Below are 140,400 nucleotides of genomic sequence, written 5' to 3' on the forward strand. Positions count from 1 at the left end.
GTGGCCATTCTCTATTTCTTCCCCTTGTATTTGGAGCTGCTGAGCTGTGCCATCAGTGTTTATGGGCACCTGAGCCCAGCCTGCAGGGGAGATGGGGGAGCTGGTGCCGGCCCAGCGGAGGGGCTGGGGGGTCTGGAGGGTTCTGGGGGGTCTGGGGGCTCTGCAGGGACAGGGGCTGTCCCAGCTGATGCCCAGCACAGCTCAGCCACGCTCCCAGGGCAGGGAAGGCTGCAGGAGCAGCAGCTCTCTGTCAGCACTGAGCCTTGGGCAGGGCAGAGTGCATTGGGAATGCAGCAGAACACAAACTCCAACCTCTCTGTTCCAGAGGGGAGAGCTGTGAGCCAGCTCCAGCCTGGCGCAGCCCCTGACCCCTGGGCCGTGCCCCAGGGCTGTGGGGGAGCAGTAAATCCTGTCCTGGTGCTGAGAAATGCAGCATCTGCTGCCCTTGCTGGGCGTGGGAGGCTCCTCACTGCACAGCAATGGCATTCTGCAGGGACCAGGGGCCAAAGGCACCTGCAGGGAGTCTGCAGCCCCTCCTGGGACCCTCCTCAGCCCTGCTGCCCCCAGCCCTGCTCTCTCCACACGGGGATGTGCTGCACACCCATCAACCCCACCTCAGCCCGTCATTAATGAGCTCTGCCCTTACCCCTGAGAGCCAGTTAGGGGAGCAGCCCGTGTGTCCTACAGGAGAGCAGAACACGGGGGATTGTCACCAGCTGCTCTGCTCTGTCACCACGCTCCAGCTCCCCAGGAACTGGACCAGGTGCTCTGGGAATGTTTACAAAGCCTGCCCGTGAGCTGCTCCTGCCCTGCTGCACTCCTGGCTGTGCCACAGGCCGTGCCACAGCTGGGCTGCTGGCCACAGGGACAGCAGACACTGGGCAGGGGACACTGCAGTGGCTTTGCTCAGCAATTGACACCCATTCCCCGAGCAGCGATGCATGGCTGCAGGCAGGGGCTGCAATAACCCAGCTGAGCATTTAGCAGCAGGCAGTGAGGCCAGGTGAGCCTGGAGTCCATAGCCCAGGTGTTGGCAGGCTGGGAAGCCAAAGGAACTGCTGGGCTGTGTCCCCTGAGCTCTCGGGAGCACAGGGACAACATCCCCCCTCCAAAGGCACCGTGAGCAGGAGATGTGCTGCAGGACACCAGGGACATGTGGGGTGGGAGCAGGGACTGCTTCCCATGGCCATGACAGGACAGACGGACGGGAGCGTGAAGGAGCACGCTGGAGAGGCTGGAGGAGTGGCACAGCTGTGTGACAGTGCCTTATCCTGGACATGTTTTGAGACCTTTTCTGGTTTATAGTTTTGTGGCAGTAGGATTTGAGTGTCACACATGTGGAGAAAGGGAAAAAACTCTGAGTGAGGGAGTGTAATTTTTTTCCCTTGTCTTTTTGAGTAAACGTTGTGGAAATCAAGGGAAGGCTTAGATGGCAGGCACTTAACCACTAAAGATTTTTGCAAGAGTCATTTCCACAAATGTCTTACAGCTCTTCTATAGATCTGGAGCCTGTGCTTTTAATGGACTGACAAATGTACACTAACCCCAGCTGACTGTTGCTCCATTGCTTGGCTATCCAGATAAGAGGAATGCTTTCCTTTGATTGAGATCTTAAATCAATTGTTCCTTTACCCAGTGGCTGGTGGTTATTATCCAAGGAGAAGATAAAGTTCAGATGGTAAATTGTTAATATTGTAAGAAAAATGTCTGTTGTGTCCTGCTTAAAGTTTCCTGTCTGGATGAAATAGAGTCCCCTATAATATCTGTGATTGTGTGCAGTGCATCAGAGCCCTGGGGCAGCAGTGGCAGTGCTGGGCAGCTCTGGGGAGCAGGGCAGCTCCCTGCTGGGGCTCTCCTGGCACAGGGGTGAGCCCTGGGAACGGGGCAGGATGGGCAGGGACAGAGCTGGGGCTCAGCTCCTGTCCTGCCCCAGGGTGCAGCCAGCAGGGCTGGAGAAACCCCCGGGGTCACTCACCTGTGTCACTCACCTGTGTCACACACCAGGTCACTCACCTGTGTCACTCACCTGTGTCACACACCAGGTCACTCACCTGTGTCACTCACCTGTGTCACTCACCTGTGTCACTCACCAGGTCACTCACCTGTGTCACACACCAGGTCACACACCTGTGTCACTCACCTGTGTCACTCACCTGTGTCACTCACCTGCCTCAGTGCCCTGGCAGGGGGACACGGGGTCCTGGGCACGGCCAGAGCCCCCAGGGGCCGTGGGGATGCTGAGCAGCACGGAGCTGCTCCAGGTGTGAACACAGCCCTGGAATCCTGGGCACTGCCATCCCTTCTGTGTGTCCTGCTGGACCTGTCCTGGGCTCTCCCTGTGTCCGTGTGTCCTGCTGGACCTGTCCTGGGCTCTCCCCATGTCTGTGTGTCCTGCTGGACCTGCCCTGGGCTCTCCCTGTGTCTGTGTGTCCTGCTGGACCTGTCCTGGGCTCTCCCCATGTCTGTGTGTCCTGCTGGACCTGTCCTGGGCTCTCCCCATGTCTGTGTGTCCTGCTGGACCTGCCCTGGGCTCTCCCTGTGTCTGTGTGTCCTGCTGGACCTGCCCTGGGCTCTCCCTGTGTCTGTGTGTCCTGCTGGACCTGCCCTGGGCTCTCCCTGTGTCCGTGTGTCCTGCTGGACCTGCCCTGGGCTCTCCCTGTGTCTGTGTGTCCTGCTGGACCTGTCCTGAGCTCTCCCTGTGTCCGTGTGTCCTGCTGGACCTGTCCTGGGCTCTCCCTGTGTCTGTGTGTCCTGCTGGACCTGTCCTGGGCTCTCCCTGTGTCTGTGTGTCCTGCTGGACCTGTCCTGGGCTCTCCCTGTGTCTGTGTGTCCTGCTGGACCTGTCCTGGGCTCTCCCCATGTCTGTGTGTCCTGCTGGACCTGCCCTGGGCTCTCCCTGTGTCTGTGTGTCCTGCTGGACCTGCCCTGAGCTCTCCCTGTGTCTGTGTGTCCTGCTGGACCTGTCCTGGGCTCTCCCCATGTCTGTGTGTCCTGCTGGACCTGTCCTGGGCTCTCCCCATGTCTGTGTGTCCTGCTGGACCTGTCCTGGGCTCTCCCCATGTCTGTGTGTCCTGCTGGACCTGTCCTGAGCTCTCCCTGTGTCTGTGTGTCCTGCTGGACCTGTCCTGGGCTCTCCCCATGTCTGTGTGTCCTGCTGGACCTGCCCTGAGCCCCCAGCACTTGGAGTGTGGAGTCCTTAAATGCTTCCTGGGATTACTCATTCGTTATTCATTGCCTTTTTGAGTTCCATGACTACAGTAAGGAATGAAAACTATTTGGAGGTTCTTCCTTTATAGCTGTGTTACCAAAGATACCAAATTCTCTCTCAAGCACTCAAAACACATCGTCTCACATTTGCTTCCCAAATGAGCACCGACTGTAATCCCTCATTTACTCATCCCTGATTTACTTGGGGTCCTAATATTTCACAGCCCTTTGCTATTGGATTTTCACCTCTTGTCATTGAGAGAAATAGTTCTGTTATTTTGTAATGGTGACTCATGTTGTACCTTATGAACTTTAACTACTCTCAGGGTCATTCTCCTGACAAATTGCTCTAGGCTGTTGCAGTAATTATTTGTCCTTGGGAAGATGCATATCCTGTGTTGAAGATACCTTAAGAATAAAACAATCTTCAGTATTAAAATGTCTGCTCTACCGCTGGAAGATTAAATGCTCATCCTTTTGACCAGTTCATGCCAGTCCTTGAGAAGCAGAGATCCAGCAGAAAGCATAAAACCAACTCCATGAAAGACTGTAAGGGAAGGTGTATAATTAACATGAATGTACATAATTACTTCTGATACGTTCCTATTTTCATTTCAGTTTTGTGTTTCAGCTCTGACAGTGATCACCAAGGAAACTGAAATGTGCTGGTGGCTGTTAAAGCCGAGCCAGAGGCTCCTGCCTGGGACACTGCTCCTCACCTGGGGCAGGGACAGGCGGCTCAGGTGGTCCCAGCTGTGGCTTCTGGTTTCTCTCTTGGTCTGGAGCCCCCTCTGTGATCTCTGAGTTAAAAGGTGACTTCCAGCACCTCCAGCCTGGGACTGAAGGAGGCAGGGCAGGAACTCCAAGGTCCTTTCCTGGCAAGTGACCTGCCCAGAGGGTGTCCAGCAAAGGGGACCCAGCTGGGTCTGGCTGCTGCCCTGGGGGCTCAGGGAAGGAAAGCAAACCCTGCTGCCAGCAACAGCAATGGGAAAACTGAAGCAAAGCCTCAAAGTGGGATTTGGCCACAAACTGGGTAAGGGAGTAGCGAAGAGTGAAGGAGCTGAGCCCTGGAGCTGCCAGCCCCTTCCCCTCTGTGCCTCTGCTGGCTCGGGCCAGGCCCTGCCCCCAAACACCCCCAGCTCCCCCCCTGCCCCCAAACACCCCCAGCTCCCCCCTGGCCCCAAACACCCCCATCCCTCCCTGCCCCCAAACACCCCCAGCTCCCCAACTGCCCCCAAACACCCCCAGCTCCCCCCTGCCCCCAAACACCCCCAGCTCCCCCCTGCCCCCAAACACCCCCAGCTCCCCAACTGCCCCCAAACACCCCCAGCTCCCCCCTGCCCCCAAACACCCCCAGCTCCCCCCCTGGCCCCCAAACACCCCCAGCTCCCCCCCTGGCCCCAAACACCCCCAATCCCTCCCTGCCCCCAAGCACCCCCATCCCTCCCTGCCCCTCAATCCCCTTTCCTTTCCCATCTCTTTAACCCAGATTTGTGCTGCTGCTGCTGCTGTGACAGATGCTGAGGGAGGCTGACAGTATTTCTGGTGTGAAAAGCAGGACTTCTCTGCTGACAAGCTGTTAAAGGAAAGATTTACTGTTGTGGGGCTGGTTCTCCTCTGGGTCATTTTTGAGAGGGAATAACTTTGTCTCTGTTGGCTGGGGACACTGAGGGGATGTCCCCCTGCCCTGGCCACAGAGGGGACGGGGCAGGCAGTGCCACTCCCTGGGAATCAGGATGGAGTCCTGCTCCACGCTCCCTCCCCCAGGCAGGCTGTTGGTGTTTTGGGGTGCTCACCCTGCAGGGTTTGTGCTTTTCCTGCTGTGGGAATAACAGGATGGCACTTGTCAATCCAGGCCACCTCCCCAGCGTTCAGCCAGCAGCTTTTTGTTCTTCAAAGACACTCTGGGGACTGAATGATCTTTTTGACTGTTAACAGAATTTACAGAGCTCTGCAGCTCCAGTTGCCAATATTCTCCTCCAGTGTGGCTCCCTCCTGTACCACATTCCTGATGTTTTCCATTGACAAGGATCAATAAGAGCCTGTATGAGGAGACCGATAAATAAAAGTGTATCTGGATAACGAGGGGTAAATGGCTCTTCAGAGCAAGTTTTCCTCATCAATTTCTACTTGTCCCTGCATTTTTTCATGTTTTGGCTAAATCTTCAGCTCTGCATGTTATCCCCCTCCCCCTGGATGTATCTGGACTCTCCAAGCTCTCCTCCATGTGCTTTCAGCGTTCTGCAGCGTCAGATGTTGCTCACAGCTGTAAGAGCAATTACCTTTTATACTTCTTTAAAGGCAGAGCAATTGAGAGCATTTCCATCTGCAGAAGGAGGCGCTCCTGGAGGGGCCCAGCCCCGGGGGGAGCCTGGTTCTGGCTCTGCTGGGGGAGTTAATGAGCCCCTCTCCACCGCAGCCTTCACGTTCCGTGCAGGGCCCTTATTATTCACACCAATCTGTCTTTCAGATCATCTTCCATAGACACTCCAGATTAAATTTTCGTCATTATCATGATAGAACTGGATGAATAAGTGGCACATCTGTTCATGAAGTGCTTTATTATCTGTTCTGATGAGGTTTTGGATGAATAGCGGGATGACTTAAATACAGAGCAGAGAAACGCGCACAGGTTTATGCAGAATCTTAAATTCATGGCCAGTAGTGCCAACTCAAGGCATCTGATTTTATACAGAAGAGGTAATTATTAATTAGTGATTTGGGCCAATCTATCATGAGGGCTAACTTAATGAGGTGACAAGAGGAGACAGAGCAAACCTGACTGTGGAACAGCATTAATGAAGCCCCACACATTGTTAAACTGGTTCTTGTTCCATCACTGCAAAGGAAAACTCCATAAATATTTTATAAACACTCCATTCTGGCCATGTAAAACCAAATTGCACCAATAAATCTATTTATCCAGAAGTTATTTCCTAATCTCTTCCAGCTGCATCCCTTACAAAGGAGGACACTGATCACTTGTCTGTCAAAGAGACAAAAGGAGCTGAGTTTTCCACACCCGATGGTGGAGGGAGTTCCATGGAGCCTCCTGAGCTCAAAGCTTCACTCAGGATCCCAGTCTGCTGCAGGGCTGGTGTCACAGGCAGGCAGAGCCCTCAGCAGCCAAGGCTGGCCAGCTGCAGGCCAGGATCCCTTTTGGAGCAGGGATTTTTCTCCTCCACACAGCAAATTTTGCTGGAAGTCTTGAGGAAGTGCCCCAGCCCCAGTAAAGGAATCCTGCTGCACTCGAGTGCACTGAGCACAGCTTGATGCCAAAATCCCCAAATCCCAGGATGGTTTGGGTTGGAAGAGACCTCAGAGCCCCTCCAGTGCCACCCCAGCCATGGCAGGGACACCTTCCCCTGTCCCAGGCTGCTCCAAGCCCCAATGTCCAGCCCGGCCTTGGGCACTGCCAGGGATCCAGGGGCAGCCCCAGCTGCTCTGGGCACCTGTGCCAGGGCCTGCCCACCCTGCCAGGGAACAATTCCTGCCCAGTCTCCCACCCAGCCCTGCCCTCTGGCACTGGGAGCCATTCCCTGTGTCCTGGCACTCTGTCCCTTGCCCAAAGTTCCTCTCCAGCTCTTTTGTAGGTCCCCTAGAATTATTTGACAAGACACTTTATTGGCCCCTGCAGATGAGGTGAAATGAAGCCTCAGATTCCTGAATGGTATTTAAATCTTCATTCTGGGGATGTAACATCTGAGCCCATGTCAGAGGGAGGATTCCCATCCCTGCTCCAAGTGACGAAGAGAAGAGAAGAGAAGAGAAGAGAAGAGAAGAGAAGAGAAGAGAAGAGAAGAGAAGAGAAGAGAAGAGAAGAGAAGAGAAGAGAAGAGAAGAGAAGAGAAGAGAAGAGAAGAGAAGAGAAGAGAAGAGAAGAGAAGAGAAGGAGCAGTGAGTGGGTTTGGGGTGGGCTCTGCTGCAGCAGCCACACAGCACCAGATTTCTCATTTAGCAGAGAAAAAATCTCATCTAATCCCTTTTGATGTCTTCTGCGGTCTAGAACTATGTGAAAATATTTAACTTCCATCTGAAAATACATAGGGAAAGTTAATTTAATATATCACTTAAAGAACAGGTCATTGTACACTCAACTCTCTGCCTCATTAAGGCATTAAGAGCTTAATTTTGGGCTTGAGCTGGGATTTGGGAGAGCAGAGCCATTCCCAGCCTCCAGGCTCAGGCCTGCAGAATCTCTCCATTAAAATGTTAATATTTTATTAAAAAGTATCAATTGAATATTGGCACTTTCAAAAACATTGCAGAAAATGCAGCTTGTCCTAGACTGTTCTCAGGCTGTGCTGTTGCCTACAGATTTTGAGATGCTTTTATTTTCTTATTATTTTCCCAGATTTAGAAAAGGTCTTTCTTTACTATGGCTTTCTGAAGGAGGGAGGATTCAAACCCCAATCGCTGTTGTAGGAATTTTAAATATTTTAGAAGTGTTCTGTACTGCTCAGTTCAGACCATTGTTTTTGAGATCTGCTACAGTGGCAGATCCTGCACAGAACATTTTTGTCTCCTTCTGAAGATAGTATCAATCACATCTGCTCCTGACAAGCCCAAGAAGAACATTTATCAGTATCTATTAGAACAGTCTAAAAAAATTCTAGAAATGACATTTCATAGCGAGGGTATGATCTGGTTGGAAAATAGCAGAAGTTTGATGCTTTCCCTCAAGAATCCTGTGCTGCCTCCTTATATAGCTGCTGTCATCACACCCTCCTCACACCTCACTCCTCTGACTTCAAGAGATGCTTTTTATACATCCCCACGTCAAGGCAGGGGAAGTTTCCAAATGGGGCGTGAGCAGGAGCCAGAGCCCCCAGCCCCAGGGACTGAGCCCACGGCTTCTGCCACCTCCTCCTCTGTCCCCAGCCCTGGGCAGGGGCTGGAGTGGGGATTTGGGGGTTTTGGGGGGGTGGGCAGGCCCAGGGTGCCCCCAGGGCAGGGGAGGCACCCACAGGTGCCCAGAGCAGCTGGGGCTGTCCCTGCATCCCTGGCAGTGCCCAAGGCCAGGCTGGATGGAGCTGGAGCAGCTGGGACAGGGGGAGGGGTCCCTGCCATGGCTGGGGGGCTCTGGGGGGATTTAGGGTCCCTTCCCCCCGGAGCAGGCCGGGGTTGGTGTTTCTGTGGCACGGGGAGGGACACAGCAGTCCCTGGGGACAGTGTCCCTGGGGCAGCACTCACAGCACTCCCAGGACTGCCCAGGCCTTTCTGTGCTGAAATTGGACACCACGTACATTTATCTGCAACACTAAAATCTGTAGGCCCATTAAAGCAGATTATGCACTAATAATTATGCAAATATTCCTTCAGTGAAACTATAAAAAATCTCATGAAGATTTAGCACATGGCTATTAGGGGAGAGGAATATGTGGCAAATGAAAATGAAGATTGTCATTAACTTTAAGGAGTTCAGGGAATTTTTTTGCTATCATTTAAATCCATGATTTGGGATGTCTTTGCAGATTTAACCTGGAGGAGATGATTACTCATAATAGTGCTAAAATACAGCTGCAGGATGGAAATCTGCTCTTCCTGGAAAAGAGAGCTCACCTGCTTTGTCCTTTTAGAAAGAGCATAAGTACCATGTTAGGGCATTTGTAAAAAGCAGAATAACATTTGTATTCCCATCAGGCAGCCCTAAAGGGAATATCCATGCTCCTGTTCCAGGACAGGGCTCAGGGTGGGGAGGAACTGCCAGGCTTTGGCCACTCCAGTGCCCTGCACTGAGCTGTGGCTGGAGCAAGGAGCCTGCTGCCCTCAGCCCAGAGCATTCCACTGGGCATCAAGGGATAAAATATTGGCTGAAGAGACCACCCAGAGGAGAAAATCCTGCTGAATTTATTGAGGTGGGGTTTGGCATCCAGATATAACACTTTGTTCTTTATTAACCTTAAACCTTCAGGGGCTCTGGAGGTACCACAGTGACAGGAGATCTTCAGAGCTGAGGGATCCATCCCAGCAGAAGTGAAAAAAAAAGCAGTTTTTTCATTATGCTTGGGCACAGTGACACCAGAACAGCTAAAGAGCATTTGAGGGGCTCTGGGGCCCTGCCCCAGCCCGAGGGACAGAGGAGCCTGCAGCACCCTCAGACAGGCTGGGCTCCTTCACTGCAGAAGGGCAGGGACAGAGCTGGAGCAGCAGAAATGGTGTTTGTGTCTCTGTCTGTCCCCCTGCACCCCTCACAGCCAGGGCTGCCCACGGGGAGCCAGGGGGTGTCTCCTGGCAGCACCAGGGGCAGGTGCAATGGTCCTAATGAATAATTATCAGTGCTTTATACCATTAAATTTCATCTTAATAATGACACAGATATATATAGAGATACATAGATGATGATAGATATAGATATAGATAGAGAGATATAGATATAGATATAGATATAGATATAGGTACAGACTTGTTCTCTTGGCCTAATGATGAAATTAAAAGCTCTCAGCTCCACGAGTAGAGCCATTGATTTTAGCACTGGTAATAGCGATAAGCCACTATTCCCAACACATTATGTGAAAATTGCACATATTAGATGTCTTTATTGGACTTAAAAATAATTAGGGTAGCTTAATAACAACTTCAATAGCAGAGGCAGGAGCACAGAGAAAGCAGAACTCACATTTTGCAGGTGTTCAGCTGGGCCAGAGCAGGATGGGGCTCAGGGTGGATGTCTGGGGGTGAATGTCTCTGGGTTTCTGCTCTGTGGAGGTGCAGCCAAGGGCAGCACTGGTGCCATCAGCCCATCCAGCACGAGGAGCCCTGTCCTGTCCTCCTGTCACTGCTGGAGCTCTGCCTTTGGTGCCAGGCACGAGCAGAGAGCTGGGGGCAGCGCTGCCAGGCCAGGCTGGGCTGACCCAGCTCCTGCAGGGTGACCGTGTCCCTTTGTCCCTGGATCAGGGGTGCTCGAGGGGCACAGCTGGGGGACAGGCCCAGCCCTGCCCTGCCCTGCCCTGCCCTGTCCTGCCCTGTCCTGCCCTGCCCTGCCCAGCCCTGCCCAGCCCAGCCCTGCCCTGTCCTGCCCTGTCCTGCCCTGTCCTGCCCTGTCCTGCCCTGCCCTGCCCTGTCCTGCCCTGCCCAGCCCTGCCCTGCCCTGCCCTGCCCAGCCCAGCCCAGCCCAGCCCAGCCCAGCCCTGCCCAGCCCTGCCCAGCCCAGCCCAGCCCTGCCCAGCCCTGCCCTGCCCAGCCCTGCCAGCCCTGCCCTGCCCTGCCCTGCCCTGCCAGCCCTGCCCTGCCCTGCCCAGCCCTGCCCAGCCCAGCCCAGCCCTGCCCAGCCCAGCCCAGCCCAGCCCAGCCCAGCCCTGCCCAGCCCTGCCCTGCCCAGCCCAGCCCAGCCCAGCCCTGCCCAGCCCTGCCCAGCCCAGCCCTGCCCAGCCCAGCCCTGCCCAGCCCTGCCCAGCCCAGCCCTGCCCAGCCCTGCACAGCCCTGCCCTGCCCAGCCCAGCCCTGCCCAGCCCTGCCCTGCCCTGCCCAGCCCTGCCAGCCCTGCCCAGCCCAGCCCTGCCCTGCCCAGCCCTGCCCTGCCCTGCCCTGCCCAGCCCTGCCCAGCCCAGCCCTGCCCTGCCCAGCCCTGCCCAGCCCTGCCCTGCCCTGCCCAGCCCTGCCCAGCCCAGCCCTGCCCTGCCCAGCCCAGCCCTGCCCTGCCCAGCCCAGCCCTGCCCTGCCCAGCCCTGCCCAGCCCAGCCCAGCCCAGCCCAGCCCAGCCCTGCCCAGCCCTGCCCTGCCCAGCCCTGCCAGCCCTGCCCAGCCCTGCCCTGCCCTGCCCAGCCCAGCCCTGCCCTGCCCTGCCCAGCCCTGCCCTGCCCAGCCCTGCCCAGCCCTGCCAGCCCTGCCCAGCCCTGCCCTGCCCATCTCCCCCGTCTGGGTCCCCAGGCTGGCACCACCCAGGTGTCGGGGCTGTGGCCAGGGCTGGGATGTCAGAGCCAGGGCTGGGATGTTTAATCCAGGGCTGGGATGTTTGATCCAGGGCTGGGATGTTTGATCCAGGGCTGGGGTGTTTGATCCAGGGCTGGGATGTTTAATCCAGGGCTGGGATGTTTGATCCAGGGCTGGGATGTCAGAGCCGGGGCTGGGATGTTTGATCCAGGGCTGGGGTGTTTGATCCAGGGCTGGGATGTTTGATCCAGGGCTGGGATGTTTAATCCAGGGCTGGGATGTTTAATCCAGGGCTGGGATGTTTAATCCAGGGCTGGGGTGTTTGATCCAGGGCTGGGGTGTTTGATCCAGGGCTGGGATGTTTGATCCAGGGCTGGGATGTTTGATCCAAGGCTGGGATGTTTAATCCAGGGCTGGGATGTTTGATCCAAGGCTGGGATGTCAGAGCCAGGGCTGGGATGTCAGAGCCAGGGCAGGAACAGCCCTGTCTCACTCTGTTCCACAGCTCAGCACATCCAGCTGCCCCAGCCCATTTCCACTGAGTGCTGAGCACTTCTGACAGCCCAGCACCGCCTCAAGCTGGAAAGCTTCTGCAAACCCTTTCCAGGCAGTTCAAGGAGTTAAACCCCAAGCAGAGTCAGTCCAAGATTTTTCTGCTCTCACAGCTTTATTTCATGGGCAAGTGGCCATCAAGACATCACTTCCCACTTCAGTCAGCACTAAGTCCAAAAATCAGGAGTGCTTTGCTCTGGTAAAGACCAAATAAAATTTGCTGGAGGGTTTAGATGTGGCAGCGTGGTGTGGCACAGGCACACCTGCCCAGGGATTTGGGAAGAGGAGCTGCTTTTTGTACCTCCTGCTGCTCTTGCTGGCATCCCTGGGACAGTATAACCCAAAGTGCCTTGTTTTCTCCTTGTTTTCTCCTCCCATAAATTTGGCATAATAATAAAAATACATCTGGAAAGATGCAAAATTTATGCCACGGAGAGGATGTTTATAGTATTAATGGTTGTAGTGATTTTTTTAACGAGTCTCTGATGAACCCATTTTTCTCAAGCTTTTCTTTGGGAGGCAGCTCATTAAGATGCAGTTTAATTGCTGCAAGTTTTGCTTTTCTTGCTGCGCTTTAAAAATCCTGAGAGTTTTGGTATTCTCTTGGAGCCATTAGTGACATTTGTGTCACCCCAGCCCTGCTGGGTGACTCAGTGTCACTCCCAGGGCCGGGGCACTGCAGGGCACACGCGGGACCTGACGAGCTCGGGGCTCCTCTTCCCTCGGAGCTCAGGGGATGTTTTCCCCTCTGTTCCTTTTCCATGGGCGATGGTCTCTGGGGGAGGATTCCCAGGGGCTGCCAGGGACAGCTGAGGGTCTGCAGCCCCCCTGTGCCAGGGACAGTCTCTGTAAATGCCAGTGACCGCGTGGTCCCGCTCGCACAGACAACGCCAGATGCCGCTTTTGTCTTTGGTCGATTTTTATTTATCAATAAAACAATACTACAAAACATGGGAAACATCTGCATTAAATACAGACTTGCTGATACTGTGCCAGTTTTTAACCTGCTGTATTTACAGAGTTCTCCCTGCAGAGCCCTGGGCACAGGAGCAGGGCTGGGGCAGCACCAGGAGAGCGGCAGAGCGACAGCGAGGGTCCTGAGCCCCCAGCCCCTGAGCCCCCAGCCCCTGAGCCCCCAGCCCCTGAGCCCCCAGCCCAGCCCCTGAGCCCCCAGCCCCTGAGCCCCCAGCCCCTGAGCCCCCAGCCCAGCCCTGAGCCCAGCCCTGGATCTGCTCCTGCAGCAGGTCCTGAGCCCCCAGCCCAGCCCTGAGCCCCCAGCCCAGCCCTGAGCCCAGCCCTGAGCCCAGCCCTGAGCCCAGCCCCAAGCCCAGCCCTGAGCCCACTCCTGCAGCAGGTTTGCTCCTTGCCCTGCCTCAGGCCAGCCCAGAGGATGCCGGGCTCCTCAGCCCAGCCTGCCCTGGAGGGAGAGGCTGAGCTCCTCCTGTGCTCGGCTCTGGGGCACGGCGAGAGTTCAGTCCCATCCTGGCAAGCCCACCATGACCTGCAGGGTCACCCCCCCCTGCCTGCCCAGGGAGCAGAAGGGGTGACAGGGACTGGTCCCAGGTGCCAGGTGCTGGGACAGCTCAGCATTTTGGGGGCTGCAGTTGTCCCTGGGAGGGGGGGCCCTCTCCTCTGGAAAGGCTTTGGGCAAGCTTTGAGTTTGTCTCTTCTTCCCAGGCGCTCGCCCTTGTGGCAGCAGCGGGCAGAGAGCGAGGCCAGCCCAGCCCAGGGCTGCCCACCCTGCTCCCAGCCAGAAATACACACGTGGGGAGATAGATAGATAGATATTTCTATATATAAGCTCTCTTAATTATATAGTTGTAAGGCAGATTAAAATAATGTTCTGATATCACCTGGTATCAAAGGGAATCTCCTCCTTCCCATGCACATCACCAGTGCTGCGTGGGGGAGGTAATTACATCCGCAGTAATTATTGTGCAGGTGTTCTACCCCAAAACCCACTGCTCTTTCACATCTGCCCTGACACGAAAAGCAGACAAGACAGTGCTCACAAGTGCTCAGAATAACCAAATTCAGCTTCCTGCTCCGGAATGCGAGCGAGCAGCCATGGAGGTGAGCCCTGCTCGGGCCAGGGGGGTGTCTGGGCCAGGAGAAGAGCTGTCACCAGCCAGGGGCCACAGCAGCCCCCGTGTCCTCCTCCCCTGGGACCTGGCTGGGTGAGAGATGGAGCCTGAGACCCAGCCCAGCCAGAGGGAACAGGGCAGTGAGCCCCGGCTCTGCCCAGAAACAGCAGCAGAAGGGTCCCCTCGGCTCCCCTGCGCTGTCCCCCAGCCCCTGGGCTCCAGACAGGGGTGATCCGTGGGGAGAAGCTCGTCCCAGAGCTGGGAGGGCACTTCAGGGACACAGGGCAGGAGGCTCCTGCAGGGGCTGGGCCAGGACACAACCCTGGCATCACCCATCTGGTGGCACTGCCAGTGCCAGGCTGGTGGCACAGGGAGCTCAGTGAGCGTCCCCTCGGCACCGGGGGACACAGCTCCAAACCTCGGCCTCCCTCGAGTGCAGCAGCACCCAAATCCCGCTGTGGGGAGGCACCACCTGGGGAAAACGCCGCCCAAATGGACCTCTCACCTTCTCCCAGGAAGGGACTGCTGGAAAGGGCTTCCTCCCAGCCACAGCCAAGTACTGCAGATTCAAAATAATGATAACAAACCCAGAAACAAACTGGGAAAACCCCCCTGCTTTCAAGGGAGGATAACTCCCAGCCAGCAGGGAGGGAAGTGGTTACATGAGCCCGTGCTAAACCCCTGTGAGCAAGCACGCCTGGATGCATCCATGGATCCAGGATCCACATTTCTGTGTGTGACAGCTGAAGGATACCAGCTCCTGTCTCCCAGTCTGTGCCAGAGCGCTGGGATGGCAAACACAAACCGGCTACAGCTGTGAGCCCCCAGCACCCCAACCCAGGGCCAGCTCTGTCCCTGCCCAGGGCCAGCTCTGTCCCAACCCAGGGCCAGCTCTGTCCCTGCCCAGGGCCAGCTCTGTCCCAGCCCAGGGCCAGCTCTGTCCCTGCCCAGGGCCAGCTCTGTCCCAGCCCAGGGCCAGCTCTGTCCCAGCAGCGATGCCAGAGCAGGGATAGCAGCAGCAGCCTCCCTTCCCACCTGGCAGGCTCTGAAAATGGCATTTTTAGCTCTTGTAGCACAGCCACCCACTGGGGGCTGCCCCATGGACCACCCTGCTCAGGGCACAGCTGGGACTTCATTCTTCCCATGGGACTTCCTCTCTCTTTCCTGGTGCTCTCTGCACCAGGGAAATACAGCAGGCTAAAAGCTACAGGATTTTTTCACATACCACAGTAGAAACAGTAACCGAGTTATATTTGTCAGAGTCACAGTAGTTTATGCATATTTGCTATTCACAGACTGCAGAATATTGCCAATAACCTCACTGGTGGGACTGACAACACGGATACATGCATTCAGGTGAGACCATTAGCAAGGATGTCTATACTGTATTAAGCACATTCATTTTTTTAAACACCTTCCAGCAAAATCGATTCCTTTAAATTTGTAGTTAAAACTTTTTTTTTTTTTTTTTCCACAATTACGCACAAAAGAACCTGTAAACAGTTTGACATTACACTTATGTACAAGTGAACCACGTTGGAAAGTCGAGAGGTAATTCAGTGGGTGCCACTTAATCTAAATCAATGTGCAACAGACTGACTCAGCCTCGGCGAAGTCATTTAGTGCTGAATGAGGTCCGAAAATGTAACGTAAGCAAGGCCCCGAGAGATCCCAGCGGCACCAGAGCCCCTCTGCATCCCAAGGGCTGGGAAATATTGCACTGGCAGCACCCCAGTGCAGCCCCAAGGCCTGGGGCCCAGCCCTGCCATCCCCTGGGGACGGCCAGAGGGGACCAGGGGGACATCACCTCCCTCTGCTCCAACAGCAGCCACGGAGCCAGCTGGGCCCTGCCACCCTCCTGCTTCACCTCGCTCATTTTCTCTGTGGAACTCTGAATTCGTGTTTGCTTCAGCATTGCTATAGTTTAAAATCTGCAATATCCTATTTATAAACGGATTTTTTAGCTAAGTGACATCAATGCCAAGAAAAATAAAGAATGTCTTTTTATAATATAAATAATTTAAAAGTGCTTTTTCTTGGTTTTTTTTTTTTGTTTTTGTTTTTTTTTTTTTTGTTCTTTTACTATTAATCTACAAAACCCCGTTGGGGCATAAACTATCCATAAGACTGGACAATTATTTTCTACCATGATACACATGGGGCCTTATGCATAAAGTACTCTGAAAGTCAAGTCCGTACTCGCAGTGCTGGGGGGCTTGGGGAGGGGGCTGGGGTCCCTCCAGCCCCTCCAGGGCTGGGACAGCAGGGTGGGACACGGCTGAAGGACTCGTGATGGTCATTGCCAATAAAACCCAACCTTGCCTCTCCTTCAGCCCACAGCTGCAAATGAAATTGATAAATGGACTCACCCAATTTAAACCCAACCCGCTCTCCAGGCTGTGCAGCCCCTGTGCTGTGTGTGCAGACGGTTTAGGGAGAGAACAAAACCATCTGTTCCCCAGGGGTCTGTGGAAATGACACATTCTCTGTGTCCCCCCAGTGCTGAGTCCTGCTCAGGTGTCTCAGGGGGTTGGGGTGGCAAAGCCCCTGGAAACTGGGAATTCTGCTGCTGGGAGCTGAGTCTCAGTCCCACTGCAGTCAAGGGAAGTTTTCCAATTAGTTGCAACAGAACTTGGTCTTTGTTACTGGTTGAAAGTAGCTCAAAGTCCAGTTTTCTTCCCAGATATTTTAGAAAGAATAAAGTACTCCACGAGCAGATTTAATTTTGGCTTGCTACAAAGCCTGTCCTAGGGAGCCACACGGGTTCTCTCATGGAAACCAAGTCCAATTGGAGTAGAACATTCTTTATAGCCCAAAGGTCTCTCTCAGGCAATCTCAGTTTCCTTCCTGCCCTGTGCTTCATCTGCCTCCCTTCCCAGCAGCGAGCGAGGGGCCGGGTGTGCTGAGCACTGGCCACGTTCCCCTGCAGTGCCCTGGCTCTGAGGTGCCACTGCAGCCCCCAGCCACTGCAGGGTGTCCTGCCCTGGGCACAGCCACGGCTGCCACGTCCCACACGGCCAGGGCAGCCTCAGCAGAGAGGCACCAGCCCCTGCCTGACACCTGGGGTGGCTCTGTCCCCACCCGGGGTGGCTCTGTCCCCACCTGGGGTGGCTCTGTCCCCACCCGGGGTGGCTCTGTCCCCACCCGGGGTGGCTCTGTCCCCACCTGGGGTGGCTCTGTCCCCACCCGGGGTGGCTCTGTCCCCACCTGGGGTGGCTCTGTCCCCACCCGGGGTGGCTCTGTCCCCACCCAGGACAGGGGTGCCTGTGCAGCTGTGCATCCCTGTGTGCATGGCACTAACGCTGGCATCTCCAGGGCCCATGTGGGAGGTCACCCTCCTGCCACCATCCTGCTGCCTGCAGAAGGTTTGGTTGCTCCCTCCTGACCCACCTGGACTAGGGGGCCATGGTGGAGCAGCATTCCCAGCTCCCCTGCTCTCCCGGGGCTGCTCTGCAGCCCTGCCAGGTGTCCCCAGCCCTGTCCCAGGGGGGCACAGGGAGGTGCCCCAGAGGTGCTGGGGGTGCTGTGGGGCACTGGTGGTGCAGAGGAGGGAAGGAAGGGAGATCTGGGCAGCACTGGGCAGAGCTGCTGACCCCTCCAGGGGTGTGAGAGCCACCAGCACCGCCCGGGGCCCCTGTGTTCCACCTACAGCCCCTCAGTGCCTCTGAGCAGCACAGAAACTGCCAGCACAGCCCCAGCTCTGCACAAACCGCTCACAAAACAGCTGTCCATGGGGTCAGAGCAGCAGCAGGTCCCTCAGAGATGCAGCAGGACACACACAAACACACACGGGCACGGCCCCAACAGCTGGCACTGCCCTGCCCCAGCCCCAGCCCAGGCTGGGTTTCCCAGCAGGTCGGGCCTGCCTGTTCCTACTGAAGTTTAAGACCTTTATTTCTGTAGCAATAACCATTTCATCTCAAACTGGAGACATGAAGGCCACATAAATCAAGCCCACTTGGGCGCATTTCATTTGGTCTAATTTCCCCCCCGTTATTAATCACGGAGCAATCCCGTGTCCCTGGAACACCCACACCCAACGCCTGCTCCTGCACCCAGCTCACAGCACAAGCTGCTGCCGTGTTCAGGAGACAGGGAAAGATCTGGAGTGAAAGCACGAGGTTTTAGCTGCAGTCTCCTGCCAAGGAACAAAGGTGACCTGTCCTAAAGCCCTGCTGGAAACCCAGAGGAGAGCCCTGTCTGTTCCTCAGTTCTTGCTTCAGAGCAAGGGGTCCCAGGGGGACAAGATGCAGGAAATGTTGAGCAGGGAGAGAAAAATGCTGTAAACTAACCATGAAATAACTAAGCAGGGCCGAATCTGTGGAGCTTGTATAAAACATTGATTTCCGTGGGAAGATGTGCCTTTAGAGCCTGTGAGTAGAGGGTGGCACAAGAGGCGAGCCTGAATTCCAGTGGGAGGGAATGTCCTGAACCCTGAACCAGCTCTAAAGCACAATCCTGGGAAGTGCTGAGTCTCTTCACTGAGCATTTCCCAGGCAGAGCCTCTCCTGCCCCCACAAGGTCCCGGAGCTGACCCCAGCTGCACATCCCAGCCCTGCTCCCTGCAGCCAGCTCCTGCTTATCGATCCCTCTGGACAAGTATTGCTTCCTCTTTTGGCTGGTAAAAGGTGCCCCCGACCCCAAACACCACCGTGGGCTCATGGAGACCTCAGGGGTCCCCGTCACCCCCGGCCCAGCCCAGCATGATGGCACCAGGCTTCCTCCTGGCTGGAGCTGCAGCAGGATGGCAGGGAGAACCTGAGCAGGCAGGACAGCATCTCCCACAGCAGCTGCTGGAATTCAGGAGGGGGAAGCCCTGGAACCTGCAGGACACTTACTGAGTCAGAATCCGAGTGTTCTGTGTTACCAGCGCCATCACTGACCACAGTTTTATATTCATATATATATATATATATATATAAATTTTCTTCCTGTGCTTTAGAAACAAATGATTGCTCCCAGCTCCTCTAGCTGGTTTGTCCCCAGCTGTGGCCTCCACAGCTGGAGCACTGTTCCATCCTCTCCACTGCTGCCCTGCCCCAGCTCTGGCCAGCCCGTGCCCCCTCCCCAGCCCGACCCCTCTGCCCTTCCCGGGCTGGGCAACGCCGGGCCAGCCCAGCCCTGCCCGTCCCTGGGCTCTGGGGACACACAGGGGACACAGGCACGGTGCCACCACGGCCCTGGCACGGCTGGCACCTGCGGGAGGGGACGCAGGGGGCTCCTCTGGGGCTGCTCCTGGCACAGCCCCTGCAGCTCCCCAGGGCAGAGCCCCCGGGCGGGCTGGGGCCCGGTGCCCGCTGTCCCTGCCAGCTGGGACAGCTGCTCCTGGACACACACCTGGCACCTGCAGGAGGGAACATCCTCCCCAGCATCCCTGCACAGCCCACAGCCATCCCCGGGGCTTTCCAGCGGGGACAGAGCACCGCTGACCACCGAGAGCCTTGGGAGACACGAGAGGCCTGGGCAGCACACGAGGGCCAGGAGCATCCCAAACAAACGGAATATTTTGCTGATGGTAACACAAAGCCACAGCCTGCGCCCTGGTCTCCCCTGGGACACATTCACAGTGCCCCAGGGACGGGGGAGGCCTGGCAGGGGGGGCAGGAGAGAGACAGGGAGATGGATTTCTACTGTTCAGCCCTCAAAGGCCTGGAGAAGGAACGGGACATCCACAGACTATAAAAATGCTCTTTTCTGAGAAAGTGCAGTTATAAGGAGCGAGCCAGAAAATCTTTAAGCAGTATATATTGATATATATATACATATATATATATACACAGAGATATATATACACACATATATATATGCACATATATAAATACACATGCTTAAACTGCCGGGGCAGAGCTGGGGCTTTGTGCTGTGCTCCTCCCTGCAGCTCGTGTGCTCCGAGCAGGATCCAGGAGCCCTCAGCACCCTGCCCTGCCTGCTCTGGGGCCACGCCAGCATCCCTTGGGGTGGGCCTGCTCGTGCCCTTAAGGTTTTCAGCTTGTGTAAGACTCCGGGTTTACAAACAAAAGCGTTTGTCATTGTGCTTCCAGGACTGCAAAAATATCGTTCCCCTACGACCGGAAATGTTAAGGTGAAATAGGCAAATTAGGCAGTACTAGAGATGGATTTTGGTTTTGGTGACCTAAGAAATAGTTATTACTGGGAATGACTTTTGTGTCACTCAGGAGCTGGCTCTCCCCACCCGCAGCCTAGAGGTGGTACTTCCTCAGCAGTTCGGATTGCCAGGGGTGCTTCCTCTCGGGAAACCTGTCTGGGATTTTGATTTTGAGGAAATCCTGGATACATTTTTCCAGCTCTTCCTCGATGGAGAGCTTCTCCTTCAGCGCTTTTTTCTTGCCGGAGCTGGAGTCGCGGGAGCCGGAGGTGAGAGTCCGGAGCAGGTCGCTCTTCCTGCGCATCTCGGCCTGCGGCAGCAGGTGCAGTGGGCCCTTCTTGGCCGGCCGCTCCAGGGTCTGGGTGTTGGGCTGGCGGCTGACAGGCCCGCAGATGACGGTCTCCTGCGGGGAGCTGGCCTCGGACTGGCTGTCACAGCTCGACGTGGACAGCTCGTTGCAGGACGTGCCGCTCTCGCCCTCCTTGTCGCCCTTGCCGTTCTTGCAGCAGCAGTCGCAGTGGGACGAGGACCAGCGGGAGGGCTCGCCTGCAGGGCACAGAGAGCCCGGGGTTACGGCAGCTCCAGACCCCCCCTCACCCCAGCACAGGCTGCTGAGCCCCCCTGGACTGCCAGGGCAGCCACGGGAACCCCGCAGGGACCTGAGCATCCCCCGGGACCCGACAGCAGCTGCCCCCCCAGCCTGGAGCTCCTCCATCCCCCCCGCTGCCATCAGCTGCTCACAGTCCAGAGATGCTGAAACATCCCCTGAATCCTCCGGGAGGGACCAGCACCGAGGATGTGACAGGGCAGGTGTGGCTGGAGCCCCCCTGAGCTGTGCAGGTGTGGCTGGAGCCCCCCTGAGCTGTGCAGGTGTGGCTGGAGCCCCCTGAGCTGTGCAGGTGTGGCTGGAGCCCCCTGGCCTGTGCAGGTGTGGCTGGAGCCCCCTGGCCTGTGCAGGTGTGGCTGGAGCCCCCCTGGCCTGTGCAGGTGTGGCTGGAGCCCCCCTGAGCTGTGCAGGTGTGGCTGGAGCCCCCTGAGCTGTGCAGGTGTGGCTGGAGCCCCCCTGGCCTGTGCAGGTGTGGCTGGAGCCCCCTGACCTGTGCAGGTGTGGCTGGAGCCCCCTGGCCTGTGCAGGTGTCGCTGGAGCCCCCTGGCCTGTGCAGGTGTGGCTGGAGCCCCCTGAGCTGTGCAGGTGTGGCTGGAGCCCCCCGAGCTGTGCAGGTGTCGCTGGAGCCCCCTGAGCTGTGCAGGTGTGGCTGGAGCCCCCCTGAGCTGTGCAGGTGTGGCTGGAGCCCCCTGAGCTGTGCAGGTGCCGTTTGCTCCCCGGGGGTCCCCAGCAGAGCAGAGACAGATCCTGGTGCATCCAGCACCGGCAGCCTCTGTCCTGCAGGGATCGCCCCCCGCACGCCCTTCCCTCCCCAGACCCCAGCCCTGCCCCCAGAACAGCCCCCGGCACACCAGCCCTGCCCACAGCCACCGCGGGCTCTGGCTCCTTCCTCTGCCGGAGCCCAGCTCGGGAAGCCCGGGACAGGGGCAATTCCCGGGACAGGGACAATTCCCGGGACAGGGACAATTCCCGGGACAGGGACAATTCCCGGGACAGGGGCAATTCCCGGGACAGGGACTATTCCCGGGACAGGGACAATTCCCGGGACAGGGACAATTCCCGGGACAGGGGCAATTCCCGGGACAGGGACTATTCCCGGGACAGGGACGATTCCCGGGACAGGGGCAATTCCCGGGACAGGGACTATTCCCGGGACAGGGACAATTCCCGGGACAGGGACAATTCCCGGGACAGGGGCAGTTCCCGGGACAGGGACGATTCCCGGGACAGGGACAATTCCCGGGACAGGGGCAATTCCCGGGACAGGGACAATTCCCGGGACAGGGGCAGTTCCCGGGACAGGGGCAATTCCCGGGACAGGGACAATTCCCGGGACAGGGACGATTCCCGGGACAGGGACGATTCCCAGGACAGGGACAATTCCCGGGACAGGGACGATTCCCGGTGTTTTCCAGCTGGAGCCGTGCCCAGCAGCCCGTGAGCAGGGGGGAGCTGGCACCGGGACCAGCTCCGTGCCCACAAAGGTCAGCTGGAGCATTCCCTGCCCTGGCAATGGGCACCCCCAGCTCCTGCAGAGCCCCCCCAGCCCCGGCCGAGCTCTGCTGCCCCTGCTGTGATGTGACAGGAGCCACGGGCTGTCCCCAGCGCCACAGCCGGGCCGGAGGCTCTCCACAGCAGGACAGGGCTGCAGGAGGGGCAGGGAATGGGCAGGGGGTGGCTGGAGCTGCAGCTCCACCCTGGGCTGGCAGCGGTGAAGGGACACACGGTGATGGGACACAGGGTGACAGGGACACACGGTGACAGGGACACACGGTGACAGGGACACACGGTGACAGGTCACAGCTGCACCAGAGCTCCTGTGGGGCCAGCTGGGGAAGCTTCCTCACACCATGGACTGAGGTGACTTTTTGCTGCTCTGCCCCTGCTCCAGACCCCCATCGAAGAATGGGGAAAAAGAAAGAAAAAGAGAAATAGGTGTTGGTGCCATTCAGAGCCCTGAGCCGGGGAGCAGAGCCTGGGGACGGGGCTGTGAGCTCTGCCTGGCACTGCCCTGCTCTCCTGTGTCTCCATCCTCACCCAGCCTGGAGCACAGTGCTCACAATTTACTGGAACAATTTACAGAAGTCAGGAAGGCTCCTCATCTCCTCCTTCCTCTTCCTTGTCAATGATGAAGGAGTCTCTCAGTCTGGGAGCTGCAGGGCTTATCTAATTTACAGACTCACTTCAAAGCTGCCCTGTGTCTTGTCTGAAAACAGTCAATAATGGCTAAATTGAAATTTTTTATCAATTCCTAGGCTTGGACAAAGGCATTATGAACTGAGCCCCTGTAAAACCCTGACCCACGTGCTCTGAGAGCGCTTCCAGGAGCTGTGTGGATTCCAGCTCGTTACTGCAGCTGATGGCCAGGGCACTGCTGGGATGGTCAGTGGAACTCTGCACACAGCCCCAGGATGGTCTGGACTGGAGGGGATGTTAATGTCACTGCAACCCCCTGCCATGGCCAGGGACACCTTCCACCAGAGCAGGTTTCTCCAGGCCGGCTTTGAACGCTGCCAGGGATGGGAAAGGCACATCTCCACATCTTCCATGGACTGTGGGCAAGGAGAAGGGACTGAACCGAGGTGGCAGCTGGGGCAGAGGGACCCACCAGCTGCCACCAGGCACAGCTACAGTATAGACTTCATTACCACAAAACAAGGCTTTTATAAGTCAATTAAGACCTATTAGATGCTAATTTCGCGTAATGAATATTCACCAACAATGGGCACACCGGGGTAAGCCAGGAGACAGAAAGGACTTTGCCCCAGTAGAGAGTTTTGTTGGAGCCCAGGGCCGGTGTGGTGGCACAGCTGGGAGCTCCATGGGCTGGGCTGGGCTGGGCAGGGAGCCCTGGCTGCCCACGGGTGCCCATGGGTGCCCAAGGGTGCTCAGGGGTGCCCAAGGGTGCCCAAGGGTGCCCAAGGGTGCTCAGGGGTGCCCAAGGGTGCCCAAGGGTGCCCAAGGGTGCTCAGGGGTGCCCAAGGGTGCCCAAGGGTGCTCAGGGGTACCCATGGCTGCCCAAGGGTGCTCAGGGGTGCCCAAGGGTGCCCAAGGGTGCTCAGGGGTGCCCAAGGGTGCCCAAGGGTGCCCAAGGGTGCTCAGGGGTGCCCATGGCTGCCCAAGGGTGCTCAGGGTGCTCAGGGCTGGGGCTTTGCACAGCTCACACCTGCCCAGCCCGTGTCTCTGCGGAGCTGCTGGGGACACAGGGGACCACAGGGAGCCAAGAACCATTTCTGTGTCCTGCAGTGCTGGGAGAGCTCCTGCAGAGCAGCCAGGGTGGGCAAGGAGGGGCTGAGCCCGCGACCGCGGCAAAGGAGCATCGCGCTGGCTTAACCACAGCACTCATTAATTAATGTCTAAATGCTTTGAGATCCTTAGATAAAAGTGGCTAATTAATTCTGGCCTGGCTTTCCTGCTTTCCTCCCTGATCTCAGCACATTTCTCTCCCAGTGCCCTAATTATAATAATTATTATTAGAAGCTTCTGAAGCAGCAGCAAAGCCTGTGATGTATAATTGACATGCAGACCAGCAGCCACCCAGTTTTCCCCTTCTCTCCCTCTTTCCCAACATGCAGGCTGCAAGGAGGGAATGGGAAATCCCTGTGCAGGAGAACAGATGCTGTGAGAAAACTGGGGAGGAGCGAGGAGCTGGGATAGAAACCAAGACTGACAAAAGCCAGTGAGAGATGGCACAGGGACCCTCCCCCAGCTCAGACACCCCTGAGCAGTGCTGGAATTGGGAAATGCCTGGGATGGACAGCCCAGCACAGACAGTCCTGGGGACACGGGGCAGGACCCTGTCCCCATCCCCTTGTCCCCCAGCTGGCAGTGCCACCCCAGTGCCAGGGGGGGATACAGAAACACTCTGAGGGGTCTGAAAGTGCCCCAAGACCCAGTGCCCAGACATACAATGTTGTCATGCTTCAGAACAAATGTTACAAATTTCCATTCTACAGGAAATGGAAATCAGGAAATATTTTAATTTTTCCTCCCCTTGAATTTGTGCTGGAAGTGCCAGCTGTGAGAGGGCATGCACTGTGATGGGGACTGAGCTCTCCCACAGCACTGCCCTCACTCACAGGCTCCTTCTCAGAATGATGTTCATTCAGTTTATGTTCAGTTGATGTTTTATTCAGCTTCTGCAGTTTGCACAGCCCTTTTTCCTGAGCTTTGTGGGCAGGCTGGGGATGTTGTCATGGCTGGGAAGGGACAATGTCCCCAGGCAACAGCTCAGACACATCTGGTGCCCATTTGTGAGGCAGACAGGGATATTTTCTGTATCCAGACACTCATTTACCTTCACGTGTGTGGCTGAACAACCTCCCAGCCTGTGATCATCACCTGAGCCATTTCCCTCCTGTTCTCAATCCACTCTGGTCCATTTATGCTGTCCCCTCACCTTTTATTCCTTTCCCTGCTCCTTCTGCTTTAGGGCTTTGTTGTTGATTTGATTTATTTCTGTTTCATGCTCCTCCTCCCCTTGCTGTCCCATGATTTCAGCTGTTCCCTGCTCTGGGTTTTGCTGTCTCCTCATCCCTCTCTGTTCTCTGCTGGGGCTCAGTGGGTCCCGTTCCAGCTCTGATCCCCCATGCCCGGGGGGAATGGGGCATCCCCAGCTCGGGGCACCCCTGTGCAGCTCCCATTGCCTGCAGGAGCCCTGGTACCCTGTGCTCCCCACCTTCTGCACCCTCTGCTCGCTCCCAGGGCCCAAGGAGGAGGTGCTGGAGCTTTCAGAGCCGTGCCCTGTTGTTCATGAGGTCGGTGCAGGCTGAGGACAGCGAGGTTTGGCTTAGCCCAGCGCTGGGGTGTGCAGGGATGGAGGGGCTGGCACTGATGAGACACCAAGCTCTAATTGTTTTAATAAATACATTCTGACTCAGTAATGGGGCCAGACTTATCAGCAGAAAATGCCCGTGTCTAAATGAAATTACCCAGGAGAAGCTGAGGAACAACAACACATTCCAGGCACCGATGGGCTCCAGGACCTGTCCTGGCTGCAGGACGGACACCCCGGGCTTTATTTGCTTTTAGGATCAAGTATCTGCAGTGAAATCTCAGTGAGAGACAAAGCTGGGAAGGACTTGGCAGGAACATCATTGGCTGGAACCCTCCCATATGTTCAAAGGCAGCAGTGGGTGGGGGAGAGGGATCTGGGGAGAGGAACTGGGAGAAAGGGAACCAAGGAGGGAAGGGAACAGACAGACCCTTTGGCTGTTCCAGCCCCCTTAGGAAGCTCACACAATTTTTTACCCTTCTGGGGGCAGTTGGGGACACCTGGATGCTGCCATCTGATTTGAATTCAATTGAAATTGAAATTAAAATTTAAAATTTCTAGTTCAAAGTGTTTTCCATTTAAAGATTTGGAACTTGCCAAGCCAATATAAACCCCAGAATTGTTCCCTGGTCTGTCTTGTTTGTGCACAGTGATTTTCAGGCAGTCCCCAGCAGCACACACACACTTCCATCAGGAGTCTCCCAGCACACTGTCATTTTACCAGCACTCCTGCAATCTTCCCTAAAACACTTGCTTCTGGAAATGAACTTCTGTAAGAGTACCAAATTTGTTTGAACATAAAAATAAGTTCCCCAAATGGTGGAGAAAAATAAGAGACCTGGTGTTAAAATACCAGAAGGCATATTAAATGAGCCAAAATATTTATATAGGGATCTTCTCAAAGTAACATGTGATGAAGTTAAAATTTGGAGAGGAGGGAGCAGCCTGAAGTGTGAGCAGCGGGATGCTGAGACACAGAGCGTGGGGACAAGCTGGTCCCTGCAGCCATGTCAGACTGAGGCTGCAGGGACCAGCCCTTACAGACAGCTCCTCGCTCTTAGAAACCTGCTCCTGTGGCCACTGCCCCTCCTGGGCACCACTGCACTGTGCAAGGAACATTCTGGACTCTGCTGCTGCCCCCCGAGCTGGCCACAACTGCACAGCCTTCCCTGGGAGCCCCAGAGCCTCCCCCAGCCCCAGCTGTGAGCCCCAGAACCCCCAAACCCCCCAGCCCCAGCCTAAGTGACATTTCAATTTTTTTCTGCCCACAGCATTTGCTCTTTCTGTTCTGCCAAACAACTCAAGCTCGGGTATCTTCCTTCTTCCAGTTCAGCCTTGTCTCCTCAAATTTAAGACTTTTCTGAATATTTTTTAATTTATCAGTGCTATATTAACTCAGTACCTTAACACAGCCTCTCCTTTTGCTCTTTGTTACTTTCAATTAATGCTGAAGACCTTGAAAGTGAAGTTGGATGGAAAGAAAGTGATCTGGGCTAAGGAGAAAGGTTTTCCTTGTCCTCTCTGGGTGATCCCTGGAGTGACCCCTGGCCGGGCTGAGCCCCTCTGCTCAGCCAGCAGAGCAACAGCCACAACGCAGGGAAGTGATGCAGGCTCCTCTTATTAAGAAAGATACTCCCATCATGCATTAACGAAATGGTACAACCAATTAGTCTGAATAATCAGAAAAGACGTCCCCTCCCGCTGCCCCAGCTCGGGGATTGCCCACAGGTGCTCTGCAGCACTGCAGGGCCAGCACAGCCCGGTCCAGCCTGGCATGGACAGCTCCAGGGATGGGAGCCCACAGCCTCCCTGGGCAATGGGGGGATATTTCCACAGCTAGATGGAACCCCCCAGTTTATGTTCAATGAGCCCCGATTTGGACACCTGCTTTAATTAGCAAAGCCAAAGTGTTTATTGTTGCTGCTTCTCGAAGACCTGTGTGTGAAACTGCTGACAGATGGTTGTGGTAATGTGGGAGCCAGAATTCTTGAATTTTTGGAAATTAGAGCTCATGAACTCAAAAATGCTCTGGAGATCCGAAGCTATCGTGTCAGCCTGTGTTGTTCCAATTAATTGCAATCAATCGCTAATTGAGAGCTATTTTAAGACTTGTCATTACTCTGAACATAATGGAGAATAAATTGCATGTTCCCCTTTACCCCCACCACAAATGACATCCGTGCAAAGAAATCTCAGGGAAGAGAGGGAAAAAGAGGAGCAGGATCCTGGTTGCTGGTTTCCTCCTGTCCCCTGGCAGGTACCATAGCACAGGAGCTGTCGATTCAGCAGGGGGAGAGACGAGGGCTGAGGCAAGGGATCGCAGGCACTTCTTGGGGCTGCACCTCCAACACTTGCCAAGATGGCAGCTCTGGTATCTCTCTATTTTAACCAGCTGGAGCTCAGTTTTCTCTGAGATCCCTCCCAAGCCAAGCTCTCTGATTCCCTGACAGCCCTGGGACAGGAAGCACGGCCTGGAAAGGGTTAATGGGGTCAGCAGTTTGGTTTGGCTTTACAGCCAGGGCTCGGAATCCCAGCAGAGCTGCTTTGACATGAAAATCAAGTAAGCTCAATGAGTGTTCAGCAGGAGGCTGGGTGTCCCTGCAGGGACAGCTCTCGGGGCAGGGGGAGCCGGGCTGTCACTCACTGTCACCCACTGATGGGCACAGCTTGACAGGCTGCTCCATCATGGCACCCAGGGAAATCCCCAGGCTGGGAGATAACCAGTTCTTAAATGAGGAGTTGCTGCCAGCAGCCAACCAGTAAGGTAGTTTTTAATCCAGCTACAGTTCTGCTGTCTTTTCAAGACATTTTATTTTGGATACAGTTGGAAGAATCCCAGCTCTCCTTTTAAAAGACTCAAGTTTCACTTTTTTCTCGTGATGATTTAATCCCATACTCTCTTCCTTTTCATTTCCCACCTGGCACTCATCTGCACTATATATAAATCTGTCTCCTTGGGTCCTGGCAGTGGCCTCTGCGCGCCACCATCACATGGAGAAATTCACCCCTTTCACCTCCCATTTGTTCTGTTCTTACAGTCGCTCCAGTTTCTTCTCTCTCATCTTTTACTCCCAGTATCAAGTGATTTGCTATTCTTGGAGTATCCTCCCTGTGTCCCTTTGTCTGTGCTCCAGTGCTGTTCCCAAAAGTCACCCTTCCCAGGAGCTGTTCCCAGGGGCTCCTTGGCCAGCCCTCCTGGGCTCTGCAGCCCTGTTCTCCTTCCCTCAGGGTCACCAGCTCCCCTCCCTGCTGTACCAGTCCCTTCCCTTCCACCTGCACAGCAGGCAGTCACGATGCCATCAATCAATAATTAAGCTGTATAACAGGGCTATCAATCAATAATTAAGCTTTATAGCAGGCAGTGAGCTGTTACAACACAACTGAAGCGACTCTGTTGAAAAAGGGTGGCGGTGGGAGGAGATTCTTTGAATTTAAAGCAAATATTGCTAAAGGTGAGTGAATGCAGCCCTGCTGCTCGCCCTGGCAGCCTCCCAGGGAGGAGGGGATCCGCTGCCAGGAGCTGCTGTCTCCAGAGGAGGGGTCTCCAGGCTCCCCCGTTCCCAGCACTCCCAGGCAGAGGGCAAAGCTCCCATGCTGGATGCCACGTGAAGGGTGGCAGACAGAGCACACCAGCCCTTCCAGCCCTGCCAGCGTGCCCCAGGGCCTGGAAGGGAGCCTGTCCCATTGGCAGTGGGCACAGCCGCGTGTGAGGCAGCACTGAGCACACCTGCACGGCTGCCAGGGGCTGCAGGAGAGCTGCAGCCACCAGCCCACAGTGAGTTTATTATCTGCTCCCTGCCCGCTGAGCCCCGTGCTGGCACTGCCCCTGGGCCTGGCTGGCAGCGGCAGAGCAGCAGGAACAGCTGTTTCTGGCTGGGCACAGTGACATGATGTATGTCCCCATTACAGGGGACACGCACCATGGGCTGCACCTGGGCCGGCCACAGGGACAGGGCCAGGGCAGCCGAGCAGCCAGAAATGGCTCTGCTGAGACATCCAGCTGAAAAAGATGCTTATGAAAACAATTACTTTGGAAATTACTTCCCTCTTTCCTGCTCAAAGCCATTACTGATCTCCTAATTAGAGGCTGCTGCAGGGGAGCATCTGCCTCTTCCCCAGGAATGAGGGATGGGACAAGGGAAAATGGCCTCAAGGTGCCCCAGGGGAGGTTCAGATTGCATTGCTAGGGAGAATTTCTTTACTGAAGGACTGGTTAAGCATTGGAACAGGCTGTCCAGGGAAGTGGTGGAGTCCCCATCCCTGGAAATGCCCCAGGTCAGGTTGGATGGGGCTCAGAGCAGCCGGGACTGGGAACAAGCTGATATTAGGGACCCTTGCAACCCAGGATTGTGTGGTTCTACAGGCACAGGGCAGGAGCTGTCCAGCAGTGCCACAGGGCACTCCCAGTTTATTTATCCCCTGGGATGACAGTGGCATTTCCCCTGGCCACAGGCACTGACCAGCAGCTCTGTCCTGGCTGCATTTCCCCAGCCCCAGCTGCAGAGGCCGTGCCGTGGGGCAGCGCTGCCAGCCCCGGGCACAGGGACATGGGGACAGGAGCTGTCCCCTGGCCTGCCCCGCCAGAGGGACATGAGGAGGGGCTGGGGGACAGCCCTGGCAGGCTGCTGGCTGTGGATTCTCTGGAGCAGGGTTGCCACAGGGAGGGAGGGATGCTCCGAGCCCTCCGCAGACGGAGCCCAGCTCCGCGCTGGGGCCGGCGCTTTTCTGGGACTATCAGATATCCCTTTCCATAGGGGCAGATGCTCGGCTTTTATGAGCTATTTAAGACACCCTCTCTGGAAATTTTCTTATTTTTTCCCTGTCTGAACCTCATAAACTGGGCTTCTGCTCTACAGAGATAAATTTGATTTATGTGAGAAACATTCCCAGGCACAGTGGGCTTTGCCTTAAATCCCGTATCTCGCTGTTCAGTGGTGCTGTGGCTTAGCTTGGTTTATTTTCTATCCTCTAAGTGGTGAATTGAACTTTCAGAAATGAATGGTTTGGTTTATCTGATTTAGCATCTTGAGCAAAGCACTTTTGCATCAAATAAACGCAGGCAGTGGGAGACCCTCCAGACACACTTTATTCCAAACATTTTCAGCACCGGTTTCAAGACCAATTAAGTTACCCATGCTTGGGCAATCCTAAATGTTGTGGGATCAGAAGCTTTTCCCTTCTGTGGAGGGTTTGGGGGGATGAGGAGGGGCAGCACGGTGGTGCTGGGCAGGGACCCTTCAGGTGTTGCAGAGCGCAGGACAGGGGCAGCAGCACAGCACACTGCCAGGGGGACAGCAGCAGGGACAGCCAGGTCAGGGTTAGGATTAAGGCCACGGGATGGAGGTTCCAGAGCAGCCCTGGAGGAGCAGCTGGGGCTGCCTTGAGTGGTGGAGTCGAGAGGAGCTCAAAATCCAATTTGTGTTTTCCTGTGATTCTGGGATTTGAGTTACAAATTGAAGGTAGTCACAGAAGGGGCATTCACCAGTGGCATCCAGCAGCACCCAAGAGATCGATGATCTCACCAAGCCTTCCCAGAGCAGCCACGGCCAGGCCAGGCCCTGCTCCATCCCCCTCAGACAGGAACAGCTCTGTGGGAGCTGCAGTTTTAGGGAAGCAGCGTTCAGCTTGCTCTAATCACACTAATTGCTTGAGACATTTCCTTTCCCCCTTCCCTCCTGCACCCTCCTGGGCCCTCTTGCCATCAAATCAGCTACAGAAACAAAGACATTTGGTCAGGGAAGGAGCTTGTTAAGGAATGAGGCAGGTCCATGGCACAGGAAAGCACAGAGCCCAGGTCTTTCCAGCCATAGTCCTGACAGACAGACTGACCCCAGCAGGGCAAAGGGCTTTCTGTGTGGGGAAGGGGAGGAAACCCCAGCAGCCCATGGTTTAAAGGCCCTCCCTCAGCTCTCCTCCACTCAGCCATAAGGAAACGATCCAGATCTTGTTTTTGGGAGTCATTTCTGGATGCTGACACAGGGAGCAGCTGCTCAGGTCTCACCTATTGCTTTATTTCAGCTTTATCTGCTGAAAACCAAAGGCTGCAGCCCAGTTCCTTTGCTGGGGAAAGATAAATTACACTGTAAATGCATGCGTGACCTGCTGCTCAAGAGGCTCATTGTAGTGCTTTATGGTCATTATTTATTGACCAGCTGTGAGGTCTGAATGTGGTGCTTGGAGCTCTCAGAAGCAGGCTGGAGCTTCAGGGGAAGCCCTGGGGGTGCAGGCTCTGGTCCCCAAGGGCTGGGTCAGCCCCAGCCCAGCATCCCTGCCCAGCCATAAGCACAGTCCAGGGAATGCATGTGTGAGGACAGAGGTGGGATGGATAAACAGAGCAAAAAGGCCCAAACTGTCGTTTGAAGCGTGTAAATGTTTCAGCTTCATCTCAACAGCTGAGTGAGTGAGAACAGCTCCTGCTCACACCGTGCTCAGCCTCCCGAGAGCTGCTCAGGCCTGAGTCCCTGCTGAGTCCCAGGGGCCACGCTGGCCAGCCCTGGTGGCCTGGCAGCCTTGTCCAGCTGCTCCTGGGCAGCCAGAATCCATCCACAGGCACCTCCTGCTCCCTGGGGAGCTGCTGCAGCTGCAGCAGGGCCATGGGCCGTGCCTGCCAGGAGCTGTGCCAGCTGGGGACCCTGCCCACGGTGCCACTCGCGGGGACACAGGGACACGGGGGCCTGGCTGGGTGTGTTGGGTGCCACTGGGCCCTTGCAGCCAGCACAGAGCAGCTCAGCAGCTTTGTGCCAGCAGGAAGCTCCTGTTCCACCTGGGAGCCTCAGGCCCTGGGGTCCGGGGTGCTGGTGGAGGATGCACGGCTTAGCAGGATTTATCCACTTGCTGGGGCTTGATATTGTATTTCACTCCCAAATTCAACCTTTTGCCTTCGGAAAATAGAACAAACTCTTTCTCAATGTGGGAGATTAATCTGTAACACAAAATATTTAATTAATACAGTGAAATTTCATTTCATGGGTACTTGCATTTGTGCTGTGATAAGCAGTAGCTGAAGATCAGGGATTCACCAACGACTGCCGATGACAAAGGAATCGTTCGTCTGCATCGCAGTCAAGCATAACAAATATCCAAGGAGTATTTTGGCATGGTCTGTAATGTTTGCTGTATTAGTCCTGTACATGAATAATTTACAGCTAAAGGTCTGTCTCGTTGCCATCACCAAATCAAAAGCCATTTGCTCTAGTTATGATATCACAGTGACAGCTTGGCTCTGGCAGTTTCCATCCTGCCAGCTGATGGCTTTCACTGAGTTTAAGAGATTTCTCTTACATATTAACAACAATAACATTAAAAGCAGCATTAGCAGTATCTGGGGCAGAGGCTCCTGTTTGGTTGGGGTTCCATCACAGCTTGCTGGGCAGCAGATGAGCTGAGCTGAGCCTTGTCCCAGGCTGAGCATCCCTGGGCTGCCCCGTGCTCCCAGCACAGCGGCTGGCACCGGGCTGAGCCCGGGCTGGGGCAGGGGGCTGGGGCAGGCCAGGGGAGCCCCAGGACCCCTCAGCCCATGGGACAGGCCAGGGGAGCCCCAGGACCCCTCAGCCCATGGGACAGGCCAGGGGAGCCCCAGGACCCCTCAGCCCATGGGACAGGCCAGGGAGCTGCTGCAGCTCGCTGTGTGCTGCCTCTGGCCACGCTCCCGCTTCCCGCAGAGAGTTTGGTGCTGGGAAAGTATCACCGATCCCAAAGCAGCAGAGTCAGACCCTCATTTACACATTAAGCCTTTTTATATCTCTCCTGCTGCACACAAGGGCCATAAACCAAGCAGCAAAGTGATTTACTTGTGTTTCAAGGCCCCTTTACAGAGACAAAATGATTTATAGGGCCCCCGTGCACATGACCAAGAGGCCCTTAATATTTAACAGCTGTAAAAATCCTGCACAACGCTGTGCATTACCCAGGCCTCCAAACAGATTAAGGTAACTCTGCATACGCTCTGCCTGGTCAAATATTAATCACTGAATAATTTATCCTGCGAATTTATTTTGTTTTAAATCATTCTGCAGATAAATTTGCCCGCTCCAGTGCAAATACATATTTATGATATGGTTATTGGTCTAATGTATGTTTTCTGGTATCCTCCTTTCTGGATATCCATAATAAAAGTCAAATCCATCCCTAGGAAAAGGAAGGGCGGAGGGCCCAGCAGAAGTTTCCTATGCAGGGCTGCACTCAGCTGGAGACGAGCACTTGCAGCCTCTTTAAATATTGATGGTGTGGCTGGAACTGTTATGAAAGCACTGGGAGAGCACTGGGAACGATGGAAAAGCCCCAACACGTGGAGAGGAGCTCACAGGAATCCCAGCAGTGCCGGCTGGGACGTGCTGCCTCCTGCACCCACTGCCCACCCCTGAGTGAGCCCCCGTGCCCTGAGCAAACCCCAAAGGTTCCCCCAGCCCAAAGGAGCCCCCAGCCCAAAGGAGCCCCCAGCCCAAAGGAGCCCCCAGCCCAAAGGAGCCCTGGCAGCCCAAAGGAGCCCCCAGCCCAAAGGAGCCCCCAGCCCAAAGGAGCCCCCAGCACAAAGGAGCCCTGGCAGCCCAAAGGAGCCCTGGCAGCCTTTGCTGCACCCCGGGCTGATGGGGACGGTGCCATGGCAGTTGGAATGGGCACACCCAGGGTCAGCAAAAGGCATTTGTGTCCCAGCACCCTCCAGCTGTGCACCAGGACAGGCTCCCAGCAGCAGAGGCACAGCCAGCCCTGGCTCCAGCAGTCCCTCAGCCTGGCTGGGGCCAGGTGCCACCCAGAGATACAGCAGCGTGTCCCCACCACATGGCCCACAGCACCCAGGGGAGCGGTGCTCACACCCAAAGGGCACTCCTCCCGTCCCAAGCCTCATTCTGCTTAGAACATTCTGCTGGTGAACTGAAGGAAAAGCTGAGAGGTCCCAGAACTCATTAACATCCTGGCAAGAGCAGAGTCAGCTCAGAGGCTGTGCTGGAAAGCGAGCCCAGGGCATCCTGCAGCACTTTGAGATGTCTCACAGAGGAGCCCAGGGGGAGCAGTGCTGGGGCAGCTCAGCTCACCCCGAAAGGCAGGGCTGGCTCCAGCAGCCCCTGAACACCTCTGCACATCTGAGCTCCAGCCCTGCTCCGAGGCAGAGCTGTGGCCAGACTGCCCAAACCCCTCCTGAGTGCTGCGTGCTCCGAGTGCCCCCCAGAGCTCGGCATCCCGAGCCAAGGGCACAGGTTAAACACACCACAGCAATGTGGCTGTTGAAGCCAGGCCCTGCCCCGCTGGCTCAGCTGGCCTGCTCTCCCCACAGCAGTGTGTTCCTTGGTGTCTGATCCCCCTGGGGACCCCCTGTCCCCAGCACATCCCCTTTGGAGCCATGGACTGCCCAGCACGAGCACTTCATCCACATCCAAGCCAAACAAAAGCCAGCCCGGAGCTTCCCTGGCTCCCACAGCACCAAACCCCCACCGTAACCTTTATTTAACTGATTCTCATTTCTTCATTATGAGTTGGCTGGCAACATTGGGATTCTCTTTTGGAGCAAGATTCTTCTCTCTCAGGGTCACATTACAGTCACCAGAGGTGGCCCTAGACCCCCCCAGGGACCCTTCCAGCCAGCTGCTGGGCAGTGACCTCATTCCGCAGGAGCAGGAGATTCCATGAGGGTCAGATAGGTCCCTCAGCAGAGCAGAAAATACCCTTGAAGTGCATCCCAACCCCTCCACTGCTACCGGCAGCTTGTGCTGCTTCGGGGTTTAAACCCTCTGGGAGTTGCTCTGTCAGACACCTCCAGGTGCTTCCACACTCAGCTCAAGGGAGACCCTGCCCAGCCCCTCTCCAAGGAGCAGGAACTGGACTTCCAGCTAGAAGGGAAGAAGTTTAACTCTCTGGTAAACTGCGAGAGCTCCTCCATCACAGCAATGAGCCTGACATTCTTTTAGGAGAATATAAACTTAATTTTAAAGCATCTGGGAAATTCTATTAAGTGATTTATCCTGGAACTGATGAAACTGCAATTTATTTCAAGGCCCAAACCAGCGTTAGAGCCAGTCTCATGAGCTCAGCAGTAAAATGTCTGGCACTGAGTAATATCATAGCAGCAGAAAGGGTGGGGTTCCAATGAGGGCAATGTGGGGATCACAGGAACAGCACATGGCCCAGCTGGAGCTGGGGATGGCCACGCTCAGGTCACCCCAAACAGCCTCCAGGGCAGGGCCCAGCTGAAGCTCCAGAGCAGGCAGCTCTCACATCTCCACAACCTTCTCCTGAGGGCAAAGAGAGGAACCCAGGTGTGAGATATCACCTGCAGCCTCTGCCCCGTGGCACTGCGGGCACAGGAGGAACGGGCAGGGACAGAACCTCTGTGTCCAGAGCTGCAAACCCAGGACAGAACCTCTGTGTCCAGAACTGCCAGGCCCAGGACAGAACCTCTGTGTCCAGAGCTGCAAACCCAGGACAGAACCTCTGTGTCCAGAGCTGCAAACCCAGGACAGAACCTCTGTGTCCAGAACTGCCAGGCCCAGGACAGAACCTCTGTGTCCAGAGCTGCAAACCCAGGACAGAACCTCTGTGTCCAGAGCTGCAAACCCAGGACAGAACCTCTGTGTCCAGAGCTGCAAACCCAGGACAGAACCTCTGTGCCCAGAACTCCCAAACCCAGGACAGAACCTCTGTGCCCAGAGCTGCAAACCCAGGACAGAACCTCTGTGCCCAGAACTCCCAAACCCAGGACAGAACCTCTGTGCCCAGAGCTGCAAACCCAGGACAGAACCTCTGTGCCCAGAACTCCCAAACCCAGGACAGAACCTCTGTGCCCAGAGCTGCCAGGCCCAGGCAGCGCTGCCTGTGAGTGCCAAGCTGCTCCTGCACTGCTGGCTCTGACATCCTGATTGACCTCAGGAGCAGCAGGAGAAGAACATTCTGCTTTTTTTGTTGTGCTGGGTTACTGGGTTTGTATTCTAAGGGCTTTGGCAGGTCCCAGTCCCAGCTGGAGCTCCCAGAGCTCTGCACTGGTGCCTGGAAAGGGGATGGATGGAGGAGGGAAGGAAGAAGAAATACTGTGGTGGATGGTGTTTATTTATCTTCTGAAAGGAAACAAAGACTTCCTGGGACTGAGTAGCTTAATTAGGCACTTGCTGGAGTGACAGATTTACTGCTTGCTCAACAAATGTATCTCAAACCAGAAGCACAAACGGGATGAGAGAATTAGCAGAGGGATCAGGAGAGCCTCAGGCGACCCAGGAGAGGAGGCAGCACTGTGTCCCCAGCCCCTCCAGGAGAGCAGCAGGACAGGGCTGGGATGGACCCAGACACAGCATCACCTGCATCAGACACAGCACAGCAATCCTGCCAATCCCCTCGGGCAGCTTTTGTTCCAGCAGCAGTGGCAGGGATTCAGGATTTGCAGGTGCCCAGATGGAAGCTCAGCCCCTCCCGGGACCAAAACTCCTGCAATTACAGCACAAATCACCGCCCTTCCCTCGGTGCCCACTCGGGAGCATCCCTGGGGTTTCTGTTTCAGGCAGGCTCTGAAAGGCACAAAAGGCCATGGTGTGTGAACCCCCGGGGATAATCAATGGCAGTTGGGTCCTTACCAACCATTATGTGCTCAGAAATCTTCACTTTTGTGATTAACGTATTGTTTCTTTGGCTCTCCTCTTGATTAACAGGAATCACAGAGAAACACTCACACATCCTATCATTACTGGCTCAGGAGCGCTGCAATTACAGATTTTAATTAATATCCTGCTTCATTTCAGGGCAACTCTGTCTTTAAATCTGTGTTTTCGGGGACCCAATAGCAGCCATGGCATAGATGGAGAGTTTTCCTCTGGCAGCCTGGGGAAAGGGCAAATGAGAAAGAACATTGCTCAGGAAAACTTTGTTCTTTTCTTCTGGAAACTTCTTTTCCAAACAAAAGCTCTGGATTTCACCCAAGCCAGGTGGTGATCCGTTTCCCATACCCTCATGCAAAGGCTCCTTTTCTGCAGTGGCACAAATGTCCATGTGCAGTTTTTGGGGAGGTCACCACGACAAATCCCCAAAGTCATTCTTCCAAGACACCTTGAGTGGGTGCCAGCCCTGCCACACACCACTGAGGGAGTCTTGGGCTGGTTTTCAGTTATGTGGCACATGGGGCACAGAATCCCAGGATCACTGAGGTTGGAAGAGACATCCCAGAATATCAAATCCCAGCTGTGCCCGATGCCCACCTTGTCCCCAGCCCTGAGTGCCACCTCCAGGCCTTCCTCAGGCACCTCCAGGGATCCTGACTCCACCAAAAAATGGATCAAAAAATCCCTGTGGATCTGGGACCTGGTCTGGGCCTTGGCCAAAGGTGGTGTGGCATTAACCTGGCCACAGGTGAGTTTCTGTGAATGTGAGAGTGAAGCTGAGCCTGGCTGGGACCTGGGTGATGCTGCAGCTCCCACTCCTGCAAGGGACACTGTCTTTTCCCCACTTGGATCATTCCCTTTTTTGCTCATCCTTTCTCTTCAGGTCTCCTCTCCAGAGCTGCCTTTTCTCCTGGGGCTCTCGTTTCCTTTCCCAGTGGGGAGGCAGGAGCTGGGAATTTTCCCTGCAATCAGGAACAAGCCAGTGCTGGAACGTGCCCTGGAGGAGGGGCACGCAGGAAGAAGGAATCAAGAAGGGAACTATTGTATTTTTAAGAGAGGAACATTTCTGTGGGGAAATATAAATTGCTTTCAGTCCTGAAATGTCTTTTTTTTTGCCAAGCCTGTCCGTGTTAAAAATGATGGATAGTGTTATCTCTGCTCAATCTCCTGGCTGTGCTGGGGAAAATGACCCGGTGCCCATCGCCAGGCTCCAGACTGAGGGCTGTCAGTGCCTTGGATCCAATTTGTCCTGCTGCAAAGTGGGAGTCAGGGGAGTTGCATTTTAGGCATCCCTGAGCTTCGGAGAGAGATTTTTATCCTAAATGAGACTAAGCCGAGCAGACACTGAAGCTACAAGTGACTTGCTATGAGCATCCACTTTACCAGCAGCCTGCAGGCAGCTCCCTGTCCCCAGCCTTTGCCTTGGCAAGCACGCTCAGGGGCCGAGGGCAGGACCCCACAGCTCCCTGGGGCTGCTGCTGCTGCTCCTCGTGCCCTCAGCACCCCGGGGTGGCCAGGCCAGAGGTGCCCATTGCCCACAGAGCCCTGGCTGGGTGCCAGAGCTGCTCCCTGCAGTGCCAGCCACAGCCCGTGGCACCCACAGAAACACTGGATGAGCCACCCAGAACCACAGCAAAACAGCCAGGAGCAGTTACTTAATGGCTTTGATCTGTGCTCTGGTGAGAGCCATGGAGCATAATTATATTCCTGCTTTAAAAAGAGGGAAGAAGGAAAAAAAGCTTTATTTTGATGTTTTAGTGTTTGCTTCCCAGCAATATGTGCTTAAAGGGAACTATGGTAATTTATCTTTCCAATTTCTGCTTTCTACAGCTGAAAAACACAGGAATAGCTCCTGTACATTTGCATTTCATTTTTAGCTCAAGCACCTCGGCGAGGATTCAGCCACACGAATCAGCGCCCTTCGCAGCGAGAGCAGCCCAAGGAAATAAAACCCCCAGGGATGCTGACAAAAACAGGCATTCAAATCAGGAGCTGCTCCTCCATGGGGACAGGAACCCAGCACTCAGAGCAGGATTTGAAGTTTGCTGAACTCCTTCCATCAGCTCTGCAGGTTCTGGATGGACCCCAAAGGTCCAGGGATGGACTTCAGCCCCTCTGCAGAACCTACCAGGGCCAGATTCCCCCTGGGACCTGAGCCCACCCTGTCCAGGGCACGGGAAGGGAACAGAAGCACCGGGATGCTCCCATGGCATCCCTGTTCCCCCTCCATGGCACAGGAAGGGAACAGAAGCACCGGGATGCTCCCATGGCATCCCTGTTCCCTCTCCAGGGCACAGGAAGGGAACAGAAGCACCGGGATGCTCCCATGGCATCCCTGTTCCCCCTCCATGGCACAGGAAGGGAACAGAAGCACCGGGATGCTCCCATGGCATCCCTGTTCCCTGTCCAGGGCACAGGAAGGGAACAGAAGCACCGGGATTATCCCACAGCATCCCTGTTCCCCCTCCAGGGCACAGGAAGGGAACAGAAGCACCGGGATGCTCCCATGGCATCCCCCTGCGGGCTCGGCTCCGGACAGGGTGGGGAAGGTGCCGGGGGCTCTGGGAGCTGCCAGGTGCCCCAGGCTTGCTGAGAGTGGCTCTGTCAAAGCTCCCCTGTGAACATGGGGCTCCTCGGTTCCCCACTCACTCCGGCAATGTGAGGAATGCCGGCCGGCTGCGTTTCATGGGGAAGCGATGCGCACTGATCTCGGAGGGCTGGAAAACACCAAGCGCTTTTGCATAACAATAAATTTGATCTTTCTGAGGGTTTTTTCAGAGGGCTGTTCCCTTCGCTGTCTGCACATCCAGGGCAAACCCTGTCCTGCCCCGGCAGCCGTGCAGCCTCCAGCCCTCCATGTCCCGGCACGGAGCCGTTCCAGCCTCTGCCCTGTCCCTGCCTTTGTGTGCAGCTCAGGAGGGCTCCCAGGGAGGGTCAGTCCCGGCTCCCAGGGAGGATCGGTCCCGGTTCCCAGGGAGGGTCAGTCCCGGCTCCCAGGGAGGGTCAGTCCCGGCTCCCAGGGAGGGTCAGTCCCGGCTCCCAGGGAGGGTCAGTCCCGGTTCCCAGGGAGGGTCAGTCCCGGTTCCCAGGGAGGGTCAGTCCCGGCTCCCAGGGAGGATCGGTCCCGGCTCCCAGGGAGGGTCAGTCCCAGCTCCCAGGGAGGGTCAGTCCCGGTTCCCAGGGAGGGTCAGTCCCAGCTCCCAGGGAAGCACAGGCACTGTGGTGCAGCTCAGGAGGGCTCCCAGGGAGGGTCAGTCCCGGTTCCCAGGGAGGATCGGTCCCGGCTCCCAGGGAGGATCGGTCCCGGTTCCCAGGGAAGCACAGGCACTGTGGTGCAGCACAGGAGGGCTCCCAGGGAGGAGCAGTCCCGGCTCCCAGGGAGGGTCAGTCCCGGCTCCCAGGGAGGATCGGTCCCAGCTCCCAGGGAGGGTCAGTCCCGGTTCCCAGGGAGGGTCAGTCCCGGTTCCCAGGGAAGCACAGACACTGTGGTGCAGCTCAGGAGGGCTCCCAGGGAGGATCGGTCCCGGTTCCCAGGGAGGATCGGTCCCGGTTCCCAGGGAAGCACAGGCACTGTGGCAGCGCTCCCCGGCGCTCTTCATCTGCCCCAGCAGCAGCGGGCAGGCTGGCAGCAGAGCTGGGGCCGGGCCGGACAGCCCGAAGGACAGCTTGAATCAGGCAGCCTGAGCAGAGATGGAAAGCTTTCATCTCTAACGCAGCCCAGGGGACAGAGCGAGCGATCGGAACGGTGCCCATTGCCCCGGGCTGCCTCCCACCGGGCACCGCCGCCTCTGCTCCTCTCCTGGGATCCGGCACAGCGCATCGCTCATTGCTCTGGGAGGGGACGAAAAGCTGCTCCAGGAACCGCCTGCAGCCAGCGCACAGCAGTGCCAGCACCCCCAGCCTCTGCTCTTTTCAACCGAGCCTGCTCTAAATGGCCACCTGAGACAGCCTGGCCAGCGAGGCTGCGAGTGCCAGCAGGAAAAGCCATTCCCACGGCTTTAATTCCCGGTCTGAGCACAGCAGGCACGGTGCTGAGAGCCCCCGGCACCGGCACTGCTGGGGCACGGAGCGGCTCCATCACCCCGGGCCGGGCTGGAACAGAACAGCTCCATCACCCCTGCCCAGCACCAGAACAGAACAGCTCCATCACCCCTGCCCAGCACCGGAACAGAACAGCTCCATCAGCCCTGCCCAGCACCAGAACAGAACAGCTCCATCACCCCTGCCCAGCACCGGAACAGAACAGCTCCATCAGCCCTGCCCAGCACCGGAACAGAACAGCTCCATCACCCCGGGCAGCACCGGAACAGAACAGCTCCATCACCCCCGGGCAGCACCGGAACAGAACAGCTCCATCACCCCCGGGCATCACCGGAACAGAACAGCTCCATCAGCCCGGGCATCACCGGGCTGGAACAGCTCCATCAGCCCGGGCAGCACCGGAACAGAACAGCTCCATCACCCCCGGGCAGCACCGGAACAGAACAGCTCCATCACCCCTGCCCAGCACCGGAACAGAACAGCTCCATCACCCCCGGGCAGCACCGGAACAGAACAGCTCCATCAGCCCTGCCCAGCACCGGAACAGAACAGCTCCATCACCCCGGGCAGCACCGGGCCAGAACAGCTCCATCACCCCGGGCAGCACTGGAACAGAACAGCTCCATCACCCCGGGAACAGCTCCATCAGCCCGGGCAGCACCGGAACAGAACAGCTCCATCACCCCGGGAACAGCTCCATCACCCCGGGCAGCACCGGAACAGAACAGCTCCATCACCCCTGCCCAGCACCGGAACAGAACAGCTCCATCAGCCCTGCCCAGCACCGGAACAGAACAGCTCCATCACCCCGGGCAGCACCGGAACAGAACAGCTCCATCAGCCCGGGCATCACCGGAACAGAACAGCTCCATCACCCCGGGCCGGGCCGGAACAGAACAGCTCCATCACCCCGGGAACAGCTCCATCACCCCGGGCAGCACCGGGCCGGTCCCTCCCGGCAGCTCCCGCCCCTCATCCCCATCTCACCCGGCACACCCGGGCACTCAGCGGCTCCTGAGCTCCAGCAGCGAAGGCTGAGCGCTCTCAGGGAGTCAGCATGGCCAGGGCATCTCCGAGAGCCCACCTGGAAAAGGGGAGCTCACCCTGGGCTGCGGGAGCTGGGCTGGGCCCTGGGGGACACCGGGAGGGGGCACAGCAAGATGTCCCTCCATGTCCTGCAGGTCATGGAACCACTCAATCCCACTGGTTTGGGTTGGAAGGGACCTTAAAACCCTTCCAGTGCCACCCCTGCCCTGGGCAGGGACACCTCCCGCTGTCCCAGGCTGCTCCAAGCCCCAGCCAGCCCTGAAAACCTGGATGTAAAACTGTCCTTGCTTTCACTGCAAACCCTCACACTCAGAAGAACCTCACCCGTTTTACAGTGGTGTACAACACCACGTCTAGAGCACACTCCAGAGGTGATTTGGAAGGCTCCTGGCATTTCCAGGAGTGCAGGATCTGTGTACCAGCATCACCCCCCAGTTCACCCTCCTGCAGGTGAAATTTTGTCATTTCCTGAACAGAAAGGTAAAACAACCCAAGCATTTCATTTTACTAAAAAAAGCTTCATAGAAAAAATAAATCTGTCTTCCTTGGAAGCATGGTGGTTGTTCCTCTGGAGCAACATGAGGTAAGTGACACAAATAGCTATGAATGATTCTTTTCCGAGAGCACCTGTGTGGCCATTTTTATCTGAGACAGGAGGCAGCAGCAGCCTCAGACACAGAGTATTTTTGGTGAAATATCTCAGGAGCACTCTGAGCTAGAAATGACTACACCAGCTCCCCTCTAGCAACAGATTGCTTTCTAATTCACAGAATGCAAATGCAGATGCTGTTCCTGGCGCTCAACCAAATTAGTGCACAACACATTTGTTTCTAGGGGAGCAGCATTTAATAGAGCAGGAATAAAAGGGAAAACAATACCTGACATCACCTGTGTTTGCCTGGGTTTGTTATTTCTGCATGTGACACCTCAAAGATCCTAAAGTGACAGCAAACACCAGCCCTGGAGGCATCTCAGGCTGCCTGTCCTGGCAGTAATGAACAAGGAGGAGCTGTAAGGAGGATTTCCATCAGGTCTGAGCCTTTGGTACCTACACTCATCTCGGGGGGCACTTTGGGGTCACCCAGCACTGGCCCTGCCCAGCTCCTGTGGCTCAGCTCAAGGCAAAATGGTGAAGTCAAAAATCTTATCAGAGCCAGGGATTCAAAGTCTCTCACATCCCTGACATTTCCAACCACCAGTTTTGAATGCAAGGCTCACCTTACTTCAGCTGTAACATTTCCCCCCTTGAAAGGAGCCTGTTTCTCCCTCCAGATACCATCAACAGCCTCATCCACAGCCCTGCTCCCTGTAAAATGCCTTTGGAAAACCGGGGATTACCGACTTGCCAACTCCTCACACAAATTGCTCCTTATCAGAGACATTGAAGTACATGATACAATTATTCAAAGAACAATTTTCTGGTGCCAGAGCCAGTATTTTATATCTGCCACCATATCTACAGTCAGGGACTGAGCACTGGCAGAGGGCACTGATCCCTGGTCCCTCCTTGGGGCTTTTCCTCCATCCTGTGCTCAGGGCCACGCTCTGGTGTGGCTGGAGATGGGGACAGGGCCCTGCCAGCAGCCACCTGATGGAAAAGCACTTTGTGCATATTTAATGGATCATCTGAACAGGAATGTACAGCACATGTTCTGCATTGCTGAAGGTTAAAGACTCTTTGGTGCTTGAGTTCAACAAATCAACCTGACTTTTTTGGGGCCTTGAGGGGCATCCCATAACCCTGGGAGCTGGATCCACCTCATTTCAGGTGACAATGACACAAGTCCCTGGCCTGAGGATGTGCTGGCATCTCACAGCTCTTCTCAGGCAGCCTCACCTTCCCTGCCTTACTGTTGGTTAATTATAAACCAAATATCCAGATTTTCATCTATTTATCAGATTTCTGTAGTACAGTAACCTTATTTACCAGGCAGGATGGTGGGGGCACCAGTAAGCAAATACTTGATGAGCATTATCTGAACTTTAAATGTTATTCCTAGTAAAAATGTCAGCTTGAAAATCAATTAAGTCCCATGGAAGCAGATTTGCAGTGGAGAAGAACTGGTTCATTTCTGGGGAAGTCAATGAAGTTAAGCCAATTTCCACAGCTGCTGCCACCACCCTGACTGCTGAACAGCAACAGATCATCTGTGCTGCCCTGGCTTGCAGCAGAAACACATCCCTTCTTTCAACAGGGAAAGCTGAAATAGCTCCTGAGCTTCTGGCCTGAAAGAGACCCCACCTTTTCTGCTCTGAGCCCAACGAGACAGAACTGGCTTGTGGATGCTTTGCCTTATCCCATCATGGTTGGAGAAGACCTCTCTGAGCATCCATCACCTGGTTCACCACTGCCCCACACTTCTGGAGGGGCTGAGAAAACTGTGCAGGGCTTTACAACCCTCTGTGTGAAGGAATTTTCCTCACACCCAGTCTAAACCTCCCTGAGGACATTTCCCCTTCCCTTTGTCTGGGTGTCCCTTTTTAAACAAGCGTGTGGAGTCTGAGTCAGGAGCCTGAGCTCCAGGAGTCCCTTCCCAAGGCCCATGGGGGGTTTTGCCAGCCAGGCTTCTGTGAGGAAAGAGTCTGACAAAACCACTTTTTGTCACTAATTAAGTCTAACTAAAGCTCCCAATTTTTATGGCCCCCGAGGTCTCCCACACAAGTAATTCCTGCCAGTTTTATGAGCCCAAATTGCAAAGACTGACAAGGTGATTTAGGAGGACGTGGTGAATTCTCCCTGCTCCTGATGAGCTGTGCACAGCCCAGAGGAGGCACCAAAGGAGAGAATTGGATGCTGTTCCTGCCTGGCCCTTCCCAGCCAGCTGCTCCAGGGCTCAGAGCCTGCCCAGGGGTGCTGGATGGAGCAGGAGCAGGGGCAGGGAATGACCAACACAGCACAAATCCAGCCCAGGGGCAGGGAATGACCAACACAGCACAAATCCAGCCCCTGCAGCAGCCCCTCCAGCTCCTGAGCCCCACTGCCCCTGCTGGCAGCACAACGTGGATCTACTGTACCATAAATATTTAATTACAGGTAGCTAATGAAAACACTGAAGTTAATCAAAACCTCAAGGTAACGTGCACAAACCCAGCAAGGGACCTTTTTACATAGAAATGAAAAAATAAGACAGCAAATACTCTGGGCAAAACTTTTAATGCTGCTTAAGTAAATTAATTCAGGTTAATTAAATCCTTTCCAAATCATTATTGGTTTCCTGTTTGTCACAGAACACATCACAAAGCGTGTCCCCCCACCACTGCAGTTACTCAGCTTTGCCTCCTGTGTCAGAGTTGAGGCTTCCCAAGCTCCTGCAAATTCACATTTACCAATAGTAATGGGAACTCACAGCGCTTGCTAACTAGAAGACCCAAGCAGAAATCCAATATAAGGTGCAGTGACAGTGGCTTCTCCAGTTCTGCTTTTAGGCTGCAGTCAGGCCCAGGAGGGAGCCCCAGGCCCCCCTGCCACATCTCTCCTGCATCCACAAAAGGTTCACCATAAATTTCAGAGACACAAGGAACTGGATTTTTTAATTTCATACTTAGGAGATTCAGAATGGGCCTGATTGTGGGAAAGAATAATTCAGCACTTGCTGGAGAGTCTAGAGGGCTGGAGATGAGGATTTGGCACACTTCTCACACCTAGACCTCCCCTCTGCTCAGGAAACAGGAGATTTAAACCCAGTTTAAATTCTTCAGTGGGCTTCAGCACAGGTTAATGATGGCTCCTGAGATGAGCTGCGTATTATTCATGAACTTCAAACTACTTTAAACTACTAAATTTCTTGAACTTTGTTTAAGACTGAACATTCTCTGGTCTGGTTGACAGGGTGATGACTGGTCAGAGGTTGGGCCTGATGATCTCGGAGGTCTTTTCCAACATTAATGATTCCATACTCTCATAATCAGAAGCAATTATCACCAGACACACATCCAGACCCATGAGCACAGCACTGCAAGTGAATGGGAGCCAGCAGCTGGAGGGCACAGGCAGCTGGGCTCCAGCAACACCTGGCTTAAAGGCACAGAAAATGAAGGGTTAAAGCAGAGCAGTGCCCAGGCTGCCCGGCCCTGGTGCTGTCACTGCAGTAAAACCAAGCCAGGGTCCTGTCAGGTGCCTCTCTGCTCACCTCACTGGGCCTTCCCATGCCCAACAACCCTTCCAGGAAGAAATTCTTCCCGATGTCCAGTGTGTCCAGCAACTCCACAAAGCCCGGACAGAGCCCCAGCTCAGCATCAGCCCTTGGTGTGGTCACTGTTTCCAGCCAGACACAGCACTGCTACAGCCTGGAGCTTCCTCCAGCCCACACATCCCCTGATTCCCTGTCCCAGCAGAGCAGGGGGGCAGTGGGAATTGGCACTGGTGACGGATGCTGCAGGTCCTGTTCCAGGCACGGAGCCACGGGAGCTGAGGCAGAGCAAGACACGAACGCTGGAATTGGAAAGTGCCTGGGAGTTGTCAGTGCTATCAACAGAAAGGCAATTACTCTTTGAAAATTAATCTTTTTTTTGTTGTTGTTACCCTATTGTTATTCCCTTTTTAATGTCAGAATAAGCAAAACAGGAGATTACCTGGTGTGTTCTCCCTGGAGGGAGAATGCAGTTAAAATGGAAATGAGCAGCAGGCTGGCAGCACCTGCTCCTGCCCAGGGCCAGGTATCCCAAACCCACCCCATGGCCAGGCTGAGCCCCTCCACCCGAATTCCTCTGGCACCTCTGTCCCCAGCACAGCTCCACTCCTGCATTCCAGCAGCAATGTCCCTGTCACCCCTCCCCTTCTGCGCTGTCCCTGTGCTCTCCAAGGTCATTAGAAGCTGCCACAGGGTGTCTCAGCTGTGAGATGTCCTTTCTTTCCCTCTCACCCCAAGCTCTCAGCCCCAGTCCTGGCCACCAGACACTGCTGGAGCCTCTCCTGGCCCTGCTGTGCCCACAGGAGAGGAGGCACCTCTGGTACCCCTCCAGCACAGCTTCAGACAGCTCCTGTCCTCCAAACCCCACATCCTGACACGAAATCCCTCCTAAAATCCATCATTTGGAGAATCCTCTCCCACAGCTTCCTCAGCTTTCAGTCCAGCTCTCAAACTATCTTGTTTGTCTTTGCTTCTCATTCGTCTCTGCGTAATTTCATCCCTCAACACATCTTTAATTAACAGTTCTGTGCTGATGACTCACAGATGCATCTTCCAGCTCCAGACACCTCTCCTTCAGTTCGAGCCCCAAATCCAGGCAGGCTCCCAGCCCTGGGGAGGTGTGTCCTGCAGGGCTGGGGACTCTGCCCCTCTCTCCTTCCAGCTTCCCCCCGGTTTGTCTCCATCTCTGGACACCCTGATCACACAGATAACTCAGTCCCACGGTTTGGCACCATCCTCAGCTGGGATGGGCTGCCTGCACCCACACCGTGCCAGTTCTTTGGCACAAGGACTGAAGACGCCCTCTCTGTTTTTCCTGGAAAACAAAATCCCATCTCCAGAATGATTAAATTCTTCTCTTTGGCCATTCCCCCTTCCTGCTGTTCACACACTGCCAGAAGATCCTGGGAAAGGCCACAGCCCCAGGTGTCACCTCAGTGCCCCCCCTTTCTCTGCCTCCTCTTCCTCACAACCAGAACTGCTTCACCTCCTTCCTCTCTCCTGAAATGGGCTTATCACAGAACCCCAGGATCCTTAACACCCATCCCATTCCAGGGACACCTTCCACTGCCCCAGGCTGCTCCAGCCTGGCCCTGGAGGCTTGCAGGGCTGGAGCATCCCTGGCTGTTCCCTTGTGGGAAGTGTGGCTGCTGGGGAAGAGCCTCCCCTGCCACCTGGAGCACTCAGAGCGTGGGGAGGGAGCTCCAGGCTCTCATCCCTGCCAGCCCTCAGGATGGCTCTGGGACCAGCAGCCAAACTAGCCCACAGTTCTGTCACTATTCTAGGGAGCAACGGAGAGAAGCTGCAGGCTCCAAGGCAACTCACTCATGACTCAAAAAAATTGTGTGGGCACGGTGGGGGTGGTTTGAATTCACATTGATGCCATGCAAGTAAAAGGAAAACTAAACTTTGGCTCCTTTAGCAAATCATACAGCTGGGGACCAGCATCCAAAACCAAATAGAATAAAAAATGATGTTCTTGATGCAGCAGAGGAGGCTGACACAGAATGAAGAGATGCCAGAGAACACAGGGGGAGATGAAAAGCTGCACTGGCTGGCTGAGGAGACTGGGAAGGAGAAGCAAGGAAAACCGAGAACGGCAAAAGGGAATCATGAATGATGCCTGTTTCTTGTAAAAACAAATTTTAAAAAGATTCATCACTTCCAAGCCATAGAGACTTTGGGCTCGGTGCTGTAAACAGGCTCAGGAGCACAGCAGATGCCTTTTCCTGCACTGCCCCCCATCAGGAGCCTGCAGCCCCCCGGGACCGGCACTGCCAAATGAGGGGAGAGCAGATTGCCTGGTGCCAGCCTTCACCTTCCTCCGAGCTGGGAGCAGTCAGGGACATTTGATTGTTGGAGTGAGAAAGTCGTTAACGATGTGTTGATGAGCACAAAGTTAATTTTCCGATACATTTCCTACAAACTGTTTCTTTAGGAATTCTCCTCGGAGCCCAGAAAGCAGCTTGACAGAGCTGCTGTTAAATACTGACTGCTGCTCCGGGATCATCAAGGAAAATGGGTTTGGCTTTTGTTTTCCAGGGCAGCTTGTGGCGGAGGAGGGGACCGGGACACACCGAGCCGGCCTGGGCTGTTCCTCCCCAGAAATCTCCCACACAGCCCAAGGGTGGCAATTTCCTAAGCTGGCTCAAGCAGAGAGTGGAAATTCAATGGGAAAATGGAAATATCTTTCACTGCACCGCCGGGGAAAGCGAGAGAAGGGCAGCGAGGAACGGGCACGGGGAGAGGTGACTTTGGGACAGGGACAGGGACAGGGACAGGGACAGGGAGGGACAGGGACAGGGACAGGGACAGGGACAGGGACAGGACAGGGACAGGGACAGGGACAGGGACAGGGACAGGGAGGGACAGGGACAGGGACAGGGACAGGGACAGGACAGGGACAGGGACAGGGACAGGGACAGGGACAGGGACAGGGACAGGGAGGGACAGGGACAGGGACAGGGACAGGGACAGGGACAGGAGAGGGACAGGGACAGGGACAGGACAGGGACAGGGAGGGACAGGGACAGGGACAGGGACAGGGACAGGGACAGGGACAGGGACAGGGACAGGGACAGGGACAGGGACAGGAGAGGGACAGGGACAGGGACAGGACAGGGACAGGGACAGGGACAGGGAGGGACAGGGACAGGGACAGGGACAGGGACAGGGACAGGGACAGGGACAGGGACAGGGACAGGGACAGGGACAGGAGAGGGACAGGGACAGGGACAGGGACAGGGACAGGAGAGGGACAGGGACAGGGACAGGACAGGGACAGGACAGGGACAGGGACAGGGACAGGGACAGGGACAGGGGGACAGGGACAGGGACAGGGACAGGGACAGGGACAGGGACAGGGACAGGTATAGGGACAGGGACAGGGACAGGGACAGGGACAGGGGGACAGGGACGGGGACAGGGACAGGGACAGGTATAGGGACAGGGACAGGGACAGGGACAGGGACAGGGACAGGACAGGGACAGGACAGGGACAGGACAGGGACAGGACAGGGACAGGGACAGGACAGGGACAGGACAGGGACAGGGACAGGGACAGGGACAGGGACAGGGACAGGGACAGGGACAGGGACAGGAGAGCCCAGCAGCCCTGCACGGACGGGAAGGGACTGGGAGGATGCTCGGGGCATCACTGCGGGAGCTGGGCCGAGAATGCTTCAGCAGCTCTGAGAGGAGAGGGAGAGGCTCTTCTGACAGGAGAACGTGAGAAATGTACCCCGGGATGGGAGGAGCCGAGCTCTGAACCCAGACAGAGCTCCCCAGCTCCCGAGCTGCTCCCGTCCCTCCGGGGATGGCTGAGCTCTCTGGGGCCGGCACCCGAGGGGCTCTCCGAGGACCCCCGGTGTCACTCTCTGAGGATCCCCGGTGTCACTGTCTGAGGATCCCCGGTGTCACTGTCTGAGGATCCCCGGTGTCACTCTCTGAGGATCCCCGGTGTCACTGTCTGAGGATCCCCGGTGTCACTGTCTGAGGATCCCCGGTGTCACTGTCTGAGGATCCCCGGTGTCACTCTCCGAGGACCCCCGGTGTCACTCTCCGAGGACCCCCGGTGTCACTCTCCAAGGATCCCCGGTGTCACTCTCCCAGGACCCCCGGTGTCACTCCCCGAGGACCCCCGGTGTCACAGCCATCCCCAGCCCAGGGGACCGGGCAGGGAGGAGCAGAGTTAAACCAAGAGCCCGTGGGGGAGCAGATGCTCTGCACACGGATCCGGGCACCCACGGAAAAGGCGAATTTGCATTTCTGTCTCCTCCTGAATGAGAGAGCTCCAACTCAGCAGCAAAGCCCGTGGACAAGCAGCTGAGGAATAACGCGGTTTGCCAGCCTGGTTTGCACCGTAGGCTGCAGGAATGTGCATTGTGCTGAGGGATTGCCGAGGCACTGATTTTCCAGGCTTCTTAAAGCCATAATAAAGAGCACATGTCAGGGATTTCAGCGCCCGCAGGCAGCGGCAGAAGCGATTTCTCCTCGCTGCTGAAGCTGTAAAAGCCAGAGCCCTGCAGCTGTGCAGTCCGAGCCCCTGGAACACGGATCCCCGCAGGGATGACACAGGCAGAGCCCTCGCTGGGACCCTCCCCATCATCCCCAAACCCGAGGGGCAGCAGGGGCAGGAGATCTGCGGGGCTGCTTCCATCGCAGCTAAACCCTGCGAGCGGGGATGGAGCCAGCCCCAGGCCCAGAGGAGCCTCAGGAGGAGCATCCACAGCTCCTCCCTGGGCCTGCCTCCCCCAGCGCTTCCCCACAGCCCTGCTCCTCCTCCTCCTCCTCCTGTGGTGTCACACAGCACCCCGGATTCCTCTGCACACTCTGGGAACTGCCCAGGGAGGGCTGGATCCCATCCCTGGAACTGCCCAGGAAGGGCTGGATCCCATCCCTGGAACTGCCCAGGAAAGGTTGGATCCAGCCCTGGATCTGCCCAGGGAGGGTCAGATCCCATCCCTGGAACTGCCCAGGAAAGGTTGGATCCCATCCCTGGAACTGCCCAGGAAAGGTCGGATCCAGCCCTGGAACTGCCCAGGGAGGGTCAGATCCCATCCCTGGAACTGCCCAGGGAGGGCTGGATCCCATCCCTGGAACTGCCCAGGGAGGGCTGGATCCCATCCCTGGAACTGCCCAGGGAGGGCTGGATCCCATCCCTGGAACTGCCCAGGAAAGGTTGGATCCAGCCCTGGAACTGCCCAGGGAGGGTCAGATCCCATCCCTGGAGCTGCCCAGGAAGGGTCTGATCCCATCCCTGGAACTGCCCAGGAAGGGTCTGATCCCATCCCTGGACTGCCCAGGGAGGCTGGAGGTGGCACCCAGGGCTCTGGGCTGGGGACAGGGTGGGGACTGGGCACAGCCTGGACTCGATGGCCTTGGAGGGCTCCTCCAGCCTCAGGGATTCTGTGATTCTTCCCCTTTTTCCCAAGGCCCCCGCCTGCTCACATATAAAATTCATTTTCATTTACAGGTCATGACCTGATTTCAGTTTTCCCCAACACTGAAATCTTTGCAATCAAGGGTGGGGCAGAGACAAGGAACCCATGAGCATCACCAGCTGAAACACTTCCCATTCCTTCCAATTTTCAGATACTGATGGATCCCAGCTACAGGACACCTTGTCCTTCTGCATCACTCACATCTACTCGGGAATGCCATTTATTTTCATGTAATAAATAGTATGTGGAGGAGAGGGAACAACCAGACCCATTTTGTACTTTGGATTCCATTTTACTTAGAAGATTAGCTAAAACCCGTATGAGTCCTTTTTAAAATAGTCATACTTTTAAAAATGGAAAAATTCTCACTTTTTCCTTTAAAATTAAAATTCACTGATGATACACACTCAGCAGTGAAACAGCTTAATTTTGCTCATCATCATCAAGAAGCTTTTGAGTGACAGAGTCAAGTTAAAAAGCCCTGATTAGCACATGAAATGGCATAAAAAATCCAGACAAAAGCAGAGCTTCTGATCCCTCAAACACCTCAAATAAATAAAACGTTGGTGTTGGCAAAGCTTGTTTGTGGGATCTCCAATTCACGAGAGAAAAGAATTCCCTTTTTCTCTTGGAGAAGCCTCAGATGTGGCCACACAGCAGCCAGCAATGAAACCTGATCTGGCCAGGGAGAGGAGAGCCCTGTGCCCCCAGGCTGCCCAAGAGAATAATGCAAATAATCCCGAGGGCTGTCAGTAACCAGCCCGGGGCTCCAGGCTGCTCCCTGCAGGCACTGCTTTTCCCAAATGCATGGCTCCCGTGTTCCTGGAGCACCTCCACACCTCCCCTGTCCTCCAAACAGCACTGGCTGAGATGTAAGACAGCATTTCCAGACAGAAGAGTCCCAGCCCAGAAGGGAAGCCTGAGAGGGACGGGAGGGGAGGCCCAGCACAGAAATTCTGCTGTGGCAGCCCCTGCCCAACCCAGCCCAGCCTGGGGACCAGCCCAGCCCATCCACAGGAAACAGGCTGCTCCAAAAGCACCTCTTGCTCCTCTTGCTCCTCTTGCTCCTCTTGCTGCTCGCTGCACGAGCTCCACAAGCACTGCAGAGCAAAAGCAGGAGGGCCTCATTCACATTTAAAGACAGTTAAAGCCCGTTCCTAATGGATTATCTTACTTTAAAATAAAGCAGATCTGATGTGCTCAGCTGAGCTCCCCTGGCACCCCGAGCTTTTAGAACTGGCCTCAGCCCCTGCCCACTAAAACCCCATCAAATAATTACCAGCACTTTGGCTGGGGGTAGAGCTTTAACCTCAGACTGCATAATTTGAGGGAAATTTCAAAATCCAGATAGGGCTTCTGACTTATTTAGGGGATTTTAATGGTGTGTGCTGCTCCCTCTTTATGTCCTGGATATGGACGAGCCCACACCTGCAGGGGCAGAGCTCAGAGCTCTGCCTGGCTCCTCCCGGGGGGTTTGCACATCCGAGCCGGACAAAGGAGGAGCAGGTTCCCTCAGGGAGGCTTTATTGGAAATGCTGTGGCCCACCAGGACCCTCAGCAGGAGCTCAGGGTCACAAGGACAGCTGTGACCCTGTGACATCCCCGTGGTGGGACAGGAGAGCTCTCACAGAGCATCCCGAGTGCTGCTGACAAGGACACTGCTCTTCTGGAGACATACAATGTGGTCCCACTTTAATTTCAGCGTGTGGATCAAGTAATTGTTTGGATTTTAATATTGAGTCTACGTTTCACTGATTTGCATTTAAATGTGTTGTCAGAGAACTTCCAGAAGTCTTTAATAAGAAGGCCGATTTGCATTTTAATGTGCACTTAAAGAATTTGAAGAAGTCTTTTCATGTGAGCTGTGTTATCTGAGGAACGCTCACACTGGAGGGGGAATGAGAGATGCAAGAACAAGTCTAACAAAACTGCTTCTGTGAGCCAGCCCAGCCTTGCTGGACTTCGGTGAGGAGGAAAAATCATCTCCCACAGATAAAGGGAGAGCTGGAAGGGGTTGGGGTGGCTGAGGAGCAGCTCAGGGGGCTGAGCATGCCCTGAGGGACCTGGGCTGGGGGCAGAGACCCTCGGAGGGCTGGGGGCTGTGCAGGGCTCGGCTGGAGCTGGCCACCAGCCCAGTGACAGTGACAGTGGCTCTCTGGCACTGCCCTGCAAGCTCAGGGACAGGCGGCTTCTCTTCTCCAGCTGCTTTACCTTGGGCTTGCTCAGGGAGCATTTGGATGTGCCTGCAGATTGTCTTAACAGCAAACTGAATTTCTACACTGCTCCTGGTGTTCTTATCTGAGCATTAAATAGCTTTGATCTGCAGAATAACTCAGCTGATCATAAAGTAAAATCATAAAGGAATAAAACTTAAACTTATAGAATATCCTGAGTTGGAAAGGACCCACAAGGATCATCAAAGTCCAGCCCTGGCCCTGCACAGGACAGCCACAGGAATGTATCCTGTGTGTTTCCAGAGTATGAAAACAGGCCCAGGATCTACTCAAACTCAGTTTATCTTGAAAGTAAACCAGGCCAAAAATCCGTGCATAAATACCAAAGCAGCTGAGAAGTGCCCATTCCAACCAAGAACAGATTTCCAATCCTTCCTTCCCTCCAAGGCAGCCTCCTGTGCCCCTTGGGCAGCGCTCCCCCTGGCAAAGGGCTGGGCTGGGCTGGGCTGGGCTGGGCTGGGCTGAGCTGAGCTGGGCTGGGCTGGGCTGGGCTGGGCTGGGCTGGGCTGGGCTGGCCTGGGCTGGGCTGAGCTGAGCTGGGCTGGGCTGGGCTGGGCTGGGCTGAGCTGAGCTGGGCTGGGCTGGGCTGGGCTGGGCTGAGCTGAGCTGGGCTGACATCCCTGGCAAAGGGCTGGGCTGAGCTGAGCTGGGCTGGGCTGAGCTGAGCTGAGCTGAGCTGGGCTGATCTGAGCTGGGCTGGGCTGAGCTGGGCTGAGCTGAGCTGAGCTGGGCTGGGCTGAGCTGAGCTGGGCTGGGCTGAGCTGGGCTGATCTGAGCTGGGCTGAGCTGGGCTGGGCTGGGCTGGCACCCCTGGCTGTGCCCACCGAGGCTGGGCTGGGCTGGCTGCAGGCCCAGCAGGAGCTGCAGGGACAGAGATGGAGGCAGGCTCAGCTCAGGGAACACCTGGAGGCTCCAGAGGGTTGGAATCGGCCCCAACAGCACCGGGGGCTGCCGGAGCTGCGTCCTGCTGCGAAACAAACGCACGGCTGAGCCATCTATCAAAAATAAATGACTGGGGGAAACAAAGCCATTTATTTTTAGAAGATGAATCCTTCCCTGTTCAGTTCACATAACTTCAGTGGAGCCAGTGACTCGGGCTGTGTCCCCAGCGGTGCTGGCACTGGGGAGGCCCCGCTGCCACCCTGCCCTGGAGCTGGGCAGGGACTGCGGGGTGACCTCTGCACCCTCCCTGCCCCAGCCTGGCCAAAACACAGCTCAGCCTGCCCTGTGCTCCCCAGGGGTGGCTCTGAGGAAATCAGAGTAAGGTTGGAAAGATCATCAACCCAACCTTTGATAAGTCACAGAATGACAGAATATTCCGAGTTGGAAGTGCCCCCCAAGGATGATGGGGTCCAGCCCTTGGGTGGATGGCCCACAGTGGGACTGAGCCCACAGCCCTGGCATCATTAGCACCACGCTCTGCCCAGCTGAGCCAATGCCAGGGCTAAATGTGGGTATATGAATTATACTGAAATATACTGAAATATATACCCACATGTCCAGCTGCTGCCAGGCACAGCCGCCCTCCAACAGAGCTGTGACCAGCCCATATCCCACAGAGCAATCCAAAGTTAAAAAACTGCAATTAACCAAGCACAGACATTTGCAGGGAGGCAGCACAATAATTAGAGCAAAGCAAAGCGGCTACTTCAGAGTTTCCATTCCATAACACATAATTGGTACATAAGTGAGAGTGTTTGTTTGTTTACTCAGAGCAGGGTCACCTACTGCTGGCACTGAACAAAGCTGTCACGGGGCTTAGATGGAATAGGCTTCTGCTGCTTAAGCCAATTATTTTCTCACCAGAGATCAGAGCATCAATAAAAACCAACAAATAAACCAATTCTGATCAGCTGAAATATTGGTTATGTGGGGTTTTTGTCGAATTTGTACTGCAATAAACAAACCCAGTGGCACATCCACACAGCACTGCCAGCTCCTGAGCTTTGTCCCCATCCAGCTGCCCAAAGCTGAGGCCATGGAGGAGGAAACTGTGACAAGACAGGTTTGTGTCACCCTGTATTTAACTGATAGCTCCAAAGCCAAGGAGACCTTCCCTTGTTGTAGAAAGCAGAACAGTTTCTGGTGGCTTTGGATGGTCACAGTGGTGTTATTTGGCACATTGTTGTCAGGGTGTCAGCAGCCCAAACTTCAGCTGCAAGGCTGAAAACCCCATAAAGGTCTCTCTGAAATGATTTCACCCCACTGCTGGATGGGCTCAGCAGTGCTGGTGCTGCTGCCACAGACAGGTTGATCCATTTTTCCTCAGGACCTCGTGGTTGGAACACGTCAGCTCCAAGGGCTCGTCACGTGGAGCCAGCTCCTCTGGGGACAGATGGGACGTGTCCCTGTCCTGCAGAAGGGGCTGTTGTGTGTGAGGCTGTATCCAGGTGGACGTGTTCAGAACAGCTCAGTAAAGATGTGACTCCTGTACATCCAAACAGCTTTTGGCAAACGGTGTCGTTGTGGATTTATCAGGCGGATGAGTCTGGAGTGGCTGCGAGCAGCACAGACCTGGCTGTGGCAGCCCAGGCACTGCAGCCCTGCAGCCCTGCAGCCCTGCAGCCCTGCAGCACACACAGCCCTGCAGCCCTGCAGCACACACAGCCCTGCAGCCCTGCAGCCCTGCAGCACACACAGCCCTGCAGCACACACAGCCCTGCAGCCCTGCAGCACACACAGCCCTGCAGCCCTGCAGCCCTGCAGCCCTGCAGCACACACAGCCCTGCAGCCCTGCAGCACACACAGCCCTGCAGCACACACAGCCCTGCAGCCCTGCAGCACACACAGCCCTGCAGCACACACAGCCCTGCAGCACACACAGCCCTGCAGCCCTGCAGCCCTGCAGCCCTGCAGCACACACAGCCCTGCAGCCCTGCAGCACACACAGCCCTGCAGCACACACAGCCCTGCAGCCCTGCAGCCCTGCAGCCCTGCAGCACACACAGCCCTGCAGCACACACAGCCCTGCAGCATACACAGCCCTGCAGCCCTGCAGCACACACAGCCCTGCAGCACACACAGCCCTGCAGCACACACAGCCCTGCAGCCCTGCAGCCCTGCAGCACACTCAGCCCTGCAGCACACTCAGCCCAGGTCTCCCTGTTTGCATTCCCAGCTGGGAGGAGAAGCTTTGTGTTGGAGCCCCAGGGCCCCCCAGCCCTGCTGGGACACAGGGACAGGCACTGGAGCACCCCACCAGCCCAGCCCCAGGGACAGCACATGGGGGAACCCCTTTCTGAAAGGCTCCTGGGATATCCCTGACTTGGATCTTGGTTCTGCACCGGGGCTCAGAGTGTGGCACACAGGCATGGCCATGCCCACTGCTCACAGCAGCACTAACAAACACAGCCAAGGCCTTACACAAAGCCTGTTCAAAGGAAATACAATTTCCCCCCACGAAACATTCTTTAAGGTTTATCTTAATCTCTTCTTTTCAGTCACTGCATCCCTTGGGAATAAGCACATTAAACCACTGATGATCTGTACAAGCAAGGAAAGGCATTACAGTGCCATTATCAATACAAACCAATTTAAAATCCTTCCAATATTTGGAGAAGAGCTACAGCACAGTTGCAAACAAAATCTCTGATCACTTTTTCAAACAATATTTAATCTGTCCTATGGCCATGGTCTGTACAAGCTGCATCTGCAAACAGAAAAATAGTGTGGGACTGAGGCTGTCACTCCAGCTGAGCAAACACTTCCCAGTGTCTCTGATATTCCGCTTCTTATTCCATTTACTTGGCTCACCAAAACATCCTGATGATTATTCCTTGTGGAGAAACCTGGCAGGGTCAGGCACAGGAAATCTGGGTACAGGAAACTCTCCTTGGCCCCAAGGTGATGGTCACTGTCACCAAGCAGGACAGAGGACACTTGGAATTAGGTTCTGGTTTCCTTGGCAGATAAACAGACATTGATTTCAGGCCTGGCTGGACTCCAAGCCGTGCAGGTGGAGCTGGAGGTGGTGGAGGTGGTGGAGCAGGAGGTGGTGGTGGAGCAGGAGGTGCAGGTGGAGCAGGAGGTGCAGGTGCAGGTGCAGGTGGAGCTGGAGGTGGTGGAGGTGGTGGTGGAGGTGGAGCAGGAGGTGGAGGTGCAGGTGGAGCAGGAGGTGGAGGTGGTGGAGCAGGAGGTGGAGGTGCAGGTGGAGCAGGAGGTGCAGGTGCAGGTGGAGCAGGAGGTGCAGGTGGAGCAGGAGGTGCAGGTACAGGTGCAGCAGGAGCTGGAGGTGCAGCGATGTGTGGGAAGAGCTGTGTGGGACAGGAATCCCCCGGGCACGGCTGGCAGGGAGCGGGCAGGAGGGCAGAGAGTGCCGAGGGAATTGGGAACGGTCGGGAGGATGGAGCAGCCCGGTCCAGGGGCTGGGGCGGATCCCAGGAGAGGGGAAAGCCTCACCCTGCTCCCCGCAGGAGGATCCCAAAATCCCCAGGGAATCCCAAAAGCCCAAGCCATCAGCGTGGCTGCCCCAGAGGGAGGGGACGTGCCAGCCCTGCTGGGCCAAGGTGTCTCACAGCCTTTGGAGATGTGGTCCAGCACCCCTGAGCATCCCTGCAGCTCCCAGCCAGCCCCTGAACCCTCCAGCACCCCTGAGCATCCCTGCAGCTCCCAGCCAGCCCCTGAACCCTCCAGCACCCCTGAGCATCCCTGCAGCTCCCAGCCAGCCCCTGAACCCTCCAGCACCCCTGAGCATCCCTGCAGCTCCCAGCCAGCCCCTGAACCCTCCAAAACCCTTCACATCTCCACCAGTTTCTCGGGAAGCAGAAAAAGTGCCAGGGGAGGGCCCTGAGCAGGGGGTGGGATGAGGGGTCCCGGTGCCTCCATCCCCTCAGATGCATCCCCAGAGGGAACAGAGCCACGGAAGCACCGTGGGCTGCAGCAGGGAGATCTGTGGCTGCACATGTGCATGAGGGAGAGAGGATGAGTGATGGCAGCAGGGGCGAGGGAGGAATAGCTCAGCCTGATCACCCCACACCTGCCCTGCTGCCTTTGCCCTCCCCAAATGTTTGTGGGGTTTTGTGGGACCCTTCCCTGCAGCCCTGCTCCAGGACGGACACGGGAAATGCAGCGAGGACAGGGAGCAGAGGAAGATTTATTTCTGCTGGCCCAGGCACTTGATCACAGTCAGACCTCAGCAATAGGTTCCTTGTTAGGAGTGAGCTGGGCAGGCACTTCCCCGGTGCTGTAACCCTTGGGAAATGTTGTTCTCCCCAATCTACAGATCTCAAACACCTCCAGGGAGCTCTGGGACTCTCCTGCTCTCTGGACTGGGCTCTACATGAAGCACCAAGAGCAGCTGGCAGCAGCTCCCTGTGACCGAGCACAGAGCAAACCTGCTGCAGCTCCGTGTGCCCTGTCACACCTCAGCCCTCCCAGGAGCTGCCTCTGACCGCAGCCCCAGCAGGGACAGAGCCCAGGCACAGCCAGGGCTGAAATGGAGCTCCTGGCTCCCTCCCTGAGCTGTGACACGGGACAGCTTTGTGCCAAAACATGCACAGGTGCTTTGTGCCAAACACTGGGGCCTTCTCAGGAAAATGAGTGCTGTGTGCTGCCTGTAAAATATTCAGGTGGACATTAATAATTTGTAGCAGTACATGTATTTTCTTTCTATAAAAAATGAAACGAGCTTATAAATTATGACAAAAATACAACCCCGTGTTTCACGGCAGGGTTAGATAATCACATCCTTACTGGTGTCCAGGTGGGGTCAGCCTGGGTTTACTCCAGCACAAGCAAGAGCAGAAAGCTGCCCTGCCATCCTCAGTGCCCCAGGTGAGGCAGCCCTGCCTCGGCCGGGAGCCTGTGCAGGACCTACCTGCCCTGGGCACGTCCAGAGGAGGCTGGGCTGAGCACATGGGAACGGGAAATAAAATAGACAGAGGGGTTCCAGGCAGAAATTGGGCTATTTCAGCCTGTCATTCCATGGAAAAGAGACTCTGAGACTTGTACACGTGCACAGACACAAACACACTCGGGGAAAGAAGAAATGACAAGCGGAGCAGTAACAACAATACTGAGAGTAATTTGTTCTTAACCTGTTCAAAATAAAAATAACTGGTGAACAAGTTCACTCCTTGGACCATCTGCATCTCATAAGCATAAGTTAGAATCCTGACACCATCTGTTCCATTGGAATTTTAATGCCTCACCAATATGCCAGCTCCCAGTCCCGCAGCAGGGACAGCAGCCCCCTCACTCACCAACCCTCCTGCTGGGGCTTCACTGGGAGGGGAGCGAGCTGGAGCCAGCCCAGGGCAGAGCAAAACAGGGCAAGGGAAGCAGCCCCAGGCCAGCAGCAGCACCCTGGGAGCCCTCACAGCCCCGGTGGAAATCTGGGCAGGATGTCTGAACAGGAAAAAATCCTCTGGGTTCTCATGGAATGTGTTTTGTTCTCCACAGCAGCACCCATTCACCATCCTGCAGTCAGCAGCACGTGCTCCCTTCAGGAGAGATCAGCCCTTCAGGAGAGATCAGCCCTTCAGGAGGGGGATCAGCCCTTCAGGAGGGGGATCAGCCCTTCCAGAGGAGAGATCAGCCCTTCCAGAGGAGAGATCAGCCCTTCCAGAGGGGGATCAGCCCTTCAGGAGGGGGATCAGCCCTTCCAGAGGAGAGATCAGCCCTTCCAGAGGGGGATCAGCCCTTCCAGAGGGAGATCAGCCCTTCAGGAGGGGGATCAGCCCTTCAGGAGAGCTCAGCCCTTCAGGAGAGCTCAGCCCTTGCAGTGGGGATCCATCACTCCATGGTGAAGCTCCAGTGCCCTGGCACCACCCCGTGCCCTGTGCTGGCCACACTGTGGCTGTGACTGCCCTGTCCCTCTGCTCCTGTGCCAGGCACCAGCCACCCTCACCCCTGACTCTGCCTGTGATGACAAACGGATGCTGAGATCCCACCCAGAGCCAGAGTGGCTGGTATTGTGAAATCAGGTATAAGTTTGGATTCAATGGCAAAAAATGTCCTGTGAAGTGTCTAAAAAAACCTACTTTGCTAAATTAGCCTAGCAAGATTTATCACATCTTTTAATTAATCATTACTAGAGAGGCTGTTGAAAGTCTTTGCATATTTTTTATTGGTCCTAGTGGGGAGAAATCCATTTTAAATGGAAATTAATATAATATCTGCATGGCCTTCTTCAGTGATTTTTTTTTGCTTAGCAATATTGTAGAGTTACAAACCATACATCATGTCCTGTGCTGCTCAGAATCAATTTCTTCACTGAGGAAAACCAGAAATGTGCTCCCTCACCACTGCAGGATATAAAGTGAATGAAGCTGAGGGAGGGAAGAAAGGCAAAACACAAGCAAGTAAATCTTACAGACGTAGCCCATATCCATTTTTTCCTGATCAATGGAACTATGTAGGCATGTTCACAAAATTTAATTAAGTTCTGTTCCCCAAGAAATCTATGTGCAATGTTTCCCTGCAATTATTTATTTACTATCTGCCATGTAGCTTTTAGCTTTCCCCGGGAGAATGCTGGATTTCTGCTGCACTTCCATCAGCAGAGGCTGCTTCCAGAGGGTTTGGGGGAGGGCTTGCTCTTCCCTCACTGGCTCTGGGTGGATTGTCTTCCCACAAAGAAAATCTGTGAATGTTTCTAGACGCTCCTCAGTACCAGAGTCACAGAACCACGGATGGTTTGGGCTGGAAGGGTCCTGAGAGCCCACCCAGTGCCACCCCTGCCATGGGCAGGCACTGCAAGGGCACAGGTGGGGCCCTGGAGCTTCTCTGCTCAGGCTGGAATTCTGGTGGTGGTACCAAAGCCACGAGCAAAAGCAGGAAAAGCAAAGTTCAGCTGAAGCCCAGGCTGCTCTGCTGCCAGCCTGGGATGCTGTGGGAGGCAGGGATGGTGTGGGAGGCAGGGATTCCTGTGGGAACCAGGGATGGTGTGGGATCCAGGGATGGTGTGGGAGGCAGGGATTCCTGTGGGAGGCAGGGATCCTTTGGGAACCAGGGATTCCTGTGGGATCCAGGGATAGTGTGGGATCCAGGGATTCCTGTGGGATCCAGGGATGCTGTGGGAGCCTGGGATGCTGTGGGATCCAGGGATTCCTGTGGGAACCAGGGATGTTGTGGGATCCAGGGATGCTGTGGGATCCAGGGATGGTGTGGGATCCAGGGATGCTGTGGGATCCAGGGATGGTGTGGGATCCAGGGATTCCTGTGGGATCCAGGGATGGTGTGGGAGGCAGGGATGCTGTGGGATCCAGGGATGCTGTGGGATCCAGGGATGCTGTGGGATCCAGGGATTCCTGTGGGATCCAGGGATGCTGTGGGATCCAGGGCTGCTGCGTGCTCACAGCCAGGCTTGGCTTGCTCCCAGCTCTGCTGTTGCTGGAGGCAGAGGCTCAAGGCCCTGTGGCCCTGCAGTGAGTGTGTCTGGGGCTGGCTCAGGGGCACAGGGACTGGGGGGCTGGCTCAGGGGCACAGGGATTGGAGCCACCCCGTGCCAGGAACTGAGCAGCCTCAGCCCCAATCCCCCGGTTTATCTGCTGGAACCACAGAGGCTGTGGAGATGCTCAGGGAGAGGTGGGCAAAGCTGTCATCCTCCCACACGAGCAGGGCCTGGCTGCCAACGTGCCACCTGCCTCGTGCCAGCCTGCAGGGACACACGTGGGCTGCTGCTGGAGGGAAGGGATGCAATTATTGACAGTTTCAAATGGATCAGCTCCAGCCCTTCGAGTTTCAGCTCAGCAAAGATGAGCTGGGCTTCTTAAACCCAGAGAACTTGTATAAAGTGAACACTGATGCTTCCAAGGTACAACTCAAGTATTTTGAAGATTGAGAAATGGAATGAGATAGTGCAGGATTTGATCTTCCACACCACTAGATCTGGGACCTGGGCTCTCCCCAGCACTGGAGATGTCACTGACTTGTGAAAACTCTTCCCACAGACCAAACTTAAACTTCTCAATCCCTTTGCACAAAATGGCACCTCTTGACTTCTGCCTTCACCTACAGGACTTTAAAGCAGCAGATTCTTTAATCAAGTCTTTACTCATGAAAGCATTTTTATCAGCATCCTTATTTAAATATTCTTTGTCTACGCAAGGGAAGGCAGAGAAGGTTTCTGTCTGCAGACTCTGCTCTGAGGGAAGGGAATGATTTAATCCTCACGTAACACAAGTGCATTGACTTGAGAGAATAGAGGGTTTGTTCTCCTGAATGCTCACAAATTAATGAAATCAAGAATACCTGGAAACTGCTCTTCTCCCAGCTAGAAAGGAGAGGGTTTGTATCCAGGTAATTGTGGCTCTGCCAGGGAGAGTGAAGCCGTCTGTGGGCTGGGTTAAACAGTGCCCAAGGGAACCTCCTCAGGCCCTGGGTACAAAACCTCTCCAGGTACCAGGCTGTGGCTCCAGAGGGGATGGCAGGACCGGGACAGTCATCGTGTGCAGGGCTGGCAGGAGGGGACAGGGAGAGCCCCGGGGTGGCAGCAGGAGCAGGGCGGTGCCCGTCCCCTGTGCTGGGGCACCTCCAGTGCTGTGTCCAGGGCAGGGGACCGAGCTGGGAAGGGGCTGGAGAATTCCTGAGGGAGCTGGGGAGGGGCTGGAGAATTCCTGAGGGAGCTGGGAAGGGGCTGGAGAATTCCTGAGGGAGCTGGGAAGGGGCTCAGCCTGGAGAAAAGGAGCTCAGGGGGCCCTTCTGGCTCTGCACAAGTCCCTGGCAGGAGGGGACAGCCGGGGGGGTCGGGCTCTGCTCCCAGGAACAGGGACAGGAGGAGAGGGAACGGCCTCAGGCTGGGCCAGGGGAGGCTCAGGGTGGACAGCAGCAGGAATTTCCCAATGGAAAGGGAGCTCAGGCACTGGAACTGCCCAGGGAGGGTTGGATTCCCATCCCTGGAGGTGGCACTCAGAGCTCTGGGCTGGGGACAGGGTGGGACAGGTGGGACTGGATGGGCTGGGAGGGCTTTCCCAGCCCCAGGGATCCCGGGATTCTGGGACTCTGTGACATTGTGTCACAGTCAGACTCCTGAGACAGAAGGAACCCAACTTCCAGGAAGTTTTCAGCAATGTTTTTCCACCAGTGACCCCTCAAGGAAGCCCAGCTGCACTAAACCACAGCACACAGAATCCATTCCCTGTGTGACAATGAGAGATGTGCCATGGCAGCCCCTGCAATCAGCCAGGGGAGCACACACTGCCAGGGCACAGCTGCACAAATGCTGGGAGCTGGAGCAGCTCTGCTGGGCTCAGCACAGCTCCTGCCATTAACCCGAGCTCCTCGGAGCTGCTCTCCTGCTTATAAATATAACATCAACAAGAAAGTGCATCAATAATATAATAAATGGCATTATTTATGCATAAAAATTATGTTACCACTGACCAGCACCGGACCATTAATTCAGAAACAGAATTCCCTCTGCAATTCCACAAGAGGACAATGGTCATTTATTTTCCCCACAATTATGCTGCAACATCAAACCAAAGGAAAAAGCAGCAGGCAGCCTCTTGAGGCCCAGCTCCCTGCACTGACTGATGGTCAGGAGAGAAAACCAAAGCAAACCAAAGCCTGCATACTTCTAGAACAAGCAGTAACTCCTCCAATTCCTTGATATTGATTTTGGCACGTTAGAAAAGGGGGGTTGAGATCTTCAGCGAGGCAGCTCAGTGTTTCCCCTGCACTCACCTGCCACATGACAGCACACAAGGCAATGGCACTTGAGAGAAAATTCTCTTCCAGTTGCCTGTGAAGGCCCCATCATGGGTCCTGGTGGCAGATTTAGCATAAGTGGTGGTCAAAAGTCAGGTTTTTATCAAAGGGCAGATTTGCAATAAGCCATGTTCACCTCCCTGTGTTGGGATCAGCCTCTGAGATCCTTCATGGGACCAGGGCTGGACTTGCCCACACCAGTGAAAGCTCTGCCTGACAGAAATCCAGTGACATTCCCTTTGTAGGAGCACAAACACTCTCCCAAGCTCTCTGGTGGTGTGGTCTTTCCTCACTCAAGCTTTGCTTAGAGTTTTTGGCTTTGAAAATATTTAAAGTGCAAAATTCAGTCAAAATCAGCATGTTCCACTGGGTTCTATTTCAGCCTGATTTAATTCCGCTGTAAAAATACACACTGATTCAATTTGATGGAAATTCAATCTGAGGTCCTGAAATGAGTCTCCTCCAAAATATGCAGAGAGGTTTTTTTCCTCTAAACTTGACTTTGAGGCCCTGGCCAAAGCCTGAGGCCAGGAGGGCAGTGCTGGGTCTGCTCCCAGCTGCTCAGATCCAGGGTGCTGCTCCCTCCAGACCGCTCTAGGAACACTCCCCAAAGCTCAGGATCACTCTTCTCCTTGGAGCTCAATGTCTGGAGATGTTGTACTCACTTTCCAACATCACAGCAGCAGGGTTTCCAGGATGGATTGCAAAGCAGCATGGCCACAGCTCTCCTCACTTTGTTTCTGGTAGAGGAATTTTTAGCTGCCCTAACAGTTAATCAATGAGCTCCTGGAAATCGTTAATCACGTCATTAGGAGATTCAGAGGCAGTGCAGGGAAATTTGTAACACAAGTGATGTATGAACAGCTCTGGATGGGAAGGACATGAGTGAGAGTCGATAGAGAGGGGTCACCAGGGTCACCCTCCAATTGAGCAATTTACATTTATGGGCATCCCAACACAGCTCGGAGCAGCTACTGAAATACAGAACAATTCAAACAGCTGCAGACTTCTCTCTCCCCTTCAAACACCGTTAGACAGCTGACTTAGCAAGCTACTTTGGGAAAACAGCCCAGCCAGGACCCTGCTGGGCACTCTCTATTTCATTTGCTCAGCCCCTGCTAGCAGAGATAAAGCCAGGGGACAATCTCTCCAAGGAACAGAAGTCACAGAATGGCAGAACCATGGGTTGGTTTGGGCTGTCACTCCAGCCCTGGTGAGAAGTCCCTCTGTGCAAGCAGAGCTGCTGGGGAGGTGTCAGCCAGGTCCAGGAGCCTGGGACAAGGCCAGGCTCCTGCTCTGAGCCAGGAGGGGACACATCAGCACCGAGCTTTTCTATCACACTGAGTCCTCAGAGCCGCCCTGGATGAACCCAGGAGACATTTCTGGTGTTCAGCACTTCCCAAATCCCCCCAGCACACCCTCCCTTACCCCAGCAGATCCAGCTTCAGCTCCACTGCACCTTAAGCACTGGCAGCAGCAATAGGAGGCCCAATAATGGCAGCAAAGTTTGAGTGTATTCCAGAATTAACTTGAGCACATCTGAAAGTAGCAGGGGAATCACTGCCACAGGACTCTTGGGTCTGGCCAGCTCAGGCAGCATTACACTGTCAATTGAAGTGATTCCACCAGGCCTAAAGCACTTTAGTCTATTTTCTTCCTTCACAAAAAAGTACAATTTTGAGCAAGAAAACGCAAAGCAAAAAGAGTTCTTCTTTCTGTGTGCAAAGAAGTAATTCAGATTTTGCTTTGTGTCTCCATATTTATTGTACATTAGCCTTGAACTTGAAAAGCCGAAAAAAAAAAAAGAGGAAAAACTGAGAAAATATTGTGGCTACAAAATTAAACAAATCCAGGATGGCTGGACAGAAAAAACCCAACCTGCTGCAAGGAAGTGTTTGTCTGTGTGCACAATATGTTGCTGGTATTTACTGAACGGCAAATCTCGGGCTGTGTTTTCTTATTTACACTCCTTCACTCTTTCTGATTCTGTTTCCTGAGACCCAGAGCAACATTTCAGCAAGCTGGGGAAGGCCAGACCTGGCCAGGCTGAAGGGGCTGCAGGAAGGGGCTGGTGGGAGCTGTTCCCGTGCCGAGCCGTGCCGAGCCGTGCCGAGCCGTGCCAGGCGCTCCCGGTGCCCCTCCCTGGCACACTCCTGCTGACCCTGCTCAGCTCCCCAAACGGGGCTCTGTGACCTCGTGGGCTGCTCCTGGCAAACAGCCAGCTCAAGGCTGCTCTTTCAAACTCATCGATTTTGATTTTTTCCCCCTAAATGCCAGCCCTCCTTGGTTAATCCTTGAGTCATTTTGGTCTTTTTCTGGATCACAGAGCAGCGCCTCTGGTCCCTCCCTGCTGGCCAGGACAGCGAGGATGTGCCCAGGGCTGTGCCCACGGCCAGGCCCTGGCTCCACACGGCCCCAGGGACTGCTCCCAGTGCCCTGGCACATCGCCCTCCTGGCAGCTTGGCAAGGCAGGGACAGCACAAACTGCAGGCCACAACCCTCCCAGCAGATTTATCTGCTCCCACAAAGCCCCTTCCTTCCCCCTGTCATGGGACAGAGGGACAGGGACAGAGGGACAGGGACAGGGACAGAGGGACAGGGTCTTTGGCAGGAGCCTGCCTGGCTGCTGTGCAGCTGCTGGGACACACTGGGGGCTCCATTCCCACGAGGTGCTCGGAGCAGGGGACAGATGTGGACAGAAATGTCACAGCCCATTAAGGTCACACCCAAGGGTCAGGGTCACCAGTGCCAGTGAGAACTGGGCAGACAGGCCAGGGCCCAAAGCCATCCTTGCTGCTTCCTCAGCATCACCTTCTGTGATAGAACCAACTCTGAGCCCTAAATCCAACCAACTCTTCCATCAAGTTCTGCTTTGCTTACTCACTGAGCAGCAGATTCTTGGCCTAATCTGACAATCAGATATGACACAACTGGTTTCCAATAAATAACAGCATTTCTCATCTATGAAGTAACCCTAATCAACAGCTCTGCAGGCTTTCCAGCCTGCCCTGAAAAACTGGGAGAGCAAAAAAGCTCGGAGCAAGGTCCTTCAGCCATGCACAGACTGACAGACCTGGCTGGCTGCAGCCCCACCACCTGCAGATGATCATCCTGGTGAGAGGGTTTGCTTTGGCAAGAGGGACCAGAGGCATCGATGATGACAATAATTACCTGGAAACAGAAACATCTCCTGTCAGCAGGGAAGAAGCCTGCATTATTCATTGGATTAGACTTCATTTTGCTCGCTTTGGGGTCATTTTGATCTTCACTGATTTAAAACCAGACAGAAGCAGCTCCTGGATCATGTGACAGTATTGGTTTAAAGAGAAGCGGGTGATGTTCCTCTCCCACATCTTGCCCATTTGACAGCACAGCTGTGGGTGTCACTGTGCAAAGGCTGCTCTGTTTTGTGAGTCAAATTTCTGCCACACAATGAATTTATGAGTCGGTGGTAGGCACATCACTATGGGACCCTTTAGCTCAGTCACACATGCACAGTGACAGGCCCCAGCTGGCAGCAGCAATCCCAAATGGATCCTCTTGTGAAGCAGACACCAGGATTATCCCAGGGAATCGTGTCCAATGCACAGGCATCGGGGAATATCGCCTGACATTTCTTCCTCCTGCACATCCCCACCCCAGAGGATTCATCTGTTTATCCCAGGATACTCTGAAGCTACTTCACAACCATCTCTGCACATCAGCCTCCTGGCAGCAGCTGCAAGGAGCTCCTGCACAGGGCGAGGTGAGGCCGCAGCATCCTCAGGCTCCCGGAGCCAGCGGAGCCAGCGCAGGGCCTGCAGGAGCAGCATTTATCCGCTTTTGGCTTTCGGAGCTCCAGGAACAGCTCAGCCTCCTCTGCACATCTGCACTGCCTGGGCTGCTCCCCGTGTGCAGCTGCGGATGGGCAGTGCAAGGAAAGGCTCCAGCACATCACACCGTGCTGCCTGCCAGCCCCTCTGGAGAGAAGGGACGCGGCTCCGGGCTGCTGTGGCAGCCGTGTGAGATGGGGCTGGCTGGCACTTTGGTGCCGTGCCATGCCTGGCCGTGTCACTGAGGTGCCAGCTGCCCTGCAGGCACACACATCCCGCTGTGTGGGCGCTGCCGGTGGAAGCTCAGCCCTTCTCCCTCCCCACGCTGCTGTTCTGCCCTCCTGGCAGCCGGGCAGGGCAGTGTGACCGGGCAGGGGCACGGTGTGGGCTCTGCTGGTGCTGCCACAGCCCGGAACGGGGCCAGGTGATGGTGGCTGAGCCAGCCCGGCTGCTGCCCCTGCCCCAGCACCACTGCCACCAGATGTCCAAGTGCACGCTTGCAGTTCATCAACCATAAAGGCCCAAAAGAGGTGAAAATGAAGACCCAAGCAGAGACTGTTCACCCTCTTCAAAAATGTGAGAGTTTGGAGATGAGGTTTTACTTTAAGGTCATTAAAGCAATAGTGGGGGAACCCACAAAATGGTTCTGGTCAGAAATCCGGCCATAGCCAGTGCACGTCCTGTGCTCATCCCTGGCAGGAGCTGTGTGTCACAGAACTGTTCAGGGGTGGCTGCCCTGCCCCACCCCAGCCTGTCCCCAAGCCCTGCCGTGCCTCGGCCCATGTGGGGCTGCCTGGAGCCCGACTGTGGCCCTGCTGGTCCTCCACAAACAGCTCCGGGCTGGCAGTGCCGGGCTCACCCCGAGAGCAGCCCCGGGCAGTGCCGGGCTCACCCCCAGAACAGCCCCGGGCAGTGCCAGAATCACCCCCAGAGCAGCCCTGGGCAGTGCTGGGATCACCCCCAGAACAGCCCCGGGCAGTGCTGGGATCACCCCCAGAACAGCCCCGGGCAGTGCTGGGATCACCCCCAGAACAGCCCCGGGCAGTGCTGGGATCACCCCCAGAGCAGCCCCGGGCAGTGCCAGAATCACCCCCAGAACAGCTCCGGGCAGTGCTGGGATCACCCCCAGAACAGCTCCGGGCAGTGCCGGGATCACCCCCAGAACAGCTCCGGGCAGTGCCGGGCTCACCCCCAGAACAGCCCCGGGCAGTGCCGGGATCACCCCGAGAGCAGCTCCGGGCAGTGCCGGGCTCACCCCGCAGGGCTCCTTTTGGGAAAGGCTCCCTGGGAACGCTCCCGGACTCACACACAGCCGTGCCAGCCCCAGAAGGGCCGCAGGGACCGAAGGCCGTGCAGCACTGGAGGAGCAGCACTGGAGCTGCAGCACTGGTGGAGCAGCACTGGAGGAGCAGCACTGGAGCTGCAGCACTGGAGGAGCAGCACTGGAGGTGCAGCACTGGAGCTGCAGCACTGGAGGTGCAGCACTGGAGGAGCAGCACTGGAGGAGCAGCACTGGAGGAGCAGCACTGGAGGAGCAGCACTGGAGGGGCAGCACTGGAGGAGCAGCACTGGAGGTGCAGCACTGGAGGAGCAGCACTGGAGGAGCAGCACTGGAGGAGCAGCACTGGAGGAGCAGCACTGGAGGGGCAGCACTGGAGGAGCAGCACTGGAGGTGCAGCACTGGAGGAGCAGCACTGGAGGAGCAGCACTGGTGGTGCAGCACTGGAGGAGCAGCACTGGAGGAGCAGCACTGGTGGTGCAGCACTGGAGGAGCAGCACTGGAGGTGCAGCACTGGAGGAGCAGCGCATCCCTGGCACACGCTGTACCCTGTGACAGCTGCTCAGCTCACACCCCCGCCCGAGCCGCTCCACCTCGGCCGCTTTCAGATGGATTTGCACATGAAAAACGTTCTTTATCTTCGTGCCAAGCACAGGCATTTACCTTCCCAGTGGTATTTGGAGCATACAGTGTATTTGGTGCATTGAAACACCATTCTTCCCTGCATTCTCCCTTCTTTGGAACTAATCCCCCTTTTCCAGCTAGGAAGATCTCCTCCACAGGCCTTTCACAGGAGTTCCTGAGCAGCCCTGCAGACACCACCTCTGTCTCTGCCTTCCCAGTTGTGCCAGACACCTCCCAGGTTCAGGCCCATTAACCTGCTCTCAGCAGCTTGATGGATTAATGCTTACATAGACACAGTTGGCAGCATCTAAATAAATGATTATGGCTAAGCAGCTGCAGAGGAGATGCCATGTTCCATGCAAAGCCAGATGTCAGTTTTATTGGTCCTCAAAGTCCAGATGAAATAGCTTTGGGACAACTGGAATGAAATTATTTCGGGAGATTTGGAGAAGGAATTCTTTTGCTCCAGGTGAATGCTGGAGCCTGCTGTCAGGTGCATCAGCTGCAGCCAGCCCTGAGCGTGGGGCCAGGGAAGATCCACAGCTGGAGCTCCATGGCAGCAGCAGCAGAACTGAACCACTCAGGCTGGGACAAGAAAGGGACATCTGGCACCACAGCCACGGCTTTGGCTTTTACCTGGGGAAGGACACTGAAAAATCCACCTCTGAAAATGTATCAGTGTCAAAACCCCACAAAACTGATCAGATCCAAATCCAAAGCCTGCTGGACTGGATAGGAATCTTTCCGGGAACTTCAACTGGATTTAACTCTTGAGTGATGATTTTGGGACACCTGCCATGAACTTCCATTCTCCAAAAGTTCTACAGTACCTCTCCTCTTGGTCCTTCCCTGGCTGTCGTGATGTGGGAGCAGTGAACAATCTTTGAATGTAAAAATTTGAGAAACATGAAAATCAGGAGTCTGTTTCCTAATTCAGGGAAAAACTATGTTCATCCTCTCTTCAATTAGCAGAGACCATTGTGCCTATAAAGAACTTATATTTTTTCCTTATATTAAATATAAATGCCAGCACAATTTCTTCTAATCCAATCCTTTACCTACATTAATTCTCCTCCTGGAATTTGTACAAGACACTGTAATTTCAAGCAGAAGCTTCTTAATAACACAAATCATCTATCCCTGTTGGAATATAAGCGGATCCATGACCTTAGAACTATTTTGCTAAGAAATCCAGCTAGAAAACTAATTTTAAGTAAATCTACAGATGTCAAAAACCCAGATGTCTTTTCAGGATGCTAACTTAAGCTTCATTGCATAAGCAGATTAGGGCTGCCTGTTGAGCCCCACACAAGAGTAGATGGCGCTGAATGCACGGAATTACACCCGAACTGTTCACTCCCTGATACATCCTCCATCAAAAACTTTGTCAGCTCCCCACGCCAGGAGCCTGCTCACTGTGAGCACCACACCCAGAGCAGCAGCTCTGCCAGCCAAGCGATATCCCTGTGTCCCTCTGTCCCTGTGTCCCTCTGTCCCTGTGTCCCTCTGTCCCTCTGTCCCAAGGCCACCAGCCAGAGCAGCAGCTGTCTGCACTGATGGATGGGGCAGTTGTTCCATCCTTCATCCTCCTCAAATGAAAATGGAGGCAAACAGCCTCATGAACCTCTCCAATGTTTCGGCACAGCAGTTGTGGAAGGGTTTTCTGGTACAGCCTCGTAGGACCTGCATTCCCCCGGTGTTACCATTGGTAACCAGCTGGACCTGGGTACCAGCTCCGACGCTAAGGAGCCCTCGAGCGCGGGCGGCTCAGAGCGGCGTGGATGCGATGTGACCGATGTGACTGCGGGAAGCAGGGCGAGCACTTCTGGAGAGGACACGGGCTTTTCCACGGGCGTGTTGCATAACCTGGCCCAGCCCCTGCCCCTCTCTGCTCTGAGCCCTCTGTGTTGCGGAGCACAGCCCTGAGAGAGCCAATTCCATCTCTCCGAGACGGCTCCGCTGAAACGCGGCCAGAGGGATGGAATTGGTTCCCCCTTCCTGCGTGGAAGCGTGTCAGGGCTGCTGACAGATGGCTCGGCTGCCTGCGCCTGCTGATTACCTTTGCAAAGTGAATCCCAGTCGAAGGCTTTCTGTAATGAATTTCTCAGCGTTTGCACCCTCGGCTTGTGTCCCACACGTCCCGGGAAGCGCACAAAGCACTCGGGAGCTGATTTAGAGCGCCTGCGGGCACAGGCACGGCGCTTTCGGCAGTCTGTGCTGCCACCTAGCCCGGCCCGAGCTGAGCCCCGCCGCACCTGCACAGCTCACACGGAGATGGAGCCCGACACGGGGCACGGGACGCGCGGGGAGCGGCGGGGAGCGGCCGCAGCTCGTACTTACGGTAGAAGACGTATTCGGTGTAGCTGGACCAGACCTTGTCGTCTGTGTACTGGTTGACGAAGGAAGCTGTCACCGAGGAGTTACAGGCCACCATGTGGAATCCACACTCGGACAACATGTCAAAAGCCCTCTCCAGGTGCTTGAACTTGAGATAAAACCTGGAGGTGTACCTCTCTGGAGCCCTGTCCGGGTCTCTGCTTTCATTCAAACTTTCTCCAAAAACCTCTTTGACCAAAGAAATCCTTCCACAAACCAAAATCCTTGGGACCCTCCTGAATTTGGCATCTGCTTGGCTCTCCCTGCCAATACTGCACGAGCCACGGTAGCCGATGGTGATGAATCCCCACTTGCGGTCCGGCGGTAGGAGCGACGAGGGGGGGCAAATTCTCGTGTCGCTGCCCTGGGACACCTCTTCGTAGTCACTGTGGCAATAATCATCGGGGCTTTGCTTGCTGTCATCGGGTGTCAGGAGCTTCACCAAGTCCGGGAGCTGGAAGTACTCAGCCTCCCTCTTGAGCCTTCCCTTCTCTGGGAAGTGGTCGGGCAGAACCACCTGCTTGTCCCTGAGATAGTCCAGAATATAGCGGAACAGGAAACCGTCTCTGTCGATGAAGAATCTTCCCTTGGAGTCCTTGGCCAGATCGTTGGCTGTGTCTCTCTTTGGGGTGAACATTTTCCAGAGCAGGGAGTGAGGGGTGCCAACCAAGGTGGAGTGACGAGTGAAGTAAACCTGGCCGCCCACGTTGAGCTCCACCACCTCGGGGAAGGAGTGCAGCCCTGTCCCCTGCTCCCGAGCAGGAAGGTAAGTCCTGCAGTTGCCACTCAGAGCCATTGTAGCTTAAACTGGAAATCAGCAGCAAGAGAAGGAGGACTATCAATCACATCAGAGGGCAGAATAAGGCTCCCAACATTAAGGAGAAACAAGGGGGAACGGAGAAGTGAGAAAATAAAAATAGCAATAAGGTTTGTTTAAAAGAAAAATCCGAATTGTCCATGAGTGACAGTGTGGCAGGAGTGGTTTATACACTGAGCCACGGAGGCTGGAGGCTGGAGAGCAATCACCTCATGACATGCAATCACATCATCAGATCTTCCAACAAAGCCATCAAAATCAAGGTCAAGCCAAGCCTATGGTCATTCATAGGTCTGTGAAAAGGGAAAACAAAACAAGGCACAAAATTACTCTTCTAAGCATCACAGCTGCTGCAACAGAGAAAAGCAGAGCAGTTTGTAGAGCCAAGCTAAATCTGTTAAATAGGTCTCTTTTTTTTGGCAAGTTCTACGCTTCTATTTCACAAGTATTCATCAATGGAAGGGTTACATATGATCCATTGCTTAAAAGAAACTGCATACTGCATCTTTAAAGAAACATCTAAATTAGACATGCACATGAGGGAACAAGAAAGGGGAGTCTTACCTTGGTTACAATTAATGCATAGCTCTTGTAATGAAAACCAAAATGTCAAGACACTCAGAACACACATACAGGCACACAGGGTCCGGGTAGTGTGAATCCGATCCCAGCAAGGGACAGCAAAGGCAAGAGAAGTGCTCTGAGCAGCATCCACGGAGGTCTCAAGTGTTAAACCGAGTCACAGGGAAGTTAACGGTGGCGGGTGATGAGGAAACCGGTACATACAGCACGGCGGAGGGAAGTAAATAAATAAATAAATGAAACAGTTCCCGAGTGGATGCTCTGGGCTGGGGAAGCGGGAGGGCAGCGGGGCCCGTCCCCCGGCCCCGATGACTTGCAGAAAGCCCGCAGCCTAGGCACTGCCGGGCTCCGGCGGCTCCCGCGGCGGCAGCGCGGCCGGCGGCTCCCCCATGGCCCGCCGGGACCGGCGGCACCGCCGGGGCCGCCCCGCGCTCCGCTCCGCCCCGCTGCGCTCCGGGCCCCGCTCCGCCGCGCGGAGGGCGATGCCGATTGCATCATCTTAAAGGAGTCGGGCCGGGATGGGAGCCCGCGTCCCGCATCGGCACCGGCACCGGCACCGGCACCGGCACCGGCATCGGGCAGCGCCGCGAGCGGGCACCGCCGGGGACGGGCACAGCCGGGAACCGGCACCGCCGGGAACGGGCACAGCCGGGAACGGGCACCGCCGGGAACGGGCACAGCCGGGAACGGGCACAGCCGGGAACCTCCTGGCACAGCGGGGCGCAGCCGGGCACAGTCGGACAGCGCCGGGCATAGCCGGGTATAGCCGGACAGCGACGGGCACGGAGAGCGCCGGGCACAGCCGGGCACAGCCGGGCACAGCCGGGCACAGCCGGGCACAGCCGGGCACACAGGGCGCCAGGCACAGCCGGGCACACAGGGCGCCAGGCACAGCCGGGCACACAGGGCGCCAGGCACAGCCGGGCACAGCCGGGCATAGCCGGGCACAGCCGGGCACAGCCGGGCACAGCCGGGAACAGCCGGGAACAGCCGGGCACAGCCGGGCACAGAGAGATCCGGGCACAGCCGGGCACAGCCGGGCACAGAGAGAGCCGGGCACGGAGAGCGCCGGGCACAGCCGGGCACGGAGAGCGCCGGGCACAGCCGGGCACAGCCGGGCACAGCCGGGTACAGCCGGGCACAGCCGGGCACAGCCGGGCACAGCCGGGCACAGAGAGCTCCGGGCAGCGGCAGCACCTTGGGCAGCGGCAGCACCGCGGACAGCGGCAGCACCTTGGACAGCGGCGGTCACCGCCCCGCCGGGTCCCGCTGCCGCCCGCCGTTCCCCGCCCGAGTGTCGGTGCAGTCCCTCCCGCTCCGAACCCTCGGCAGCCCCAACGTGCCTGTCCCGGCTCCGCGGGGTCCCGGCCGGCCATGCGGGCACACGGCGCGGCCGCGGCTGCCGGGCAGGAGCCGGATTCGCTCCCGCTGCCGCCGCTCGTCACCTCCCCGGAGCCGGCAGGGAGGGGACCGGGAGGGCCGGGAGGAGGAGGAGGAAGCGGGGGCGGCTCCGGCGGTGCGGAGGACCCGCTTTACTTGTGGGTCTGTAACGGGGGGAGCCGCGGGCGCGCCGGCACCGCCACCTCGTGTCCGTCCCCGCTGCTCTGCACCGGCAGCGGGAGCAGAGCCGGGATCCCGGCGGCAGCCCAAACCCGCGGCACCGGGCCGGCACAGCCCTGCGCCAGCTCCCACCGCTCCTGACCACAAATACTCCACCCGGAGTGATGAACACAGCAGAAAAGAAAACCTTCCACTCGAACGTTGACCAAAAGCTTTAGAGTGAAATCTCTGTGTGATGGAGTCACCATGCAGGGGTAGAATTTACTGACTGCACCTAAGTTCAGAGATTCACAGAATATTCTGAGTTGGAAGGGTCAAGGATCACGGGGTCCAGCTCTTCAGTAAATGTGCCACACGGGGATTGAGTCCACAGCCTTGGTGTATTAGCACCATGCTCTGACCAGCTGAGGCTCCAGATAATTCAGTGAGATTCTTCTGAAAACATGGCCATAATTTAAAACAAAATAGCCAAAAATAATAATTTTCAAGGCTAAGACAGAAAATCATTATTTGTGTACCTACAGACTTTTCAAATTAAATCTGAGAGCTGAACAGTTAATCAAACCCTTGATTTTTGTCTTAATTCATTAGTTCTGAAGCAACTGCTGCACTCCTGAACGGAGTCTGTCTCTTACTTCAAGATCCTTATTTTCAAGCCAGCAAAATGTGGTGCTGCTACAGGGTGTGCTGGTTGTGCCTCAGAAAAAAGCCCAAGTCCTGTGACCTGCCCTTGTGGCTCTACAGAGCAGCTGAAGCAGTGCAGGTCAAGTGCTCCATGACCCCTGCACAGAGGATTTGAAGGTGGGATGTGAGATCATGTTCACTTAAATGTCTTCATTACTTTTTTAAGAGCCTGGTGCAGTCGGTGCAGACAGGATTTAACATCTGCGTGACCAGCCAGAGGGAACTGCAGCTGCCTCTGGGAGTGACAGTGCTGTCCCTGCTCAGAGCAGGGAGAATTGCATCAGCTTTTGCAAACATCTCAGTTGTCCCTGCTAGTTCATATGCCGCAATCTAATTAAAATCCACTTCCATAAAGACAGGGGTGCCATATTGGCGGGGCTTAAGAATCAATTTCCTCTCCGCAGTTGGGACTGACGGTGCTCAAAGCAGCACAGAAGCGTTTGTGATGTCCTGGTGCCAGCAGCCCAAGGCTGGGGCTGGGGGTCAGCCACTGCTCTGGGGCCAGGACAGCACAGCGAGTGGGGTGTGCAGGTGCTCAGTGAACGGGGACAGGAGTTACCCACACCTGGGGCTGCTCACAACCTCTGTGAGCATCAGGCCTGGATTCCGTGTGATTAGCCAGTACAGACAGCTCTAAGCTCCAAGTCTTTTTGAAACATTATCATCAGAATTGCCCTTTGAAAAGAACAAAAACCTTAGAATTTTAATCACAACAGCTTTAGAAATGCATCTGCACTTTTCAAATAATAATGAAAGCAATTCAACACCTGCTTTTATTTCTCTACACGGGACATTCCAATCATTTCACTGTAACACAATTTCCTTTGATGAAACGTCTTCAGTAGTAAAAGCATCACGTAATGCTCCCCAGCTAAATACAAGCCATGGGCCAAATCCATCAAAATGCAGCCTGAGAGAGTGAAACTTTAAAATCTGGGCCAAATACATGGTGACCTAAATGTAAAATGTGTGTCAGGACCACACCAAGGAGCAACTACAGTTCTGGTGGAAGAGAAAAGCAGCATCCATCAAAGGGAGGAGGATGAAGCACTTCTCACTTCTGACAAATGCCTTCATAACTTTCAGCACAGGCAAGGGAAAATTTAGCCTGTGTTTAAAGTGTATGTTCCAAAAGTCCCAGCATAGCTCTGCTGAAAGCCAGTCCATGAATGCTGTGACATCACTCACAGCTTTGAGGTCATTCCTTATGAAAAACTGCTAAACTGGCATTTCAGGGAATCGTGGAACAACTGACCTTATCGAATTTGGTGGGTGTTAGAAACAGGTGTCTGAGAAGCAGCAGCAGTGAGTGCTAGAAAGGAAGAGCAGCGTTACCTGGGCTGGAGTAGCTGTGTGTGTGTGTGTGTGTGTGTGTGTCTGTGTGTGTGTGTGTGTGTGTCTGTGTGTCTGTGTGTGTGTCTGTGTGTGTGTGTCTGTGTGTGTGTGTGTGTGTGTGTGTGTGTGTGCAGTGTGTGTGTGTCTGTGTGCTGTGTGTGTGTGTGTCTGTGTGTGTCTGTCTGTGTGTCTGTGCGTGTGTGTGTGTGTCTGTGTGTGTGTCTGTGTGTGTGTGTGTGTGTGTGTGTCTGTGTGTGTGTGTGTGTCTGTGTGTGTCTGTGCGTGTGTGTGTGTGTGTGTGTGTGTCTGTGTGTCTGTGTGTGTGTGTGTGTCTGTGCGTGTGTGTGTGTGTGTGTGTGTGTCTGTGTGTCCGTGTGAGTGTGTCTATGTGTGTCTGTCTGTCTGTGTGTGTCTGTGTCTGTGTGTGTCTGTGTGTCTGCGTGTGTCTGTGTGTCTGTGTGTCCGTGTGAGCGTGTCTGTGTGTGTCTGTGTGTGTATCACCTCCCATCCCCAGAGGAAACACACAGGCTGGAAATTCGAATCAAGTCACCGACAGGGTGAGAAACGTGGAAGCTGTTTATCAGCAACAACACAAGAGCTCTGAGGTGCTTGCAGAAGGAGCAATTGAAAGCGGCAGAAACTGAAGTAGTAATTCTGAGGAAAAAATATATCCAAGTTGGAGATTGGACAGAAGATTCCACCTAAAAAGCCACATAAGAGCTTCCATCGCTCTGTGCGATTTTTACACACAATAGTTAAAACAAAAAAGGAAAAAAGAACAGCACTTCCAGTTCCAGCCTTGCACTTTGATCCAGGAACAACTTCAAGGTGCCACCTAAGGATCCTTCAGCCCTGTTCCCTGTAACATTCTGTGCTTCTCAGCAGGCATGTGTCCAAGTACTGAGCCCAGGCAATGTTTCCCAGGGCAGAACTCCATCAAGCCAGCAAGAAGAGGGCAGTGTCTGAGAATGGTGCCGTGGCAGAGGAGTGGGGAAATGACTGGACTGGGCCAGTGGTTTCCATGAGAAGCAGAAGGGTACTCCCAGAAAGGACTGCCAGTCCAGCCTCAACCCACGGCAAAGAACAGAGCCTGGGAGGAACCAGCCCCAGACTCCTGCGAGGTCCCTCTAGCCCAGACACCTCTCCACAGGGGTGTGTCCTTCCCATCACTCCAGAGACTGAGCTCCCTGCAAGGGAAGCCAGGCAAGAACCCAGCTAAATCAGAGATTATCCCCTGATCCAGCAGTGTGAATTACACACAGTGAAATTCCCATCAGCTCAAATCCAGCAGTACGTGCGAATGGGAAGCCCTAACAAATCTTTCACTTTGAAGAAAAAGCATAGAGCAACACTAAATGGCTGAGTGTCCCTGAGAAAGGATCTTCCAGCAAAGAGCGTGAGTGCCACGAAGGCGGGTTTATTCACAGAGTAAAGCATTACACAGATTTGCCCTTGATCTTTTATTCATAACTCAAGTGCATAATGTATTTCCATCCCAAACAAGCAAAGGGGAAGAGCAGCTTTCCCAGCTGCTGAGGATGAGAGCAAGGCTCAAATGGAGACACGCCATGGCTTTTTGCCATCGTCTGTCACACGGAGAGGGGGCACAGCTCCTGCACAGGAAACCCTTTGCTCCTTCTGGTGAACACCAAACCCACGGCACACACACAGCACAGGGCCTGAGCCTTCCAAAAGTACGAGGGAACCATGTTCCAATCATCTCCATATCAATCACTGCACATCAGAGAACATTCTGGAGAATAATTGATATATGTGTGCTGACAACTCCTTTGGAATTCCACGGCCACTGCTGAACAAACAATGTGCTGCACAAACAGCCCTGGCCCTGTGGGAGATCCAGCGTGTGCAGGCAGGCAGAGACCTCACGGACACATCGGCAACCGGGGATTCAAACCAAACACAAATCGCTGTTTGCAGTCTCCCCTCCGCAAGGCGCTCCCTTCCTCCCTTTCAAGTTCTGCCATAACAAGGCCTATTTTTGCAGACATCTTCCTCCTCTCCCTTTCCCCATCCTCCCATTCCTCCAAAGTTCTTTGAATAATACTTTTATTCTCAGTCTGATTCAAATTATCCTGTTATTAACACTGGTGTAATTATAGTGTGTTTTTTACCATTACAGCTAAAACAATGTTTTATTGTTAAATAAAGCATTTGTAATGGTCATGATAGCATGCATTTTCATGACACCAGCACTGTGTAACTCATGTACTAAGCAAGTACTTCTATGAGTACTTTTACTCTTCCCAAATTGGAGCCATTTCAAGGTCTCTTGTGAACCCCAATTCCCTGTCCAGGTGGTGTTCAAGGCCAGGTGGGGCCTGGAGCAATCTGGGCTAAGGCTGGGATGAGTTTTAAGGTTCTTTCCACCCCAAAGCAGTGGGGGATTGTGGCACTGTGTGGCAGCCCCCAGTGCAGCTGGAGCTGGTGCCTGGGCAAAGGGAGGTGCCTGGTGTTTGGTGCAGCTCCGGGCAGTCTGTGCTGCCCTTCCCAAGGCATCAGGAAGGAGCAGCTGTGCAGCTGCAGTGCCTGGCCTCCCCTTGAACCCCCGGGCTGTGGCAGAGCACCCCCTGCCCCGAATCCATCCTGCATTGATTCCCTACAGCAGGGCTGAGATGCCTGGTGCAGAGAGAGCTCAGTAATGAAAGCTCGACCTTAGCCGTCAGGAAATTCTAATAATCTAAGCAAACCCAAACAGATTTCTCGGCAAAGAGCGTTTCCCCAGCAGATCCCAATTACACAGCCCAGTGCCTGGGATTTGGGTCTCATTTCCCTGCCCAGTGAGCTGCAGCGAGTCACACAGCTCAGCCAAGGGGCACTAAGCCACAGCCATCAGATGCAGCCCGCACACTGTGCGGGTCTTGCATGAAAGCTGGCATCTTCTCAGCCTTCAAACACTAATTTTCCTAAAGTGTAAATGTGCATGAAGCAGCTTACAGCACAGTTACTGATCTCTGTTATCCGTGGCTGTAGTTCTCTGCTGTTACTCCATTCAGCTCTACACAGTGACACATTTCCCTGGAGCCTGTTCTCAGCACTACCGTGCAGTGATTCTGCACTGTCACATCAGCCTTGGAACAGGACTTCAATTTAAATACAGTAATTTCACCAGCAGAATATTACATACACAAGTGTAACAAAATGACTGTAACTTGTCCTGAGCCAAAATGAATTTTAGAAAAAAAGAAAAACATAGAGATACTTATAGCAGGAACATGGCCTGCGGATCTGGTGTGCCCTCACGGCTGGTGCTGGGCTCCAGGACACTGCCAGAGCTCAGAGTACATCACACACGGGATGGAAACTGCTTCTGGTGGAATTCTGAGCCTCATCACCACACTCCCCTTCAGAAAGGGATAAAACAAGGATAAAGCTGATCCTGAAGTTTCAGCTACCCTTCCTCAGCCGGGGCTGTCCCTGACCATCACCTCAAGGCCCACCAGGGCAGCAGAGCCCGCCCGCTCCTCCCTGTGAGCTCTGGGACATGAGATACTTAATAAAAACTAATTCTAATTAACAGCTTTCTAAAGGCTGCTAAAATCCTTTTCCCTGGCCCTGAGGATAAACAGTGACACCAAAAGGAGCTTCTCCACATGAGTGTCCTCCCAGTGCCAGTTGTGTTTCTCGGTTCCCCCTCTATTCCCAGGTCCTGCAGCTTATTTGGGAGGGGTGGGCAACAGCCGGGCTGCAATAAAGACAAGAAGGTTCGCAGCTCTGTGTTCCCTGTGTGGCCGCAGGGAAATATTTCTTTATTACGGATACACGAGGAGCGATGGGGCAGCACCGGAGCCACACCGACCTCGTGTGGCGGCGCTAGGCCTCGCGGGGGGCGGGGCCGGGGCTCGCGGCCGGGGCTCGGGGGCGGGGCCGGAGCTTGGGGGCGGGGCTTGGGGCGGGACTGGGCTCGAGGGGGGCGGGGCCAAGCCGCGGCTGGGCCTGGGTGTTTGGTGCTGCGCATGCGCGGAGCGGCGCGCGCTGTCCCGGAAGTGGAGGCGCGGCCGTGACACGTCGCAGGGGCCGCGGCGGCGGGAGCGGGGCCGGGCCGGGGCCGCAGGTGGGGCCGGGACCCCGGCAGGGGCAGGGACCCGGGCAGGGAGCGGGACCCGGGCAGGGAGCGGGACCCGGGCGGGGAGCGGGACCCGGGCGGGGAGCGGCCGGAAGCGCGGGCCAGACACGGCCCTGGGAACGGGCCGGAGCGGCGGCCGGGCCCCGGCGCAGCGCGAGGTGCCGGGGCCGCGGCGGGGCCTCGGGCGGAGCCGCTCCGGGAGCGGTCGGGACCCGCTGCGCTGTTCTCTTGCAGAGAGGGCGATGTCCGGGTTCGACGGCTTCAACACCGAGTTCTTCCAGTCCAGTTACAGCATCGAGGACCAGGCGCAGCCCTACGACTACAGCGGGCGGCCGTACAGCAAGTAACCCGGGGGGCCTGCCCGGGGCCGGGCTCGGGGGGCCACAGATCTTAACCAGTCCCACCGCTGCCACGGCAGGGACCCCTTCCCCTGTCCCAGGTGCTCCCAGCCCTGTCCAGCCTGGCCTTGGGCACTGCCAGGGATCCAGGGGCAGCCCCAGCTGCTCTGGGCACCTGTGCCAGGGCCTGCCCACCCTGCCAGGAACAATTCCTGCCCAAAATCCCATCCAGCCCTGCCCTCCAGCAGGGCATTCCCCTTCTCCTGGCACTCCAGACCCTTGTTCAAAGTCCCTCTCCAGCTCTCTAGGCTTCCTTAGGATACTTGTGGGACAGTCTGTGTCTCCAGGAAAGGTTTGGTGCTTCAGCCATCTGCTGGCTTCTGGAAGTGAGTCCTGGTTGCTCTGTTTGATGGAGAGCTGAACTCACTGTCTGTAAATGAAGATCTGAAAGAATTTTGTGTTGAATTCTCTGCCTGGTAGATTTGAGAGCAGGTGTTAGAAGATTGAAGGACAAGTTATCTGAATAATCTTAATTATGTGAGAGATCTGCATGTCCTTGGGGGAAAGAAATACTGTTCTTCTTCAGCTCTCTCTCTAGTCACTCACATGGGAACTAGAAATTAGTGTCACCTAAGTGAGCCTACAATGTCCTGGTGGCTCCCAGGCTGCAGCAGGGAGGTGTGCTGGGTGTTCCTGGGCCAGGGGGGATCCTGGCAGCCCCTTGTGAGCATCCAGCCTCGGGCTGAGGGCTTTGGTCCCTCTGTGTAATCCCTGAGGTGAATGGAGCAGGTCAGTGCCATTTGTCACCTGAACAGGATCACGGGGCTGAGCTGGGGCTGGGCTCTGCTAACACAAGGAGTTCTGCATATTCCTCCTTTCTGTTCCCATGGTTAAAGGTTTTGGAAATGTTCTTGGGAATCTCTGTGGTTGGGATAGATTAGTGCAAGAATACCTGAAGGGTTTGTTTAGGGCAGAGGGTGGCTGTGACTGGGGTTTTTTGTGGAGGGCCTGTGTGATGGGATGTTTTAAGGCAGAAGGAGGGGATTGCTGTGATGTACTGACTGGAACAAGCTTTGCCTTGCAGGAGGTGTTTCAGCAGCAGCTCTGGGTGTGCCCTAACGTGGGGTTGTGCTTTGCAGGCACTATGGAGGCTACGAGTACGCCCAGCAGGGTGGCTTTGTGCCCCCTGACATGGTGCAGCAGCCCTACACGGGGCAGATCTACCAGCCCACACAGAGCTACTCTGCAGCCTCAGCACAGTCTTTCTATGGAAGCAGCTTTGAGGATGAGCCTCCGCTATTAGAAGGTATAACTTTGCTGTGGCCTAGATCCAGAACTCTTCCTAGTTTGGGGATGAGTTGGTAGCAGTGTGTGGATTCCCTGCTGCTGGAAGTGCTCAGTGCATTTGAAATTCTCATTGGTTTGTTTTGGACCTGTGTTTTGGCGTGTGAAATCCTTGTGCTAACTTCTGCAGGTGGAAATTTGTGCTTTCTTGCTTCACATCAGCTACTCTGTGGTAGATTAAATCAGTTCTCTGGGAGACCTGACTGTGACAAAACACTTAATATTCTTCTTGTTGCATATAATAACTGTAACTGCCCACTTTGTAAAATAAGTGGCTGCAGGTCCTTTTTGTTGATTGTTGGTTAGGAGTGTTTCGTTGCTAGCAAGGAATGCTAAACACTGCAGAAGTGCCTGTGTGGAGTACAGCCTGTGCAGAGTGCCAGGCTGGATACTCAGCTAAGTCTGGCTTGCTGAGATCAGTTTCCAGCTTATTTCTGGTTTTTTTTTTTTCAGTTCCAAACAACTGAATAAACCCTCAGTGTTACTGAGTGGAGAGACAGGCATCTGTCACTCCTGTCACCTCTCCCCAGCATACCTTCTACCCCCTGGGCTTTTTTATTAAAAATATAACTTTATTTACGTAAATAAAATAGGGTCAGAAAACTGGGCTGAAGGGACCTCTGTGAACCTGGAACTGTGTGCTTGGGCTGTTCCCTGGTGCTTCAGAAACCACCTGGGCACTTCCCAGCACGTGAGACCCAGAATGTGCGGAGGCAGCAGGAGGAAAGAGGGGAGAGCTCAATTCCCTGGTGGCCATCACGGGTCTGGGGGAGATGGGAGGTGGAGAATCAGGGAAGACAGAGTGGAGCAAGTGGGGCAGCCAAGAAGGGAAGAAATGAAATCCATGTTCTGTTCACTTGCAGAATTGGGGATCAATTTTGACCACATCTGGCAGAAAACACTAACGGTGCTGCACCCCCTGAAGGTGGCTGATGGCAGCATCATGAACGAGACGGACCTGGCCGGGCCCATGGTCTTCTGCCTGGCCTTTGGGGCCACGCTGCTGCTGGTGAGGCACTGCCAGGGGGGCTGCTGGGCCTGGGGCTGCGCTTCTGCTCTCTTACTGCAGCTCTGGGCCTGGGGGCCAGGACAGCTCATCCTTTTCATGGGGTGTCCTGAGTGGGGAGGGACCCCAGGGATCATCAGAGTGCACAGGACAGAAACTGATGTGTGAATGGAAGAGGCACTGGGGGCTCTCACACTGTTGGGGCAGACCTTGAGTGTCAGGTCACTGGAGCAAACCTGCCTTCACACTCCTTGTGTTGCTCAATGGGCCTGGCACTGCTGGAGCCTGGTCATTTTTTCTAAGTGAGCCTAATTGGAATCAGGCTGTGCTCTAATGACTCATGAGTGTCAATGCTGAGATGACAGCAAACAGCGTTCCATGGCATTGAAAGCTTCAGGGGTTTTAATCTGCTTTAGCTTTAAGTGCTTCAGGCACTGTTTTTTATTTCTGCCTAAACTTTCACATCGTTGTGACACTTTGGTACCAAGGGGACTTCAAGCCTACTTTAATAAGTCACTTTTATTTATGGAAAGTAGGCCAGTCAAATTAATGAACATATTTATAATAGATATATTTGAATTTTCTTTTCCTAAAAATAAATTTCTCCTGTGTGGTTTTTAAAAAAATCCATGGGATGTGGTGAAAGGAAGTGGGCTGAGCCTGGCACAGAGGTTGCAGCAGGTGTGATTGTTTCCTGTGCTGCTTGGGAAGGAGGGGAGCTGGGTCTAGGCACGTCCAGTGTGGAAGTTGTTGGAGGGGACACCCTGGAAGCTGCACAGTCCTGTGTCCTGTAGGGGGGGAGCCTTGGGCAGCTGCTGGAATGGAAGCATCAGTCTCAGCCTGGAAAAACCAGGAGAAAACCTGAATACATGGACATAACCCACATGTGCTTCCCACACCTGTGCTGGTGAACAAGCAAAGTTTGGGTTTGGCTTTTTAAAATCTCTCTCAGCTAGTCCTGAGTTCACACTCAGTTCTTGGCAGCTCAGCCTCAGCTGTTCCTGGGATTTTTTTGTCATTTTCCCTGTGCCATAGCTTTGTGCATTCTACCACAAATTAAAGGACTTCAGTTCTGGGCTTGTCAAGAAGTTCCTGAATTACAGTTTTATTGTCTTTGCACACCAGTTCTGTAAAGATCATTATTGCAAGTAATCAATCAGCATGAGAAGTCCTTGATTAAACCCTAAATAGTTCCTGGGCTGAGATCAGAGAACATCAGAACCTGCTCATTAAGATCCACAGAATCAGGAGGAATTCCAGGCTCCTGGAGCATGGGGTGTCCTGGGACTGGTGGGGAAAGACTCCCTGTGGGATGGGAGTGAGGGAGCTGGGGCTGGGGGACAATGCCTGTGTTCCAGGGTGGGTAGATCTGCTCCCATCCCTGTGCTGGTTCCATCCTGCTCCCATCCCTGTGCTGCTCCCATCCCTGTGCTGCTCCCATCCCTGTGCTGCTCCCATCCCTGTCCCGCTCCCATCCCTGTCCCGCTCCCATCCCTGTCCCGCTCCCATCCCTGTCCTGCTCCCATCCCTGTCCCGCTCCCATCCCTGTCCCGCTCCCATCCCTGTCCCGCTCCCATCCCTGTCCTGCTCCCACCCTGAGCCCATGGTGTGCCCCACTGCAGGCTGGCAAGATCCAGTTTGGGTACGTGTACGGGATCAGCGCCATCGGCTGCCTGGGCATGTTCTGCCTGCTGAACCTGATGAGTGTGACCGGGGTGTCCTTTGGCTGCGTGGCCAGCGTGCTGGGCTACTGCCTGCTGCCCATGATCCTGCTCTCCTCCTTCGCCATCGTCTTCTCGCTGCAGTAAGTGCTGCCACTCACCTCGGGCAGAGATTCCTCCTGAGCTGGGGAGCCATTGACAGGGATGTCCCTGTACAGGGCTGGAGCTGTGTATAATTTGAATATGACAGGAATCTTCAGTAAGGGCAAGAATTAATTATCAATGGCTTCAGGTATTTTCTGGAGGAAAGGGGGGTGAATCCTGGCTTTACCTCTAAGTCAATTAACAGCTTTTGAATACACAGACTCCAAGAGCAATCCCAGGTTTGTTTTCAGCCAGCTCTGAATCTGACAGGTCTCCGTACCTGTAAAGCCTAAAAGTAATTATTACTGAAGATGCAAATCAGGATTTTACAAATACAAGAAAATGAGAATGATTTCTCTTGGCTCTGTGAATTTAGGGATTAAAGAAATAGCTTGGCACAGTTCTTTTACTCATGGCTTTGAAAATTCATATGCACAGAGTTAATTTTGAGGGGGCTTTCTACCATCATAATTGACTGATAGTGTTCTAAAATTCCAGAATCCCGGAATGGTTTGGGTTGGAAAAGCTCATCCAGCTCCACCCTCTGCCATAGGCAGGGACACTTTCTGCTATCCCAGGCTGCTCCAAGCCCTGTCCAGCCTGGCCTTGGACAGGATCCCTTCCAGCGATCCAGGGGCAGCCACAGCTCCTCTGGGCACCTGTGCCCAGTGCTTTTAGTGGGAATATTTCATTCAATGCCAAATGCTGAAATTCACCCCACAAGCTGCACAAGCTGTTGGATGAGTCCAGGTGTGACTCCTGGAGCTGGATGTACACAGGGCTTACAGGAATTCTCTTCTTTCTGTCTTTCCAGGGGGATGATGGGGATTATTCTCACGGCTGGAATTATTGGCTGGTGCAGCTTTTCCGCTTCCAAGATCTTTATCTCTGCCTTAGCCATGGAGGGCCAGCAGCTGCTCGTGGCCTATCCCTGCGCGTTGCTGTACGGAGTCTTCGCCCTCATCTCCATCTTCTGAACAGACTGGGGGACTCCAGGGGGCCAAAAGGAAAATCCCAGCTTGGAACAAGGACTTGGACCAGAAACAGCTGCAAACAACTGTCTCGTGTTGCTATCATGAAACTTAGACCTGTTTGAATCACCCGGAACAATGGAAAATGTCTCGTGTTCACTTTTTTAGGACTTTGAATACTGTTTTCGATGACCTGGGGAGTCCAGAGCTTTAATACGTGTTCATGCTTATCAAGTTCCTGTGATTTCTTTCCCATTCCTAGATCTTTAGAAAAAGTAACTTTCAGTTGTTTATTTGAGGGTTGTGATTTTTGTTCATTTTTGTTTCGTTTTGTAGGGGAGGGCGAAGGGTTGCAGTTATAAATTGGTAGATTTTTATCCAAAAGAGTTAAAGGAGCTGCCGTGGATTTGGGGGACTCTGGAAAAATCTGCAGGAAAGAGGAACCTGTTTCCTGACCCCTCTCACCAAAAATGCACAAATGAACAAAAGTAATTAGAGTATTTCCTGTACTTTAACCAATATCCTCCTAAGCTCTCCAGTCTCTATTATTTGTTCATTTACTGTGAGAGTATTTCAGGATTTAAGATACTTAAATTATGAAGTAGAAAACAGATGCTTAAAAGTGAAAGGGATCTGTAATTCTGTCACACTTGAAACATGACCACACTGGGGTGTCTGTAGCTTTATGTTAACTGGGGTTTCTGAAGGACGTCAGCAGAGGTTCCTTCCCTCATGGTGCACATTCTGCTGGATGAAGAGGAATCTCTCTTGCAGTACTTCCAAGGAAAACACCGTTTGGAAAACGTTATGCTTGTCAGTATTGTAGTTATTGTAAAATAATTTAAGGCATATTGATTAAATTTTCCTTAAATTTTGAAAAAGGTGTTTGATTTTCCTAATCTTTATTTTTGATGTTCACTTACAAAAATAGAAACTTTAATGTTGATGCAAAATCACGTTTAAAATTGAGTTCACTGGTATTTTCCTCAGTGAGTGAAGAGCCAGGAGGGAGCCCTGCCCCGTGTCTGTGCAGATCAATGGCATTGATTGCCAATGAGCCTAATTAAACACAGTTCTAGGACATGGAAGAGCTCCCTCAGCTGCTGAGCAAGTCAGGTTCTAACACTGATAATGTACTTTGGGAACAGCTAATTCAGCTTCTCCTGCACATTCCAGGGGAAGTTCCTAAAGCCTTGCAGTGATTCCATAGGTACCTTCCAGGGTGCCCACCCAGGTATTAAAATATTATAAATGTTTTCTTTCACCACAGCATGAGCAAACTTCAGTGCACGGGAAAAACAACTCAGTGTTGCCCTGGCAACAGAGCTGCTGAGTTTGGAGAAGCCCTAGGAAAAGGGATTTATTTAGGTTTAAATGTTCACAAAGTCAGCACTGGAGGACACTGCATGTTCTACTCCAGCAGTGAGGGTTGACCCAGGAGTTTCCAGGAGCATTCTGTGTTGCTCTGCACAGAATTGAGCAGTTTGTAACTGAATTTCTAAGTGGTCTCTGGGGAGCAGAGAGAGGCAGATGAGAGCAGGAGGTCAAACACTTGACTTTATGGAGGACTTGATAAAAACCAGTGGATGTCTTAAATATCCCAATCTTCTGGTGCAGTTATGGATGTGATTGCATTGACTCTTTATTGCCTTTCCAAAATCTCTCCCATTGTTTTTCCTTAATGAAGTTTTGTCCTGGTTCTGGCATCAGTTGTAGTTACATTTCAGGTGATCCAATCTCCCCATCCCATAGAATGTTGGGATTGGAGGCTGTGGTTCTGTACTCCCACGTTTGCCTTTACAATCAGTAGGATTTTCCACGTCTGAGCTGCCCCACAGCCTGAGCTGCTCCACAGCCTGTTCCCCCAGCGTTCTCACCTGGCCTCAGAGGAAGTGCCAGCACCTCTTCATCCTGCTTTGGCTCTTTTCGTGCTGCTCAGCTTAAAGCACTCAAACAAATGCTGGATTTGCTCTTTCAAACCCACCTCTGTTATTTCCCCCAGCCTGAGCTCAGTCCTGCCCTGCCGGAGTTGGGAGTTCCCTTCCCAGTTTGTCCCAGTTTGTCCAGGGTCACCCCAGGCTGCTGATGGTGTGACAGTGGCTCTGTGGTTCGTGTCCCTCGTGCTGTGGGGCAGCTGCTGCCCCCGGGGCTCTTGGATTCTCTTGGGTTCTGTTCGGTTCCGTTCTATTCCATTCGGTTCCGTTCGGTTCCGTTCGGTTCCACTCGGTTCTGCTCGGTTCCGTTCGGTTCCGTTCGGTTCCGCTCGGTTCCGCTCGGTTCCGCTCGGTTCTGTTCGGTTCCGCTCGGTTCCGCTCGGTTCCGCTCGGTTCCGTTCTGTTCCGTTCAGTTCCGCTCGGTTCCGTTCGGTTCCGTTCTGTTCCGCTTGGTTCCGTTCTGTTCCGTTCGGTTCCGTTCGGTTCCGTTCGGTTCCGTTCTGTTCCGCTCGGTTCCGTTCTGTTCCGCTCGGTTCCATTCTGTTCCGCTCGGTTCCGTTCGGTTCCGTTCTGTTCCGCTCGGTTCCGTTCGGTTCCGTTCAGTTCCGTTCTGTTCCGCTCGGTTCCGTTCGGCTCCGCTCGGTTCCGTTCAGTTCTGTTCGGTTCCATTCGGTTCTGTTTGGTTCCGTTTGGTTCCGCTCGGTTCCGTTCCGTTCTGTTTGGTTCCGTTCGGTTCCGCTCGGTTCTGTTTGGTTCCGTTCGGCTCCGCTCGGTTCTGTTCGGTTCCGCTCGGTTCTGTTCGGTTCCGTTCGGTTCCGTTTGGCTCCGCTCGGTCCCGCTCGGTCCCGCTCGGTTCTGTTCGGTTCCGTTCGGTTCCGTTCGGTCCCGCTCGGTTCCGCTCGGCTCCGCTCGGTCCCGCTCGGTCCCGCTCGGTCCCGCTCGGCTCCGCTCGGTCCCGCTCGGTCCCGCTCGGTTCCGCTCGGTTCCGCTCGGTTCCGTTCCTGCCCCAGCGGGCCCCAGGGCCCGGGCTGTGCCCAGCCGCGGGTGGAAGGTGCCGCTGTCCCTGTCACCGCTTGCGGAGCCCGCTGGGGCCGGCTCCGGGGCCGCGCTGGGGCACTGCCCGGGGCAGGGGCGCTCCCTGTGCCCGGAGCAGCTTTGGCAGCACAGCCCGGGGCAGGGCCAGAGCTCCCCCCGGGCCCCCCGTGTCCATCCCGGCCGCTCTGGGCTGTCCCGGCGCTCTCTGCTGCTGCTGCAGGGCTCGGAGCCGGGGTGCTGTTTGCAGCTTCTCCGCTGGGTGGGCCTGCAGGACTCCCGATCGCTCCCGGGAGCCTGGGAACACAATCCCGAGTCCCTGAGGCTGGAGAAGCCCTCCCAAGTCCATCCAGTCCCAGCTGTGCCCCATCCCCACCTTGTTCCCTGCACAGAGCCCTGAGTGCCACCTCCAGCCCTTCCCTGGGCACCTCCAGGGCAGCCCCTGCCAGTGTTTAACCTCATTTTCCAGGCAGAAATTCCTGCTGGATCCATGTCAGTGCAAAGATGTGCTGCAAACACCTGAGCACCTCCATCTCACTGCCGCACTCAGAGCTGCTGCTGGCAGCACTTGGGAAGCCTTTCCCTCCTCCTGCCCTCGCTGCTGGTGTCCCACATGGACAGCAGTGACATTCCCTGTGGTCACAGCACCGATCCAGCCGGGTCTGTCCCTGGCAGGGGATGAGATCCGTTCCAGCCCTGGTGGGGATGCTGCAGTGCCCGGATCCCTCCTGGGAATGGGGAATCTTTGCTGGGTCTCATTCCTTGGTACCAGGGAATAGTTCTGAGGGGATTTCAGCATCCTCAGGCAGAATGCAGAGATATGTTCACATGTCTGCACAGCCAAGATGATAATTCTGACACCATGGGGTAGTTTATTTCTGTTCATTTATTTAATTATCTGCTTTAAATATCAAGGTCTGTGTGGGGGTTTTGTTGGGTTTTAATTGCATGGGCCTCTCCTCATTTCACTTCTTCATCCCTGGTGATTTCCCTGTCATTGCTGGATACACCATCAGAATTAAGTTTCCAGTGTGCATATTGACAAAAGAGAAGGTAATAATTACATATGATTGATCATTGCAAGCCCACATCATTGGATTAATTCTTCTCTCCTTCCCACCACTGTCAATTCAGAATAAATTTGCAGCAATCAAGAGATCTTCACTCATGTCCTGATGATCTTCATGTTCTGCCTGAGCTTTAATTGAGTATAAAAGGCCTAATTCTGCCTCAAATCTATTTTAGTGTTGTTTTATACCTGAATGTAGAGCTTGAATTTGAGAATGATCCTCCTGCCTACATCTTAGCTGGGATTAGCTTCCCCACCCCATCAGTGCTTCCACTCTGGGGCCCCAGTCCCGGGCAGGGTGGGAAGGTGTGGGGTGGCTGTGCCAGGATGGAGCTGCTGATGGAATGGGATTGCATCTCCCCTGCTCCTCAGAGCCACTGCGAGACACAGGAGGAAACAAAGCCCCAGGGTTGGCACAGGGGTCTGGGGGAGTCCCCAGCAAGCGGAGGGAGCTGTGGGGGTCACCCAGAACACAGAGCCAGTCTCCTGTCGGGAAACAGCAGGGTTTGCCTTCAGCTCTCTCCGTGCTTCTGCCTCTGCACATTCCCTGTTTGCTCCCTGGATTGCTGAGCAGGTGATGGAATAACCACAGAGGCCCTTTCTTGGGCCCTTATTACTTTCAAAGCAAACACAGGCACAATTCTGGACCCCGGAGGGAAGAGAGCAAAGCTGAATTTTGGACCTGTAAAGTGCTGGCAGCAGTGAGATAACACCCATTAAAACCATCAGCCTGCAGCTCTGAAACCTCTGCAGTTTACTCAGTAATTTGTCTGGAAGGCTGTTCTAAGGGAGCTTTTTCCATGGAAACCTGCAGTGTGATCCCCCAAACAGCTCACTGCTCTCTGTTTAGATCCCACCCAGCTCTGTTGGCCTGGTTGCCATGGCCCTGTTTTCTCTCCAGACCCGTTTGATGGAGCCCCGCAGGACCTGGGGCCGGGCTGTGCCCGTTCCGTGGGGAATGAGCTGCCCAGGGATGAGCTGGAGGGGCAGGAACGCTGCCAACCTCTGCCCAGTTCCTGCACATCCCCTGCCCAACTCCTGCCCAAACCCTGCCCAATTCCTGCCCAGTTCCTGCCCAGTTCCTGCCCAACTCCTGCCCAACTCCTGCCCAACTCCTGCCCAACTCCTGCCCAACTCCTGCCCAACTCCTGCCCAACTCCTGCCCAACCCCTGCCCAACTCCTGCCCAACTCCTGCCCAACCCCTGCCCAACCCCTGCCCAACTCCTGCCCAACTCCTGCCCAGTCCCTGCCCAACTCCTGCCCAACTCCTGCCCAGTCCCTGCCCAACTCCTGCCCAACCCCTGCCCAACTCCTGCCCAGTTCCTGCCCAACCCCTGCCCAACCCCTGCCCAACCCCTGCCCAACTCCTGCCCAGTTCCTGCCCAACCCCTGCCCAACCCCTGCCCAACTCCTGCCCAACTCCTGCCCAACTCCTGCCCAGTTCCTGCCCAGTTCCTGCCCAACCCCTGCCCAACTCCTGCCCAACCCCTGCCCAATTCCTGCCCAATTCCTGCCCAACCCCTGCCCAACCCCTGCCCAGTCCCTGCCCAGTCCCTGCCCAACTCCTGCCCAACCCCTGCCCAACCCCTGCCCAGTCCCTGCCCAGCCCGGTGCCCACCCAGCCCCTCGGGCACTGCCACCTCTCCCTGCAGAGCAGCTGACCAAGGTGTTGGTTAGTTATTGTTGTCATTTCTGCGTGAGAGGGAGAGCTGGGGCACGGAGAAGGGAAATGTTTGTTCGGAGGTCACAAGGCAGGACCCTGGCCCAGGCCCCCGGTTCTGCTGGGGAAACAACCCCAGCACAACAGAGTGTCTTCACCTTCTGCCCATTAACCCCATTACCAGCAATTTATCTGCATCCTTCTCTGAACCCAGAATTGCTGACTGCTTTTTTATTGCTTTATTTTATTTCAATGCTTCTCACCGTTTCTGGGCTTTATTTCAGCCCATCTCCAGAGGGATTCTCGTGCTCAGGCACACATCTGTAGGGCAGCTGTCCACCGAGGAGCCGAGGCTTTACAGGGGCTCTTTCCTTACCTTCAAGCCATGACAGCAGGTCCCAGTGAGCGAGAAGGGGAGCCGGGGTGACCTCGGTGCCTCGGGAAGCGGCGGTGGGCAGGAGGGGACACGGGACACGTGGGGACAGCAGTGCCCAGCTGAGCACAGCCAGGGCTGGCAGCGCTGGCCACTCGCGGCACGGCTTTGGCCACTCGCCCTCCCCTGAGCTGCTCCGAGAGCTTCCAGGGCATCCCCGGCCTCGGGGCTGCTGCAGCCGGGCGGGCAGAGCCTGCAGAGGCACGGCCGGTCCCCTGCTCCGCTGGACACCTGATGGGCGAGGGAAGGGGAGCAAAGCGAGCTGCTGTGGTGGCACTGGCGGGGTCACCGCCCCGGGGGGACCCTGGCCCCAGCTCAGAGCAGCCCTGCGGAGCACAGACCCCGCCGGTGCCACCGAGGGAGGGACAGAGCTCGGAGGGCAGCCCTGGGTGCCACTAGATGGCAATGGGAGCATTCCGAGCGGCGTGTCCTGCCCGCGGGGAGAGGGGACAGGGGAGAGGGGAGAGGGGAGAGGGGAGAGGGGAGAGGGGTGCGGGGAGCGGGGAGAGGGGAGAGGGGAGAGGGATGCGGGATGAGGGATGCGGGATGCAGGGTGAGGGATGCAGGGTGAGGGATGAGGGATGCGGGATGAGGGATGAGGGGTGCGGGATGAGGGATGCGGGATGAGGGATGAGGGATGAGGGATGAGGGATGAGGGATGAGGGGTGAGGGATGAGGGATGAGGGGTGAGGGGTGAGGGATGAGGGTGAGGGATGAGGGGTGCAGGATGCGGGATGAGGGATGAGGGGTGCGGGATGCTGCCGCTGGGACCCGCTGGCCGGCCCCGACACTGCCCGGGGGCTCCGAGCCGGGCAGGAGCAGGCTCGGGAGATGGCTCAGGAGATGGGTTAGGATCAGGGTTAGGATCAGGCTCAGGAGCAGGCTCAGGAGATGGGTTAGGATCAGGGTTAGGATCAGGCTCAGGAGCAGGCTCAGGAGATGGGTTAGGATCAGGGTTAGGAGCAGGCTCAGGAGCAGGATCAGGAGATGGGTTAGGAGCAGGCTCAGGAGCAGGCTCAGGAGCAGGCTCAGGAGCAGGCTCAGGAGCAGGGTTAGGATCAGGCTCAGGAGCAGGGTTAGGATCAGGCTCAGGAGCAGGCTCAGGAGATGGGTTAGGATCAGGCTCAGGAGCAGGGTTAGGAGCAGGCTCAGGAGCAGAGTTAGGAGCAGGCTCAGGAGATGGGTTAGGATCAGGGTTAGGATCAGGCTCAGGAGCAGGCTCAGGAGATGGGTTAGGAGCAGGGTTAGGATCAGGCTCAGGAGCAGGATCAGGAGCAGGCTCAGGAGCAGGGTTAGGATCAGGCTCAGGAGCAGGATCAGGAGCAGGCTCAGGAGCAGGCTCAGGAGCAGGGTTAGGATCAGGCTCAGGAGCAGGCTCAGGAGCAGGCTCAGGAGCAGGGTTAAGAGCAGGCTCAGGAGATGGGTTAGGATCAGGGTTAGGATCAGGCTCAGGAGCAGGCTCAGGAGCAGGCTCAGGAGCAGGCTCTGCTTTCCCTCGCTGGTTCCATTCTCAGCAGAGCCTTTCCCTGCTGGCAGACTCGCAGCAGGGCTGGGGAGCCACAGGAGGGGACAGGAGGTGGCACCGAGGCAGAGCCCCCTCAGCAGGGCTGGGGAACAGCCCAGCCAACACATCCCGAGCTGGGGCTGCTTTTGGACACTCACTGGGGACGTGTTTGAGACATTTAATATGTCAGAGCACAAGGAGAGAAACCCTGCCTTCGACCTGTGAATTATCCAAAGCTTCCCCCTGATGCAGGGATTGCATTTTTAAAGAAAATGAAGGAATGCTCAGCGTTTCCCAGGCTCTGTGCCTGCTGACTGAGCTCCAGGTCCTGCAGGAGCCCAGAGGTCACTCAGGTCCCATTCCAGACCTGCAGCTGGTTCTGTGCCACCCCGGGGTGCAGCCCCTGCTCCTCCTCACCCTCCCAACAGAAGCTCCAAATCCTGAGCAACCATGCTAAAGAAACCAGAAAGGGGTGGAGAGGATAATGGGCTCTGGCCACCTGCCATTCCCTGAGCAGGGAAAAGTTACTGGCTGTTCTAGTGACCTCCACAGCCATTTAACCAGCTACACTTAATTATGCTGAGTAATAGAAAAAAATCCCTATATTCTGCAAGCAAATTCCTCCTTGCTCGATGGAAAACAGAAATCCAGCGGAGCAGGAAAATGCCTGTGCCTGACAGCACTGCCTTATAATCTATTTTTAACTGAATTTCTCCATCTCCTTTGTAAAGAAATAACACTTCTTCATTGCCTCTGGCCATAATTAATGTGTGGTAGCTCAAGTCCAAGAGACATATAAAACCAGACTTTAAACAGAGCATTAACTTTCAAGCAGAGCAAATAATTTTGGAAAAAATAGTGTTTTCTATACTTAAAACTCTTTCCCCTGGTTTTCATTAAAGCCTTTCAGCTGCTCAGACACGGAACGTGCTTCCCCCAGCCCTGTGCTGGTCTGAGCACGTCCCTCCCCATGGGCTGAGGAGCTGCCCTGGAGCAGCTTTTCCACAGGGATCAGACAGCAGGAGCAGCCAGGGGGGCTCACCTGCTGCCCCTGCCTCTGGCTGCATCAGTTTGGATAGAATGCTGCTGTTTTCCTTGCAGAAAGGGAGATACAGAAGAGAATAAATCCTTGAAAATGTTTAAAGGCCATGTTCAGAAATCACTGGGCTGAGCTGGGCCCAGCTCCCTGCTGTCAGTGACCTGGTGACAGGCGGCTCCTGGGAGCAAAGTCCTGCTGGAGCAGGAGAAGAGCCTCAGATCAAGCACATTTGGATGCAGTGAGCAGCTCCTGTACAGGACTAACTCCAAGGAGATTCTCAGGGGTGCTGGAGCCCTACCCAACCCCATTCCCTGCTATCGCCCCTCAGCCCTGGCTCACTGGGGCCACAGCAGCACCACTGCTCACAGCAAAGGTTTGCATCCCAAAGGCTCCAGGGAAATGGGGGTGAGGCCCTGGAGCTGGGGCAGGATGGCACAGAGACCCTCCCTGCCTGCTCCTGTCCCCCCTGCCCGGCTGGGACCCCTGTGCCACCTCTGTCCTGGGGCAGCACAGAGCATCCTGCTCCTGCTGGGCTGGGAACAGGGAGAGACAGGGGCCAGGGGGGCTGCAGGGGTGCCTGGGCACCTGGGGCATGGCACTGAATGATTGAGCTGGAAGGGATCTACAACAATCACCTGGCTGATCTGATGAGCCATGTGAGCCCCATCCCCACAGCTCTTCCCTGTCTGCTTGATTTGCCATTCCCACAGGTGTTCCCAACGATCCCAATGATCCCAAAGTGCCCATTCCCACAGGTGATCCCAATGATCCCAACGATCCCAAAGTGCCCACAGGTGTTTCCAATGACCCCAAAGACCCCAAAGTGCCCACAGGTGTTCCCAACAATCCCAAAGTGCCCACAGGTGTTCCCAACGATCCCAACAATCCCAAAGTGCCCACAGGTGTTCCCAACGATCCCAACAATCCCAAAGTGCCCACAGGTGTTCCCAACGATCACAACAATCCCAAAGTGCCCATTCCCACAGGTGTTCCCAACGATCCCAATGATCCCAAAGTGACCACAGGTGTTCCCAACAATCCCAAAGTGCCCACAGGTGTTCCCAACGATCCAAATGATCCCAAAGTGCCCACAGGTGTTCCCAATGTTCCCAATGAGCCCAAAATGCCCACAGGTGTTCCCAATGATCCCAATGATCCCAAAGTGCCCACAGGTGTTCCCAATGATCCCAATGACCCCCAAGTGCCCATTCCCACAGGTGTTCATCCCCACAGGTGCCCCCTGCCCCGGCTGTGCCCCCCACCCTTTCCTGTTCAGCAGTGCAGCCAGAGGGGCTCTGCCTTTTCCTCCGAGGCTGCCTTTGCTCGCAGGGAGTGCCCTGGGTGCAGGTAAGGGATTTTTGGGGCTGTGGGAGGGGGGTTCCTTGGCACTGAGCCAGGAAAGAGCTGCTTGGTGCTGCTGGGGCCATTCTCTGGCCGTGCTCCCCGAGTGTGCCCGGGATCCTGGCGCTGTGCCTTGCTCCTGCCTTGCTCTGGGTGGGCCCAGTGCTGGTGCTGGGGGGCCCTGGCTCCCTCCTCTTGGGCTGTGAGGGTGGTCAGGGCTCTGCTGCACACCACAAGAGAGCCCAGACTCATTTCAGGATGTGCTATATGGTAAAATGTTGTTATGGCAACTCCAATTCTAAAAATAGACCAAGGAGAAAAAGATGATGTACATAAAAATGACCACGTTTTATTTTAATTATGAGGGGTTTTAAAAGCTTTCTGTGTGAAGAATTATGAAGCTTATGTGTGAGTTTTGCTGTGTAACTCTGAGCTCAGAAGGGTCAGGCACTGCAGGGATGATTCCAGAATCCTTGGGCAGCAGCTCTGGCTGCTGGGGCTGAGCAGCTGTGAGAGAACAGAGAGAAGCTCAGTCTGTGGGGGGGTCCTGCTCAGAGACTGGGTGTCCCACTCCTAAAACCCCATCTGGGGGAAAACCTTCATCTTTGGATTCAGTTAAAAATCTTCCTGAGCAAACTCTGCTGTTGGAACCCGGCACCACCCAGAGCCACAGGAGCTGTTCCATCTCTTGGTTTCTGCTGCCCAGAGCAGCTGGGGCTGCCCCTGGATCCCTGGCAGTGCCCAAGGCCAGGCTGGACAGGGCTGGGAGCACCTGGGACAGTGGGAGGTGTCCCTGCCATGGCAGGGGGGCACTGGATGGGCTTTAGGGTCTTTCCAACCCAAACCAGTCTGTGATTCTCTGATCTGCAGGTGCTGGGGCAGGATTTAGCTGTGGGCTGGTGATTGTGTAGGCAAAGAGTAACAATTCATTGTATTTTGGCATTATTAGGGTGGCTTAACGGGAATCCCCAGCACGGTGCTGTGTTCTGATGTGCAGACCTGGCCCCCTCCCTGTCCCTCACAGCCAGGTCAGCAGCTCTGGCTCCTTTGCTTTTCCCACTCGTTCTGTGTTGTGAAAGGCAATTCCTGAAACCGAGCCTTTTCTCCTACCAACAACAGCACATCCAGCCCTGCCCTTCTGGTCACTGGTGCAGCTGCTGCCATTGCAAAACCCCCAGCCTCTGCTGGGGCTGCCCAGGGCCAGCCTTTGCCTTGTGGGGAGCAGTGAACTTCAGCCACTCTTGGAACACTGGAGAGAGGAGGGGTTTGTGTAAAGTCCAAGCTGCAGCTGCAATCCTTTCATTAATTATAATAATATATAATTTATATTAATATTAATCTAATTTCATTAATTATAACTGAACTTCCCTAGAGCTGCCCATTCCCAGGGCAGGAGGGGGCTCCCATCCTCCTCCCATCCCTGCCAGTGCCCGCTGGGGCCGGTGCTGCTGCTGGCAGGGACAGCTCAGCCCTGGCTGCCCCCTCCCTGGCCAGCCCCGGGGCAGGACCACGCTCCTGGCAGGGCAGGAGACCCTGGGATGGCCCTGGGCACCCCTCCTGCTCCTCCAGAGCTGGGGGAGTCCTGCATCCCCTGAAACACAAACATCTGCAGGAGGGGCCGCACAACCTTGCTCGGTGCAGAGGGAGAGCTGTGAGCGCCAGCTGCATGGGATGTGTGTCTGAAAGGCAGCATTTAATTAAATAAAGATAATGTAAATAGAAATCTGCATGGGCTCGCTGTGTGCCACAGATGGAAGGAGCTGCCAAGGAGCAGGAGTTCCCTGCCTGGCTCCTGCTGCCAGCAGGAGCAAATTCCCTGCCCAGGCTGGGCCCTTTCTCTCTGGTGTATGGACACATGAATAGGTGTGTGTGTGTTTACTGTGGCCTGTAATTCCTTAGGTGCTGTAAATTTTGTGCCCCTTCCAAATATTTGAGCACTCCTGTGACCTTCTAACCAAAACAGGCAGGGTAAGCTGTATGCAATCTATACGTGCAGGGGCTGCCAGTGAGAGCTAACATTTACCCAGGGTCGGGGCTGTTTGTATTGCAGCAGCGTGAAAAATGGCAAATCCGGAGCAGGGAGGCTGCTCCCGGCAGGAGGCCCTGGGAATCCAGGGCAGGGATGGCCTGGGATGGGGCTGTGCCCGATGCTGTGCCCACCAAAGCCCCTGAGCCCCCAGGGCCAGCTGGGGCAGGGGCCAGCGTGCTTCCCCAGGGAATCGTCCCTGCTCACAGAGTGAAGTTAAAAGGAAAAGCGTGAAACTGGAGTTTCACATTTCAAACTCAATCCTGAGCGCCCCCTTAGCCGGTGGCAGAGGTGGGAGCCCCCCAGGAGCTCTGGGATTCTCTCTGGGATTTGGCTCTGTGACCCAACTGTGCTGGAGATGGCTCTGCCCCTGTGCAGTGAAAGAGATGATGTCTGATTTGGAACACTTTACAGGCATTAAATTAGATGTTAGACATGTAAAAAAGGTTCTCCTGCCAAGGGGGAGCAGATTGCTGTCAGCCCAGCATTATCCATGCACTACACTGAAAGCAGTGCTTAGCAATCTGCAGCCATTCCTACCCATCCCATGCTTTCCTTTGCCATTTTGTTGCCTGAATCCCTGCTAACTATTGGATAAAATCCTGACTTTAATGTTAATGGAAGTTTGCATGTGCTTAAGGCACTGGGTTTGCCCTTTTCTGTTGCAAGTTTGGGGTTTTTTTACCCATTTGTGTAGATTGTTATACTTCTCCAGCCTGGTATTCCTAATCCTGGATTTTTGTGCTAGGGATTGGTAAAGAAATAAATGAGAGCTTTGTAGGAATCCCCTCCTAATCCAGAATACATCCCTCTCCCTTCCTCCCAAGCCAGGAAGCACCAGCTGCACCTGAACAGCTTCTGGGCTGACACCAGGCAAGAGAACAGCTTTTCTTGTGCTGCTGTCACCTTTCCAAGGGCTCAGTGGGGAAATGCAGAGCAGGGGTTTGTGCCCTGCCCTTGGAGGAGCAGCGGTGCAGAGCTGGGCTGCTGAGATGTTCTCCAGAGCACGGCAGGCTCTGCACACGGGGTGAGGTTTTCCCTTGGGGATCAGAGCATGGAATGACCCAGGGCCTCAGACAGAGCTGGGGTCACACAGCAGCAGCTGAGCAAAAGCACAGATTCCATACAGAAACAAGAGGTCTGGGAAGAATATATATAATAACAGTAACAACTCTCTCCTCTGTAAGGAAAACCTGGCCATCCAACTCTTTCTTCTCCTTGGGCTCCAAGCCCCACTTTTGAGTTGTAAATCTCTCTGGAGATGCAGGTGCTGGTACCCTGCTGTCCTGTGGATGCCAGGGGAGTGCAGCTCTCTGCAGCTGCCAGCAGTGCTGGCCAGCACCGTGCTGAAATTAAGGACAAATAGGCAGCAGTACATTTTGTGCATGTAGTGTCTGCTGTTGACTCAATATTTCAGCTAAACATATTTACCTGAATATTCATAGTCACTTAGAGGTGGCTGCATCTCCTGAGCTCAGCTAATCATTTCAATTCTGGTGACGGCTCCGCTTTGCTCTGGCCCCCAGCACTGTTCACTGGGTCCCCTTTGGCTTCCAAAAGCCCAGAACAGCAGCAGCAGCAGCACACTGACACTGACCCAGCTGCTGAGGAGGCCCCAGGTGGGTTTGAAGCCTGGAGATCCCACGGGGTCAGGTCAGGACCCTGGCACCAAGAGAAGCACCAGGGGCACAGCTGGGCACGGAGCTCCACCTCTGGGAGGCTTTCTCAGGGCACAGATGGTGCTGAGGTGCTGCTGAATCTCAGGGTCACCTCAGCTAATCCTCAGCCAAGTTTTGAGGTTTCTCTGGCAGCAGGATCTGGGATTGGAGAGCCAGGAGTCCGTGTGGGGCTCTGCAGGGACAGCCACTGGCCCCAAGGGCTGCTTGGCACATTTGTGTTTGAAAGGGAACTGAAGTTCTGCAGAAAGCAAGAAGGAAAGGTAGAAATGAAGTTAGAAACAAAGAGAAAAGTGACTCCCCCAACTGAGCTTCTCCATTTGCTGGATCAAGGAACTGGAGGAGGAGGAGGAGGTTGTAATCAGAGCCCTTGGCCTCTTCTCTGAGGCCAGCAGGGACAGGAGGAGAGGGAACGGCCTCAGGCTGGGCCAGGGGAGGCTCAGGGTGGACAGCAGCAGGAATTTCCCCATGGAAAGGGAGCTCAGGCACTGGAACTGCCCAGGGAGGGTTGGATCCCATCCCTGGAGGTGTCCAAGGAATTCATGGAGGTGGCACTTGGAGCTCTGGGCTGGGGATAAGGTGGGGACTGGGCACAGCCAGGGTTTGATGGACCTGGAGCTGTTTTCCATCCTCAGTGATCCTGGGATCCTGCTCTGTGCCCCAGGCACAGCTCTGGAGGGAATTCCTCATCCTGGGGTCCTGCTCTGTGCCCCAGGCACAGCTCTGAAGGGAATTCCTCATCCTGGGGTCCTGCTCTGTGCCCCAGGCACAGCTCTGGAGGGAATTCCTCATCCTGGGGTCCTGCTCTGTGCCCCAGGCACAGCTCTGGAGGGAATTCCTCATCCTGGGGTCCTGCTCTGTGCCCCAGGCACAGCTCTGGAGGGAATTCCTCATCCTGGGGTCCTGCTCTGTGCCCCAGGCACAGCTCTGAAGGGAATTCCTGCCCTGCTGGCCCTGAGGACACAGACCCTGTGTGTGACTGCAGGGCGTTGTTAATGGGTGGTCACATGCAGCCCTTGCTCACTACTGTTTGTAATTTGTGTTGTTCAGCTAAAGATAATCCATGAGAAATCCCCAGGAAAGCTGGGCTTGGCTTTCTCTTGCAATGGCAGGTTGGGATATAATTGGGTGCTGGATGTGGGGAGGGGAAAGGAGCATCATTCAGTCTCCAGGACATCCATTTGCATGAACCACTCGTGTACCAGGCATTGGATTTGTCCTGCCCAGGCTGTCCTACAAAGGCAGATTTCCTTGGCTCAGGAACAGGGGCTTCCAGATGTGTGCCCAGACTTTCCTAGAATTTTAAAACCAAGGCTGGTGAGCTGTCAAATAAAAAATAATGCTGCTGTTTTAAACCTCTGTTCAGTGCTTGAATAAGGGCTGATTTCCACTGGTGCTGCTGACTCCAATCATCCCAGCTGGACCTCAGGGCCTCCCAAACCTCAAAATTAGAGAAAAAAAATTCATTCTTCCATCCATAGTTAAAAGCTGTGAAAATCTTTGTGATTTCTATCACTAATGACACTTTAACTATTTGATTTTTTTTTTATGGTTTTATAGCTGGGGAGTTTATTTTTAAATCCTTGCTTTTCGATAGCTTCAGTAATTGCTGAGGAAAATCATGTTGTAGTCGATACCAAAGTGCTTCAGAGCAGTGCAGAGTGGGAACAGGGTGTGTGTGCCCTGGCTGCCTTTGGAGGCTGTGCCCTGGCTGCTCAGCAGCTCTGCCCCACGGGCAGCTCTGCCAGGGCTGGCTCCAGCCCCAGCCCCAGCAGTGGTCCTGTCCCAGCCCAGACTGGCCTGAGCTGTGCAGAGCCCACCACGCTGCTGGACAGCTTGCTGCTGCTGCTGAGGCCAAATCCCCCCTGCTCCCAGAGCCTGGGCACTGCTGTCAGCTCAGGCTGGGCTCAGCCCTGCTCCCAGAGCCTGGGCACTGCTGTCAGCTCAGGCTGGGCTCAGCTCTGCTCCCAGAGCCTGGGCACTGCTGTCAGCTCAGGCTGGGCTCAGCTCTGCCCAGCTGTGTCTGGGCTGCTGCAGCTGCCCTGGCTGAGCCCCTTTGGAGCATCCCAGGTGTGCCAGGGATGCTGCTGAACCTGCACCAGGGAATGTGGGCACCCCGGGGCAGTGACAGCTGTGGGAGAGCTCCAGGGGTGGAGGAGGCTTCACCCAGTGTTACTGCAAAATAATTGCATTGAGGAAAAGCTTGATGGACTTGTATGTATGAATTTATTGGCAGTAATTTGCATTTTTCCTCATCAAGGGCTGATTATTCTGATAATAAAGAATAAACTTTGCCATCGAGCATCTCAAGGCTCAACAGTCCTTAATTAAACGTGATAATTGTCTTTGGGGCAGGTAAATGTTATTGCATATCACAGGAGTGCAGGATGGGGCTGAAGAGCAAATGAAGCTCGCTGTGGTGAGGAGCAAAGGCTGTTTTCAGAAGAAACATTTTAGGATCTGTACATTGCGAGCAGAGGACAGACCTTAATCAGGGAGACTTCACCCTTCTTGTGCCACTTGCAACTTGTCCCTGGAAAAGGGAAAGTCTCTGCAGGGCTGTGCTGGATGCCCTCAGGAGCAGCTGGGCCTGACTGGAGGGGCAGTGTCTGTCTGTCTGTCTGTCCGTCTGTCCTGGGGCTGGGGAGGGTCTGGTGGCCCTGCTGCTGCCACCCTGAGCTCAGCCCCTCTGCTCCTGGATCCACAGGATCCAGCAGGATGGGAGCTGCTCCCTCCACCCCAGCACCCACCGCTGCCAGGGTCACTGGGAGAGGGGCTCTCAATAATCAGCCAGGCCAATTAATCCGAGTGCAGGGCCAGGAGCTCGGGCTGATCCTGTTCATTGATTGATCAGAGCTCCAGGATCAGGATCTCGGGCTGATCCCCCTCATTGATTGATCAGAGCTCCAGGATCAGGATCTTGGGCTGATCCTGTTCATTGATTGATCAGAGCTCCAGGATCAGGATCTCGGGCTGATCCCCCTCATTGATTGATCAGAGCTCCAGGATCAGGATCTTGGGCTGATCCCCCTCATTGATTGATCAGAACTCCAGGATCAGGATCTTGGGCTGATCCTGTTCATTGATTGATCAGAGCTCCAGGGCCAGGAGCTCGGGCTGGTCCCCCTCATTGATCAGTTTTGGAGGCAAGCAGCAGCTGGTACCCCACAGCGATGCTATTGCTGCTGCTGCTGTGTTGTTAAAGGGGTCAGGCAGCATCCCTGGGCTGTCATGGACGGCTCCTCTCCCCTCTCCCCTCTCCCCTGCCCCTGTGGGGGGATCTCAGAGCCACTCGTGGCCTGGGCTGGAGAAGCTCTGGAGCCCAGTGTGTTCCCGTGGCAGTGAGCACCATCCCTGGCTGCTCCCAGCCCTGTCCAGCCCGGCCTTGGAACCTCCCAGGGATCCAGGAACGGTCACCACCACCGAAAATTGTGCACTAGGTCAGCAGCCTGTGCCTGGAGAGACAAAACAAATCCTTCTGATGGAAAATGAGGTGACTAAAATGTGCCGACAGGCAAACATTTCCCTTCTGTGCACACTGAGCAGTTGTGATGAGCTCGTGTTAAACTCTGGTCATTCTGGTGAGGCCCTGGATTTATTTCCACATACAACCCATTCCCCAGTTCTGTTCTGAATTAGTTTAAACATTTGGTAAGGTCTTCAACTGCAAATATCTAATTTCTTATTCAATATTCAGAATTCCAAATGAAATAAATGATCTGTTTACATGCATCAGTCAGACCATCTGCTTTCATAGGAGAATTCAACAAAGAATCCATTAATTGTCATGCATGTTTATTCATCATTCTTAATTCATAATTCTTATAAATAATTAAATCAGAAGATCTTCCGCAAATAAACAAGCCAAGTGATTATTTTGAAGCTCCGACTTCCATACCTAAAAGAAAACAAAATTAATAGCTCATGTGAACATCCAAGAAAAGGAAAACATTCAATTTGGTGAGTACATAAAGCGCTATAATTTTCTGCAACCAGCTCGTCCCTTTCATCTTGCATTTAAAACTGTAATTACCATTGCCAGCAGAACATGGAGAAGGCAGCAGAAGGAGAAAACAAAGTATGGAGAGAAAGTGGGAAGGTAAATGATGTGAGAGCACCAAGAAAAGACAATTTGTCTGTGTTCCTCTGCCTGGGCTCTCTCCCCACTACTACCTCTGGGTATTTATAACCCTGTGCTGGGCACGATGGTAAAAGAATGAGCACAAATGTCCTTTGCTAAAGACCCTGGATTAAAAATAGAGGGATGATCACGGTCTTTGAAGGAAATTTTGAGGCACATCTAAATAGCATCCCTGCATCCCTACGGCCGCTGCAATCTGGGGTTTTTTCCCAGCCACTCCAAGCATTATTTCTGGAAATCAAGAGTCCTTGGGCACATAGTGCTTTCACTGTGAGTGACTTCAAGCTGGAAAATGTGATTCATTGGAGCTAAAATGTAATTTTCAGAATAGTCATCTCTCTCAGCTTATCTTCTGGGGGAAAGAGACATCTTGGAGTGCCAGCGGGTGAAAGGGCTGGGACCTGCTGCGCCGTATGGAGAGTGTTTTATTACTTTCACATTTCTTATTTTAACTTCATTGTCTGACACAGCCATTACCTTTTCAAGGACAAAGTTTTTAAAAGTATTGGGAGTCTTGCACCTGGAGAACACTGAGCCTGCCGTAATGTCAGCCATAAATGTGCCTAATGCAGCTCTGGCTGTCCTGCCGAGCCTCGGAAATGGCACGGCTGGGCTCCTTCTGGCCCCATGCTTTGGCTCAACTTCTGCTTCTTCAACTTCTTTGCTGCAGTTTCAGACCTGGTGTCTTTATTCCCGCAGCAAAGGGTACAAAACTCGTCATGATTTACGGGCGCTGCCCCCGCTTTAATAATGGGGACTGTCAGGGCTGGGCAGGGGCACAGCTCGCTGCCCAGGGATGGCTCTGGGCTGCCCAGGGATGGCTCTGGGCTGCCCAGGGATGGCTCTGGGCTGCCCAGGGATGGCTCAGGGATGGCTCTGGGCTGCCCAGGGATGGCTCTGGGCTGCCCAGGGATGGCTCTGGGCTGCCCAGGGATGGCTCTGGGCTGCCCAGGGATGGCTCTGGGCTGCCCAGGGATGGCCACAGGGCTGCCCAGGGATGGCTCTGGGCTGCCCAGGGATGGCCACAGGGGAGCTGGGTTTGGACCAGAAGGACCGAGAGAGCAGGGCCAGGCTGTGGCAGCAGGGGAAGGGGCTCCGGGAGAGGTCCCGGCTCTGGACCGGCAGGGCAGGGCTGCTCTCCTCGGGCAGGAAAAGCCCTGAGCCGGGGCTGTCCCCGCTCCCCGATAGCCATCAGCGATGTCTGCCTGCCGAGCATCCTCCTCCTCCTCCTCCTCCTCCCGCTGCTGCCGGCGGCTGTGCTGTAACCACGGAGCACTCGGGGCTCCTCTCTTATCATCTGCTGCTCTCGGCCTGACTCATTGCAGGATTATGTAGGCTTTTTATTCACCCTGCTATTACTGGAAAGTTCTTTCTTCAGAGGCTTGGAATATAAAGCTGAGAATACTCTGATTGTAAACTGCCTCAGACAAGGCAGAGCCTGCTGTAAAAGCAGGGCCCGTCTGTGCTACAGTAATTCCACAACTGCAGCAGTGAGCACTGAACTCCTTCCTGCTCCCGTGTCAGTGCTCTTGCTACTGCCAAAACTGAGATTCTCATCACACAGGAGTCGGGAGGCTGCCTTCTCCCCACATTTAATTCTTTTCCAGTTGAAAAACAGTATTTTAATGTGCTACTGCTGGGAGGTTTGGGTACTTTCTCCAAGATTGTGACAATCCGAGAATTTCGAGGATGTGGGTGGTTATAAACTCTCCCTTGAAATGTGCCATAAAGCAGCAAAGGAAGCCAGAATTCACATTATTTCCTTGTTACACCCTCCAGGAGCTGTCATCCAAGGGGTATGTGGCTGTTGAATTAAAATTTAGCTGAAGAGATTTCAGCGGTGCTGGGGGTTTCTTTTTGTGGCTTTTACACTGATTTCTCTCTTCTACCCCTGTTGTGTTCCTGAGTTTTCCATCATTAGCTGGCTGCACCCTCCGCTTTAGGGATCCAGCTCCAAATGGGACATTTTTCTTTTAAGAAGGATTTCCCTGAGGAGCAGGTTTCTCTCTCAGGATTTCCAGTCTGTAGCTTTAATGTCTAGAGTGTTTTCCTTCTCCCTGCGAGCTCCTGGCAAAGTGAGGAGCTTTCAAACACAAATATTTATGGACGAGGCAGTGTTTGGATTAGGGAATGAAGAGTCTGGATCAGCTGCTTTGCTTATCTGGTTCAGAGAAAGGCTCTGAGGAGCCCTGAGTGTGCTGAGACACTGTCCCACTTTGATTTCTTCAAGAGCAGCCCAGAGCAAGAGAGGTTCATATTTCAGGAAGAATTTCTTCATGGCAGGGAATATCAGGCATTGGAGGAGCTGCCCAGGGAGGGTTGGATCCCCATCCCTGGAGGTGATGAGGAATTGCTGGAGGTGGCACTGAGTGCTCTGGGCTGGGGACAGGGTGGACTAGAAGGGCTGGAGGGCTTTTCCAGCCTCAGGGATCCCAGGCTTCTGTGATTTTGCAGCTTCCTGCAGAGATGCAGCACTTGGCACCATTTCCCAGCTCCTTGGCAACGTGGCCCTGCCTGGGAGGAAAGGTTGTTAATACAGAGACTCCTGAAAGGGAGTGATGGATCTGGGAGCTCCTGGGTGCCAGGAGCGGTGCTGGGCTCCAGCAGGTGCCCATGGGGCTGGGGCACAGCAGGACACTGGGCAGGGAAATGGTCCTTGGCCCCATGTCCCAGCAGAGCCCAGCCAAGAGCCTCTGCGCTTTAGGAAGTGATTGATGTTTTTTCCCTGGGTAAACAAAGAACCCGAGCAGGCTCTGCCAGGCCGGCACCTTTCAGGCACAGTTAAATTAATTTTTAGAAAAATAATAAAAATAATGGCCCAGCCTAATGAACGCCTGAGGAATTCTATAAAAGGCCTTGTGACACCTGCATTAATACCAAATGAGTTCATTATGATTAATGTTATTAAAATAAATGTCATGGCCATGAATAATGGCCTGGCCATTATTTTAAAGTGTTGCCACTGGATCTATAAAAGCTCATGAGTCAACCCTGGGGAAGGAACTCTGCACGTTCATAAAACCTGCGAGGAATTCAAACTTTTCTGCAAAAATAGCCCCAAAAATGACATGGGAGGTTGTGTGAGTGTTCTGAAGGACAGACTGTGCCCTGGCTCGGGCAGGGCTGATTTCCCTGTGGCTCAGAGGTGGGATGGGAGCATTTCTGACCCGGGAATTTCTTGGTGCTTGAGGATGATTCCAGAATTGTTTGTGCTGGTTTGTGTTCAGGCTTTTATTATGCCAGATTTTTTATTATTATTATTATTATTTATTATTTTTTTTAAATTCTGCTGCTTTTAGAGGGGGATTTGTCTTCTTGACTTTCAAAGCTCAGCACAACAGTTTTACAAACAACACAACCTCATCCTTACAAAAAAGGTTAAAAATGAAAATATTTATATTAGTAACAGGTAAATGTAACTATTTTCAGTGGCTTTTACCTATGCAAATCTTTTCAGCAACTTCGGAAGCCTTAGGAGTGATGTTCTTTAGAATCTTGATTAAAATCTCAGCTGGAATAAAATATTTAGCAAAAAGATATTTCCCTACTCTTCAATTGCTCCTTAATTAATCATCTTTGTTAACAGGCTAGAGGACATCCTGCTTCATTTTTCCTTTTTGGCTTAGGATAATGTATGTAAATTAATTTTGGGTTGTATAATCCAATCATAAAAAAAACCCCAAACAACCTTGCTGCCACTGATAGTGTGTTGTCAGTAGGAAAAAAGGTAACAGTGCTGGTCCTGGTGGTGGGGACAATGACAGGCAGTGTGGTGGCACTGAGCTGGGACAGAGGGGCCATAAATTGTCCAATAAAACTAATGGGAGCCTGAGGAAAGAGAGAGAGTGATTGATTGATTGATTGATTGATTGATAGATATCTGACTCCAGGTATTGCCAAAGCAGCTCAGTGAAGTTTCTGAGGTGTGTTTTGCCAGGGAGTTAAAATCACCAGGGGTGTAAGGGCTGTAATGGGGGAAAGCTGTGTAATTTCTATAATTATTTTTGAAGCAATGCATGTGCCCGGTCACAGAACTATTTTAGCTGCAGTGACGTAAGGTCCAATTAACAGAATGACATTGGGGAAGAGGTGTAAATCTGCAGGGTTCACATTTTATTGCTGCTGGGAAGGTGCTGCAGGGCCAGAGGCACGGCTGGGCTGAGCAGAGCTGGGGTTTGGGCTTTGTTCCACTGCAGGACCTCAAGGAGGACGTGCTGGGGCTGAGCTGACAATTGGAGCTGATGATCTTGAAGGCCATTTCCAACCTTACCAATTCTGGGATTCTGTCTCAGGGCTCCACGAGATCATTTCACAGAAATTCCAGCTCAGGGGTGCCCAAGACCTGCAGAGGCTGGGAGTAGGAAAACCAGGAAAGGATGAGGATGGAGCCCAACATCATTCTAACATCCAAACACACGTGTGCACTTTGTTGTTGCTAGGGCCTCAAACCTCTTAATTTCTGAGGAGGTGTTTAATTTATTTTCCCTTTAAATGAAAGCTGTAATAGGAATGACTCACACAGCCCTGTTTACCACGAGGGTTTTGCTCCTGGGCCGTGTTTCTGTGGATGTCTCAGCCGTTACCGGCGGCCGGGGGATGCTGTTACTGCTGTTTGGGGGCAAGATGCTGCTAAGGGAGCCTGAGAAAACCAATTGATTTTGGGTTTGCAAACCACAGAAAGAAGTCCCACACGTTGCTGCGACTGATAGTGTGTGCAGCAGCAGCTGAGCCCCAGAGGCTGGGGAAGTGAGGCTGGAGATGCAGTGATATGTTGTAAATGGGTGCAGACGCGCTGGTGGTTGCCAGATCTGAGTCACAGTTTCTTTCCCCCTGATTTCTTGACTCTGCAGAAAGATTAAACACAGCTCAAGGATGTGGCAACCCCCCCTTATCTTCCTGTTCTGGGTGTCCTCGTGCTCCAGCAGGGAGGGCTGGGGCTGTGCAGATGCAGCCAGCTGTGTGCGTGCCGTGCCCCCGGCCCCGCGCTGGGAACCGGGGCAGGGACAACAGAAGGAACAAATATTCACGTTTCTGGGGCAATGCCAAAACTAGAGGTTGATAATTTAATCTGCCGGCTCACAGCTTGAGAGTCTACACAAACATCCCCCTTTCTTCCACACAGGATGGATCACGCTGCCATGGGTGCTGGGAGAGCCCAAGGAATAAATGGGCTCCCTGCAGTTATTAAATGTGATGGTTGGCATTCAAATCCAGGTCAAATATCTCATTCCTCAGCTTCAGCATTGTAATAAATATCTCCAGTTATTTCTGATTTATGCAGCTGTCACAAACACTCCTGGAAACATACAGAAGTCACACTGAGACCTTTGGGGAAAGCCACAGAGATTTCTTCAAGCTGGAGCTTTCTGATGGAACACCAGGTCCCTTTTATGTGCCTGCTCAGGGAGACGTTTGTCACCTGTCAGCAGAACTGCTGCGGTGGTGCCACCTGTGGCAGTCAGAGCTGGCAGGGCTGTTAGCAGGGGTGACAGCCTGGGGACCCTGCAGTGTCCCTGGGCTGCAGTGCCACGGGCTCCATGAGGAAAGGGCTCCTTTCACTCCAAGCACGGCAGGGACAGAGCTGCACCTTCCAACAGGGCCGAGCTCCAGCCCTGTGTCCTCTGCTGGAATCAGAGCTTGGCATGAGCAAACAAAGTTCTCCAGGCACGGCCTCTTTCCTGCCTTAAACCAGGGTATAAAATCCGGTGCTGCTTTTGTGCATTCAGCACTGCCTGCCTGCCCTTACATGGGTTTCTTTACAATTTCTGGTCACGCAAGGAGCTGCATCATTTACAGGCAGGATTCGCAGGAATGCGGCTCTGCTGCTGCCGAGCAGCTGGAGGACACCCTTAAATAAAACAGAATCCTCCCCACAAGCTGTTTCATGTTATCATGAGGGCTGGGAGATGGAGAGAAATCCTTCCTGACCTCCGTGACCCTGCTGGCAAGCAATGACAGGTCCCTGCCGGGCCTGGACCCAGGTTCTTTTAACATTCTGGAACTTTGGGAGCATCCCTCCCTCCTGGTGCACGTGACTGAGTACAAAGGGAATTTAATCTGCCCTCAGCTCCATCTCCAGGGTCTGACTTTCATCTTCTCTTCACAGGCTGTTCCTGCAGCCTCCCTGCAGAAGGCAGAGAGCTCTGCACACCCAAACTGCTCCCAAAGTCACCCCAAAACCAGCAGCCAAGCCTGGCTGAGGCTGGCAGAGCTCTGGAGCTGTGGCACACCATGGCACAAATTCCCAGCTGCGCACACAGCCGTGGGATTTCTGCTTGGGAGGGCTCTGGGTGTTGAACAGGGACACTCCGTGCTGCAACCCCCCAACTTCCAGGTGTTCTTAACCAGGAAAGGGTGTTTTTCATGGCTCAGGAGAATGGCCTGCCTGTGCCAGCCCTGCTTTTAGGCAGCTCTGGGTTGTTGGTGAGCCCAAGGACCCCCCATCACCTCGGGTTCCTTCAGTCCCAGCCTGTGCACACCGGAGGGAGGTGCTGGAGTACGCTGACAATAACACCTGGGGAGGTTTTTGGTTGCTCCAGTCCCAAGGTGTCCTCCTGATTCCTCACTGCTGGCTTTAGTCTGGACTTGTAGGGAACAAAGCCATTTCCTCTGCAGTCTGTGAAGCCTGGGCAGGACACAGAGCACCGTCCCTGGGGTCTCTTCATTTGCTTAGAGCTACTTTAAGGTGATTTTTTTAGAGGTAGTTTTGGGATTTTATTTCCCTTTTCAGGGCCCCCAAACTGGATGTGCCTAACCAGTTATTGAATGTTTAAAGGGTGCACAAGGACATTTTACCAGGGCCAGAATGAGAGGAGGCATTAACAAATCCATCACTCAATGTTCTCCAAACTGTTAAACTATGGAAGCAGCTCTGCACGGGTTCAGCTCTCAGCTCCTGACAGGAGATAATGAAGGAATCACTGAGCTCCAGGTGGAGATTGAGGAAGGGGAACTTTCTGCTGTAAGAGCTGGGAGTTAAAGATAAGCAAAGCAAACTTTGAAATTAAGGTATCCAAGCAGAATTAGGGCAAAACCAGAGTGAAAAAAGGCTCTCACTCCCACAGCATGTGCAGGTTTGGGGCTGATTTGACTAAACTGAGTTGAACAGGCTCTTTCAGACTCGGTAATTGAACACAGGCTGCTGCTCGTGCTTGGTACAGATCCTGCCCAGAGCTCGGTAGGATGAGGATGCAGGGAAGGGCGTGGAATGAATCCCTGTGTGTGTTGCACATGGATAACCAGAAAACAAGCAGGACTGGGAGCAGCAGGGCTGGGAGGGCACTGAAGCAGCACCTGCTCATCCCACTGCTCCTCCCTGTGCCAGAGCCAGCTCCTGCCTGGGGCTGCTCCAGATTCCCTCCTCGAGGCAGGCTGGCAATAGAGACACCAGCACGGGGCTTGCCCAGTGCTCTGAGCGTGGAGCAGCTTCTCCAGCCCCCCTTCCTAAAACATTTCTGCTTCCAGGGAAGCCAGTGACCTTCCTCAGGCCTGATCTTTACCAAATTCAGTCAAGGATGGACGGCAAGTGTTTTGCTGCTTGCAAACCCTTTCCCACACCTCTCCTTTTAGCTCTGCAGGGCTCTTAATGAAGTGTCATAGCAAAGTTGAAGCTTTTTGGAGAAGGTTTGGAGGTTCTGCCGCCAGCACAGAGCGCAGTGTGAGCTCTGGGATCACATCTCAGAGGTGATCCAGCAGCTGGGGCACAGCGAGCTCTGCTCCCCCTCAGTACAGCTGCAGGGCTGGAGCTGGGCCAGGGGAGGGTTGGGTTGGATTTTGGGAAAGGTTCTTCCCCCAGAGGGTGCTGGCACTGCCCAGGCTCCCCAGGGAATGGTCCCGGCCCCGAGGCTGCCAGAGCTCCAGGAGAGCTTGGACAGCGCTCCAGGGATGGAGCTGGGGTTGTTGGGGGTCTGAGCAGGGCAGGGGTGGCACTGGAGGATCCTGGGGGTCCCTGTGATCCCTGAGCCCCACGGCTGAGCAGGGGCACAGCCCGGGAGTGCTGGGACAGCCCCGCAGCTGCCACGGCCCCGCTGTGGTTTGGCCGCTGCTGGGCTGTCTAGACAAGCCTTGGAGAGAGCCATGTTCTGGTTCCTATTTGATTATGAGACAGGCTTTTTCATCTCTAATGTAAACATGCCCGAATAACAGAACTCTGCTGTGGCATTTCTTGTACAAAAGCCCCTTTTTTGGAAGGAGCGATTCGATTAATGCATTTCCATTCCCCACTACGGATATAATTTCATCTTTCCCATTTAGGCATTAGGTTTCCTGAAAAAAAAAAGGGTGAGGTGAAAATGCTGAGCCCCTCAGAAAGTGCTCGTATTTAGCAAAGAGCTGCAGCTGTGCAAATACGAGGCTTTGCTTGGAACAAGTGAACTGAAATCCACCTGGTGCCACCGCTGGCTCTGGGCTGTGCCCGTGGGGAGGGGACAGGGCAGCAGCACAAGCCCTGCAGGGTGGCACAGCTGCCTGGCACGAGGGCAGCACTGGGCACTGAGCACACAGAGTGCCTCCCTGGGCTGGGGACAGAACCTGCCACGGAGCCAAGCTCTGCCCAAGGCCTGGCACGGAGCAGCTGGGGCTGCCCTGGATCCCTGGCAGTGCCCCAGGCCAGGCTGGACAGGGCTGGGAGCAGCCTGGGACAGTGGGAGGTGTCCCTGCCATGGCAGCGGTGGCAGTAGAGGAAGTTTCAGGTTTTTTCCAACCCAAACTATCCTGATTGTGTGGAACAGGACAAGCGAGCAGCACATCAGCACAGGACCCTGTGTGCCCTGGGGACAGGCTCTGAGCACTCCCAGGCTGGCAGCCAGGGCAGGGACAGGGGAGCAGAGCCCTGGATAAACCCCCAGCTTCTCTCCACAGGGGAGCAGAGCCCTGGATAAACCCCCAGCTTCTCCCCACAAAGGGTTTGAAATGGGGTAACTGGGCTGCACCACTGGGAGCTAAAGGAATGAAAGATTTTTCATTTTGAAATGGGCTCTTCGCCAAGCATTCCAGTTTGGGGAAAATCTGCTCTCTGCAGTTTTTCTGAAGACTTTCTCTGCTCTTCTGTTGCCCATCCTGCTTGTGTTTATGAAACTTGAATGGTGTTGAATTTCATGTGTTATTGAATAGCTGTGAGCGTGTCTTGGCTCTAAGTGAACATATGGTGAAAACCAAGATCAGTCAAGGAAAACACAGGAATTCTCCATTCCTCAGGAGGGAGCAGCCCTCACCTTGCTGTTTCTGGGAGAATGGGAGATCTCCAGGGTCTCCCAGCACCATCCTGGCTCTAGAAAGGATCAGCTCTACAGTACATCCCACACTTCAGTGAGCTTCCCTTTGTTCAGCCAATCTAGAATACCAAAAGAATTCTGTGAGAGAGTGCAAATCCAAACATAAAGACTTTTGTTACACAAGAAAGAGAAATTAAGGTTACAAAAGATCAGAATTAAACTTTTAAAAGGTCTGTGGTATCACTGCAGGACAAGGAGCTGTTTGTCAGCTTCCTCACTCACAACGCAGAAATTGGTTTGAGGATTGAAACTCAGCACAACAGCAAAACTGCTGCAGGTGCTGTTCATAAAAGCAAAATTTAGTTACAGAGTTATTGGATCTTATCTGAAAGGGCTTTTACAATATTTGTTACCCAGCCTCACCTTCCACTGTCCCAGGCTGCTCCAAGCCCTGCCCAGCCTGGCCTGGGGCACTGCCAGGGATTCAGGGGCAGCTGCTCTGCCAAGGCCAGTTTAGCTATTCCTGACCACCCACAAGAAAGGATCAATAATAATAAAAATAATAAATACACATATAAAATAAAATAATAATAATAATAATAGTAGTAGTAGTGCAAAGCACTTCTCATCAGCAGGGCAGGAAATGGAGCTGTGTTCTGTCAACAGCAGCGATGCTCTGTGTGAGGAAATATCTCCCCAAGTGCCCTTGGGGTCTGAGTTTAATCCCTGTATTTGTATCAGGTTTAATAAGGAGATTTATATTGGACACCAAATGTTAAAATTACCTAAACTTGAAAGGCCTGCCTATGAAATGAGTTGGAATAGATTCTCTGTGGAAGTTACTGCAGTGCCAATAAGGATTAATTAAAACTCAAATGTTCTTCATTGTGTGTTAATTGAGGAATTGTTATTCAGTCAACCTTCTTGATTTTTCTCTGTGTTAAATAATCATGGCAGTATTTCACCTAGTCTCACTGTTTATTTAACCAATTAATTAAGGGAGAGGATATTCTGCATTTATTAGTATTTTAATTGGAGAATTTTATTCCCGGTGGCCTAAACATCTACATATGTTCAGGTTTGGTGTTTAGTTTTTTTCTCTTTTAAATGACCAGTGTTCCTGGTTGTACACACTACAGACTGGAGAAAAAAAAGCTTTCAAGTGCTCTGCACAATTGAACTTCATTAGAGCTGGAAAACCAGGGGCCAGGTTTCCATCTCAGCTGTGCTCATGTCAGACAAAGTAATTCCCCACTAAATAATGGATTTGCTTTGAGTTGGTGCTGGTATCGAGATGAGAGTTTGGCCTCTGTCACTTAAATAATTACAGTGCACGTTGTGTGATGCTGTTTAACAGTTCAAAGCATTTTATTTAATGATTATTAATTTATAAAAGGTCACTTTATAATGTATTCACAGCTTAGTTGGGGCCACAAAATTCAAAGCTCCATAGAGAGCCCTCTTGTAGGCAGAGTGTGAGAGAATCCTCACCTTAGAAGGACAAAATTGCCAGGTTGTGAGGGTTTTTTCCTGTGTCACCACTTGTCCCAGGCCAGCCCTGGCAGGGGTGGCACTGGCTGGGCTTTGAGGTCTTTCCAACCCAAACCATCCTGGCATTCTGTGGTGTTACTAAAAAAATCCCAGCTTGTGGGGTCCTGCAGAATCACAGACATTTGCAAATCTGAAACAAATCCAAGCTACTTCAACATTTTTCTCTCCTTCCCTTCCCTGCCTTCTGCTGGGAACCAGAAGGCAGCAAACACCAGCCCAGGGTTTGTGCTGACACTCTTTATTCTTTGTGCTCTTTTTCCAATTTCCAACTGCACTCACACTACAAATACATTTTTCCTCCTGACTTCACCAAGCCTTTTTATTTCACAGGGGAGGTCAAGGTAGAGATATTCCAAATAAAGTAAGACCTTATCTTGCACAGAATAATATGAAAAACATGAAAGCACGTCCAGTATCTCTTTGTTTCTCCACACCAGTGTTGAGTGATTTATAGCCACTATTCTGATTTCCCTGACATGTAAAGTAGCTTTAGATTAAAAATTTGGCAAAAGAAATGTATTTTTTTCTGTAAAATTAAAGATTGATGTAAATTTTTTTAAAGCCCATGTTCCAATCATAGTTCCTGATTTACCAGTTAGGATGCAGTTCCATTAAAAATACAAGCCACCCATCAGCAAAGGAAGCCCTGGAGTGGGCACTCTGCTCCCACTGCTTTTACTGGTTTGGGAATACTTGCTTGAAGCCAGCTCACTGTGATAAAGTACAAAGTCAGATCAGGCACTGCCCTGCCGGCATTCCCAGGTGAGTGGATGTCACTGGCACTGGAATTTCTCACTCCCCTGGTGTCAGGGCAGCCTTTCCAAGCCGTGTCTCAGCTGAGTCTCTGTGGGGAGTTTGTCCTTCTCACCCTTGGCTGATGATTTCCTCAGAGCCTGCCTGCCACTCTGCAGTGTGTTAAATGTCCTGCAAATAACCCCAAGGGTGATGCATTAAACACCCAGAGGAGGAGAAGGGCTCCTGCCAGGCAGGGAAAGCCAAAGGGGTTGGGAAAGAGCTGGTGACAGAAGATTGAGCAGAGGAGGAGCAGAGAACAGTTCATGACAAGATGTGGGAGGACTTTGCTCTGCTCTGCTGTTCATGGCACCGTGGGGAGTTGTAAGGGCCTGAGCTGACACTGAGTCCTGGCAAAGAACCAGAACTGAACATTAAGGTGAATCAGAATTTGAGTTTTTAAAAGAAAAGGAAAAAATAAATCCTGCTTTATCCATCTCCCAGTGCCCATCCATCCAGATCTGCTCCTTGGAGACCACTCTCATTGCCTGGGTAATGGCTTTCCCTAAAAAACCCTCTTCCATGGAAACACTGTCAAAACAAGGACAAGTTTTGGGTCCATCAACCTTGACAATGTCCTCTGACATTATTAGCTGAATTCATCAGCTATTAATGACAGCAAGATGTAGAGGATATACTCAGGTTAGCACTGGGGAAGACTTTCAATTCACTCCCAGCTCTATTTATTCATTTAGGCTAAATGCAGTTATTAAAGGTCATGACTTCATTTCCAAAGTATCAGGTGAAAATACTTCCCAACGTGACAAATAGAGGACACCATCTGCAATAAAAATGAAGCATTATCTTCAACAACTTCTTTGATCTTAAAAGCTATTTCCTCAAAGTTTTACTTTTATGAACTCGGTCCAGGTGGGCCCTGGAGAAGTGAATTATGGTGCTCAGTGCTCAAAGGAGAGGGGTGGATGCCAATAATGAATTCAGGGACTTTGGGTTTTCAGCAAGTGGCAGCAAGATTTCCTCAGCACGTAATGACACAGAAAAGCTGGAATACAACAACCCCCATGTGCAGAGGGCTTTCACAGGAGAGGCTGTGGTTTCATTTTGTGGTTTGAGATTTACCTGTGAAACATCACTGAGTCACTGAGGAAAAAGTCACCTCTGTCCTTCAGTTCCTTCAGGAGATCTGCCCTCGATGCCTTTTACCTGTGTCCCTCCCAAGTGCTTTGGAGAAGGGCACTGCAATACAAGCTACAGACGCTGCGATGCTGAAGTTTGATTCAACCTTTTTCCCCCCAGCAGGAGCCTGGGAAGCCATCTGCAGCACTGACTTCTGCCAGAGCAGGGGTCACCTTTCCCTGGCCTGAGCTGAGCTCCTGGCACCTGGATGGATCCCTAAATCCAGCCAGAGTGGTGCTGGGGTGAAGATCCCAGCCTGCCTGCCATGGCACAGGAGCGTCCTGGCTGGATTTGGCTGCCAGCCTTCTCCAGGAGCTCCCAAAAAGAGATGGAGCAAGAACAGAGGGGTTCATGTGTTGGCCTGGCCCAGGGGAGGACGACCTTCCCAGGTGGAAATGAACGTCTGTGCCCAGGAGGAGATGGAACAGCTGCAGCAGGATCCTGGCAGGTCTGAGCTCATGGCACCCGGGATTTTACGGGATCCCTGAGGGGTGACAGATGATGTGTCTCCAGGTGTAGTCAGACATTCATGTGGGATTCACCTTAATCCTCCTTTCTGTGCTGAAAAGTGGATGATGAGAACAGAAAATGCTCCTGAGTCACAACTGGGTGAGGGGCACACCTTGGAGAGCTGGGTGAGCAGCCCAGGTGGGCAGAACCAGCATTCCGAGGTGCCCATGTGCTGCACTGCTCACGGGCTGCCAAGGGCATCACCTGGATAAATATCCTGCTAACCTGACACAGCCCAGCCCGCAGGATCCCCCCTCTGCTGCCCCTGAAAGTTCAGAAAGTTCCCTGGATAATTTTGCTTGGGTTGTATGAGAAAACTTTCCCCCAAAGGGAATGTGGGAGAATTCTGGTTCAAGTTAAAGTAAAGCAGATTGGTGCAGATTGGACTGCTCTCGGAGCTGCAAAGCTAAAGTTTCTGTGCAAAACTGCTCTGAGAACATCCAGGCATGTGGGCAAAGGCAGATGTTGTGTGTGCTGCATCAGATCGGGATGAAAGGGTGCTTTAGACAGAAAATAGGTCTGAGATGAGCAGAATGCCAAAATAACACAAAGGCCCCTTTGTGAGCCTTTATCCAACAGTCTGGGGCTCTGTGCACTTTCGTTGTGTTAGAGCTGTGTATTTAGTTCTCCAAACACTGTAATACAGAAATCAAGCTGTAATCAACCAGATCATCTTCCTGTAGCTGCTATTCCCCACAGAGTGTCCTTACAGGTATTGAAGCGAGGAATCAATTAGGGAAGGAGGCTGAGGTCTCGGACCGTGTCTGGGCACCACGGGCACAATGATGGCAAACAAAACCTCTTTCCTCCAGGGTGCAGTGCAAGGATGTTACAAACAGCATGAGGTGGTGTAAACCCTCATGTACGAGTTAGAAGTGCTGGTCAGAGGTGGTGGCTCAGAGCAGGACAGCCCAGCACAGAGGCTGGGCCATGCACAACATTTCTCTCTGTTTGTTTGCTGTGTGGCTTGGCTCAGGGGCCGGGCAGGTTTCCCTCGCTCTGCTTCTCTGCTTGCCGAGGGCTGTGCAGACAGAGATTGCAGATCTCTTCCCTGCTGCTCTGGCTGCTGGACAGCGATGGTCTGCTGAGTCCCAGCTCACCCTGGCAATTTAGAATGGAAATTGCAGCTTCCAGCTGGGGCCCGGAGAGCAGCAAGATAATGAGAGGCACTACAGAAGAAGTGGGGCTGCGTTCCCCCCTCCCTGCCGTGCTGCAGCAGGGGGCTGCCCCAAAGCCATCCTTCAGGCTGGCTTAGCGTTGGCAATGCCTGGATTTCATAATGTTCTCCATTTTCCTTTGGAGGTGACAAAGCCACTTTTAATCCCAGGGGTCCTGGTTTTGCTGGAAGCAGCTGCAGCACAGTGAGAAATGCTGTGCCTGCTGCTCTGCAGATCCATCACAGAGCCAGAGCCCAGGCTGTGGAGCTGGGAGGGTGGCCACAGTCCTTCCTCTGCAGAGACCCTGGAGGGATCCTGCAGCCCTGCTCCAGGTGGCTGAAGCTGCCTGAGGGCTCAGGAGAGGGGCCAGGGCTGATGGAAAGCCGGGAGCAGGAGGAGCTCCAGGCCGTGGCTGACCAAGGGCTACAGCAACGACTCGTGTTCAAATGGGATCACTTCTCTCTGGGAATGAGGGAATGATGGAGGAACAGAACAACCACCAGCAGCTCACAGGGCTTGGGAGTCACCATGTTCCACCATCCCCCCTGAAAGGAGATGCCTGGCACGGGCTGCTGGGGGCTTCACCCTCCCTGTGGGATGGAGCTTCTCCCTCGGGGATGTAGCCTCCCCTTCAGGAATGCAGTTTCTCCCTTGGGGATGTGCTCTCTCCCATTTAGTTCCTCCCTCTGGGATGTTCTCTCTCCCTTCAGGATACAGCTTTTTGAAAAAGAAGACCATAAATTGAGTTTTGAGTTGCAGCCTTGAGTTTCTCTAGGCTACACCAAACCCATGCAAATCATTTACAGATTTTTCTCCAGCCAGTGGGGTGCTAGAGATGCTCTGTATTTCCTGTGTGCAGGTACCCAAATCACAACAATATTTTCATTGGGCAAAGCTGGTGAAAACCAAAAGCCTTACAAGGGTGTCCTGCTAACAATGTCTTGCCCAGTGCTGACAAAACCAAGCTCCCTCTGTTAGGAATGGTGAGTTTAAGTCCAGTAATATCCAGATGTTTACCTGAAAATAAAGATGTAAGTGAAAAGAGAGGAGTAATGAATATGTGAGGGGGAGGTTGATAATTTCTCTGGCACAGTAGGCAATAACATGTAAGGAAAAATGTGTTGAAAGGAAAATCCAGGATAATTGATTTTTACCACAAGAAAAAAAAAGTATCTATTTCTAGAGACAACCCCAAAGGTTCAGGCTAAGTTTGGCATTTTGAGATTTTTTTGTTCTGTGTGAGACTTTGAGGAAAAGCTATTGCAAAGGTGGTGGTGGCATTAATCCACCCACTGCTCGGAGGTCAAAATACTTCATCAGATTAAGGGATTACAGACTTCCAGAAGATTGGTTAAGATCATGTCAATGTTTTAGTGATTAGATTTTGTTTCAGTGATTGCTAAAAGGAACCAGAGGTGCTTGTGCTCCTGCACAGGGCAGGACCCGGCCCAGAACCACACAAAACCCACCTTGGGGTGTTCCGTCTGTCCCTCGGAGCCGTGGTTCCTCAGGAACAGTGTGGGAAGCGCTGTGGAGCTGGCAGGGATGGGGCACAGCTGGGACCCCTCTGGGACCCCTTCCAGGAGCCCTTCCCAGCAAAGGCAGGGTGGGATGGGATAAACCCCAGAGACAGGGGAGAGCCCCCGGGGGGCTGACTTCTCATTTGGAGATTGCACTCTAATTCCTGCTTTCACATTCGGCCACGTAGTCCCTAATTAAAGTAAATAAGTGCATGAAAGACGCGTTGAAAAGTCTCTGTCTGGCTGCCAAGGGGACGTGTGAGATTACGGGCAGCGTGTGAGCGCACTTGGAGGGGAGTTTCCCCGTCAGTTGTGATTTCAGTGTGCTTCCCTGTGAACCAACTGGTTTGTGCAGCTCAGAAAGGAAATATCCAGAGAGAGCCGTGTGGGAAAATCCCCCAGCAGTGCCGCACGCTGTGCCCCTGTGTCCCTGCTGGCAGCCCGGCTGCAGACACCGGCCTTTGCTCTGTGTTCTGTAGTAAAAATACACTTGAAAAGATTTGGGGGGTTTAGGAGTGCTAAGAGGGGCAGCCAGGCCTGGTGTGAGGGACAGAGCACGGTGTGACGAGGCACAGGTGTCTGTGGAGAGCTGGGCCCGTTCCTCAAGGAGCCCAGAGGGCCCTGGCTCGGAAACCAGCGGGCCTGAGGCCCCTCAGTGCTGGGAGCACTGGGGTGACCACGGGCCAGATGGGCCAGCAGTGAGCAGCTCCTCGCTTTCCATCCTTGCAAATCCTCACAGCATCTCTAGAGGAACTGTGCAAACTGGCTGGCTTTGCCTGAACAAATGAAAAAGGTCTTGGAGCAAGAGAGAGAGCACTTGCTGCTGCAGGGAGCTGAGGCTGGTGGAACAGCCCAGCAGAGCTCCCCCACTGCCGGTGCTGTCCCTGTGGGCCTGTCCCACCCAGCACTGGACCCAGCACAGAGTCCTGGTCACCATCTCTGACCCCTCACAAACCTGGGGGCAGCGACAGGGCCAGGCCTGGAGGAGGCCCTGCACTCCCCATGGGAGCTGAACTGGGATGGAAAGCTCAGTGACTCATACAGAGGGTATAACCTGAGACCTGGCAGGAGGGATGCTGAAAGGATGGAAACTAGGATGCTATGGGACCACCCCACAACAGGCCATGTTCCCGGTTCTGGCTCTCAGTGGGCTCGGGACATGTCACATACAAGTCATGTCCCCTGTCCTCAGGTTCCCCTATATATCATTAAGTTCTCCAGGCCCCTTGCTCTTTGGAGCTTGCCCCCAGGACATGTGGTTTCAGCGGTTTGTTATTTTATCATCATTAAAGCTTTTCAGGCAGCTCCATCGTTCCTGTCCCTCTGTTTTGCCACACCTGGCCAGATGGGACCCAGAGCCACAGCGAGCTGACCGCCACTCCACACTGCCAGGGCTCCTTCAGGTCCCACAGCCACCTGATTCAATGGCCACCTTCTGCTTTAGTCACTCCATTCATTCCCATCCAATGTGGAATGAAAGCAGGGGCAGCTCTCGGGCTGCAGATGATGCTGCACACTGTCCACGGTGGAGAATCGCTGGTTTAGTGTGCAGCCAAGCCACGCTCAGGGAAAAAACGTGGTTCAGAAGCAAGAGAAACCAGGCACAGTTTTAGCTTCAAATCTTGGGAAACTCAACGTTTGCCTGCCTTAAACTGTGTCAGAGTGGGAGTCTGCATTGCTGACATCCCTGTAAGCATTACTTGGCATTTAAATTTAGGCTTTCGTCCGTGGGCGATGCTGAAGACGCCGAGCGAGCGTCTGCCAGAGCAGAGGCATCGCCCTGCCCATGACCCCCTGGCAGCCTGGGGCTGCAGCAGAGCTCCTGCAGGCCTCCCTTCTCAGCCCCAAGCAGTGCTGCTGGCCCGGGGACTCCAGCCTGGAGCAGCTGCTGGGAACAGCTGGAACGTGGGAAACACCACGCTGAGCTCCAGGGTGGCTCCAGCCCAAACCCTCCCTGCCCCGGGCACGCCAGGCTTCACCCGGCAGAGCAGACTCGGTGGGAGCACCCCCATGCCCAGCAGGGGGAAGTTTGCTGCCTCTTTTTCTCTGCCACCTGAAAACCTGACCTTTGAAAATCTCTTCAAGTGAGCATCAGTAACTTCTGAGCCCCTCAGCCTGGGAGGCTGTGGCTGGGGTGCTCCCACAGCAGCACCACGCGTTTTTAAATGTCACTTCTGCCCCGTGGTGACCTCATGTCTTGAATGGCTTTGCTGTCATTGACTTTCAGTCTCGTTGGTTTACTTGTATCATGTGTGCTCAGTGAAAACAGAGAGCCCAGGAGGCAAGGCAGCATGCCTTGGTCAGCCCTTTATTTCCTGCCATTACTGAAGGGTCCAACACAATCCCACAAAGGAGGAGGAGGAGGAGAAGCATGGGAAGGAAATCAGCAGTTTGGGAGTTGCTTTGTCACACGGCAAAGGAAAAGGAGAGGATGCAGGATGCGCTGCTCCACTCTCAGTTTTCCTCTGCAACTCTCCCCTGCAAGCTCTGCTGGGGGCTTAGGCGGCGAGACCTCAAAATTAAAATAGAAAAAAGAATTGTGAGGAAATGTTCTGCTTTCCTAAGCTGGACTGAGAGGATTGAAAGCCTTGCTGCTGGCTCAGTGAGGTGCAGGCAGAGATGAAGCAGAGGTGAAGCAGAGGTGCAGGCAGAGATGAAGCAGAGGTGCAGTGCATCCTCATGTTTCTTCTTGCCATATCGCTTTCTTTTCCATTTTCTTTTCAATTTATTTTTATATAGATTTTATTGATATCTATATACAAATATATATAAATACATATTTAAGAAAGTCAGGAGGGGACTGAGCTAATAACACGGAGTGAACGAAATTTGGGGTTCTCTGAGTTCTTGCATTTCCCATATGTCGCTGTTGAAAGTAAAACTGAGAATGGCAAAGACATCTTGAGCCTTAAAATAGAAAGAAAAATGAGAAAGGGAAAGGTAAATAAGGTGAAAGGGTTCGGAAAGGGAGATGAGCTGGAAGCTGGATAAGGTGAGGTAATCAGGAGTGTGAATAGGCTGCGGGAGGTGGACACAGATTAGGTGCTAACACACGGTAATTTACGCGTTTTGGACAAAACCCAGAGAGGAAGAAAATTGCCCTTGGGATTGAAATGGCAAAGCAATAGGAAGGAGCGAAGTGTGAAAGCCTCAGTGAGTGATGGGCAGAGCACTGGCCCATGTGAGTAAATCAGAAGCAGGGTGGGAGGGAGCCGAGCTCGCTCCAGCCCCGGCAGGAGCTGCAGCCCCCCGGGACCGGCCCCGCTTTGCTCTTCCCCGGAGCCCCCGGCCCTGAGCAGCTGTGCCGGTGGGACAGGGACCCTGGCAGCCCTTCCCGAACATCTGCTCACCCCAGCCGGGCTTTCAGCGGCTTCCTTAGCTTTCCCTCCCATCCGTGTGCTTACAGAAATGGGAATATTGGCTGGCGCGGCGTTCTGGGGCTGGAGGAGGCAGCGGGGCCGGAGCACAAAGGCTGAGTCCCGGGAGGCAGGGTGCCCTGGCACTACACACAGACAGCTCCTTGCCAGCTTCGGGCCAGGTCTCTGCACACCCCGAGGATTTCCAGCTGTCCCCTGACCGCTGGAGATTGTCACAACCAGAGGGTTTGGCCCTCCCTTCTTTCGTTTTTAACCCTGAAGTCCCCTGGCAGACTCTGCCCAAGCTGGATTCCGCTGCTCGTTTAGCCCGTGGCTCATTTCTCCTCACTGCTGGGACCTGTGGAGCAGCGAATCTGCGCTGGGTTAATGCCTGGTGCACCAAAAAAAGCAGAGGCTGGCAAGGAGGAGTGGGAGAAAGTAGATGAAGAGAGAGAGAGAGCTTTGCTGCGGTTGGAGTGCTGGGGGGTAAGGGAGCGACTGGGCTGTTCCTGCAGGCACAAGGAATTCTGCAGGAGGGATGGGGCCGGCTCTTGGCTCAGCTCGGGGTTTGATAACTCTGGTCACCAGCACAACACGTGGGAAGAGCCTTTCCACAAACATTCCCGTGTGTGGGACTCCATCCATGCTCTCACACAGCAGCTCAGGCTGTCACCGTATCCAATTTGGCAAAATGAGAAGTTGTCTGTGCTCCTGAGGATACTGAGCAATAACCCTGATTGCCATGGGCATCACCTACACCCGAGGGTCTGTGCTTCGCAGGTGGACACACTGGACTTCAGCTGAAATATTAATTCAATTCCCTCCTACTCAGGAATAAAACTGTGCTGGACTACCCAGGAGCAGATGAATTATTTCTTGCTTCTCTCATTCTTGCAGACATATTGCAGATCTCCTACTTAATACAATGTTTTATTTTCCTTTCTTGTGGGGAGACATGAGGACGGGAGAATGAGGGTGCTGCAGCAAACACCAAAGCCAGGGAAATGCACAGAATTAGTGAGGCAGAGCTCGTCTCCCACAGCAAGGAGGGGATGTGACACCGAGAGAGGGGTGAGGGATCTGCATCTGTAATGCCAAAAATCCCAGAACTTTCTCCCGAGTGGTTTTTGTTGTACTCCTTGGTTGCTGGGGCTGGGGAGCAGTTCAGGCTTGGCAGATCAGAGTTGTCATCTCATTTTCAAGTGCTTCAGTACTTTGTAATCTTGGCAAAAGGACGGTGCTGAAGGGGGTCTGTTCTTGAGTTTCCAATTCTTGCCTTTCCAGTGTCGATTAAACAAGAAAATCTCCTGCAAGCCTCTTCTTGTTGGATTCTTCAGTCCTATTTCAAGATCAAATAGGCTTTAAAACAGGTCTGGATAAGCTCACAGACTTAATCTGCTTGGAAGGTAGAGATTGGGCAAGAGGCCGACGTGACAGCGGCTCCCTGGATCACAGGTGCCTGGGACAGAGCTCCTGCTCCTCCTGCTCTCCTGGACATTCTGGGAGCTGGCCTGAGACATCTCTGCTCTGCCTGGAGCTCTGCACAGCTCCTGCCACCTCAAGGCAGTGCTTTAATGAAACACTCTGCATTTTCTGCCACTAATACTTGAGGGGGTTCAACATTATTGAGGCTAATTAGAATTCAGAGGGAACTGATTGTTCATCAGAGAGGGGGGAAAATGTTCTGTGGAGCCCTGGGTTTGGTAGGACTGTTTCACATAATTAAGCAATTCCACATCTTGGCATTTTATTGCTCTTGTTATCGTTGCGCTTTGTTAATAAGTTTTTAATTGCAAATCATCTCTGTGACTCAAATTACATTGTGTTTACTGATCAGCAAAAATGCCATGAAACCAGCCTGGATGCCAACCCTTGTAAAGGATTGCCTGCCAGAGCCTCTCTCTTACATGGCTTGGCATCAAAATGTCTTCAGGTTACCCAAAAGAAATTGATTTCTAGTTTAAAGCGTCCTGAACAGCACAGATCCTTGGCTGAAGCTCTGGGAACAGGGAAAGAAAGGCTCCCAAGCCCTAAAGAAGTTTATGTGTGTGTAGACCAGGAGTTTATCCGCATCCTCCAGATGTTCTGTTTACAGCCTGCCCTGCTGTGGGCACCTCAGGCTGGGGAAAGGTGGCTCCTCATGCCATTATTTAAGAGTTAAATTAACAATTGCCTGTACAGAATTCATGTCAGGCTGAGTGATAGCCACATATCCTAAAACTGAATTTATTTGTTTATTTTCAATGGAGTTTCCAAGCTGAACAGCTGAAAAACATCTGCTTTGTGCTGACAAGGAAAAGACTCAAAAAGCTGAAGTGGGAAAGCTCATTCCTTGCTCTTAAAATCCCTAATTATCCCCCTCCAGGACAAATGGACAAGGCTGAATGAATTTTTAAACTCATTTCTTCTATAATATATGAAGGAAATATGTGAATGTCTATTCAATCTCAGGTGGGAAGTTTCTACTCAAGAGAATAAAATCTGTTTGGGACTTAAGCTAGCAATTATTTTAAAAGAAAGGGGATAAAACTTTCAGAAAATCCCAATGAGGCTTGCATTTGTTTTAGAGAGGGGTTTTAGCTTTGGAGATTTTTAAAAAAATATGCAGAAATCTATTTGAAAACAGTTTGCTTCCAGAGTTTATATAGATTTAGCTCTCAACCAGCACCTGAAATTAAACAGAATTCCAAAGTTTGATGTCAAATAAAGTATTTAATAAAATAAATTTATTTAATAAAATTAAATAAAATAAAATCCATTCCCCAGCAGAGGTGAGAACTGCAGAGCCAGGAAAGCAGAGGTGTCCCCGTGTCAGACTGTCCAGGCTGGGGGGTCTCTGTCTCGCTGGGATCAGCCCAGCCCAAACTCCCCAAGGTTCACTGTGAGCACCAGCCCTGGCCCTGCCCCTGCAGCAGCCCAGTTTGGGATTTCTCTGGTCCCAGAGCTGACAACAGTGCAATCAGGGAGACCTGGATTTTTGTCCTAAGCTGTTGACTTTTCCGTGAGATCTGGAGCAAACATTTATCCCTCCTGGTTAAGTGATTGCAGCTGTAAAATGTTAAACATCTCCCTGGGCTGCTCAGCGAGCTACAGACAGGAGTTTTGTGCTCTTCTTCAGGTTCATCTTCCTCCTCTGCTCGTGGCTTGGTTAAATGGGGCACCCTGTGATTCCCGGACCTCACCTTTAACTTGTGCCTCGCCTCTAAAGCCTTGAAAAGCAGATGAAATCAAAACAGTTCCAGGTAACCTGGATGTGCTTGTTTCTGGGGTTTGGAAACACTCCTTATGCATTGTTTTACTGTGGCAATTGTGCTCTGAGTGTCCCCTCAGCCCCTGGGTGTGAATTACAGTCCCCTGAAATCATTTCCAATTCTGCTGATCTTCCCATGTGCCCCACTGGCTGCAATCTGAAGTTATCAGCAATCTCAGCTCAGACAGAGCAGATCTGCAAAACTCTGCTGGATTTGACTTCTGCACCACTTCTTGTCCATGTTGTACCTTCTCCCTGGGCCCTGTGGGCTGGTGCTGCCTTGGGTGATCCCAGGGGATGTGGCTGCTCCTCCTGGCCAAGGGGACATCACCTCCCCTGGCCCAAGGACGGCACTCCAAGCTCTGCAGCACCCAGGGCTTGGCTTCAGCTGTGGCTCAGTTTTGTTGGGGGTTTGTTTCAAATGCTCATCCCTGATCACCTCCCCCCAAACCCCCTTTTGGGGCAGGTTCCTCTGCAGAGCACCCAGGTCACCACAGCTCTGGTCCTACACTCCCATTTCACTCCTCACCCTTCAGCAGCTTTCCTGTTCCCCTGCTCTGACTCAGAGCAAACTGCTCTTTCCCTTTGGGCTCTGCCACATGCTTTGCTGCATTTTCCCAGTTCACTGCTGCTCAGGATCATGTGAAAATAAACGCTGGAATTTCCTGAGCTCTGGCCTTGATACCCAGGCACCAGGGAGAGCTCCTCAAGGCACCACCACCCTGAATTTCCTCTGGCTCACTGCACAAAGGGCTTTCCCTGGTCAGGGCTGAAAACATCCCCTCAGGAAACGTCATTTCCCAAAGCTGTGTGCATGTAAACTGAGCACAGGTTGTTCCAAAATAGAACTGTAATATATTGAATACCAAGGGCAACAAAAGGAATACAGATACAGTCTCACCTCACTTAGAAAGAAGTAATGTCTCTGAGTCCTCGGATTGGAATTATTCCCCATGGGTAATTCCTTTGAAATCCAAACTTTGAAATCCCCACCACAGCCTGCGAGAAGAGCTCCATGGCAGGTACAGACAACCAGCTTAACATTCCTAGAAGGCAAAAGAACTAAAAACTACAGCCACAGGGTGTGAGGTCCATTTAACTGGATGCAGTTAATTGGACCAGAAGCAAAAACAGTGACTGAAATCCTGGATGTTGGAGGAGGGAGAAGTCCCCAAGCCATCACCACATGCCCACGAGGAATTCCTGAAGCAGTGTCACTCTAAGAGCTGTCAACAGTGTAAGTGACACATCAGTCACTGCTGCTCAGACATTCTGTGTTTGCAACAGGAGAGGCAACCGTCCATAACTCATCTTGGAGGACAGCCTTGATCTCTCTCTTGTGTGGAGAGGAGGAGGGAAGCAAAGGGAATAAAATAGTAAAAACCTTTACAGAGCAGCACTGGGGAATGTGGCTGTTCATAGGAATCTTGTGTTCATGCAGAATTCAGCCTGGAGAGCCCCCTGTCTTGTAAGAAAAATTAACATGAAAAGAGAGGAGAGGAGAGGAGAGGAGAGGAGAGGAGAGGAGAGGAGAGGAGAGGAGAGGAGAGGAGAGGAGAGGAGAGGAGAGGAGAGGAGAGGAGAGGAGAGGAGAGGAGAGGAGAGGAGAGGAGAGGAGAGGAGAGGAGAGGAGAGGAGAGGAGAGGAGAGGAGAGGAGAGGAGAGGAGAGGAGAGGAGAGGAGAGGAGAGGAGAGGAGAGGAGAGGAGAGGAGAGGAGAGGAGAGGAGAGGAGAGGAGAGGAGAGGAGAGGAGAGGAGAGGAGAGATCAGTGTCTTTTCTTGGGGCTGTTTTACCCCTGGAGTACAAATAATGTGACTCCTGCAAACGAATCTCCTTGCACTGGTAGCTCAACTGAAAACCAGTGTAGCAGAAAAAGCTTCTGCAAGGCACCTCTCTTAAGAGGAAGCCGAGAGTCTGCATTTCCCAGCATGAATGGCAGCGTTATTTTGCCTGTGGTAACAGAGACAGCAATTATTGTTGGCACGAGCCTTGTTGTAGTTCCTGCAGGATTTTCTTCGCTGCCCTTGATGGATTGTCAGCTGGGAGGCAGCAAACAGAACAGACACTCGAGCATAAAGCTTGGCAGCAGAGGTGCTAAGAATAGAGCTCCTGAAGCAGATTTTGGGGCTGATCAGCAGTCTGGGAGTTCTCTGTCAGTAATTCCTGCGTGGTCATCGCCGCAGGGCAGCGTCCAGGAGCTCCGGCCCCGGGACCCTCCTGGAGCTGGACGAGCCCTGCCCAGGGCTGGAGGTGCCCCAGCTCCCCACAGGGAGGGATTTCTCTTGCAGTTAGGGGAAAGTTCACACTTTGGCTGCAAATGCTGTATTTTCTCTGGATCGACTGCCTTGCCAAGGCATGGAAATTCCAGAATGTTTCACCACGATGCAGTTGAAGGGAAAACTTCTTCTGCCTGCTCAGGCACAAGGATACAGGTACAGGGTGTTTCTTCAAGGAATGTTCTGGACTGAAATATTGAGTGAGTTCAGGCTCCCAGAGCCTTCCAGTGCTCAGGCTCTCGATTTTTTTGAATCTGTGGAATTTTTCTGCCCAGTCCAGCAGCGAATGGAGCAGCACAGGCAGATGGTTCTGTCTGTGAATCAGGGCTGTTGCAAGGCAAAACCTTGCTCCATGCAGAGAGGAGATGAGCTAACTTCAAATGGGAGTTAATAGCGACGATACGTGGAAAGAATTTATTAATTGGTATTTAATGATGCATTAGTATTTATTTAAAATTTTGCATAGGGATTGTAACCATAAGCTGAAGCTTTAAATAACTGTGCTGTAAAGAGAAGTGGAAGAAAAGCAGCAGCGGAGAGATTAAAAAATTAATGCAATTTTGCCGTGCAAAAGGAAATTAGTTCACCTGAGAAAGTCTCTTAAATGAAATATTTTCTGTTATTTTTCATGCACTAGCACCTTATCTCCATCCAAGGCATGTAGTCACCCTGATAATGAAAGCTGCTGCCATTTATCCGTGAGAACCACGGGGAGCTGCTCTTCTATTCCTGTTCTTCCTGAGACAGCAGATCTGGGGAGAAAGCCCAGGTCCTGTTTAATTTTGTGCACACTCATCTTGGTTTCCTCCTTGATTTCCCAGCTCATTTCACTCAGCTTGTTTAAGTATTAAACAATTATGAAGGTCTTGGAAAGCCTTCAAGTTCTTTTCCCCCAGTTCCTTCTTTCTCTGTGGTTAAGAGGACCCCCCTGCAGGGCCACCCACTCTGGGGCAGCTCTGAAACATCCCCAGTTTTCAGTGAGTGAACACCAGGAGCTGTTTATCAGAGGCTGGGAGCACACTGATCAAACCAAGCCTTAGCATGAAATGCAAAAATCTTCATTAATGTTCAAAGGAGTGAAACAATCTTTTCCAACTTCTCTCATAAAATGGTGAGGCTGCAGCCCCAAAGGCAGTTTCTGGATGGTGCCCATGCAGGATTCAGTGAGAATGAGATGCAGATGTACCTCGTGCTCACCACAGCTCCGAGAGCCGGGCAAGGGGAGGTGACAACCCGGGCCAGAGCCGTGGGTGGCACTGTCCCCTCTCCACCAAACACATCCCACGGGTGGGGGATGCCCCTCTGCACCCCCTGCACCCCCAGGGATGCTGCAGGGAGGGGTTTGTGTGGCTTAAATGAAACTGCACCACGTGGGGCTGCACAGAGCAGCGCATTAGATCATCCCTCCTTCTGCAAAATTGATGCTGTGCCCATTTATCACCTCCTACATTCACACTCAGCTCATTCCATTTGCCTTTTCTTATTCTTCAGATGTGCATTTTGCACCATTCAAGAGATGCAGCACTGGGGAAAATGAATAAACATTCCAGCAAATCCCAAGAGTTCAACTCACAGCCCTGAACCCAGGGGATGAAAGAGGAGAAGGAAAACAGGGTTCAAACCCTCTGGTTGTGTAAATTGACATCTCTGGAGCTGGAGATGCTCCATTTGCCTCTTGCCTAAGAAGTGCAGGGCTTTCTCTGCAGAAACCAATGGAGTTCGGTCAAAGTAAAAATGGAAACAGCCTGTCTGAGTTATAAATGGCACTTGCTGCCAGTAGGATAAAAATCATGAGGAATGAAGCTCCTGCTGCGAGGAGCCAGGAGAAAGGAGCCTGTGAAGTGGAGAATGGGAACATTGAAGGCTCTGCCATAACACAGATTCCACCTATGGGATGTTTATGGAATAAAAATCCATGTCTTGTCATTTGCTAAGATCCCAGCAGGTTTTTCTGGAGAGGACCATTTCCAGCCCTGGCACACCTGTCTGGAAGCTCCTGGCACTCCAGAGCTCCTCCCCGAGGGGCTGCTGTGCCAGCCCTGTTCCAGCACTTGGAGCAGCTGCTGCCACCCCAGGGAATGGGGACACTGATCCATGGGAATGGTGTTGAGAGGGGCTGGCAGAGGTCACTCTGAGCTGCCAGGCAGCTGGGAAGCACTCTCGTGCTGTGTGGGGAACTGGGATGGAAGAACTTTGTTTGAACTGTTCAGGGTGTGACATGAGGCGGGCTGGAAACCCCAGAGAGAGAGGGCATATATATAAATATTTATCAATAAATATAGAAATTTGTCTTTGCAAATAAAGACAGGGCAGGGGGCAGGGCTGGGGGAGCTCCCTGGGGTGCCCTTGAGCAGAGCAGACTGGGCTGGGGGTTATTCCTGGCCGCTACAGCTCAGGGGAAAGGTTGGTGCCCTCTCCTGAGGACTGGCACCATGGTCCAGGAAAGGTCCCACAGGGTCCAGGGCAGCAGGACCAGGCTGCTCCTTCCTCCTCCTCCTCCTCCTGCCACTGTTTGGGGTCTGCAAGGGGAATAATCAGCTCTCTGGAAGTACCTAAGGGCTGTCCTAATTGCTCTTAGAGAAGGGAGAGCTGCCTTTCCAGGAGCTTGGAATGGCTCCTTGTGCCTGGACAAAGAAGAAATCTGCACAAGCTGGCACGGGAGGGTTTTTAGGGAAGAAATGCATTTAGAAAAGACAAGTTCTGACTTTGATAGAGCTTCAGGTTAACAAAAAAAAATAGCTGTTTACTTTTTTTTTAAAGGAAAGCCTGTTTAATTTGTGCTTCAATTATCTCCCCTCCTGTGAACATGTACAATTAGGAGCTTAAAGTCCATTCCCTACCACACTGCTTAATTATGGATGGAAGGTGTTATGCTAATTAAAGAATTATTGCAGTTACCTGCCAGATCTGCCCCAGCAGCTGAACTCCTGTTCCTTCAGCACAGAGTGGGATGGGAGTGAATTCTGTGCATCCTGTAAATTCTGTATTTATAATTTTGCCATCAGTAATTGTGGTGTCTCTCAAAGTGTAGAATACCAGGAAAAGAATAGGGTTTTATTTTATCTGAGTTAAACAGTGCAGGTCACGTTCCTGTTCTGGCATTGAGGCAGTTGAGATCTTGCTCTGACAAGTTCTGTGCACCTCAGAGGGGTTGTGTTTTTGCTGCTCTCCTTGATAATTTCACTGGGTGCCTCCCACCCTGATTTCCACAGCCATTCCCAAACTGGGAAGCTTTCCCTGCTCCCCTGGGACCGTGTCTGCCCTCCCAGGGAGGGGCCAAGCCACAGGAGCAGGGGCATCAGTGGGGGGAAAATGGGTCAAGTGTGTGAAAGGCACCTCCACTCTGGTGAAGCCATAAAGCAGGACTTTAAAAAAATGTATTTCATGAAAGGATTCCCAGTAATTTTGGCTTTTGCTGTCCGTGGTTCAGAGCTGGAGGTGGGTGCTGTCAGAGATGACTGTGTTGAAGGTTTGCCCATTTTATTATTATTATTTATTTGATATAATTTATAATATTTATTATTATTTTATTTTGCTGGATCCTTGTGTTGGGAAGGAACTTTCTGAAGGTGTTTTTGATACTTTGGGAAGAGGGGAAGGGAATTTGATATTCCTGTGGAGCAGGCAGGGAGGAGGCTGAAACTCACTTCCAATAACTCTTTAAGCTGCAGGCTCTTGAGCACGTGCCTTGTCTTCATTACTTCCAAATAAATGAAAGCAGTAATGAAAGCAAAAGTGGAATTTCTGTGATTGTTTGGAAGCTGCAGCTTCCAGGGGTCTGGCACAGCGTGGTCTGAGGGGCTCTGCAGGGTCCCAGAGCAAGAGCTGCAATCCTGAGCCCCCATGCCCAGCCAATGAAGAGTTGTAACCACGGCAGGAAATGATATTTTGCTGTAATGTATCTAAATACAGGTATGAGGGAGTGGAATGAGATGATCTTTAAGGTCCTTTCCAAGCCAAACCATTCTGGGATTCCAAGCCATGCCTCAAATGGGGAAGCCTTTAGGGAAGGGGTTAAAGGGATGGTCCTGAGCTGGGTGAGATCCCAGCTGTGGCTGGAGCCTGGCTGGGTTTCAGTGGTGGTGACTGGAGTGAATGGAGGGTGTGGAGTCCCTGAGATGTGAGGGAGCCTCTGTTGTAGGAGCAGCTCTTAGCAACAGCCTCTCCAGGAGGGTTTATTTGAAGTTTTCGAGGTGGTTTTGTGTGCCCACATGAGGGGCAGTGATGCTGGTATATTTGCATCCATGTGGGATGGCTCCTGTTTTTAAAAATGCTGACATTTCCACGGCTCCAGAACACTCGGTGTAAATGGAAACTCCATTTCCAGGGCTGGCTGGAATGAATACCAGGATATGACCAGACATTTGCCTGCTACAAAAGCATGTTTTTCCCAGCCTGCAGTGAAAACCTTTCAAAATGGCCCAGATATGGTTATCAGACTCAGGAACAGAGCAAGAAGTTGCTAAGATAATATCGACCTGAGGGGGCCCACAAAGCTGCTTCTGTTTGGGAAAAAAAACCACCATTTAATCATCCTGTGGCAGTAAAAGTGGCATTTTTCAGTAACAGCTCTGAGCTGTGGTCTCCCTCCTCTGAAGGGAGGCAGAGCCTGCCCAGTGTGAGCCCGCCTGCAGAACCAAACACAGTTGTTGTTCAGAGCTCTGGTTAATGCAGAGCTGTTAATTGTCTGACCATTAAATTACTTGGCTTCTACTTAGTCCCCACTGGGGACTAATTTTAAATTCAATTAGCACAGAATTTAAGGGATATAGTTGAGGGATTCCAGAAAGCTGCAGAGATATGAAATCGTGTTTGATAAGATGCAGCCAGGAAAGGGAAGCTTTTAATCTCCATTTCAAGCTTTTAAACCAGGAGAAACTCCAAAAGTGAAATTAAATTCTCTTTGAATAAATGTGCACAAGTGAGACTCCTTTATGTTAACACACTGTAATTTCTACTTATTTTGTTCTTTCTGTCCAACTATTAATCAGCCAGAATGTGAACCAAGCAAGAAAGCCTTTGGGAATGGAAGTCACAGGGGAGCATCTGTAAGCTCACACATTGCTGGATTCTTTAGGTACCGGCTGAGACTTCAATGTGTCAAACACCATTCCATTCTTTCACTCCATCAAGAGCAAGAGGGGTGAAAAATCCCACTTGGTGCTGTCCATGGGGCTGTGGGAGCTGTGGGGGCTGTGGGAGCTGTGCTGTCCATAGAGCTGTGATATCCATGGGGCTGTGATATCCATGGGGCTGTGATGTCCATGGGGCTGTGATGTCCATGGAACTGTGATGTCCATGGAGCTCTGCTGTCCATGGAACTGTGGGAGCTGTGATATCCATAGAGCTGTGATGTCCATGGGGCTGTGATATCCATGGAGCTGTGATGTCCATGGAGCTGTGATGTCCATGGAGCTGTGATATCCATAGAGCTGTGATGTCCATGGAGCTGTGATGTCCATGGAGCTGTGATGTCCATGAAGCTCTGCTGTCCATGGAGTTGTGATATCCATGGAGCTGTGATATCCATGGGGCTGTGATGTCCATGGGGCTGTGATGTCCATGGGGATGTGGGAGCTGTGATGTCCATGGAGCTGTGATATCCATGGAGCTGTGATATCCATGGAGCTGTGATATCCATGGAGCTGTGATGTCCATGGGGCTGTGATGTCCATGGGGCTGTGGGAGCTCTGCTGTCCATGGAGCTGTGATGTCCATGGAGCTCTGCTGTCCATGGGGATGTGGGAGCTGTTGGGCAGCAGGGACCCCACCTCAGCCCATCCCATGGGACCCCAGGGGTGGCCTCAGGGCTCTCCAGCCTCTCCTCCCAAACATTTCTGTTCCAGCTGCAGGCAGCCAGGGCAGAGCTGTGGCAGACTCTGGGTCCCTGCAGAGCCCAGGCTCCCCAGGGAGGAGGAAGGAGCCTTTCTCCTCCTGCAGCAGCTCCTCAGCAGCTCCTCATGAGCCAGTGCTGATCCTGGCAGTGCCCAGGGACAGCGCAGCTCTGCGGGAGCCTCGCACAGGGGCTCAGGCACTGCCCTGCTGCCCTTGCAGGTACTCACATTTTAGGATGAATGTTGATAGAGATCAGGGCACTGCTCAGAACTGTGCTGTGGGAACTCGTGACTTTCCTGGGACGGAGCCTGTGCCTGCTGCAGCTCCTCATCCCTGGCAAACCCAGAGAGAGTCCCTGCCCTGCTCCGGGGCCAGCTCCTCATGGATGTGTCTGATTGTGACATTTGTCTCCTTAACTTCTCTCCATTCCATATGACTTGTGCTGTCCGCTGCTTTTTCTGTTCTGATGTCTGTATGTATTTTTGGGAATAGAGCCCTATTTAAAAATAGTTTTAATGAAAAAGTAGTTTTAATAGTACATTAAAAAAATCAAAAACCAAACTGCAGAATAATTAGTATTCAATTTAAAACTTTTTAAAGGATGGCAAGTTTATTTTTCTTCCTTTTTCTGGCACAAATCCATTCAGAACCAGAGCCTGACAACCCATCTTAATTTTGGATAATTACATTTTTGCGATTTCTAATTTGCTAATCTATAGTAATTCTCCTGTGATTTTTAAAAGGCAGAAGGGAGAGTATGGAAAGCTGATTTCTGATCAGAGTTCTCCCTGCTATAATTAACTCCATCTAAAAAACCATAATTGATGCTTATATAGCTCCCCAATAGCATCTCTTGAATTGGAACACGCTGCATTGTAAACTGTGCTTTCTGCTCTGAAAAGATTGATTTGCAGCCACTACCAATCTGTTGCTAAGCACTCGGTGACGGCACACACCGAAGTCCTCAAGGACAATACAGAACAGCCAGAATGTTTTTCTCAGTATCAAACCATTTTCCCCCTGTCTCCTGAAATATTGCATCAGTTGCTCCTTAATCAGAGCATAAAAAATGTTGCCAAGGCAATGCCGGAGCCGGTGCCGCCGCCGGCCGCGGCTGGAGCTGCACATTTTGGGGCTTGCACGAGAGCAGCACAGGCGTGAGGGGTTCCTGGCACTGAGCTCCAGCTCAGCTCAACAGGCTGCAGGGATGGGTGCTGGGCTGGGGTTTGGGACAGACACTTATTCAGGGAAGGGTGGAGAGCAAGCCCAGGAGAGCCAGGCTGGTTCCTCTGGGAGAGCCAGGAAGGTTCCTCTGGGAGAGCCAGGCTGGTTCCTCTGGGAGAGCCAGGGAGGTTCCTCTGGGAGAGCCAGGGAGATTCCTCTGGAAGGACCAGGCTGGTTCCTCTGGGAGAGCCAGGCTGGTTCCTCTGGGAGAGCCAGGGAGATTCCTCTGGATGAGCCAGGAAGGTTCCTCTGGAAGGACATGGGAGGTTCTTCTGGAAGAGCCAGGCTGGTTCCTTTGGAAGAGCCAGGGAGGTTCCTCTGGATGAGCAAGGCATGTTCCCCTGGAAGGACATGGGAGGTTCTTCTGGAAGGTTCACGCAGGTTCCTTTAGGAGTGTCTGTGCTCAGCAGCAATACCCATTCCAAACAGCCCAGAAACAGAGAATTCTTCCCCAGTCTTGCTGCTCCTTTAAACCATGGGGGGAGACAGTGGGAATGTGCATTAGCAGCAGAGATTCCTGCACAGCAAAGCACCCAAAATAAAGCCCCAAACCAAATCACTGTGCCCATCCATCTGTGCATTTTATTTATGTACGGATACAAATTGAAAACCAGTCCTTAAAAAGAGATCCTAAACCATTAGGTCAGGAAAGGCTCCAAATGCTGAACTCTCTGCTTGCCTGTTCTACTTTGTTAGGAGATTTTAATAAAAAGGCAGAGAAGAATGCCAGCTGAGCTGGCACATCTGACATTTTGATAACCTCGTCAATAAAAGTTATTTTATTGGCTTTAAGCAGCTGCAGAACTTTGCCTTATTGTTTAGCTGTCTGTTCATTCTATTCCTGTCTTGTTGATAACAGTAAAAGGATGATGAGTAATGGTGGCAATCAATAGAAAGGCATGTTTCTTCCTCTATGACCATGAACCAAACTCTTCAAATTGCATCTTCAGATTCCAGGGTCTTTATTTCATCATAAATAGATACATGGGGGGAAAAACTTCAGAGTTTCTAGATGGTTTTATGAATGTTTGTTCCCAGGTTTTCACTCTTCGGGACCAACTCGAATTCTTTCAAAAGCAAAGCACGGTGTTTGTTCCAAGTGGGGAACAAGCTTTTAAGGTCCATTACAAACGTCAGATGGACAGGTGACCACGGGGTGAACTTCCACCAGTGCTGCACCCTCAGCCAGGCTCAGCTGGGCAGAGGGAGGAGCTCCTCTCTGGCCTCCTCTGGCTGAGCCCTGAGGGCAGAGCTGAGGGTGAATCTGTGGTTAAAATTATTACGGCTGCAAAAGTCAAAACGAAACTAAACGCTGCTCTCATCAACACTTAATTTAAGCCTGAGTGTTGAGTGTGTGAAACTGCAGCTGGGAGCGCAGGAACGGAGGTTCCTGAGCCAGCAGAGCTCGGAGCAGCTCGTCCATGGCTGTACGTGGGTGTACATGGAGATACTCCATGGGAATGCACATGGAATGTGTCACGGGGCTGATATGGGGCAGACCCCCAGAGCAGCTCATGCTGGGCACAGCAGGACCCTGAGCTGCCCTGGTGCTGCTCTGGGGACAGCTCTGGGCTCCTGTGGTGGCACAGCAGCTCCAGCACCACCATGGTCCCTCCTTTAACCCAGCTCTTGCCCTTTAAGGGACCAAACTTCCCTGGGGGCCGCTGAAAACAGTGGTTTCTGAGAAAAGATGATCACAGTGCATCTCCACAGGAACATAATCTTTCAGCTCATCCTTGGGGGAATTTTTTGTCCCTGTTTGTATGTAATTAGAAACTGAAAATACAGGCAGAAGGCTTGTTGTACATAAATTGACGTGCTCGGCTTCAGAAGCACATTTGATTAGAACAAAAGGGACTGAAAAGACTAAAAACCATTCACCCTGTATGGAATAAGAGCAGAATGTACTCAGTGAGAGGGAGAACCAACCAAACCAAACCAAACCAACTGTCCAACCTACACTACTGGGCCCTTTGGAATTTAGCAATCTGGAAAGTGTCTTCTAGAATTAACCTATGGAACTTGATCTCTGTTGCTCTAATTTTTTCAATTTACCCTATTTTACTCCCCCTGTAATACCAGGATAATATTTTTTCCCCTATTTTTATTTCCTTGAGTTAATTCTGAGTATTTTTCCGTGGTTATTTAATATTTGCTATTTAGACTGTGACAGTTCTGCCTGTAGTTGAAAAAATTCATGTTGTGTTGCCAAAAGCAGCAAGAGAAGCCAGGCTGCTTGTGTTAATATTTGCGTTTGAAAGTGCAAAACTGAATTTTCTCTAGTACCAGACACTTCTCTCCTGGTAAAAGTGCTGGAGAAAAACATTTGCTGGGTAGAGGGAAAGATGAAAAAAATACTTATGGAAAATAGCACTTATTGAATGATATTTTCATAATACAGAGTCCTTGGAAATGTCAGCAATCTGTGGGGCAGCCGAAGAAGTTATGGTTCTATGCCCTGGAACAGTTTCCTATTTGCCTTTAATGCCACATTCAGCTCTTAGCAAGGAAAACCCCAGCTCCATCATGGCTCTGGGGACTCTGGGCCGCTCCTCCTTTGTTGGGTTTGGTGTTTTGTTCCCATCTGGTGGAGGGATGATGAGATTTGATGCTTTGGCCGCCTGTCCTTGGTCTGAAGGTGGCAGAAGGGGCCCTCCAGCACAAAGTGTGGCTGGCAGTCCCTCCCCTGCTCCTGAGCCCTGGCTCTCTCTGAGGGGTGACACAGGAGCCATGGCTTTGTCCCCAAGAAGAACTCAGGTTGCACTTGGTATTTAAATGTCCCCTGGTGTTCTGGGGGCTCTGCCTGCCTGAGCTTGCAGCACACAGTGGGGTCCAGCCCCTGCTCTGAGGGACCCTGGCACCTGTGTCCCCCTGCCCTGGAACCTGCCTCCCACTCAGCCAGGCTGTGCCAGGCTGTGCCAGGCTGTGCCAGGCTGTGCCAGTGTCACTCTGGCTGTGCCAGGCTGTGCCAGTGTCACTCTGGCTGTGCCTGTGTCACCGTGGCTGTGCCAGGCTGTGCCTGTGTCACCGTGGCTGTGTCTGTGTCACCGTGGCTGTGCCTGTGTCACTCTGGCTGTGCCTGTGTCACCGTGGCTGTGCCTGTGTCACCGTGGCTGTGCCAAGCTGTGCAGGGTTCCCTCGCCCACCTTCAGCCCCCCAGCTCCTCGGTGGCCTCTCCACCACATCTCAGCAATGCCCCAGGGGTTCTGCTGGCCTGCTCAGGACCAAGATGTCCTTCTCAGCCTGGCCAGTGTCACCTGCTGCCCTGGCTGCTCCTCATCCTCTGCGCTGGTTTCTGGGGGATCTGCCACAAACAAGAGCCCAGGGAATGGGGCAGTGTCTGACAGAGAGCACCAGATCCTCCCCAAGCTATCCCCAAATCCATCATCATTTGCCCCGAGTGTAGCTCATTGGGACTGGTAACATAATAATTGTTGCATGATTTGCTGAAATCCATGTTCTTTTTTAAAAATGTCATTTATTTGACAAATGCTTCTTTGCACACTGTCACAATAACAAGAAGAAGAGACTTGCAGGGTGAAACTGTGCTCTGAGCAGCATTGATTTAGTGATTAGTGTCATGTTCGTCTTGGATTTTGTAATTCAGACTCATTAACCTGAAAATATTCTTGCAATTTTCTTCTCCTAGACTGGTTTGAAAGTACAAAAGCAGCCTCTATTCATTTCCAAGGAATCCAAGAGCAACTGTCTCTTGTAAGGCACTGAACAAGGAGGAAGCAGGCTGAGAGTCACACAATGGTATTTAAAGCATTAATTTTATCATT

At 53.7% G+C, this 140,400-nt stretch overlaps 2 protein-coding genes and 1 long non-coding RNA gene across 5 annotated transcripts; 1 reads left to right on the forward strand and 2 right to left on the reverse strand.

The window, feature by feature from the left end:
- Nucleotides 1-19,444: 19,444 nt before the first annotated feature.
- KCTD16 (potassium channel tetramerization domain containing 16) lies at nucleotides 19,445-74,232 on the reverse strand. The gene is made up of 3 exons (XM_023936349.2): nucleotides 73,794-74,232; nucleotides 72,377-73,522; nucleotides 19,445-20,367 (listed from the first exon to the last, which is right to left on the reverse strand). Exons 2-3 carry the CDS (start codon nucleotides 73,206-73,208, stop codon nucleotides 19,916-19,918), a joined length of 1,284 nt encoding a protein of 427 aa, XP_023792117.1. The 5' UTR covers nucleotides 73,209-73,522; nucleotides 73,794-74,232; the 3' UTR covers nucleotides 19,445-19,915.
- Nucleotides 74,233-81,362: 7,130 nt separating this feature from the next.
- YIPF5 (Yip1 domain family member 5) lies at nucleotides 81,363-87,819 on the forward strand. Of its 2 annotated transcripts, none has more exons than XM_086851501.1 (6): nucleotides 81,363-81,462; nucleotides 81,709-81,817; nucleotides 82,952-83,118; nucleotides 84,020-84,165; nucleotides 85,785-85,966; nucleotides 86,782-87,819. In XM_086851501.1, exons 2-6 carry the CDS (start codon nucleotides 81,717-81,719, stop codon nucleotides 86,942-86,944), a joined length of 759 nt encoding a protein of 252 aa, XP_086707627.1. In that variant the 5' UTR covers nucleotides 81,363-81,462; nucleotides 81,709-81,716; the 3' UTR covers nucleotides 86,945-87,819. The 2 variants fall into 2 exon arrangements, with proteins under 2 accessions (XP_086707627.1, XP_086707626.1); XM_086851500.1 differs by having other exon boundaries at nucleotides 81,386-81,462; nucleotides 81,709-82,198.
- Nucleotides 87,820-108,886: 21,067 nt separating this feature from the next.
- LOC111935803 (uncharacterized) lies at nucleotides 108,887-121,572 on the reverse strand. Of its 2 annotated transcripts, none has more exons than XR_015276807.1 (3): nucleotides 120,623-121,572; nucleotides 113,665-114,125; nucleotides 108,887-113,624 (listed from the first exon to the last, which is right to left on the reverse strand). It is a non-coding gene; the product is annotated as an uncharacterized LOC111935803 (long non-coding RNA). The 2 variants fall into 2 exon arrangements; XR_002867864.2 differs by having other exon boundaries at nucleotides 108,887-109,145; nucleotides 114,007-114,125; nucleotides 120,623-121,301.
- Between the last annotated feature and the right edge of the window lie 18,828 nt (nucleotides 121,573-140,400).

The sequence above is a fragment of the Cyanistes caeruleus genome, chromosome 15, assembly GCF_971803275.1.
Source record: "Cyanistes caeruleus chromosome 15, bCyaCae1.hap1.1, whole genome shotgun sequence".
Classification (NCBI taxonomy): Eukaryota; Metazoa; Chordata; class Aves; order Passeriformes; family Paridae; genus Cyanistes; species Cyanistes caeruleus.

Bases quoted from the DNA above. Each gene is read 5' to 3' on its own strand.
- KCTD16 (XM_023936349.2), bottom strand. From the start codon at position 73,208: ATGGCTCTGAGTGGCAACTGCAGGACTTACCTTCCTGCTCGGGAGCAG. The intron at 20,368-72,376 runs GTAAGTACGAGC...TGTGCCCTGCAG, and splicing joins CACCGAATACGTCTTCTACC to GCGAGCCCTCCCGCTGGTCC.
- YIPF5 (XM_086851501.1), top strand. From the start codon at position 81,717: ATGTCCGGGTTCGACGGCTTCAACACCGAGTTCTTCCAGTCCAGTTAC. The intron at 81,818-82,951 runs GTAACCCGGGGG...TGTGCTTTGCAG, and splicing joins AGCGGGCGGCCGTACAGCAA to GCACTATGGAGGCTACGAGT. The intron at 83,119-84,019 runs GTATAACTTTGC...GTTCACTTGCAG, and splicing joins TGAGCCTCCGCTATTAGAAG to AATTGGGGATCAATTTTGAC.